General features: G+C 38.0%; 3 protein-coding genes across 7 annotated transcripts in view; 1 reads left to right on the top strand and 2 right to left on the bottom strand.

Annotated features, from left to right (window-relative positions):
* Nucleotides 1-12,259: 12,259 nt before the first annotated feature.
* On the bottom strand, nucleotides 12,260-15,603 carry COMMD8 (COMM domain containing 8). 2 transcript variants are annotated; one of them, XM_065737063.1, is made up of 5 exons: nucleotides 15,517-15,603; nucleotides 15,090-15,245; nucleotides 13,965-14,117; nucleotides 13,376-13,531; nucleotides 12,260-12,757 (listed from the first exon to the last, which is right to left on the bottom strand). In XM_065737063.1, exons 1-5 carry the CDS (start codon nucleotides 15,559-15,561, stop codon nucleotides 12,737-12,739), a joined length of 531 nt encoding a protein of 176 aa, XP_065593135.1. In that variant the 5' UTR covers nucleotides 15,562-15,603; the 3' UTR covers nucleotides 12,260-12,736. The 2 variants fall into 2 exon arrangements, with proteins under 2 accessions (XP_065593135.1, XP_065593137.1); XM_065737065.1 differs by having other exon boundaries at nucleotides 15,090-15,191.
* Nucleotides 15,604-34,216: 18,613 nt separating this feature from the next.
* Nucleotides 34,217-62,294, top strand: ATP10D (ATPase phospholipid transporting 10D (putative)). 4 transcript variants are annotated; one of them, XM_065737069.1, is made up of 22 exons: nucleotides 34,217-34,591; nucleotides 35,269-35,463; nucleotides 39,209-39,413; nucleotides 41,734-41,819; nucleotides 42,890-42,996; nucleotides 43,430-43,561; nucleotides 44,478-44,605; nucleotides 44,752-45,004; nucleotides 46,645-46,880; nucleotides 47,492-47,680; nucleotides 49,534-50,143; nucleotides 51,596-51,702; nucleotides 52,570-52,696; nucleotides 54,606-54,790; nucleotides 55,512-55,821; nucleotides 56,440-56,516; nucleotides 56,976-57,101; nucleotides 57,551-57,751; nucleotides 59,308-59,388; nucleotides 59,632-59,736; nucleotides 60,946-61,133; nucleotides 61,759-62,294. In XM_065737069.1, the coding sequence occupies exons 1-22, from the start codon at nucleotides 34,326-34,328 to the stop codon at nucleotides 62,120-62,122; spliced, it is 4,278 nt and encodes a 1,425-aa protein (XP_065593141.1). In that variant the 5' UTR covers nucleotides 34,217-34,325; the 3' UTR covers nucleotides 62,123-62,294. The 4 variants fall into 4 exon arrangements, with proteins under 4 accessions (XP_065593141.1, XP_065593140.1, XP_065593139.1 ...); XM_065737068.1 differs by having other exon boundaries at nucleotides 34,374-34,443; nucleotides 39,320-39,413; nucleotides 51,593-51,702; XM_065737067.1 differs by having other exon boundaries at nucleotides 34,374-34,443.
* A 7,388-nt stretch (nucleotides 62,295-69,682) lies between these two features.
* Nucleotides 69,683-109,462, bottom strand: part of CORIN (corin, serine peptidase) — a 117,218-nt gene continuing 77,438 nt past the window's right edge. Inside the window, 13 exon segments of the mRNA XM_065737057.1 lie at nucleotides 69,683-69,969; nucleotides 70,482-70,615; nucleotides 72,889-73,160; nucleotides 75,852-76,026; nucleotides 77,627-77,676; nucleotides 79,041-79,163; nucleotides 87,799-87,928; nucleotides 89,561-89,671; nucleotides 90,272-90,385; nucleotides 96,757-96,864; nucleotides 98,232-98,377; nucleotides 101,957-102,188; nucleotides 106,476-106,574. Coding sequence (XP_065593129.1) covers nucleotides 69,787-69,969; nucleotides 70,482-70,615; nucleotides 72,889-73,160; nucleotides 75,852-76,026; nucleotides 77,627-77,676; nucleotides 79,041-79,163; nucleotides 87,799-87,928; nucleotides 89,561-89,671; nucleotides 90,272-90,385; nucleotides 96,757-96,864; nucleotides 98,232-98,377; nucleotides 101,957-102,188; nucleotides 106,476-106,574 — 1,877 coding nt within the window. The 3' untranslated portion in view covers nucleotides 69,683-69,786.

Raw genomic sequence — 109,462 nt, 5'->3', positions numbered from 1 at the left:
CATTGCTTTCCAAAAGAGATCTTCAGATCTATGATGCCGCAATTCCACGTTAGGCTTAGGTTGAAACAATCAGTTTACCATTGTTGAAGGTAATTACATATGTAAAAATGCATTCAGTAACCATGCCCGAGTTGTTAGGAAAGAGATGATCGAGTATAGGTAGAAGGGTGGGTTTCAGCTTCATATCCTTACACAAGATTGAAGGCTTAGGACAGACAGTCTAGAATATTCTTTAGAGATGAGCTATTAGAGTCAGATCCCTAAGGAAGAGATCCTGTTGCTTGGTGTTTCAGAGCTACCTTCCCTGGAGAATCAGACAGAAAAAGTATCTCTATTTGTACAGCTCTGGGGAATTTGGTAATATGAGTGCAACTATGATCTTATTTGTGAAGTTAACGTAATATAAATCTTTATTTATCCCAGAGGTATTTGGGCAGTAAGAGCTGGAGTGGAAAAAGTGGAAAACAGAACAGCTTGGTGATATTAACATGTAATACACTGTTAACCTCTGCTATATCACAATGTCAGCAACATTTCTAATACTTCTTTACTGTACTGTAATCAGCAAGATTTATATATAACTTACTTATTGCCATACTTGAATCTAGTTACTTTCTAGACTTTTGGTACTTCTGCATAAGTGTTTTCACCCAAGCCTTTAGCTGCTGATCTAGAAGCAAACAAAATGAAGTGTTGACATATCAAGGATTGCATTACCATTCCCAGACGTTATTTTCTAGGAAGAAGTTTAATACGTGGTGTTGAGCAACAGAACATATTTTTATAGAATCACAGAATCTTTTGAGTTGAAAGAGGAACTTAAACGCAACCTAGTCCAACTCTCATGTAGTGAACAGGGACACCTACAGTTGCATCAGGTTGCGCTGAGCTCTGTCCAGCCTGGCCTTGAACATCTCCAGGGATAGAGCATCCACCACCTCTCTGGGCAACCTGTTCCAGTGCCTCACCCCTTATTGGAAAGCACTTCTTTATATCCTACATGAATCTCCCTTATTTTAGTTTGAAACCTCTTCCCCTTCTCTTATTACAACAGATCCCGCTAAAGAGTCTGTTCCCTTCTCTCTTATAGTTCCCCTTTAGATAACAAAATATTCCTATCCAGACTCCCCAGATTTTATTTTAAACCAAAGCCCAACCTGGGTGGCATTGTAGTGATTTTGAAGCCGGGAAAGAATCTACCAAGAAAACAAGGGCTTAAATCAAATAATGATAATGGAAGCTTTATATAATAATAATATTAACAACAACAACTTCTTCTTCATCTGTTATTAAAGAGGTGAGCAAGGCGGGGGTGGGGAGGACGGCTTGCTGCAGACACGCTTCTGAAGGCAATGCTCCGCAGGGAGCGGGCTCCCCCGCGTGGCCTTCGGGAAGCCTCGGCAGCTCCGCTCTGGGGGAACGGACTCCGCCCTGAATTAGATCAACACGTGCCAGTAGGGCAGTTCCGTGGGATTAATTTCATGCTCTGCATTTGTGAAATTATTTTACACCTATACCTACAGCCTTCAAGCCTCGCATCGACGAGACAGAGTACGACAGGAAGGCAGTGCCTCTCACACACCTGGAGAAACGTGTGATGCATACAGTGAAAAGCATCAAAAATCATAGGGCAGGGAGAATTCCTGCTGGATTCTTAATCATAGAATCATAGATTCACTCCTTTAAACACAACAATGAATGCTTCTGAATGAGAACTATCATTAACTCTGTCTCATAATTTCCCCATCTCTATCTGGAGTAAGTTCAGTGAACAAATCAGCATGTTAGAAACACAACAGATTCATTTTTGCAGTGTTTATCTGTATGTAAAATTGGAAGATATGGCCTGCCATCAGGGTTGGTTTGTCAGCAGCTGAAATCTTCCATGGAGGGCTCCTGCTATTGGGCCACAGATTTTATAACTCTGTAGTTTTACTTTTTATTCAGTTGCAATTTAGCCAGAGGCATAGAAGCCAATCCAAGGGAAATGAAAAGCACATGAGCCTTTGTCTGGTTAGCTGTTTTTGCAGAGGACCAGCATCACTACACACTGCACTGGCAACATGGTGCAGTCCTGTGGGAGTAACGCAGGCCTGCTTTCACTACTGAGATCTGTCCTTTGATATTCTGGTGGGTTTTGGGTACTGTTTTGGTCTTAACAAGTAAATAGAATTTCACCCTTCAGGGAAAGGAACAAAGCCAGGGCTTTCTGGGCACTGAAGGCTGCTCCTGGGTCCTCTCCATGTCAGATCTAAGTGTGCATTGGCCAAGGAAGAGGCAGAATGAGGATGGAAATTGGAGGGAACAGCATAGAAAGGGGCACAGTACAGGGCAGAAGAATCAGGCCCATTGTTTTCCTTCACTCCCTGAAGCTGAACCTTTGATTCTCGCATCTAACCTTTTCCTGGCTCTCTGCAGCAGGTACCCATGAAATTTTGAGTTGTATCTGCACCCTTCTTCCTAGCACTGGCCTCTAAAGTAGAAGAACTAACTATGCCTGTTAGATCACATACAGGATATCTGCATGGTATCAAAGTGAAAGATAGTCAATATGCTTTCAACAGGAGATGATGGCTTGCCATTTCCTTTATTGTATATTTCTAAAAAAAGGGAAATACTCAAGAGATGTTCTTAAAATAAAGATTTGCATGAAAATGAAGTTTAGAGTTCTCCAGTATTTTTAAACAGACTCAGCAGCTTTCATTTCTTGATCCAGTCATTCAGCATTACACCTAACACAGGGCTCATGCTGGTCCCGTGGTGTCTGTGCCTTGTCATTGAAGCCCCCACAAAGAGAGCATTTTGGGCTTCTGCCTGACAGCACCAAAAAACAGCCAGCAGAACACCTGTGTGCAGGCCTGAGATGGGCTACTGCAAATCAGTTAGCATAAGCACTGGATAGCACAGAAGTTTAAGCAAACAGCAATTATCTGTATTACATAGATTAGCGTAGTTTCAGCAGCAAGCCATGGCTCAGCTCACAAGATTGAACCTTGTTCAATCATCGTTGCGTGTTCACATCAAAAACTGGCTGTTCAATAGTAGCAGATTATCAGTGAACTATCCTTCCCAGCAGCAAGGTTTGGTTCCTCCAACTGCCCCCAGAGTAGCTACAGATCCGGTTTGCATGTGGTCACCCTTCAAGAGAAGAGGCACTACCATAGGAAAAGTCATCTCCAGTCCAATTTCTCTAGCTAGAAAAGACATCACCAGTACATGCACAAGGCCAAGTTCGTAACTCTGCAGATGCTTCTGGTGCTATGGTTTGTGCAGCTGATTAAGCTACTGTCACATTTTCTAAAACTTCGAGTTCAAACTCCTTCTTCTATTTAATCTGTTACATGATTTAAACCTGATTATAATTCACACCTGAAGGAAAAGTCTAAAATAGGATGAGATGTTGTTCTCTCCTTTAGTAGACATCTGTTCAAAAATGTCATCAACTGGGAGATTTTAATTTGGCCACTATCAAGCTTAATTGAAATGTATTTGAAAATGCTAGCAATAGCAGAAAGGCAGATTAATTTTTAATAAAATGAAAAACAGTCAATAACACTGTTAAAAGATCAGAGAAGAAATGCACTAGTTTTGATAGAGATAGGAAATACTGTTAACTGATCAGGAATGGCATGGTCTCATTAAAATATAAAATGCTATATGAGTACCAAAGGAGCAACTACAGCTCAGACAGAGTCTGAGTCTGCCTCAGTAGAGGCACCTGAATTCTTCTGGAATCATCTTTCCTGGTCCAAACCCCGTGTTTTGTCACAGACTGCATAGGAAATCAAAAGCAAAGCTGAAAACTGAATCTGGTTTTACTGTCAGAGCCCTTTCACTAATGTTATATCATTTCATTGTTAAACTCAACTACTCAATCCTTAACTAAAAGCTACATAGATTCTTAGAATGGCTTGGGTTGGAAGAGATCACAAGAACCATCAAGTTCCAACCAGGAACAGCCAATTCACAGGCAGGATTGCCAACTGCTTCATCAAGTACTAGGTCAGGTTGCCTAGGGTGCCATCCAACCTAGCCTTAAACACCTCCAAGGATGGAGCATCCACAACCTCTCTGAGCAACACATTCCAGTGCATCACCACCCTCTGGGCAAAAAACTTTGCTGAGATCTAATTTAAACCTTCCCATCCTTACTTTGAAACCATTCCCCCTTGTTCTATCAATCTGATCATGTAATGGGCTCACTAGCCTGTAGATTAGAGCTAGCTAAAAAGGCCTTGAATCTTATATTCTGTCTGTTTTCCACCTTCTTATTTTCCATGCTCAGAAGCTTCCCCTGGACACAGAGAAGGTAAAGTGCCTTTTGCAGAGCAGAAACTTCATACATGAGACTGAATTTCTGATCACAAACAGCTCCTTCCACTTTAAACACAACTAGTTAAGCTAAGTAATCAACCTGAAAGAAAAATCAATATCCAAACTATGCTTCTGTTTTAGATGGATACACCACTGATGATATTGAATTTTACTGGAATGGAGGAGAGTTTGCAGTAATTGGAGTTAGTAATATTGAGCTCCCACAGTTTACTCTCTTTGATAACATCTTGTAATCAGCGATAGAAAAGTTCACAACAGGTAAGGATCAGCTAGTTAAAAAAAAAACAAAATAGAAATCTTCTCCCAGCCCCAAAATAGCAATGCCTAACTTTTCTTAGGCATCAGTCATTGCGTGGCTTTGTTCTTTCAGGAGCATATCTTTGGTTATCATTTCTCTTCTGGCTTAAGTGAAATATTATCATTCTGCAAGCATACATGCCTTCCACATTGATCACAGTTCTGTCATGGGTATCTTTTTGGATCAATTACGAGTTGCTCTTGGTAAGCCATTTTCAAAATCACTGCAATGCATTATTCAAATCACAATGCCAGACAACCATTTTGTCCCACCTCTATTTTGACCCACTGCTCTTTAAACTCAACTAATCGTATTTGTGTCTAGAGCTATTATCTAGATGCATTAACAAAATGTGATTAGAGCAGACTAAAAATAATTTCATCCAGCCAAAAACAACAACAACAAAAAATACATACACTAAGGAGAACACGATGAGGCAGAAGTGCTTTAATTCAGATAACTCCTTTAATAGGAAGTAATTTTGACACAAGCATTTCACCTTCTCTATACCAAAGACCATTCTACTATAAAGCCATACCTCCTTTCAGTTCTATGCTTTCATTCATAAGCTAGTTACTTATTCCCATTCCCTAGGAAAATGTAAGCTTGTCTTTGGGCCAAGCAGGGTTACTGCCATAAGAAAAGCAAAAACATTTCTTCACATAGTGGTTGACTCTTTGCTGTCCAAGTCTGCTAGCACTACAGTATAAATACACTGTGTCTCCATCACTGATACCTCATTAACTTTTTTATGCTACATAGGGTAAGTACGGTACTAGCAAGTTCCTACCAATGACATCACCGTTTCAGTCCTGAGAAGAGCATTGCCTCAGATGTTAAGGACCTGATCGCATAATAAAGCTATCAGAATTACAAGAGTGTGGTTGGTAGGCATCTTCACCATTTTTATTTTTGTAAATATCCTCTACTTCCTTTTGGAGGAATCACAATGGTACTAACTATGACTGCCACCAGCACCCACATCAGGGAGACATTGCCAAAGATTCCCTATGTCAAGTCAATAGATATTTACCTGATGGATGCTTTGTCTTTGTGTTTGCGTTTCTGGCCTTGCTGGAATATGCTTTTGTAAACTAGGTATTCTTTGGGAAAGGACCCCAAAACATAACAACAACAACAAAAAGGCAATGGCAGGACAGGACACGTGACAGATGAGAAGAACAGACTGGAAACACATGGAGTCCATATAAAATGTTCAAACTAGCATTTCAAATATTGCTTCTGCTGTGACAATGTTGTTCAATACAATTAAGATAAATGCAGTTGCAACACTCATGCAAAAGCACTTAAGATTGTCTAGAGGAAAAATAAATTTTAAGGAGAACACAGTAACACACATTTGGTTCAGTCTTCAACTGAAAACAGTAAGAAATTACAGAATATGTAAATTCTATTCAGAACATCCATTTCTTTGCAGCACAGAAAGAACAAAAGTCAAACATTTACTGTTTCAACTGTAAAGATGGACTTAGCCATAGAAGGTGGTATAGAATAAACGTTTGTTATACTGTTCCCTTTTAAACACTGAAAGCTCACCAAAAGTAGAAAGCAAAGATAGATACTGTTTCTTCAGTGAGGCTTGAACAAAGCCCACACAGCTGAATTTTCAGGAATTCAAGGAGAACTCTGCCAGATTATAACAGCTCACACAGAGGTTATGTTTTTTTCCTCAGGCTAAATTCAAGCAGACCACATCTACTCTTTCTTATAAGAAAAAAAAAAAAAAAAACAACCTTCCGGAAGTAACTCTACTGGTATTTTCTTTACAGGAAAACATTAAATTTACCAGTATATCACCGAGCACTTTGCAGACTTCCGTAAAACTATTCCAGTTCTTCCCAAATTTCAGAAATAAACTCTTCCTCAATTGCATCTGACCCAGTGTGACTCAGTGAAAAATACATATCTTAGTAAACGACAAAAAGCCCTTGCTGCTCTCTGATTTCCTGAATACCTGTTGCACCTGGATGTATCCTATCCAAGCTACCTTGCATGCTTCTGTGCTGTTGCTGAAGCGATCCCTTTTGAACAAAACATTTGCACTCTCTTCAGCCCAAAGAATGAGACTGACACAAAAAGCTCTTACTTGATAAGCCACTAGCTTGATGGATAATTGTAATTTCATGTTTATGTCAAGAAGTACATTTCTGAAATTCTGATGTTTTGTTAGTCCTGGAGTTGTGTGCCCACATGGAAGTCTTGTAGTCTTGCCATCACACCACTCTAGCTAAGCACCATGCTCTCAGTCTCAAGAAAATTATAAGCCCATTAAAAGTACTTACCTTCATTCACCTCCTGGTCCAGTACATGAGATGCTCTATTACAGCAGTTTCAAAAATTCACCTCAGGCTTGCAGCAGTCTCTAAGACCACAAAATGTTATCCTGTACAGAGCTGAGGAGAGATAGATCATTGTTGCCGTTATGGATTGTTCTGTGCAATAACATCAATCTGTTTCTGTGGAAAATAATGAAGAAAATAAACAAGACCTACAAACCGAAGCCAGCCTCTTTCACAGCCTGGGCTAATTCATCCTAGGTGAAGCAAACCACAAGTGCTCATAATGAAGAGTGATATGTAGGCTATAAGGGCCCCAGTGCATACACCTGGGTTGTGATAAGAGAGTCACAGCACAGGTGAGCTCTTTTCTTACACATTTGGTTAGCTTGTTCGAATCACAAAAGTTCCTTGCTCATAAAGAAGGGCTTTTGCCTAAAAATTGTGCTGGTAAAGATCATACCAAGAACAGTAATCAGAATGGGGTGGAGGTAGATTTGCAGACACACTGAGCTTTTCAGAGCACAACATGTGTAAACCAGTATTTTTCTAACATCAACTGTAAAGCACAGACATTTTGTACCACAGTTTAGCAGTGTTGGCTCTTTAGGGTGAAATTCCATTCTGAATTCTGCTCACTCTGAGAATTAGCAGACTGCTTTCTGTCTGTATAGTGCAGATGTCACAATACACACAATTACACACATATAGAGATATATGTATGCAGATATAGACACCTGAACAGATATCAGTGGAGTTTGTTATCACACTGGGAGACACATCAATGTGTGATCTTGGAAGCACTCACTTTACTCAGCATGGCAATGCTGATGTCCAACAGCAGTACTCCTGTTTTTAGCAGGCAGAATGTGTGTGACTGGAAACAGAGGGACTCAGTAAGCTTGTCTGATCCCAGTGAACACAGTTCTCAGCTGCTCTCCATCAGCTTCTAAGATTTTTCAGTGATACTACGATGGTCTGTACCAGAGCAGTGCAGAGCCTCTCAGATCTCAAAAGAAGTACAGCTGTATGTACATACAACTATGGGATATTTATTCCCTTTTGTTCTTAACTCATACTGCATATACAGGCAGGGACCTATAACCAACAGAAGATAGTAACTGTGCTTCCTGTCTTTGTGAAGACACTGTTTCCGTCTGACATGCAACCTTCCCAGCTGAAAGAGTTTGACTTCCTTCACCAGATAACAAAAACACTATATATGTGAGGAGGAGACTGACTGGATATTAGCACAGAAAAGACCAGTCAGAAAATGATATCATCCTGATGTTCTGTACGCAGAGGTTCTTTGTACTACAGACTGAAGAAAGTGAAAATAAGGGCACTCTAGTTTCACAGTACATACCATTTTATATTTTAATACACAGGAAAAAAATGTATTAAACAAGCTTTCTGTTTCTCTGAATAAAATATAAAAACTGCTTCTATCTCCTTGTCTGTTTGTCAGAGGAAAATGTCACTGAGAAAACGACCACAGTTATGGATAAATAGGACTCATCTCTGACCAGGTTAGTAACATTATCCTAGGGCCTTCAGCATAGCCTTCCTCTACCATTCTACTGCCAGTATACTCAGCCTGAAGTTCATGCTAGATCAGCATCAAGATATTTCAGGAAGTCACATTTATGCACACATTCAAAAGGCAAAAATGATGTGACTTTCGATGCCCCTGGTGTCTGTAAGACTCTTTGCTCTGACCTGCAAAGCTTGCAGTTCAGAGTCTGAATTGCTTCATGATACATACAACTCAACCTACCTATAATGATTCAAATAAAACCCATTTAAAAAAAGGTAACAGGATAATTCATAACACTTAGTTTAAGAACTCATACATTTCTTGGCTTGTAATAAACTGTCAGGGAATATTAATTTGAGAAAAATCTCTGTGAATCAATTTAAATTGTAAGCACTTGTGTTGTCTTCACGAGAAAGAAGCCATAATACTGTCTAATGATGCTTGCACTGCTGTCAACACTATTACAGCACTAAGTAAATTAGCTTACATATTAGATTATGCAATCAAAGGCAGCTCATGTAGCTATTCAGTAAAACTGAGGATAAAATGCTGACCCATCAAAAACTTCTAATAATTAAAATAATATCTCATTTTACACAGCAATCTGAGACCTCTGCTTTTTTCCACAGAAAATGTCAGAATTTGAGAATCATTTATAGTTAAAGCATTCCTCCAGAGTGTAGGAAACCCTATCTTAGAGTATCCTTCTGCTTAAATTAAAAGATGTGATCTGAAAAGTAGAACCTGGGTAGCCCATATCTCAAGGAAACATTGCAAACACCAAACAAAGATGGTCTGGGACCAACTGGGCTCCCTATCCCAGAATATGCAAGGTGGTGGGAGCTGTTACGTTCCTATTGAATGCTCATTTCACTGTGCTGTAAAGACTCACTTGCTAAACCTGAGTGAACGTCTGTGGTGACTTTATTTCTCTTACTAGAAGGTTGTTGGGTTTTTTTTTGTTTGTTTGTTTGTTTTTCCACTGCTTTCTAGGGAGGCTTTTTACAGACATCTCCCCTCACTTCATTTTCAGTGAGAAAGGATTCAGAGTGGTACAGTGTAAGTGTGCCAGTCTTATCCTGCATCATTTCCTCCCCAGGTGATGAGAGGTATATCTTGTGCTGACAGAGGGAATAGAGGCTTCTGCTGCCTTCCACCACATATGTATATTCCACCACACTCCTTGAGGACCGTGTGCTCAACTTGGAGTTTCTCTTTGAATGTACTTCAACATTGTTGTAGGTTATTATGCCAATTTCTAGCTCTCCTACATCATGATAAAGAGTTGAAGCCCAGAGCATGAATAAAGTGAAGCATATCACAGAGGTGGTATACTAGACTACATATGGTAAGCAGGAGATTTTTTTTTCCTCTGTATGAAGTCATTTGCTGACAGTCTTGGTGTTGATTTCGATATATTTGGGGCAGGTGCAAGGCTGCAGCTTACAAAAGGCAAATGTAACATACATGTCTCAAGACTAAGTCTTAAAAGTTTCATATAAGAGATCTGTTTTCTGCTGTATTTTTCCTTTCTATGAGCTAAAGTGGAAGTTTAAATACCTGGGAATTTGAACTATCTAAGAAGTCTTCATGAGGTTTTACTGCAAACATGTAGTAAGGATCTTCATCCAAAGATGAGTGAAAAAGTAAACCCTTTGCAGTAATGCAGCCCTTTATGTTCAATCACTCATGCATGAAAAAAAGCAATAATATTGAAAAATCTATGTGTACACATAGACAGTTTGTGGCAGACACATACATGCCAGTTGCAGTTTCCAGTTCTTCTCTTGAGCGCATAAAACAATGTAATGAACAACAGCACAATACATATATATATTTGAAATAAATACTTCTGGTAACAGCATAAAAAAATGCAATTGCATATAAGATTTCCTTAAGTAAAATGGATTATTAGTCTGTCTGCAGATGAACAAACTCAGGGTATGCCATGGGGAGCAGAGATCTCCATCTCTACAACAGATTCATTCTCGAGAATTAATTTACATCACAAGCTTTATACAATAACTGATATAATGCACATGTACCTATATGTTCTACATATGATGAATCCACCATTACAAAAACTCCTTTTGAAACTAACCCACAGCACAAAAACTGTATAAAAACGACAGACTGGAACATTTCATTTTCATCACCCATCTGTGAAACAGCTTGGGCTGGCTTAGGAATCTATCTATTATCACAGAATCATAGGGGTTGGAAGGAACCTCAAGAGATCATTGAGTCCAACCCTCCTGCCAAAGCAGGTTCCCTACACCAGGTTGCACAGGTAGGCGTCCAGGTGGGTCTTGAATATCTCCAGAGAAGGAGATTCCACAACCCCCCCGGGCAGCCTGCTGAGCCTCATGGAAACATGCTGTTTAGCCCACTCAACATAAGAAATAATGTCAGCAGCTCAGATATGCTCTTGAGCTGCCACAACGTCCAAGGCCCCATGCACACAACCAACAGTGCCAGCCTGCAGCACAAAAGGACCCCCTCTGGCAGGGACCACTATGGCAGGAGCACACTGAACAGGTACAGGCCTCATCAGAAAGGGTGCTTGGCAAAGCAGGGCCATAAAACCCCAGGGAAACCAAAATATCTTTAAGATAGTTGTTTTTCCCTTTTTTCACTTGAATATATGCTCCATTTGGAGATACCGCTGTTCCACAAAGTCCTTAAAAACTGTGACTCTTACATGTGAAAATTCAAGACTGATTAGAAGAGGAATGAGCTCAGTAAAGAGAAGTTATACTTCAGACATGTGGGAGAGTACAGCTGCACCCTTCACTGCCACAGACAACTGCAGGATCCAAAATACACTGCTCCCAAACAGGTGCAAGTTGCACTGTAAGAGGTTTTGTCTTGAGGGAAAGACTTTTTACAGTGGAACAATCAGTCACTGGAACAACCTCCCCAGGGATGCGGAATCCCCATCATGATGCTAGGCAATTGCAGCTAGGCTTTTTCCCATGAAAGGTTGGACCTGATGATCTTTTAAAGTCCCTCCTAATCAGAGCTGTTCTATGAGACAATACAAATGTACATTCTGAAACAGCTGTTTCCTGCTCCAGAAGTACCTGCTTCTCTGAGCAGACAGAACAAAACCATCTTATGCTAGAGTGCAAAGCATAGAGTAGCAAACACCCTTCTTTATTCTGTTTGGTCCATTTCCTTTCAATCTAATGGAGGCCATTTTATGCCTAAAACAGAAAGACTTGCTTCCTTGTAGAGACTCAAGGTCAGCACACACATTTCTTCAAATGCTAACCTATGTCAGCAATACTTAGGGTCCTAGTTCTTAATCTGTGAATGGATAAATAAAACAGTTATCACAGTATGCCCACTATCAAAAACATCATTTGTATGATTACATGAACAATATTCTTTCAGTGAAATCCCACATTTACAAACAAAACAGCTCACTGTACATTAATTACTGTCAAATCATAACAGAAATTGTTTCATCTTTTCAAAAAATACCAATTGGAAAATGATTCTGCAGTCTCTTCTGCTCACTGCTGCAGCAAAGGGCAGAACAAAGAAAAGATGATACTAAATATGAGATACTACAGCATACCTTTAGTGTAATTGCAAATCCATTTTTACATAACTTGCTACCAAATTTAAGATGCAGTTTTGTACACTTCTACAACTCTGTATTGTAGAAAGTCTGACACAGTGTTTAGTTATAGAAAGTAATTTTTAAAATGCAGTTATCAGCTAGATACGTTCTTTTTCTATTGAAAAATTAGGAACAAATAAAGTAGCAATCATCTAAAAAATGGTTCTGAGTTTAGTGACTAATACATCAAAAAACTGATTCCAACAATTCACAGATACAGTCAGTTTATTTACTATTTACAAGTATAAATACATTAATGCTACAAATATGCTGTCATGTTCTTCATTATTGTGGCACCATAGATACAGATAATGCAATTAAGACTCCTTAGTTTTATTAGGTACCTGTGCAGTCACTCCCAAAATCCAACCAGAACAAATATGGCACATCATAGGTTTTATTTTTTCAGTGTTCTAAAAATCTTTAATACTAAAAGCAATTTTGATGTCTTCATTCTAACATAAATATTTTGTTTTCATAAAAGGATAAACAGTTTATTTGGTCACTAGTCATAACTGCCTTCTCAGTTCAGTACTTCAGAGCATCAACAGCTTTCGACTTTGCAGATAATGTTTCTATTTCTTTTTTCAAGTCGATGGGGAAAGCATCACCATCAGACCTTATTAGTAATCTGAATTCCATCATTTCAGCTGCAAGACAACCTTCAAGAGAAGAAAAGGAATAAGATAAAAGTTGAACGAAACAAAATACTTAAGCAGTATAGGAAATAAAGCTTCATGCTGTCTGTTACCACATGTGTAACTATATAAACACATCTTCCCTCTGGAAAACACATCATCCCTCTGACAGATCTCTTGTACAGTTTCACATAGTTACTACTTCCAGCTACTTTCTTTAGCACTTACTGCATAGAAACCACTTCTCAGTTCCACCTAACCAAAAAAAGTAACATATCTTCCAGTTCCAGTGCAATTCCCTTCCAACAAAGCATCACCAGGAGCACCATTTCTAAAGTGAATTTCTCCTTGTCTTCTCCTATGGAGAGGACAACATCCCACAGCTCTCACACAGACCTTCAAGCAGACATATGGCATGCTCAAACTACAGAAGTCAAATAAACTTTGCTAAAAAAAAGTCTGTCAAAGATGTATGCAAATAGATTTACATAGGGCAGACCATGTATATCTTTCTGCAACTCTACAATCATCTTATCTGTGAATTATTTACTTGGCTTTTAAGCAATAGAAGAACAATTAAGAACAATTTCAGTTAAACAACTCAGTGCACAAGAACTCAGAAAGGAAAGATTATATCATTACCTTATTAGCAGCTTCCAGTGCATTTATTAGGTTCTGCAGCTCTTCCTTATTCATTTCTATAGAAATTGGTTTAATTTCATCATTTTCTCTCACATCCAAATCAAGATTCAGAAGTGGCATTTGCAGTGTGGAGATCTTATCACTGGACAGAGCAAGCTAGGAAGGTTAATGAAAGAACAAAGTGTTAGTGGAGCCACTAAGTTCTTAGTCTTTTTACAGCATCAGATCTATACTTGATACTGAACAAGTGCTGAACAAACATCCACATAACAAAACTGAATTATCACATGACTAACTGCTCACAGTCATATTTGCAGTTTTATTTAAAAAAGAATTGAACAAAACAACAGTAATATAATAAAAACACTCTTGATAAGCAAAACACCTGTCAAAATAATTTGTTAAAATGATTGAGCTGTGGCATTTGCATACGCTAGACAAAAAGCAATGACATATTTGATCGTGAATTTGGAAGTCAATTCATTAGAACAGTTATGCCTGCATTACCAGGCCTACCAAGGAGGGTATATAAAGTTACTTCTTCACTGTGGAACACTTATACTCAAGCATCATTAAAAAAACTCTTTACCTTTAATTGCCAGTCAAAATCCTGCAGCTGGGCAGATGAGATTGCATTTACTGTTTCTACAAGTGCATTCCTGATTTCTTCCTTTCTGCCCTTTAGACATTTTACAATTGCTTCTTGATAGTTTGCATTTAACTCATTCATCTGCTGAATAGCCTGTAAGAATAAAACATTATGACTGCTTAAACTATGTACCAAAGAAATAAGATGTACCACCTGTAATAGACTGTAGGATACCTGTACATATCCAAGTTCCTATCTAAATGGTTGTTATACTATACCGTAGCCTCATCTTTCTCATGTTGCTCTCAAAGGCTGTTCTCCATGTCTGATACACAGCCAGCATTTATTACAGCAATGCAAAAAATAATATGCTCTTGTTTGGCAGTAATATACAGCTGGTGCACACAATCCTTTGTATTAAAAGAAGCATGACTCTGAAACCTTCTTAGATGCCATGCTAGAATCACACACATAACCAACAGGTTGAGCTCTGTAAGTTTCTGGATGTCAGAATGGAGACCAAAGACATTTGCTCAGCTGAAACATACTGATGCACAGATGTTCCTATGGATACGCAAGTATCTTTATTTGATCCAACTACCAGCAAGTAGCCTAAAGACTAGCAAGGAGCAGAAGATGAGAAAAGATATGTGACAAAGGAACAAGTTTTTCCAGAAGTTACACACACTAGAATGCCCTTGAATAACAGGCCCAATGAGGCATGGTTCATTCAAAGCCTAAATATTTTCAGGATTAACATCCAGTCACTGTTTTCCAGCAAACAAGAGCACAAATTGTTTATAGTTCTAATGAACATCAAGTTTTGTATTTTAAGCAAAACAAGTTTAACTTTACAGTACTTAAGATTTAAGTAACTGCAGCAGGATTTTAACAAGTATTATTCAGCACTATTTAATAAAAATGGCCAATTCTTTTCTTTCAGAAGTATTAATAATCATTTTATCTCTACACGCTGTTCACTTTCCACCTGACCTGAAGCTACTTAGATTTAGTCTGCTACTGTTTGAATGCAACACAACCAAAATATTTTAGGACTAAATGAAATACAAAAGTTTCCCGGAACCATCTCTCCAAAGCCAAACTCAACCCATGATGAGCCCTTACCTCTTCATCAGTTAGGTTTTTGCCAACTGCAGTTTTGAAATACATCCTTGTTTCTTCCAAAACTTCCATCCACTCTGCCAAGCTCCAAACACCGCTGTAGTCCTGGTATCGAGGATACGCACGGCCGCATATGCCATCAATTACGTTATGAAGGAACTGAAACAATGCGGTACGAGTCTCAAAACACCCCGCTCCCACTGTCGGGCCGCAGCAGGCTGCTCAGTTACCGCCCCTCCCCTTTGCTCAAAGCCAACGCATCGCTATACGCGGAGCAAAGCGAGGACGCAGTGAGCTCGCACCGCCCTGCCCTTCTCACCCCACCCCGAGGCCTGCTCCCATAGCACGGCGCCCCGCCGCACGCTCCCCCGCCCCACCACTTGTTTCCCCGGCGGTGAAGGCCCGGTGCCCGCACGAAGCGGGAGCGCACCTCCAAAGCCCGTCCCGGCGGCAGCTTCTCCAGCAGCTGCAGCATTTCCGCCCGTCCCCGCGGCCGCCGCCGGCGTCCGCAACCTGTCCGGCGTCTCCGCGCGTGCGCGCAATGCGTGCAGGCGAAGGCCCGCCTTTCCGTTGGCAAGTCCGCGGGTTCGAGGCCCGGGCGGCGCTGAGCTCGGCTCTGTGATAGCGACAGAGCCCGAGGGAGCGGCGTGGTGAATCAGGATGGGTGTTAGGGAAATAACCTGCACCAGAGGGTGGGCATGGAGCAGCCTGCCCTAGGCAGCAGTCATGATCCCACTCTGTCAGAGTTCAGGGTATGTTTGGACGCTGCAGAGCAAGGAGATGGACTCAATGGTAGTTGTAGGCTCCTTCCAACTCGAGAAGTTCAACAGTCCTATGACTCAGACTGCAAGCAGAGTCAGAACTCCCAGTATTTCAAAGATTATTCTGTGCAGTAACACTTGTGTTGTTGTGAAGTTCTCTGTTTTGCAGCTTTACGTTTCATTTCTTAACAGCCTAACTTCTACCTATCACACAGGAGTAATGTCAGAGCTTGCAGTAGCAAACAAAAGGTCTTCATATTAAGAGAAACCAGAAAAGCTGGGACAAATACTAAGTGCAGGAGTTTATGCTGCCAGTACAGTGTTCACCAGGAACAATTCATTTCTTAGCTCTGCTTTGCCAAACAGAGGAGAAAGCCAGCCATCCTGGGACTGGGCATGTGGAACAACTTTTAACACTAGCAACGAGCTTTCTGTGCCTTAAGTTGATTTGAATGAGAACATGAATAAGCAATAAACTCCTAATCACTTGTATGAGAAAAACAGTACACAAGGCACTGAACAGAAACTGATATAGAGTCATAATCACAGAATCATAAGATGGCTTATGTTGGAAGGGAACTTACAGCCCATCCAGTTTCAACCTTCTGCCATGGGCAGGGCTGCCACCCACCAAGTCAGGCTGCCCAGGGCCCCATCCAAAATGGCCTTGAATGCCTCCAGGGATGGGTCATCCACAGCTTCTCTGAGCAGCCTGTATTAGTGCCTCACTGCCCTCTGAGTAAAGAATTTCTTTCTAACATCTAACCTACATTTCTCCTCTTTCACTTTAAAACCATTCCCCCGTGTCCTATCACAATCATAAGGTAAAAATAAAAACTTGGTCCCTTTCCTGCTTCTAAGATCCCTTCAAGTACTGGAAGGAATTCTTATAGGCAGACCTTATTTCATTGAAACCCCTTGACTGGTTCATTGGCATAAAATCATACATGTGTAAGCACAGTACCAGGCCCTGAGAACACAAAAGCAGCTACAGGTCTGGACTGGTGGGTATGAGGGCTGTGGAAAACCCCAGACTGGTTAAGTCAGTTTGCAGCATATCTTCTCCAACCACTGGGATATGAGGAGCAGCATGGTGCATGGGAGTTCTGGAGAAGAAACAGATGGAGAGGAATTGATTTCAGGTTTTACTGACTGTAAACTTTTGGTTCCTCTCAAGGTTTGCTACTGCTGAGAGAACAGATTTTTAATACAGGTTTTTGGGAAATGTATTTAAATTTATTACCATGAAATTGCTTTATCCTGGTGTTAAATTCAGGAATAGTTGCAATTGCAAGAAAAACAAATATTACTGTAGATCATTTTGAATAATAGTTTCCTTCGTTCACACAAAATATGCTTTGTTAGATGATAGGAAACCGATCTAGTTTCTAACTGCACTACATTGCTTACTACAAACCAGAACAGCAGAGGGAGCTTCTGCTCCAAGCAAGACAGATCCAGAGACCACGCAGAAGAAATATAAGAAATACAAAGGAAGTCCAGGTTCAGGGAGAAATTAAATAGCAGGGGGAAAGGAGAAAGCTCATAAGTGTCCTGCTTAGTAGAAAGGGACCAAATATGTGACAAATTCAACATAGCAAAGATGTAACACCGGAAAGACAGGAGCACATAAATGACGCATCCTGACAAAATCTCAGAGAACACTTTTCAAAACAGATTTTTCATTGCTTTTTGTTGGTGGTGGTTGGTTGGTTTGGGATTTTTTTTCCAGGTCAGAAGAATAAAGCATTTCAGTTTTCATGCATGTATAGTTTAAGATTAACATTTTTATTTGGTAAACTTCTCCAGTGGGGTGGGACTGAGCAAGGAAATCAGAGCTGGGTTAGCTGAATCCATATATCCAAGCCCATATAAAATGACAAAGTAATGCAGCAAACAAGGCTGGCACTGGCAGTTCGGAGTTTGTCTGGACTTGCATTATTCGGGTCCATCATCATGTCTTAGGCCTTACAAGTTCCACCTTGTCATGGTTCCATAGCACAGCAGCCATAACCCACCCTACTTCTCTGAGTGTATGTTGTCAAGTAACCACTAAATCAGAGACAGGTCAGGAAACTTCTAAGATAAGTAGATTGACAAGAGACTCCAAGATGACAAGAAAAAGTGAACTAGAAGTATGAACTTTATGTTATATTATCTACATTGCTGCTGACTCATTGATTGATTGACCCACAAACTGTAGTAGTTAAAGCTGTTTTAAAATGAATCCTTTTGTTGCCCTTGTTTGTTTGTTTTTTTTTGTTTGTTTGTATTTTTTTTAGGAATGGCAATAATTAAAATATTTGGAAATAAATGAATAATCAGAATCTCTTAATATTATATTGTTAAATATTATAGAATAGGAACGTTTTATATTGCTCTACAGTTACCCAGTTGGAGGGAGCATCTGTATAAATTGTCCCCCCAAGTAACAGTTAAATTAGTATGTCTGTACAAACAGAAAGATTACTGCATATTTCACCAACATAGAGATGCCACTAAAGCCTTTTAATGCAGAAGGAGCATGAGGTTGCAGTTCAGATCAAGCTTAGCTAAATGCACATTGGCATTGAAATGAAGGTCTTGCTGTTCCCTTTGTCTGTCTCAGCTCTACTTTCTTTCCCATTAGAGTGCCTGTAAACTGCAGGATAAAACCGCAACTGCAGGATATAACTGATGTGGCTGAATTGTTCTTCTTGCACTTCTTTGTTTTTGTCATGGATTAGGTTTCAGCCAAGTTACATCAGAGCACTGCTTCTGACAGAAGAGAACCTTGTGGCTGGGAGTGAGGGAGAAGACAAAACTACTCCTCCTGGCAGCCTGGGCTTAGGTCAGATGAAATTAGTCCTGAAATGAAACTTTTCAAATGGATTTAAGTCAGTCAGCCACTTTAAATACTAAATCAGGAATCTAAAAAGCTTTTGTAGAAGCTTACTGATAAACATGCACATAGTGGTATGCTACAGCTGAAGATTGAAAATAATGTATCTTCATTTAATTTTTACACTGGCCAATCAGTCAAGCTAATAAGTGGGGCTGGGTAAGCAACATGACATTGATTTGCAGAACATTGTTAGTTATTTGCTCTTCATAATCTGTCGTCTGCATCATTACCTTTATTCTTCAACAGCTGAAATGTCTGCAGGCTCATTATATTTAGCATTTGGTCCTATTAAGTTCTAGAGTTGATTTATATATTTACCAAATAATATTCTCCTAATTCTCATTTTCTACAGTTCCTGCCCTGAGTTCAGAGAACACGCTGAAGAGTTAATTTTCATCTGATCTATTGTTTCCATTTTATAGGAAAGGTCTGTTATTTTCATTCCATTTTTTTACACATTCCTCCTCTCACATTTAAGAATCCTAGGTAAACTGAATACACTGCTAGGTAAGCTGAATATAAAAAACCATCTATGTGTCAAGACTGGAATTTTACTTGCTATGGTTGAGGTCTAATGATTGGAATGGCTGGTATGCAAAAGGGAAACAACAGAAAAGTAATGGCAACTTTCAGGACACATATTAAAAATATAAGTCAAATTCTTGTCTCCTTCTCTAATCCTAGCCCTAAGATTATAATATTAATAATGAATGCTAATAACCTGTTGATGCTTTTCAAAATTCTTTGGACATGAGAAAAGATAAAAGAAAATGTCCTGAGGTAGATTATGATGACTCTTAGCCCTATTAGTAAGCAACAATTAGTTGACACTGAAATATGCTGCATAGCAAGTTGCACCAACATGTCATAACAGCAGTGGGGAGAAAGTATTCCTAAAATAATAAACACACATAATAATCACACAAGGAATCCGTGGACTGTATTTATTATATGACTCTGATCTGAATTCTACTATGCTGACCACTATATTTTATTTTTATCATATGTTATTCTATGGCAATGAAAACAGCAATTGGTCAAAACCTTGTGTTGGAAAAACTCTTTGCTGGCAGAGGTAGTTGCAACGAGGACATAAAAAGAGAAGGTAATTTTACCAGACAGAATTAGAAGCACAGTTTTCTAGTACAGCCACATCTATGTTAAGAGTGTTTTTGTTAGTACAGATCTTTTTTTTACCAGGTCAGATGGTCTTGGGTTTACAAAACTTTGTCAGTCTATGCTCATTTTGGCAGCACTGAATGCTGGCTAGAATGTCTGGACTTTCCTGGGGTCTCTAGGTTACACACAGGGAGAGGCTTTTCACATCTACTTCCTATTTCTGCCCTTTCCTCTTTCATGGGGAATTATAGTTGAATAAACATCACTTAAGACATTAGAGACTCCTATCGAAAAACAAATCATGTGAATGCATCCCCGTCTTCAAGCCCAGGAAAATGGAATCTGTTAGTGTACTCTAAGACATATGACATTCTTGGAAGAATTTTTAACATCTGTTCCTTTTTTTTTTTATTGGATTGTGTGAATAATGTACTCATCTCTGAACAGAAAAGAATGCCAACTCTGCCACTACAATATTTCCCAGACACTGACAACCCATTTAATCTTCATATGGCTAAGTTTCTTCACCTGAAAAATTATGATAGTACTGTCTGACCGCTGTATGAACAGTGTAGGAATCCATTAAGTTCAAGGTTTTACATCATTGTGCTTATGACCTTTAATTAACACTGATAAAAACCTTCAGTTCCCCTGTACTTTGGGAAAACTATGTTCATGGCAGCAAGCCAAGTATATGTCCAGAAAGATGGAAATCCTTTTTTCTTGGGAAATACGTGGTAATATGATATCAAACAGGGCATATGTTCTGCTCTTAAGAAATAAAAAGAAATGCATTACAAAGGAAAAGGATGTCAGAAGAATGAATTTGAAAGTGCAGTGAGATCTAATCTAAATGTTAATGTGTGTACTAGAAAAGTAGATTTTGGGGAACAGCTGTAAGTGTCCTTACGGTTATCAGCTTTTCAAACGTACTTAACTATTGTGCTGTTGCTACAGTTTTATGACCTTCATGACCCATCATCCCATTGCAAAATATGCTCTGAATTATTTTACTGCAGTTCCCCATTTTCTTCAGTGAGAGACTGAGAAGCCCAACAATTTCCCTCTGCTACCTTAGATTAACAAAGATACAAAAAATAGAGAGGCATGCTTCATACTTTTTTGCAAAGAAATGATTTTTTCACGGTTTAGACACTGGTAATTAAGACAGTCAAGCCATTTTATTTCCTCTTGCCTATGTGTCATCTCTCTTTCTAGGGACAAAAGAAATATATTCTGATTTACCTAAAAGCATTAACTATCATCTGAAAAAGTGTAAAATTTCTCTGGCTTATAGACAAGTACAAGACAGAAATATCATACTGCTCCTTCAGGCAGTATAGGAATTCATTAAGTTTATGGACTTACTGCATCATGTTTGCGAACCTTAACATCAAATAAGAATTACTGTTTCTTCTGTATTTTATGAAAATTTTATGAAAGCCTGGAATAAGGTAGGAAACATAATGATTTATAAATAGGATCTGTTATAGAGAAGTATTGAATTTCATTATGCATGTGACAATAGATTTATTGGTATTTTGTTCACATCAGATTAGCAATGTTTTAATACTATTGTATTAGTAGTGACATTCTTGAATTTCAGTTGGGTAGCTGAGTTTAGATTCGCTGTTATTTAGTTAATCTGGGGCAAATTCTGGAGAAGAACTAATCAGATAATGTCTCCTGCTGGATTTTGCACTGTAAAGGCACAATCTATTCTTACTTCTACAAGCCACAGTGATGAATACAGTAAGAAATTTTCTCCAGTTTGGTGAATAGTTAAGGAGAAATCCCATCTGACTCAAAAAATAAAGTTTTGGATTACCTTTATTTCCTTAAAATGTTCCTCTAGCTGTAGGAGAAAATAAAAATATAAATCATTCACTAGGAAGACAATATGATTTTTCCAAATGATAACTGCAATGTATTATGTGGCATGGTAACCTAGCAAACAGCTGGTAGTTCTAATATTGTCATGTATAATACTAGTTAAAAATAAACCCTAGACTTCCTTCCAGGCTTGAACTTGACCCAAAGATACTTGTGAAGTCTCTCTTGTCTTTACCAATGCCATGGCTTCTCATTAATTTATCTTGAATTTGTGGAGCACTGGGCTACCTGAACAGATCAGAAACAAGCATGTGATAACTTCTGGACCAAGTCAGGTGAAGTCATACTTGTGCTTTATCTTGTTCTATCACTGTTACAAGAAGGTGAAGCGAGCAGGCACATAGTCTGCTGATGCAAAGTTCCCTGTTAAAAGTGTTTAACTACATGTGAACCACAAAAAATGAGTCTGTATCGGCACGGTGTATTGTGGCAATGACACTTCTGATTTGATACTAGAGCTCAGAAAATTAGATTGACCATCTCATGAAAAATCAGCCTATGATTTTCCCTTGTGGAAATTACCTGAGAGAACCAAAGCACAAGGGGCACTTTCATATCCATCCACTAGATTATAAAATACTGCTGTTTGTCCAAGAAACAGATATAGTAGTTGTGACATAAGCTGCTGCGTAAAAATAGTCAGTGAAGTTAAAATTTTACTTATGAACTCAGAGTTGTCTCTTCAGCAGAAAGGATAATGTAGAAAACTGTAAAAACAAGTGAGTAGAGAAAAATCTTTAGAAAAAAAAATGTAAGCTACACAAGAACTTTCTATAAGCACATAAAGAGGAAAAAAAAGCAACATTTAATAAATAGCTTATTTGATAACACTGACTCAGCTCATTTTACATTTTGATAAACCGAAGAGGGAAAATAAAGGTTATTTTGAGGACAAACATATATACAATGAGAAGAAAGGCACATAAGTACATTCAGTTTGTATATCAAAGGATTTCTGATGCACAATAGAGAAGTAGCAATGTAAACAAGATAATAACAGGTTTGCAACTGTAGATAAGATAGGGCTGAAGATTAACCACAGGAAATAGCCACACCACAGTAAACAGAAAAATAGAGGATAAAGTAATTTACCTGTATGTAATTCTACTCAGCTGTCACTACTTTCCAATCACACATGCATCCCTATCGTCTCAGAAGTAGTAATATTAGATGATGAGTTTCTCTTCTCAAGAGTTACAGTTCTGTGTCTTCCCATTCAGTAGGCCTATGTTAATTCAGCAAGAGAGTGAACCTGGACTGGTTACCTGAGTCTTCAGCTTCAAACAATTCATCTTCTGTATTGTAGAAAGTAGTAATGCCAAGATAAGGAGCTGCAGGAAGATGATGAGAGACAAAGTATGAGCACTGTACAAATTACTACCATCAAGAACTCCTTTAAAACTTGTCTACACAAAGCTGGAACTTTATCCAATATTAAATAAGGTCTGCATAGATTTTTTAAACTGCATTACACCTTTGGGTTAACACTTGTATTCCCAATTTAGTTAGTCTTCTCTCATTTAGATATAATTCATTCTTATCGTGTTAACATTAGCAAAACAAATGTGGACAGATAAATACTAGGAAGCAAAAGAATAACATAAACCTTTAAAACAGTAGTCGCTGCTGGTAAAAGACCAAATGGGTATGAAGTTCAGTTCAGAAAGTAGAAGATAATTCTTAACCCTCACAGCAATATTTCTCCTGCAGTAGTAAGAGCAAAACACCTAATTGCTTTTAAGATAAAGCTCAGTCCACTTATGAACCAGATTGCATGGCACGCTTGCATTATCAGAGTAGACTCAGCACATAGAAGGTGACCTTCAGGAAGAATCTCATGATAGTATTTATGTACCTGCTCTACCTCACTCAAGATTTGCAAGTTGTGTATATTATGCACAGAATATACCTTGCATTGTAAATTTATACTCAGAATAGCAAATGTTAAATCATTCGAACAGTGCACTGACTGAATCACCAGCGGACATTTTCACATTATGGTGCTTATCCTCTGTTGTTTCAATTCTTTATTTGTAAAATGGAAGTACTAATATCTTCTTGTCATACAGGAAGCTATGAAGGAAAATTCATGAATATTTATAAAATGTTTACTCAAGTGATGAACACAATCTCCTCATGAGGAGATCGATAAACCCGTCCTGATTTAGACTGTACGGTAAATAAAGGTCACAGTCACACACATATTATAAGAGATAAAGACCAATACTGAACAGCTGTCTCATTCACTGTGCATCCACCATCCTGTGAACTGGGCCAGGCTGAGTTCCTGTCAGGAAATGGATCCAAAGATCTAGTAGGAAGAGACCATCTCAAGTGGATCTGCACAAGGGGCAGCATCCACTGGCACAGTGGAAGGTTTTCACACATAACATCGTGTAGGACTCTAAATACAATATATAGCCAATGATCTTGTGAGCAATAATTAAAACAAATTAAAATGTAAGAGTTTTGGTGAAATCTCTGCTACAGTTCAATTATTCGGGTTTACTGTAGAGCTTAGGAAAAAAACAGTAATTAAATTATTGGGTGATAGTCAGGCCCCTTTATGGCTACAATTTATGATGAGTATGCCACCATCTCTTCAAAGACATTTCAAGCCAACATATCATAGTATATGACTATTTGTACTGTAAATGCACACCAGATCTCTTGAGTACATCCACAGTCCTGATATTAACGCACCATGTACTTGTTAAGCCAGTCCAGAAGCATCCATACTGCAGTGGTGATAATCATCCACATCTATAAAGCCAGATCCCCACTGGCACTGCTATTTATGTGGATTTGACAGTAGATTGTTTGGGAAATCAGCATTTTCAGCATATTCAGGTCCTTAGCATTTCATTAACTGGAGGCACTCCAGGAAATGCTTGATGGCATGCTGTGACAAATTTCTCTTTTTCCTTCCAGGTATTCCTGGGAAAGTTTTCAATCTGCCAGCACGTTAACAGTTCCCGTGACATACATTCCTTTCTCTCACATGTCCCAAACAATGCCAATATGAGCACAGCTGGATGAGCTGTTCATGCTCATGCTTTCAGAGTTATTGCAGCCACAATAGAGGGTTTGAAGAACACAGAAAACCAAAGAGCTCCCTAACTGTGCTGGATTCATCAATCACTCTCACATGCTCATAGTTCTCCATTTTCATGTGACAGTTCAGGAATTAATATGAAAGACACATAGACACTGCACAGGAAAGAAAAATTCCATGTAGAATACATTCAGTGTTATTATCTCCACTTCTGAATTGAGAATTATCGCTGGTATGTTTTCTTTGTAGATTCTCTACCATAAGGTATTTGGGAAAAGACAGCTTAGTTACACTTCAGAGATGCTTTGCATTCCTGGGACTAATATCATTTATACTTCTGGGCAGTAATACAAAAAGATAAAAGTGAAACCACTTATACTTGACAGGCAGGTGAGGGGCACCAGTAAAGCCTCTCACCCACTCAGTCAATCAGTCTTGGAGGAGCTCGTATATCCTTCAAGCCTTAATAAACAGCACAGAGTGCTGTACTAAGGCAGCTGTTCCTTCTGGCAACAAAGCTATAGCTCATTCATGGTTGGTCTGGTATTTTTGCAGCGCAGTGTTACGCAGGCACGACTGAGGCAATTGTTATTGTTGGCCAAACAAGGAAAAGAAAATAATGCCTTTTGTAACTGTGAGCTTACAGAATAGCGACATACATGAAAAAGGGTGAATGTGGAAATATGCATATGAATTATTTACAACTGTATTGTGATTACAAGAGAGGTAGTTATTTTGTTAAGAGCTTTGTAGCATTTTCTTTCTCAAACAACCTGAAAGTTGTCAGCAAATCAATGTTAACCAATAAAACTACATTGCCAGTTGTCAATAAATCAATGTAAAACAATGGAACTATATTAAAGCAACTCTTTTCTGACGGGCCTGATGTCTTGTAGCAGCTCGCTGCCTTTCCCAGAGTTGCATCCTCTTTCCTATGGTAACTGAACAAACAATAGTGGTGGATCCTGCCAAGGAAATGGAAGAACATCTTATCTTTTCCTGCTCAGAATAATACAACAGTTTAATTTCAAGACAGCAGATATGAACTTCATGCAGATCTATTTTTATTTCACCTTCTACGTCAGTGTGTTTTGTTCCTCTAGCCACATGGGCTGTTTAAAGAACAGGATGCCAGATCCATTCCCTGAAACAGAACTTAATGGTTTCCAGCGTGCAGTCAGGGAGATGAGACAGGCTAAAATGCAGAATGCAGGAAAATCATACCACACACAGAAAGGTAAGATCAGTGAGAACAAGCAACAGATACCACTCAGCAAAGCCCTCTGATCTCTAGTTTGCAAACAACTTCTTTGTTTTCACTTTTTTTTTTTGTTTGTCAGCAGATAATGGTCTCAGAGTAGAAATCTGGCCTTTGTAAAAAAAAAAAAAAAAAAAAAAAAGCTATGTTGTTTCTTTGTAAAGGTCAGCCTTCAGGCCATAAAAGCAAAAAGGACACGGCTGGGCTTCAGAAGAACTATTGATGAAAAAACTCACTGGCATTCTGATACCAGTAATTTGCTTAAGATAATTAGGGCAGTTTCCCAATAGCCAGAAGCCAATTTCTTAGAAAACAAGAAAGCCTGTTTGCTAGCCTTGATTAGCCCAATGGCTAGAAAACTTGATTTTTAGACAGGCCAAGCTGCCTTTGGTGCCAGGCTGTGCTGGCAAAGACCACGAACACCAATTTGCACAGCAGGCTTGTCAGGTATTAGGTTCTGCCACAGCAGTGCTCCCACCACAACCTCCATCTGCTCCGGCCTTGGCTCAAAAACAGCATGTAAATGATAGCTAACATTTTGCAACTGCCAGTGCTACAGTGACAGAAATTGTTAAGAGCAGCACTTTATATATAAAGTCTCTCTTTCTCTCTATATATATTTTCCACTTGCAAAGCTCAATCCCTGAGCATGGATGCTCAGAACAGGAGGAAAGCACACCGCCCTTTGCTGCAGCTTGCAACTGAGAGGTGGGGGAAGGGGCTTGCATAGCCCGGCTCCCACGGCATCGAGCAAAGCATCTCTCCCTCAGGCAGCCCCAGGTAAGTGATGGCGATGAGAGCGGCGACGGGCGCTGAGAGCCTGCCCCGCGGCGGGACGAGGCGGGGCAGCCGACACGGGAAGGGCGCGGCGGCGGAGACGGAGCGACACGCGCGGAGACACGGGTAAGGCCGCCGCGCCGGTCCGGTCCGTCATGGGGCGGGGGGGCGCCGGTGGCCGCGGGACCTCCGAGGGCAGAGCAGCGTGCAGCCGTCCGGCGGCTGCGGAGGGGCGTGCGTTAGTCCGCTGGGTGGCTGTGGTACAGCCCACGCGCCGTGAGACGATCGAGGGGACAAAGGAGCCGGGGGGTTGGAAGGCTTCGAATGGTGAACTCATCGACTGCGCTTTGCTGAAAGAGACCAGAAACGGTAGCTTTCTGGGCGCACATTGCAGCAGATCGTGATGGTGACTGAAGGAAAGGGTGTAAGCTTGTTAGTAAGGTCCGTATCAGCGGCGCTGAAATCCCTGGAGCTTCGGGAATAATCAGAAGGGTCGAGACATGCACACAGTGAGATACAAGACAGGGCCACAGCCATAACTGCCACGCTTAAAATGGAGAAAAGTTCACAAGGATGTGAAAGAGAAATCAAAGTTTCTGAAAGGAAGTTATCCTGTCAGGAGTTCTGCAAATGAAGAAGAAAAAAAACACATTTTCATATTTTAAAAATATTAAAATAACCCTTATTTTTGAACTGAAATAATATAGGGTATTCTCATCTCCTCAACAACTAGATGGCTGAGAAGTCTCCGATTTAAAAACGTCCCTTCACATCATAGCTATAAAGCAGCAGAAGTATCATTATCCCTATTTTGGTAAGTGATGAATTGCAGGAGAGGGGCACTAAGTGATTTGCTGAAGATCAGAGCTGTAAATTCCACTCTGTTCTCTGTTCACCTTTGTGTGCCCCAAAATCTGGTAGCAGGCTGAACCTTTACTGCCCTTTTGTGGACAGATAACATTTACAGTAGCAAAAGACATGTGAGGATCACGTTCTTTTGTTAATTGACACTACTGGGGGTGGTCTGGATTTCCAAGCCAATGTCCACAACTGATACATTTTTCTAATGAAACCTAGACCATAATCAGAGCTGAGTGCTCCATGTGAGTACTCAAAGACATGCTAATCTGACCGTGTCATCCCACCTGCCTGTGTAAATTGGGTCCTGGAAGCTCAATCAGGAAATGCATCTAATAATATCGTTGCCTTTGTCTTCACAAATGGTCTTATGGATCAGTTAGTTGAACCAGCTACAGTGCAGGTTCAGTAAGTAACAGATGCATTATGAAGAAGCGGGCCAAGTCAGGAGATAGGAGAAGCAAGACCCGCTCCTTTCAGTGGTATCATTTTGCTCAAGTTCAGCTACTGACAGCATTACATCTTCAGTGTCTTATTCTTCAATCTGTTTAAAAGTGTTGAAGTCACTCGGACCATTATTGGACTGTTATTAATCCAGTGCATTCTTCCCTATGTTCCTGTGTCTTTTGACTTAAATTTTAAAATCTTCTAAGATGCACAGTTTTAGTTGAACCCTGAATACAACGTCTTTCCCTTTCAGGTTTGAAATATCTCCTCAAGAGGCATTTTTTGTAGGGTTCCAAAGTTCTGTAGCAATTAAAGAAAGATCTGAGCCTAATCTTAAACACAAATACACAAAATTAACCCAGCGCTGCTGACAATGAAGCCACTGCTGGTTGTATCATTGCCATCCTTTTGAAATATGCAACTGTATTATATCTGCGGCAGCTATCATTTCAGCTTCTTGAAAAATCAGAGACCTTGTTAACTTGTTTCTACTTAAGAAACTTGTGATACATATGATTGCAGCACGTTTAAGGCAGACTCAGACTAGCTGGAGGAAGACTGATGAAGCTTGCACTGTTGCAGGCCCTGACATGAGCAGCGGAAGTCTGCACAGTGCTGGAAAGCCTTTGTGGAAATCTCTACTTTTGTGGCTTTATGCTGTTAGTATTTAGATTAAGTAGCTCAGGTTATACCCACACCCATAGCACCCACATTTCTGTCTCACAGTATTGTCTGAAGTCTATATAGAAATAAAAAATAGATCTATTATCCACTGAAAATGAGCTGTGGATATGAGAGGCACTCTTTTTGTAACTGTGTGCTACTCCCTTCCCCAGATCCTTTGAAGAATCCTAGAGGATGAAGCCTGACAGCTTCTGAGAGATTGGAACTCTTAAAGAGCTGCCAATGTAAATGTTCTGTTTTCCTGGTTTTCTAAGACAAAACTCTTGCTAGAGACCTAGCTTAGAATTTTGGGAACTTGAATACCATTTGGTGCTGTAATGGTTACTTCTAATATAAATGTGGATTAATAATTTTGGTCTTCTCTCTGTGCAACAGCGTTTGGGCTCTTTAAATAAACCAGCATGGTTAAGAAACAGCAGTACCACCAATATGGATACATTTCCTTCAGAATCATTTACTGTAGCTCAAGAAGCTGACACAGAACAAATTCACATCCTTCTACATCATGAGCACCAGCATAGACTTTCTTATATGGCTCACATCTTACTCTTATGTAAAACTAATGCTGTGAATTTCACATACATGAGAGCACCTATAGTGCCTAGATGTTGCATAATAGATGACCATAAGTTTAAGACAAGAGAGTCTCAAAAGAATAAGAATTAACCTGAAAAGTGTTGTTGCACAGTTCTGAGATACTAGTGCTGACATGTGAGAACAGAGGATAAAACAGAACTTGTCATGTGAATGGAAAAGAGGATGTAAAAGACTTGCACAAACCATCTCTCTCTGGCAGTCATCCAGTTTTACTGTGAAGCTAATTGCCTGTAGCTGAAATAAATGATTTCATTTTTGAGTTTTAAACCTGAAATTGGGCAGCATGTGATTCAGTTATGGCTGTAGGTACAGTATCTAATTTGTACCCTAAGTAACTTAACCCAGTGTAGAAATTATTCCTATTTCATGTATTGCTTCCATGCCACAGCACATTAATCAGCACTACTGCCTGTGCAGTTCACTATTAAATTGCCTTGTGACTGACCTCGTGTCAGGGCCCACTCACTTCCTGGTTTTTAATGCATCCTGCTGATTGTTCTTGATTTGTGAAGAGCCACCTTTTGGCTAGCTTAACTTCCAAGCAAGAAGTTCCCAAGGTGAGGCTTTCCAAGGCTTGAAGCTTTTGTGTTCCTCATGCTAAGTCAGACCTTGCAGTTAGGATTATATAGCAAAATGCTACCTCAGTGGTTCACTTCTGATAGTAACAGCTGCCTTCCACTCATAACCTTAGAGTACTTGGGGCATTGTGATTATAACTCAAGATATGTGGTTGCAAATAGCCACATATTGCTCTTAGAATTGAAGTTTTGATTGCTGTGGTTTATTTATATCATAAACAGAAAGCACAGCTCCTTTTCCAGATCTGTTGAACATGTTAATGTCCCTGCAGTTTTTATATTAGTGTGTAAAGATATGCAACAAACTTTTGATACTGCTTGTTACAGAGCAGGTAACAAATCTTAAGAGAAAAGACCTAGCACTCTTTCAGAGCACAGCTTACTCTTTAGGCCATGGATCCTTTAAAACTTCTGTGGTTTACTAGCATATGAACTGTTGCAGGTTTAGATGCTATCTTGATTTTTAACAGTTAGCCTGTATATTACTCCAGTTGTAACATAGTGAGCAGCAGTGATCTCATGCAGTCAATACATGCAAATAGATGTAAATGGGACTTCATGTGGACCCAGAGTGTTCCACTCCTCCATAGCTTTGTGCAGTGTGAGCTCTACCCTGACACTTCAGACCCACAGGACATACTGAAGTACTCAGGTAAGAAGCTAAGAAAAGTAGTTACTACAGAGGTGTACTGTCTGAATCACTCCTTATAGGTTCTGTAGAAATTTTTCAGTTAAGGTAATGCAATTTTATTGACTGCTTTCCTGTTTGCCAAGACATGATTGACTGGAAGTGGGCCCAGAAAATGCTAAGGTCTCCTGCATGTTATGCCTAAAGGCTGCACCTGAGCAGGGTGGAAACAAGCACAGTACACACGCATGTATCGAAGGTCTGAGAAACAGTCATGAAATATATCATTTACTGGGGGCATTTAACAAAGAATTTGAAAAGAATAATGAGTGGTAACTATTTGGAGGTGATGGCAAAAGAAGGTTATCATAAAAGAGGAAGTGGCCAAGAGAAGCTATAGTAAATGATAGAGTACTTCATGTGACATGGAAGCAAATAACCACAGCATAATGGTAAGGTACAGCACCAGAACGCTGTGTATATTGGCTGAAGTATTTAAGCATCTTTGTCTGATCAACTCCAGAAAAGAGGCTAGTATAGGAGAGATCAGTGGTTGCCAAGCAATTTGCCAAAAGCTACGCTGAAATGTAACTGGAGCTGAGGAAGTGATACCTCACAGAACTGGAAGCTAAAAAAATTTACAAAAGAGGAATTAGGCAAGTGATTGCAAAAGAAAGTTTTTAATCACAAGACATAAGTAGAAGAGAATGCTTACACTTGATTTTAAGATTCACATCCTTCATTCAAGGTATAAACCATTTACAAGTAGGGATGTCTACAGTAATAAAATCTATAACATAGCAGAGTTATTAGACTTTTTATTGTGATATAGGATGATCAAATATGAATAACATCTAAAGTTGATCAGCATTTTGCTATGAAAAAAAGACACTACTGTGCCCTGATCTTGCAAAAATCTGACAACCAATTGTTGTGTGTTAACAATTTATAGCCTTTCCAGTTCTCAAGTAGAATACCTCAAAAGCACTTTAAAAAGTGAGGATGGAGTTGGACTACATAAGAAAACTGAGGTAGATAGACAGCAAAGAATGTGTCCAGTATCAGACAGTTCCCTTCCATATTTCATCATCATGTAATGTTAATACTACAGAAAGCTGTCTTTCTGCATGTAAGGTATACCTGTGCTAACTTTACACCAGCATTGCTATTTCACAAGATCAGCAAGCATTTTGATTTTCAAGCTTTTGACTTAAGTGAACAAAACCTAGCTTCTATGAAAATGGCCTTATACTTGAAACTTGATCATTTAAGGCTTCCTGATTTTGAACACAAAGATTATTCTAAACTTCAGGAAGAAAACTATTAAAAATAAGTAAAACATTGCTTCAGATTTAAGTTATTCTCACATATTTCTAAATGTAACTCTTTTTGGGTGGGGTCTTATGCTAGTGTCAAAAGAAGCACCCACAGTATTGCATTAGCACTTTGAATTTACATTAGGCTGAAGAATGCAAGAATAAAAAAAGTGACAGGATAGAAAGGTCAAATTGTGTTTTATGAGAAGGGATTTTGTACTAAAATCGTTTAAATCACCCTTAGCAACTTCATCCTTTTCAATATTGCACATGAAGTTGATGAACCTTTTCTGAACTTACAGCTCACCAAAAAAATGCCTGTTACTTTCTGATCACAACTCAGCAAGAAAGAAAAAGAAAGCATGCAACATAAAAAGACATGCAAAAGATTCCAGGAGTTTTCAATCTCATAAATCCTGTTTTAAAATGAAAATGCAAATGACTTAAAAAAAACATTTGCAAATACTAATTCAGTAAAATCCCAGGTGAGTCAGAGGGCATTGTGACAGTGTAAGACCATAAGATCCTAATGTTTTTTTTTTCCTCCCCAAGATTCCCCTTAATTGTCTGATTCACCTTTTTGAAAACAGGAGTCACTTGTTTCTTCTCCTCTAATTCCCAAAATGGGGCAGTGGTGTTTTTTGTTTTAGTTACTATGCATACAACCTCCTTCAAGATTTCCTTAAAGACATAAAATACCAGAGCCATTGATGAATCTATGCAGCACACAGTCAAACCTCAGATTCCCTGCTTCCTTTAAAGTTCTGTCTCTGAGAAAGAGGACAAGGAAGGGTGGGGCAGAGGTTTTGAAGCTGTGTCAGGGTTGCGTGTGCAGTGAGAGGTGACTGCTCTTCAGCAGCATTGCAGGTACTGTTCAAACCTTTGACTCTAGATCCCACGGTGAGGAATTCTATCCTAACACATTGTTACTTCAAAATATCCAGTTAATTATTTTCTTTCACTTGTTAATGAAAGGTCACCAGGTATCACATACAACAAAAAGTAATGCTTATTTTTTTAAAACAGTTTGCCTCCTGTATTTAAAGGGTTTTTTAATTTGTCAGCTTTTTTTTTTGTCTTTCCTTACTTTCAAAAGTCTCTTTCCATCCTTTGAATGTTACTGATAATTTGATTCTTCAGCTTTTAGAAGTGCTTTTGCCTATGGAATTTTCTCAGTGAACAGGATTTGCCATTTAAAGACTTGCATTCCCACAATCCCTGAGAGTTTACTTTGTCAAAGGGTGTATTTATTTGTTGTTTCCTCTAGTCACAGAAGTTACCAGTGTGAAATAGTTATGTTTGGTCTTACATGAAAGCAGTCACGATTTGTCTCTACAAATATATCTCACTTTCAAACAGCTGTCTCATATGGCATTTTGAAAATTTTTTGTTGTTTACTTACACATCCATTGAGGCTCTTTTACATTATAACAGTATACAGAGCAATGTTCATTACTGCTTTGAGGTGAAGAATTATCATGCCAAAAAAACCATGGCTAATTGACATACCTTCTAACAGCAGATGCTTCGAAGGGACAGATAAATTTAACAGGACAAGGAAGAAATCTTGTTGACGTGCTCCCTGGTAACCCAGCATAGAGGATATTTAAAAATCACTTGTGTGAACAAATCTTGTGTTATGTACAGGAAGCAATACTACAGTCCCAGAACAGCTCTTAATTGCTGGACTCTTTTTTGCTGTGGCCTTAAGAGAACCTACAGACTCCTAAGACTGCATAAGACATTACAGTTACATAGTATGGTAGCAACAAGATTTGTTAAAATGACTGAGTAATTTGTTGCCTAAGAGACTTCTGGAAGACTGAAGAATGCACCAAATCATGATTAGTCTAAAAGCTTGCTTTCCTCCTGTTAAGAAGGCATTTTATCCAGATCTAATTTTAGTGTAAAATTAGAAATATATACTCCTTCATAGCATTCTCATTTGGATTTGAGAAGTACCAATTTGGTGTGTGCTTTACACACAAATTGATAAATTAGTATAGATTTAAAATAATAACAGTTTAAGTACAGAAAAACAAAAGTGATCTACTGGAAAAGAGATCCGTACATCAGAGAATTATGGAATCAGATTTTATAAACAAAGCTAATGTGCATTTAAAAAGGAGCACTCAAGCTGTAAGATGGTGTAAGGTAGGATGAATTTTGGATGAATACAGTTTAGGATGAAGAAGAACCTGACATCATTAATTATTCTTTTCCAGATCTAAATGTGGGAGTGATCTTTCTTTTTCATGGGCTTATTCATAACTGTGGCTATAACTTCCCAGTTAAGGAAGCCTTTTCAAAACCATTACTTAACTCCCTGTGTTTTAACTTCTAGATAGAGGACACTCCTTGCATTATAAAACACATGAGATGCAATGACAAATCCCATCCACTGGACTCGGTACCGTTGGCAGCAACTGATATCTACAGAAGGCAGAGATGAAAGCAGCAACAGCAAATCAAATAAGTGCTACCAATCATCAAAAACTATTGGTAAACATAGGATAGTGATACCCTGCTTGGGACATTTTAAGGAAGAGTATGAAAAGGTATCAAAACTGTACATGAACAACAAAATACGGACTACTAAATATACTTTACTGAGCTTTATACCACGCAACTTATTTGAACAATTTCACAGGTAATTAATTATGACTGTGGAAAATGCTTCTAAAGTAGAATTTGTTTAACTGTGTATTAATATCTATTTTTCCAACCTGCCTATCACTGCTGAAGAGGTACGTGTTACTAGTCCAGAGACTGAATATCATCAATCTTGGACTAATCCTTTTTCACCAAAGCTTTTGTTATTGCCACTCATTCTACTGCTTAGATTATTAAAATATTTTCTATTGGAGCACTTCAGAAATCTGTAGTGGGATTTAAAGCTAGTTTTCTGCAAATATATTTCTTACCTTCTCTCACATGTTTTTAATATCTGGCCTTTTTTTCCCCCATCCTCCTGCTTAAAGAACTTCAGGTTTATGAAGTTATGCAGGTGTGGGGGTGCAACATTTTTCAAAGTGCCTTACTTAGAAGTTCACCAAAATATCACTAGAAGATATATGTCTGGAGGGCAGGGTCAGAATTACAGTAAAATTCTTGATTCTGCACCTTATCATGAAGAATAATCAACTGTTTAGCTGACTAATGTATTGACTGAAGGGGAACAAATGTAATCACAGATATTTAATTCTTTTTTTTTTCTTAATCAGGAAGAAACTGTAGTTAGGGCTCAGTTGTCACTACACAGCATGGAGTGGGGAAACTAGAATGACTGCTAGCACAGCTAACTCTTGTGTTTGCTCTTTGTTTCAGAGTTGCCAATTTGTATTTCCTATTTCTAGTTGTTTTAAACTGGGTTCCTCTGGTGGAAGCTTTCCAAAAAGAAATTACAATGCTACCTCTGATAGTGGTTCTGACAATTATTGCCCTGAAGGATGGTCTGGAAGACTATTCAAAATACAAAATGGATAAACAGATAAACAACTTACTAACCAAAGTGTACAGCCGGTAAGAGACAGTCTTTTGATTTTTCTGGTTTACTCTCTGAATAAACAGAGTCATACAATAACTTAGGTAAGAAGAAGAATCTGGAAGTCATCTGCCTAGTCTTATACCCTGCTCAAAGCAGGCCTTACTGGATTAAATTGTTTAGAAAGTTGTCTAGTTGAGTCTTGAGCATTTGCTTAGCTAGATGAATACCAAATTAGTGTAAGATTTCCTGAAAAAAAAATGCTTTCACAGAGGCCAGCGCATTCATGTGTAAGTCAGCACTACGTTAACCAAGGAAGTTTTAGTATTGTTCTTAATATCTTTAGACTGTTTTGGCATCAGAATTCAGTGTTTACTGGTTTGTCATTACAACGGTGAAGGCCTTAAATGCTATCAGTCTTGTAACACTGTGCTCCTAATGCAACTTCCATGAAGAAAATAGAGTATTTTTCAATGCAGAAATACAGGTGGGATCTCACAAGGGATGCAGCCCAGGATACGATTAGCTTTCTGGGCTGCAAGGTTTTTTCCCCCCCATAGACATTTAACTGACAAGTCCTTCTTCAAGGGCTGTCCCCAATCTATGCATCAGCCAGTGAGTACTGATGTTTGGAATTGCCCCAGTACAGGACACTGCACTTGGCCTTGTTGAACTTCATCTGGCTCACACAGGCACACCTCTCACACCTCACCACATCTCTCCAGGTAGCATCCCTTTATTCCCTCTGATGTATCTACCACACCACTCCACTCAGCGCCATCTGCAAGCTTGCTGAGGAGTCCTCTCAATTGCTCTCTCTGTCAACAGTGACAACATTAAACAGCACCGGTCTGAGTACAGACACTAAGAAGCACCACACACCACCACTACAGAACACTGACCCACTGTGCAAACAACCTCGAGTTCCGCAAAACATGTACTTAACATAGAAACTTTCCCAGAAACATTTTATTCGAACTATAAAGATTTGAGCTCAAAAAAGTAACTGAGCTGGGAAGATAAATTATTTCTTTTTCATATCTTCAGAGAAGAAAAAAATGGAGAAGCCAGATAATTTCTGATATCAACTGTAACATTCTCTGAAAGAATTCACTGCCAGAAAACAGAAACACGCACTACACATTATTAAAAACTCTTTGTTACTTGCAGTCTCTTAAGTACCAATGAAGGGGCATTAATTTCTGATTCCTATATTGATTCTTTCCCCATCATCAAAAAAGATGAAACAGTGCCTGTATTAGTAATGTGCAAAAGTGTCTTGTGTCTATAGAGTGTTTGTAACTTTTCTTCCTGAAGTTCTTTATTATGAATTACCCCATGTTTTTTTTTTTTTTTTAAATCAGACTATATAAGTTCAGAGGCATGGTTTGGGAGAATTAATTTTTTTTTTTAGCAACGATCTCTTACTGCCTTCATAAAACACATTTGTAATAGAAACTGGTTTCACTGTTCCCTTGTCCATGAGAAAACAGCCCCGTCTCAGTGCCTTGATGCATCTATCCAAGCAGTTAGATACTTGTTTTTTGTCCCTTTCTAGATAAATCGAACTTCTCCCCTTCCCTCCCTCTTTCTTCATTCTGGCTTAGTTACTGAGTTGTGGCTTTCTGCTTTTAGAGCAGAACGTCCAAACCTGGAAATCACCCATCAGATATACCAGAATTACTGTACTTAGCCTTTAGCATGCAGAGATTGAGGCTACTTTTTCAGGAAAGTAGGTATATCAATTAAGTTCAGTTTGATCAAAGCTAAAGTCCCACTTCAGCAATGGTAAAAAAAAAAAAAAAAAATCACACCCTGATTGAACATTCCTGTGAGCCCTCATTCCATTTTCCTCCTTACTTTTAGATTTATGCTGATTCTTGTTAGTTTACTTTAGAAGCCATTTCTTCAGCTCTTTCATTCTTTGTTTTCAAAGCAATGTATTGGTGAAAAGTTGATTCCTGGAGTACATTTCTGAGTCCACCCATCTGCAGCACATGGCTGCAGCTTTAATAAAGTCTTGCATACTTCCTATTACACCAGTTCTCCATACATACAGAAAAATTAGTGACAGCATCTCAAAGAGAAGCAAATGCGTGGCTTAGATTAGTTTAACTTCATAGCAGTTTCCGTTTCACATTTACTTGGAAAACCATATGATTAACACTGCCTTATCTTCACTAGAGATACTGTTATCAATATACTGGTTAATTATGTGGACTTCGTGCCATCTCATTATAGAAAATATTTTTTTGAAGGATACTGTCAGGCAACACAGATTTGAAAGTTATGGTACAGTGCTTGACGCACAATGATTCTCTGATTATTTTCTTTATCATCCAAACCATTTTATTTTGATTAGAACTGGTAGATCAGTCTACACAAAACTGCTATGATGTAAAGTTCGTTGGCTTTAGTCTGTAATGAGGAAGCCAGGGTATTTCCCTGCTCCCTGGTGCAACTGCACTTTTCAGTGCGGTATGTCAGAATGAGATTTAGAAAAAGAAGCACAACATGAAGACGCTCCCAAGACTGCAGAGAGTATAGTGTCCTTATTTTAAATATAACTCCAGGATTTGCCTGTGATAGATAGTAAAGCCAAACACAACGTAAAGCAACAGAAAACACAGCAATGACACCATAGAAGCAAAGCCTTAGGCTGCAAGAACTGTAGACACAGAAACAAAGGAAAGACTACACTTACCTTCAGAAGGCCTTAGAGATAGAGGAATCCCCGACAAGATATCCTTACCTCCACTGCCAACTCTTAAATGAGGTCTGGGAAGGTGTGGATCCTGGCTCCACCCCTTCTTGTCACTCAGGTACATTGTGTGCACCTGAGCTCCCCTGGGTTGGTCCTGCCTTCCCACCAGGTGCTCCATCAGTGTTTCAAACTGTGACTACACATTTCTGCTACACAAGGGTAGCAATAGTAACAAAAATGTGCTGCATCCTGACATGTACATTGCTTGTATCAGCAGCCTATTGCAATGGTCTACTGCTCTATGCCTCCAGTTAGCTCCGTGTTGCTTGTTACCTCCCAGCCTATTCACCACTCTAAACCTGACTGTGCTTGCAATAAACTGCTGTAATTAAATAAAAAGGAATATTCTTCATCTCTGTTGAATACAGAACAGCAGATAGAAGTGGAAAGTTGAGGAAGGCACAAACCTGCATGTTGCACCTGTATTTTTCATACCAATAAAGAATTTCAACTTTTTCTCTTGAGTACTGTAGGTTCTTAGCGCCATATGTTCAAAAACAATGGGAAAATATTTAGAAGCCGTAAATACAAGTGTTTATGTTTGGAGCATCAGTTAAGCAGTTTCTGTATTCTTTGGTCATTGGTAGATGTTGGAATAATTAAAGTATATGAATCAATGGGCTGAGTTTTGAATTGGTCTAACATAATTCTGTTAGGTGACAGGAATGTAATTCCCAGCAAAACAGGTCTGGGACCTCAGGGCTGATCCTAGAATCACAGAATCATAGAATTGCTCAGGTTGAAAAAGACCTTCAAGATCATCAAATCCAACCTGAACCTAACCATGCTACCCTAACTCTAATAACCCACCACTAAATCATGTACCTGAGAACCATAGATTCTTTGTTACGGTCACCTTGAGCTGTTAGACTATCTCATCAGAGCTCTTAATGACTTGGAAGTAGAAGTTAATTATTAGGGTCATTTCCTAGGTACAGTCTGTTTCTTTGAGCTTTCAGTCTGAGGTGTTTTTTCATTCTTTTTGTTTGTGTGTTTTAATGTTTTTATATTCATTTCAGGAAAGAGAAGAAATACATAGATGAACACTGGAAAAATATCAATGTTGGGGACTTCATCCGGCTTTCATCTAATGAAATTATTCCTGCTGACATGGTGCTGTTATATTCTAGTGACCTGGATGGGATCTGTTATGTTGAAACTGCAGGCCTTGATGGAGAAACTAATCTAAAGCAGAGGCGGGTGGTGAGAGGATATTCAGAGCAGGTGATAATTGTGCATTTGTAGCAGTTTAAGAAAGCTGACATGACAGTGAACAATAAAAACCTCAGTCCTCTATATTGCCTATTGCTCAACAATCCCCATCTGAAAGCAGAATAAGTAGGTGAAAAAGTTTTAATTTTTTGGTTATTTCTGAGCAAATCCTTGTCTCTTAACCCAGAGAAAGAGAGCCCTATTTCAAGTGAAGCCAATCAGTAAAACTAGCTTTTCAAGTAAATGTCCAGTTGTCATGTATGGCACATAGCATTTAATGGGTGTGAAATTAGAATTTTTTTGAACGGAGTTCAGTGGAGTTCATAAAAACAGAGAGGGGAATAGAGGTCTTCATTTTCACTGTATTTTCAAATGCATTTTTATCTCAAAATCTAGACCTTCAACGATTTATAAAGTCTTTGAAACTCTTATGATTTTTTTTTTTTGTCTCTGCCTGTCAAGACTGAACATCACCACATCTTACAGTTTTCACAGATCACATAGTGGTCAGAAATTAGTGCACTCTTCAGCACACCTGGTAACTGAGTTCTGATAGTGAACCACCGTGCTGACAACATGATCAGGGACATTCAGTGTTGTCTGTAAGAATGGGCTGTTATCATACTGGAGATAAAATTACCTGAACTGCTTTCGAATTGTCAGCAGTGCTGAGGAAGTGAGGAGTACTTGACTGCTCATTTAGATTTGTTTGTTACATATCAAGTAGGGTAATGTAAAACACACTATCTGTTAACCACGAGGAAAGCTCGTTTTCTTTCCCCATTCTTTTTTGTTATGGTTTTATGATTTTTGTTATATTATTGATATTCCACATTTCTCAATTTTAGAATGAGATAGTCATGCTGTCCCAAAAAGTAACAATTCCTTCACCATCAACGGCTGTTCATTTTTGTCCTCAGAGAAAAAAAAATAAAGGCTGTCGTGATTTCATGTCAGGACTGCACAGTTTCTGATCGTAGAGCAATTATTAACCTCACAGACCTCTAGTGTTCTGTCACTTCAGTTCGAGACTTTGTCCTCTCAGGCTGAATAAGACTGTGGTGGTTCTGTGTAAGTAGACAGAGTATGACTGTTTTGCCTCTCAGTTTCTCAAAAGAATAGGAAGAACATAAATCAAATTAAAGAACATTTGAAGACAAAGACTAAAATAATGTGACAATTGTAAGAATATTATGTTCTACATCTTTATGACTGAACAAACACAGGCACGAAGGTCTCGGTAGGGCACTTGTTAATGTACATGGGGTTCCTTTGGGAAGGCAAGGAAATGTTAAAGCCTAAAAGAGATGAAACTCTTGTAGTTAATTTTTTGTCAACTTACAATAGCAGAATTTATTTATTTATTATTTTTTCTGTAAGTACCTCAGTGACTCAGTAAGAAGGTACTACAAGAGGCTCATAGACAACAGCTGGTAACAAGACATAGAACAACGTTTCCAACCATCTTGGCTTTCCTAGAGAAATATAAAAATAAAAATTGAGGACCTTTTCCACTAGGACAATGAATTGTTAAATGAACAAACTGACATTGCTCTGCTGCTTTTAATACTCTCAGTTAAGAAGGAATTAATTTCCTTTTCCTTTCACACCTCTTATGAATAGCTCAACCACACATGTTCATTGGTGTGAGGAAGCTAATAAACCATTAGCTCTAAATCAATGTGAGCAGTGGTTCTGCTTACGTTGAGGGAATGGTCACAGGAATGCATCATTCAGTACCTTCTCAGCCTTTCATGTTCAATGACTGAATCCTGTCTTAAGTGCTGTATCCTCATATTTAATGGAGGGTAAAGTGCAGTCCTTTTTTTCCAGGCAGCCCCGGATTTGTCAGCTCTCCTCTTTCACCTTGGCTATACACCACATTCCTATACCATATTGTCAAATCATTGCCAGAAGTGTTTCACAACCAAAGCAGCAAATGTTCCTAAGATATCAGTATCTCAACTGATACTTGCTAGGGTTTGATATTTACAAGGAAATTCTGTATAAGTCCAATTTACCTGGGTTGCATGTAGGTCATCAAAATCATCAGCAAATTTAAATGTTGAAGTTAAATAGTTTGACAGTGATATTTGAACCTACAAATTTATGAAGTATCCAAATTCTCTCAAATTCTCTCATATATTCTCTCATAAGTTTTTTGTTTGTTTGTTTGTTTGTTTGTTTTCTCTCTCTTCTTTTTTTTTCTATTTTATTTTATTTTATTTTATTTTATTTTATTTTATTTTATTTTATTTTATTTTATTTTATTTTATTTTATTTTATTTTATTTTATTTTATTTTATTTTATTTTATTTTTTTATAATTTCAGGTCTCTGAAATTGATCCAGAAAAATTTTCAGGTAGAATAGAATGTGAAAGTCCTAATGATGACCTCAACCACTTCCGAGGCTTTGTGTAAGTAAGATTGGTAGCTCTTTAAACTAATGTAATTTGCTTTGGTGTTTGTACTAATTTTCAGAGGGCCTATAATGTTTGCTTCAAAAAACGACAATGCGCACATAAGTCAGTTTGTGGCACTACATTTCTGAGTGCAGCCAGGCAGGCAGAGTTCCAGAAGGAATTTCTAAACAGCAGAATGAACTGGGAAAGCCCACTAGCACTATATATTTTATATTTAATATTTTCAACATCTCAGTTCAGGCTGTTTTGCAATTTTGTCTGCCACATTTGAAGTGGCTGCCGTTAATGGCATGTGATGTCCATACAGTATTCGATCTGGACCATGGCTGCTTTGGTCAGAATTTGAAATGGGAAGATCTGGCTTCCCCTCCTACTCTCACACGTTTTGTGTGACTCAGCAATTTAAGCAAACTGTATTGCCTTATGTCTCTTTTCTTGTTAGGGGCCTGTAATATTGTGTGGACAGTAGGAAAACAAATCACGCTATTTCGTAGCGTGATTAACTTTCATTTTTTGAGAGGTATAATGTCTACATTCTCTCCTGTGGGCAATGACATGTTAGAAATATGAAGAGAAAATGAAATAATTTTATTTATTTACCTTTCCCCGAGGTAAAAATTGACAAAGAGGGCATATTGGCATTGAAAATATGCCACGGGTAACAGTACTTACTTTTAAAATGAGATTTATAATTTTATTTGATTTTTTTCTAATACTGGCAATCCAAAAAGAAGTCATCTGCTTTCAGACTTTGTGTTTGCCCTGCAGTTATTTCAGCAGATTTGCCTGTTCTTCAGATGCCCACTGGCAGATGCCATGCTTGTAAACACATTAACATTTTAATATAGTGTTTAGATGTCCAGAATTTTTGAGGTGATCTTGCATGCATGTTACTCTCTTCCTTTGGAAGCTCCAGTCAGAAGTATCAGAGAGGTAGCCAGTGACAGGTAGCTTCTCTTGGTAATCTGCTCCCTAATGATTTTTCAAAATCTGACTGGTAGTTGCTGAAGTCCTACAGCCAAATTAATGTGCTGCTTTGTGGGTTTGTTATTGTTGTTTTCCAGTGAGAATTCAAGCAAGGATCGAGTGGGCCTCAGCAAGGAGAATTTACTGCTGCGAGGATGCACAGTAAGAAATACAGAAGCTGTTGTAGGCATTGTGGTATATGCAGGTAAGTGAACCACCCTGGTCTTCGATTGCCTTGCCAAGAAGGACTTTGTTTGGACTTTTTCTGGTCCAAAATTGAAGTTAACGCTGTTCTTCAGTCAAAGGGCAGAAGTTTTAAGGCTAGAAATTATAATGTGTTCAGGGGCAGGTGCAGAATTTTGTAGAATATATTAGAGATTGTATCAAAAACTTCAGAAAGGAATATAATAGAAAGGAATGTATTTGCAGTATAAAAGATAATATGTATCTAAGAAATTATGGTTTAGCTTTTTTGGTTTTCTTTATTAATGTAGCAGCAGTTAGTTTGCTCATATTTATGTTCTCTTTTCACATACTAGTTCATAGGAATGTCCAATTTCCCAGAGCTTTTGAAATATAAAAGACTTTTGGTTTTCATAACTGCTAAAAGAGAATGTTAACCTTTGTTGTGATTACAGGTCATGAAACAAAAGCCATGCTGAATAACAGTGGACCTCATTACAAACGCAGTAAATTGGAAAGAAAAGTGAATTCTGATATTCTTTGGTGCGTTCTGCTTCTAATTTTAATGTGTTTAACAGGTGCAACTGGTAAGTGTGAATGTACAAACTCCTGCTGCATTCCCCTCTCAGCCTAAGTGTTTTAATTTGGAGCCAGTTCATTTCAATAGACTATTTCAAAAACAGCCTTTCTTCATACCTAAGTCTGTATCAGCAGTGGTTGTTTCCAAGTTTTAGTTTATGTTGTCATGTTTAATCATCAGTACAGTCAATGGGTATGTTCTTAGTGTGAATTCTTAAGTCTAATACCTGCTTCTCCAATCCATTTTCTCTTTTCCCTCACTAAATGCTCTGTAACACTTGTACTTCGTGTTAGGCTTGATGAGGTAGAATGCAATCCATGTAGTGTATTGCAGGGAGAGGCCTCATTTGAGTAGTTACAAGGACTTAATACTTTAGGGTTTCATTAAATAGTGAGCTTGAGGTACGAAATTTTGAACAGAATAAATTTTATAATGAACCAAACAAGTGCTTAAAAGAAAAACTTTGTCAAGTTACACTGAATAGACATATCTGGCATAACAGTATTGCATAAACATAAACTGTGTTTGTGATTTGTACTGTTTCTTTTCTGTGACAGTATTTGTCTCACAATGTTTTAAAGTGACCAGAGTGGCTTCATGACATGCCACAGCTGAAAGCTGGACAAGCAAAGATGGGAAATTTAATAACAAGAGTTTGGGTAGGAAAAAAAAGTGTTTATGATACTTAGCTATGATTCTTTTAGTTATGAGATAGGTTGTACAGATGTACTGTTGACACAACTGCAGTAAAATATTTATTCTGGTCTGGTTTGGCACTTCATGCATTTTAATGGGGTTCCTGTTGAGGAAAATAGTTCCCTGGAAGCTAAGAAATAATTGCTGGTGTAACAGCTAACAACATGACCCTGAACTGTTCTATGGTCAACATAACTGATTCTCTTTTTCTTGTTCTTGTTTTCAAGGCCATGGAATTTGGATAAGTAGGTATTCAGAAATACCTTTTTTTAACATCCCTGAAGCAGACGGGAAATCGATTTCTTCCATGTTAGCAGGGTTCAATATGTTCTGGACAATGATCATTTTATTACAGGTAACTTTGGCCTGCTTTGAGCATGAGCTATATCCTGATCTCACTCATATCCCTGAATTAACTCTTTGGTTTCAGAAGAGTTTCTTCATGTTTGTAAGTAGCTAAAGAATTTGGTTTCATTTAATCCTTGTGTTTTGTTTCAATAGGTCTTGATCCCAATTTCTCTCTATGTTTCAATTGAAATTGTCAAACTGGGACAAACATATTTAATACAGAATGACATTGATTTTTATCATGAGAAAACAGACTCTATGATTCAGTGTCGAGCTTTGAATATTGCTGAAGACCTTGGTCAAATTCAGTATATCTTCTCAGACAAGACAGGAACACTCACTGAAAATAAGATGGTTTTTCGGAGATGCAGCATTGCAGGACAGGAGTATTGCCATGAGGAAAATGGTAAGATGCTAAACCCAGGCTCATAGCAGTCCTTTTTCCATTCTCAGAAAAACTTCAGAATTTGATGAAGACAGGTGTTTATGGGGTTTGTGTGCAAATACGCACTTACAGAAAGTGTGGATTTAGACTGGTCTTATTTGGATCTTTCCTCATTGTTTGGATAACTTCATAGCAGCGTACAAAGAGACTTGAAGGTGTACGTAAGGTGCTGCTTTGCAGATAGTTGTGTCTGAGTATATTTGATACCACGCACAGAATACTCTTTACTCACTTGGTAACATGAAGTGTTCAAATCAGCTACCTATTTTATTAACTAGATAAAAATATATATTTTATTACTAGTATTGTATGTTAACTGCAGACATTCACTCTTTCACTGGTGGAGATCAAAGATGAAATGATGACAGGTGGATACACCAATCACAGCTATGTATTAACCACCCCCCCCCCCCCCCCCATGCTTTTGCTGCCAGCTGGAACAGCTCACTTTCTGCAAGCAACGGGTACACCCTGCTGGTCACAGCAGTGCATTGGCTCTTCTTTTGTTCGTTGTCACAGCAACAGATGGTTACAAACCATTTAACAGTGATTTCCTCACATATTTTGAAAATCATGTGATGTGGGTGTATGATGCTAGTTTGGCTTTGCATAATTATACTGGGAAGGATCACAAGAGCAAAGTGAAAAGAAATGTATTTTAAGTTTAGAACTTGATGAACAGATAACTTAAGAAAAAAGAAAGAAAGTAGAATATATTTTTCAGAGTATTTCTTAAAGAAATGAAAAGAATTTCAGAAGAGAATAGTTGTGACTGATCTAAGTCTGTGCTGGGGAGAATATGTCTGTCATTAACTTCTACCGCTTACTTTCCCTAAGAATTCATTTTTCTTCCAATACCATTGGTTGCTATTGCCAAGGGCAAAGAGAAGACTGTGTTGTAGTAAAATCCTCCACATAGGTGTTACATATACAACATTATGTCTAAATCAACTTGTGCTTTCTAGACCATGACAGGAGGTGCCACCTACATTACTTCAGTCAGGGAGTACAAGCTTCTCAGCAGGCAGGGAGCCTAAATGGAATAGGTGTGTGTTGTCCCAACCTGTCTATACAGACATACTGCTATCTTTTTGAACTTCTAATGTGTTTTCAGGACTACTGTTGGTGGCCAGTTCTCTACCTTCTTGTGTCTTTTGTTCTAGCGTTTCACACCTTCTTGGACAAAGTTTTTCTGTTATCTAGTCTGTCTTGTCATAGTATAGGAATATTGTGTCTTCTATTGCCTACAGCATGCCATGAAAATAGGCTATTTCCTTTCTCTGTGCAGTTCCACTTTATGTACTTGAGGATTATTATTTGGCTCCCAGCAATATTCTGTTCTAGAGGCTGTGTAACCAGCTTACACTACTGTTTCCATGATTGTTCTTTCTCCCTATTCTGGATTCTCTCCAGCAGAGCATCACTCTCAAAGTGCAGTGTTCCATATAACAATTCAGTGTGATAACTCATTACTGTTTGATTTTTAATAAAGGGTGGATTATTCTTAACTGTATACTAAATTCCTTCTTTTAAAATTAAGATTTAATTTAGACAAATTTCTTTTTGCCCATGAAATAATCATTTTCTTTGTATTTCTTTAGCAAAGAGGTTGGAATCCTATCAAGAGAGGGATTTGAAAGATGAGGATTCAGCTGATGGTCATTGTATCTCTTTGAGCCACATGTCAAAATGGAGGGGACATGACTTCAGAGCTGAGAATGAATTTTTGAACAGAAAGTCTTCAAATCTGTTATCTGGTAGTTGCTCTGCACAAGAAAGGGAACGTTCATCAAGTGATGCTCCCTGTTCAAGTCACGTTGCTTTCAGCAGCCGTATTGTAAGTAGAAGTTGTTAGTTTGATACTAAATTTCTGAAGTAACTCATGAAGGAACATCCTTTTACTCCCATTTTAACAGAGTGCTTGTAATTTAAGACATCCTTTCTCTTCCATCAAAGTGAGACCTCCTGTTGTTGCTTGGCTGCAACCTACTTGCAAGCTGATGTTGCAGATATTTATTGGATTACAAAGATGTATTATTTGATTCTTGCTGGTGTCATTTCACGACCACACTGCTAAAATGACAAGCTTCATTTTCAGTAAAAGTATGTTCTTTTGCCAAAAGAAGGCATTTCACTTTGCTTTTAATAGGAAATAGCTAGATAACCAATATTAAACCCATTGCATTTAGTGGAGATTACTAGGATTGAAAACATCTGTAGCTGATTTTACCACCAGAGACCAAGACTATTTTGAAATCTTCTGCCACTGGTTTCTCAAGTCATCTGTTAGCAGTGTCTGGGGAATTATTATTTTCTCCTCATGCATGAGCTCTATGTATAAAGTAAGTCTAGAATTAACTTACATCACTGAAATTGTATGTTAGAAGCCCCATTTGGGATTTCCAGGGTTTATATACTAATTCACAGCTTTGTTTGTTTAATCCATAGGAAACGGATGTTATACCAGACACACAACTGCTGGAGAAATTTAGACATATTTCTTCTCTTTCCTATCAAGAATCAGAAGAAGTTATCAGCAAGTTAGCTCTGGAGACAATGTATGTCACTGACTTCTTTCTTGCTCTGGCAATTTGTAATACTGTTGTTGTTTCAATCCCCAGTCATCCACGTCAAAAGGTATGAAGGTATTATATTTGTCTATAGGGGCATATTTATAAATTAGTTCCCTTAAGTTTGATTACAAATAGAGAAAAAAATTAACTGTTATTCAGGATCTGAACCTGCAAGCTTGGTGCTTCTTAAATTTCACAAGATATATTTTGAGATTAAATCGCAGTTATGGGTTGTTTTTGTTGTTGTTGTTTTTTCTGTATTGCATTACCTTTGATGAGATAAGTGCATAGCTTCCTTTGAGTACCCTAACACTCAAGTTACATTTACAAATAAGTTATTGTTGGCTGAAAAATATGAATAATCTTAGAAAACTTCTAAAATACTGGAACTGAGAAAGCTCTTACCTGTTACCTGACTATATTCAAATAGAATTCCAGCAAGAGTATGGAAGATCAAGTTTAATGTGTGTAATTATTTGAAGAAAAAAATGCTTTGCAATGTGGTTAGTATAAGGTGGTCTCATCTTCAGTGTACAGTGCATTTGTTAGACTGTCCTGGTTTAATAGTCAAGAGGCTGTTTAAAGTTTTCCTGAAACTACTTCTTATTTTCAGAGCATTTTTCAGAGCATACATCTAATATTTATTTAAAGATATAGTTTTCTTTTTAAAATAAGTTGATTTTTTTTTTTCAAGTTGGGATTTTCACAACTCCATGTTCTACCTATTTTGATAGTGTGGCAGGATAATCCTAAAGTTCAGCCTTGATTCTGCTTCCCACAACCCCTCGTAATAAGCATTTGTTGACTTCGTCTTTTGAAAAAATAAAAATTGTGACATGTGCAGGACTAGATTTTGTTGCTTATGTAGGTAGTGCATGTACACTTATGGTTGGAGATATTTCCAAAAGGTATCCTGTGAAGACTGAAGTACCACCTATATCTAAAAAGACTGGTGTTTTAGTGTCCTTCCAGACAAGTCAGCATAGTAGGCAGCACTGAACACGTGGATAGGGCATTTGTGTTAGTAAATACTAACCCAACCTGCAACTAACACAGGTATAGAAAACTATACCTGTGAGATTTTTATTTCATAGAGAATAAGATTTCTGGATGAATTTTAGAAGAGGAGAGAATCTCCAAGTTAGTATAAATTGGATTGGATGGAGTAATATACGGCATAAGGTTTATGAGTTCACTTGGGGAATGACAATGACAAATTTAAAGGCAACAAAAGTTTTCAGTGTTCCCTGAGCGAAAGGAGATGAAGGAATGTTCCTATTCTGTGTCTCTGTAATTCTGAATAGAGACACATTAAAACTTGCGTGCAACTTGGATAGAATTAGAGCCAGACTCCTTTGTTTCCTAATCCATGAGGGCACCTGTCTTTTATTTTCAATTCAGACAAAAAAAAAATGGTAAAATACTGTATCTTTACAAACAGGTAGTCACTGTGAGAAGTATGGAGCTGATTTATTCTTTGCGACTATCTTGACAATTGTGAGTTGTCAAGATAAAAAAAAAGTTGTTCAAAAAGAACAAGTGTCTAGTTCCATTTGCCACAACTTTTAAAAGTTCAATTGCTTAAACATTTCTAAAGAGAGGTGTTACATGAAGTCATTAATCAAACTGGGAATACATGCAGTTTTCAGATCTGAAGAATTTTTTAAACAATTCATGTGGTTTGAATAGGTGAAGCTCTCACAGAAGCTGTTTGGTGTACTTATATGGTAATATGTTTAGTTGAGCTGGCTATTTATATTATAATCAATCAAATCAATCAGAAAGCAATCAAAATGATGTTTTTTCAAGTTTTACTACATTCATTAAGAAACACATGTAGTTTGTAAGCTGTCCTTCTTTACTGAAAAACATATGAAGACTTTAAGATCTATATTTTCTCTGACTGTTCCATTCCAGATGAGACGCTCTTCACTGGGTAGAATGCCAATTAAATCCCTTGAGGAAATCAGGCAGATGTTCCAGAGGTTGTCAGTCCGAAGTTCTTCCTCACTTCCAAGTATAAAAGAATCATCAACTGATAACCCAAATAGTTTTGCGTGCAAACTCTCTATTTTCAGAATGAAACTGACTTCACCTTTTTTGGATGGGGCTGCTCAAAGTGCTGCCGAACCTCATGATCCTGACAGCCCAGTAAATCCCCAGTTACCCAAAGAACATAATATGGTGAATGTAGCTACAGGCTGTGAAACCCACAGTGCTGAGTCATCTACTGAACAATCTCCCTTACCTAAGCTTTGTTATGAAGCTGAGAGTCCAGATGAAGCTGCCTTGGTCCATGCTGCTAAGGCTTATAAATGTATTTTACAGTCTAGGACTCCTGATCAAGTAACTGTGGATTTTGCAGGTCTGGGATCTTTAACATTTCAGCTTTTACACGTCCTACCTTTTGACTCAGTCCGAAAAAGGATGTCAGTGGTGGTTCGGCATCCAGTCTCCAACCAAGTGGTGGTATACACAAAAGGTGCAGACTCAGTTATGATGGATTTGTTGGGAACTGCATCTGAAGGTATTTGTAGAACTTTTAATTCTTTGTTCACGTTTATCATTCCTCAGTAAAGTTGAATGCATGCCCTGATTTGTAAGAAGAGACAAGTAACCAAGCAGAACTACTATCTGAGCTGCTTTTAGGAGACTCATAGAAGTATTATCACTTCTCACCTACATATGGCTGTGCTGCATGCTGTTGTGGAAACTGAAAACATAAGGTTAGCAGCAATTTAGTACATTCTGTGGTGTCTAAGCAGACCTCTTGAAATATTTCCAGTCATAAAGTAAGGTCATGAAATAGTTGTCTCCTGCTATGCAGTGAGAGGTGTTTATTAGGATGAGATACTTTCTAGCCTTTACCTATGTTAGCGTTTCTGAGCAACTGGAGACACATTTTAGTACCAGACACTGTCGACTCTCATTGCTTTTTGTCTGTTCTTATTTTTTCTGTATTACCCGCGATTTCTGTGTTTCTGGATGTGATAATACAGCCTGTACCTGTAAAATTGCGTGCTGCCACCTGCTGGGTGCTGTTGTTTCAGAGTAAAGGTTCTTGGAACCTGCCATAGAAGGAACATATGATGTTATTTAAGCACTGTGTGATTTATTCATACGCTCTATCTATCAGACAGTCACCGATAAATAAGTGAAGGCATTGGAGAAAGTGTTATCTGTATATGTAAAAAACGTGTACCTACATTTATTTAAGTTCAGACGTTACAAGGACTTTTTTTAATGGTTGGGAAGGTAATGGAATTTAAAGCTTTACTATCTGCAAAATAGAACTTGGTTTTCATGTTCCATGGTTTATCTCAGTGATAAAGTGGGAGGTATACAGTTCCACAAGCATATTTTAACCCAGCACTAGCCATATAAGGTCTAGACAAAAAGCCTGTGCAGGCAATGAGGTAGAAAATGAGCCTCCACAGTTTGTGCCATCATAAAAGGGCGTAATTTCATGTCTGGAGGCACGTCTCCTTACTTTGGTTATCAGAGTAAACTTGTAATCTAACTTCTACATCTCCAAGGTTGGCTGAGTCAATCACCTCTCTGAATAGTTCATGCATTAATGATATTTAAAATAAATAAATGAATAAATCTTTTCCGTGGCAGCGTTTCTGGTTCCATCCCACTGTATCAATGAGAACAAAGCTGCTTTGGTGGCTGTGGGCCAGTTCATTTTAGAAAATGATTTTATGTTGAAAAGACACTTTGATATTCTAGTATATATGAAGACATATGAGTACCAGACTGCTTACCTCTCACTGCTTGTGAAGACTGGCCGTCTTCCTGCATTCTAAAGATACAGCTACAGTACACTGTGCAAATTTGAAGGTATATTCAGAGTTAAAATAAAATCTGTTAATACTTTGTTATTTTTAAACCATATTTATACCTTCAAAAATTTCCAGTAAATTTACTCTAAGAATGAATATTTAATTTGTTGTCTTTACTTTTTATACAATAGTAGAAACCAAGAATTCAGAAATGGAACAGAAGAATATTAAAGAGAGAACCCAGAAACATCTGGATGACTATGCCAGAAGGGGACTGCGCACTCTTTGTATTGCTAAAAAGGTGTTTTTTTAATATGTATTTTTAAGAATGCTTACAGTCTATGACGAGCAGGACCGATTTTTCCAATGGAGCAGATGTCACCACTTATAAACCAGATGTTCCCATTGCAACATTTCATTTATCCTTACTTTCTTTCAGGGAGAATTTGTAAGTTGACAAACAAAAAAAATTCTGTCTTCAGTTAGATTCATATAGCTGTTGTCACTTTAGAATACCAGACAGTTTTAATAGCCTAATTCTAGACCAAAGGATACAAAATGTCCTGATTTTCTTACATGAGTCCTGAGCGGGTCTCTCTGTGTGAACCTTGCCCTGCTTGGAATTTTTTTCTAGATACAGAAAACAAATGTAGTCAAGCCTGTTTTATTGGGTCTCACACAGTCTGTGGTGTTATAGGATCTGTATGCAAAACTATGTGATGTTATGAGATTCCATTTTTAAATTAAAAACTGCTCAGAAGTAAAATTTCATAACAACCAAAACAGGAAAGGAAACTCTCTCATGCACAGTGAAAGCACAGGCTGTGTAACTGTACAGGCATCACGCTGTACAAAGCTGTGCAGTGATTCTGTGGCTGTGTCAATGCGGCAATTAAAGAAAAGTAAGGATACTGTGCTTCTTGGGCTACCTGCCTTGCATCTAAATAGAAATCTATCAGGCAATTCCAGGTACCTGCAAGCTTGTGGTTAGCAGCCTGACCTGTGAATTGTACTAAGTCTGTGGATACAATGGAGTACACACATAACTGCACTGTGGTGGCTGCTTCAGGTTTAGCATACGGATAACAGAGTTGCTCTGAAGGACGCTCTTGGGATACATTTGAAGTGAAATCCGAACACATCCTCTTTGTTTCCTTTCCCTCTGTAGGTGATGAGTGATGAAGAATATACGGAGTGGTTAAATCATCATGTTTTAGCAGAAACCAGCATTGACAATAGGGAGGAGCTGCTGCTAGAATCAGCTGTCAGGCTTGAAACCAAACTAACTTTGCTTGGTAGGTAGAAAATGCTGTAACTCACAGGAAACCCCTGTTATAATCTGAATTCGCTGTATGAACCTCTAATTGTATAATATATAGCTTTCTACACATCTAGAATTTGCTGACACTCTGGGGTATACATAAATCTTGCTGCAAGATTGTTGTAGCTGCAGAACCCACTGAAGGCAGCTTGTGATCTTCTACTGTTTGTAAGGCACAATGTTACTCCTGTGCGCACCAGAGTTTTTGAGCATCATCATAATAAGCATGTGAAATGATAGTAACTAATCACAAGACTGCTTCTGGGCATATTTTCTGTTATTGTTGAATTTTGGGTGGGGCAGGTATGCATAATGAATCTGACAACTGCTGGAGTAAGAAGGGGTCACATACCTCAGGAAAGGAGTGTTAAGTGTCCAGACTGCCCAAGCTGAAACAACTTTTTTCCTCTCTTCCCTTGGTGTCTGTCAGAGTAGCCTGCATCCAGAAAATTTCAGCATCTTCCTTTCTGGAACTATTTTGACTTTTGACTTCCATCAACAGGCAAGCAGAGCAGAGAGCAAAGTATTTTCATTTTCCAGGTGGCTAGTGGACATGACCTCTGTGCCCTTGTTGGCACAGAAATTGCTATGGCACCAGCAATTTGCCTGACCTTTTGGCCCTTATCCATATTCATATAGCATTCTGCTATATATACAACTTATTAATTAGAATCCCTCACTAGAAACATGGTAAGAGGGAAAACTTCACTGGGAACTTTATTAATTTATTAATTAATTTATTATTATTTGTCAAAATGACCCTACCTGCAAGTAGTTGAAAAAAAAAAAATATATATATATATATATTTTTTTTTTTTAAATAAACTTTCTTAGCCCAAGTATCCCACAACTTGAGCCATGTCTCCTGGTTATGATTTAGTTCTGAAAATGTGCTATACTGTATCACAGGCACTGGTGCTTTTCAGCAATGGTTTTGCTTTATGTGATGTGTTACCTTGTCATTCACAGAGCAGATGATTTTGTAAGCTCAACATAGACTACAGGTATGCATGGTTCACATACCAGAGAAGAGGATATCACTGTTAAATAGTCTTTTCTTTTTTTGTCAAAATTTTTCCAATAACTGCAAAGATGCAACACAGTATAGTTTTACTGACTTTATTGTCAGCTGATCAAATATTCCACTCTCCAATTGTTTTTTGTCCTTCTTAGATCAGCATCTTTTTGCGAGAGTGAGGTGGTTAGTTTGGTTTTTGCCCATTTTCATTTCCTGTACTAGGAAGCTTATCTGGGAGAAGATATTGCCAAGATGGAGCTCCAGTGGTAAGGATAGCACTTTAGTACTAGGAATTGAAGGGATGTAGGACAAGAGGCGCTGCAGAGATGAATGGCTGGTAAACATGCTGATGGATGGGAGATCTTTGCAACAGTGTGCAAAAACGTGATATAAAAGAGGAGACTTTGGTGTGGAAAAGGTGAGGACTTGAGACAAGAGAATTCAGCCTGCAGAAATGAGAATAAGATAGAGAAGTATGGCTTAAGATAGTAAAGCCCAAGATGGTGCATGAAAGAAGGTCTGAGGTAGCCTGAATCTGAAGATAATGTGAATAATGGATTATACCTGTCCTGAGAAGCCTGGGTATCATCCCCAGATACTGTGGGATGAAACAACCATGAAAATGTGAAAGCTGGTCTTAAGGGGAATTGGAAGCCACTGAGACTGTAAGAAGGATACGTGTCAGCATAGCCATAAAATGTGATGGACTTAGGGACAGAAAGATGAGGAAGGGGGAGATTCCCAAGCAGATTGTAGCATGGTGTCTCTTCTGAAATGTGGATACACACAGGGACTTTCTTGTCCTGTCATACTTGCAGACTTGCTTCTGGAAGCAGTGCTAATCCATCTGCTTGTCTAAATTAAGGTGCCACTGGCATTGAAGATCGCCTGCAGGATGGTGTTCCAGACACAATTCAGGCATTACGGAAAGCAGGAATAAAAATATGGATGCTGACAGGTGACAAGAGAGAGACAGCTGTCAACATTGCCTATGCTTGTAAACTGCTGGAGCCACATGACAGAATCTTCACACTCAAATCACAAAGTAGAGTGAGTCGAAAATTGAACTTTTCTTCTGTTTGAGAGGGTGTTCTGTTTTGTTTTCTCTGCCAAAAAAAAGCTGCAGTCAGGCAATATCACAAGACTGTATGTGAAGATAATATATTCTCTGTTTCCCATCTGACAAAAGACAGCATGATCACTTGGAAGATGAAAAAGATTTGAAAATTGACAGTTTTTTCCTAATGGGCAATATAATAGATATAATAGAAAATAGTTTATGTAGCATGTTTCTTTACTTATTTCATCAATTGTGACTAGTTTAACTGATTGCTTAATTTCTTTTCTGCTAGCTAAGAAAGTTGACCTGCTTCATATTCTATTAGATATTTCATATGCCTGTGAGTTTACAGCATGTTAACAATATAGGAATTGCTGCCATGCAAATGATATCAAATTGTGTGCTACTTTTTCATATTCTCCCTCAATCATGCCTTTTTTAAAAAATTTTCTAATGTGTTTTCAGTGTTACCCCTTATCCCTCAAACCAATCAACTTAATGACCCACTTTGCTTTCATCCTCTATACTGCAGCCTTTGTGAATTTAAAGACTTATTCAGCCTCATGCCTGAATCCCTCTGTATTCTGCAAAGTGAGAGAAGCATGCTACACAGTGATAGCAACTGGCATTTTCTCCATATTTCCTTTATAAATTGAAAAGGGAACCAGAATACAAACAGTCTTAAGAAAGTTGCTTTTCTCTTGTCCTAAGGATGCTTGTGCTTCGGTGATGAACAGTATTTTAGAACGCATGCAAAAAAACACTTCTGACCAAAACAAAGCAAATCAGAAAGTTGGGAATGTCTCTGCAAGTCCTTCTACCCAAGCTCATGGCTTCAGCGCAGGCCTGATTATTGATGGAAGAACATTAGAGCACGTCCTTCAGGACAGCCTGCAGAATATTTTCTTGGAGCTCACAGAGAAGTGTCGAGCTGTAATCTGCTGCCAAGCCACACCACTGCAGAAGAGTGTGCTGGTCAGACTGGTGCGAAATAAGCTAAAGGCAATGACATTAGCTGTAGGTGAGCCTCATGGTTTCCTTCTTTTCTCTAAGAAGTAGAAGGCAGTTTCTTCTCTTTTTTTTTTTTCCCCTCAATGTCTGTTACAAAATTAAATCACAAGGAAGATAATCCTTTGAATAATAGTTGCATCTAGCATAACATGATAGTCTTTTAAGCTAGCAAATTTAGTCCGTACTAGGTAATCTAAAACAACAAAGAACAGCAGCAGTTAGGTACAGCATTATGCGGTGTGTGAAGCACAAGTGAGGGGAATTTCCTTTTTGTTCTCCATCACAACCCCAAAAATAGTGAGATAAAAGGGAAATGACTGAGTATGATTTAAAACACCCCTATTTTCTGTTCAAGCAGACTGACTAAATTCTTACAAAAGAGGCAGTTAATATCTATTAGGAGAGTATTGCTCAGCTCAGCCAGGCCTTCCACATTCCAGTCTTTCTTTCCATGGGGTATTCCATAGGCTGCATTACTGGCTATGAAAGTGTTCTCTGAAGTCCGTGGTGTTTGTCTATGTATTTGTGCTATCTCCACGGCAATGCGATAATCAGCAAAGCTGCTTCCAGGTTGTGCTTCAACTAACTTAAGAGAGCTTAGTTTGTATTTCTTCCCTTTTTTCTGTAGGTGATGGTGCCAATGATGTCAGTATGATCCAGGCAGCTAACATTGGTGTGGGAATCTTGGGCCAAGAAGGCATGCAGGTAGCGTGTATGAAGACAGACACAAGTGACTTCAGATTCCATTCCATATCTGCTTAATGTTCACCCTGGAGGCCCAGCAGCTCCACAGCCCATTGCTGTATTCAAGGGAAAGTGTGCAAGCCCCTGCACTTACCTGGGAGCACACAGAAGCTGAAGGCTGCAAGTGTTCAGACTCCAAATAACAGAACTCACTGTCTGTCACTGAACTCCTTCCCATTATGTATTTGGGTTTCTTGTTTTGTGACCTGAAGTATCAGTGATTTCTGTGGAGTTGTGTGGTAATAATCATTGTATTGAAGTAAAATTCTGTACAGAGGGTTCAGATCTAAATAAGGCTGGGCCCAGATGCACTATATATAATAAATCATAAAATAAGAGTTCCCAGTATTGCTTGTTACTATTGAAGCTCATCATTAACAGTTTTGATATATCACATGCATCCCTTTGTGTATGTTCCAGGCTGTGATGGCAAGCGACTTTGCCATTTCTCAGTTCAAGCATCTCAGGAAGCTGCTGCTTGTCCACGGTCACTGGTGTTATACCAGACTTACAAACATGGTACTCTACTTCTTCTACAAGAATGTGGTATGTAGCTGTCCTGTTCTAGGGAAAGCAGTTTACTTATTTGGCAGTGCTGAAGGGTTCAAAAAGATGCAAAGAGCATGTGGTGAGCAATTCCGTTTCCCATTTACATCTGCAGAGACTAGACTCTACTATTGCTTAGGCTGAGTTTCCAACTGAAAGACATTGTCTGATTTGATTAAAAAGTGAATAGCAGCCATAAATTGATGTAGTAATATCATGAATATTTAAACAATCCATGTAGCTAGATTTAAATGTAAAAACACATTCTAGCCAAATATAATTTCAAGGTGTGGGATTGGCAGGGACTCTATAGCAATTATACATAATCTTTCACAGATTACTGTAACCAGAGAAACAACCTATTTTCCTCCTGTTTTTTTTTTTTTTTTTTTTTTTTTTAAAAACTTGTCTGCAGGTAACATTGTATCATCTCATCATTGACTTTTCAGGCCTACGTGAACCTCTTATTCTGGTACCAGTTCTTCTGTGGGTTTTCAGGGACATCAATGACTGACTATTGGATCCTGATTTTTTTCAATCTCCTTTTTACATCGGTGCCACCCATCATTTACGGCATCTTGGACAAAGATGCATCTGCAGAGATACTCATGCAAATCCCACAACTATACAGGATAAGCCAGAAATCTGTGGTAGGTTGAGGAATGCTTGCCCTCAAGCAAATTTAAACTGCTCAGCATTTTGAGCCACTTCTTTCTTTCCTTCTTAGTTAAGATCAGACAAACACAAAGCTTAAAACCACTTTCTCTGTTAGTCCAGACCTATACTCTGTGCATGAATAAAAGCTGGGCTTCTTTTCCTGCCATCTAAATAAACTCTCTATAGCCTGGCTGGAGAAGGTCTGTGCTTTATCAGTCAGAGTTTTGATTAAGTAAATGTTACAGGCCTCAGAATTTGGCCCTTTTTTCTCTTCTTCAGGACATACACAGTGAACTGAACTGAAAGTTTTGAGGCAACATAATCAGAATTACTGCATTACACAATTGTTTTTCTTTTTGTATTCTGCATTCTTTTTGTAAGAACTTTGGTAAAAGTTAATCTCTTTTTGTCCAGCTCATATTGTCTTTCTCTGTGGTTATAGATGTTAAGTAGTATATCATTTATTTTCTTGCATGGAAGAACAGTGAAATAACTGCTTTGAATTAAGTGCACTGTAAAAGGAAGAGCAGTACTTAAAAAAAATGTGTGTTGTAATGTTGCATCATCATGTCATAAGTGCACAGCTCTTTACAAGCAATAAAAGTAGACAGTAACTTGAATTAATCTTCAGTGATTTAAAGCACTGCCCTGACACGGCCAAATGAGGACTCCAGTTTCCCACACCATCTCCAAAGAGAAGTTCAGTTTGTGAAAGGGCTGAATCGCTTTTTGGAGTAACTCATGTCTCCTTACAAATGAGGGAGGAAATCCTGAGTGTCCAGACTGTCCATCTGCATGCCTCAGATGATTGAAGGAATGGAATATACCTAAGCCAGGGCATATGCAGCTATAGTTTCATCAGTTCACCCTCAGGGCGCATTCCTCCTTGATTTCTCCCTTGTTTTCTTCTCATTCCCTGTTTTCACCCACATAGTTAGATTACCTCCCTTGTGCCAGCATTGCTGTTCATTAGTTTATTTCAGGAGCTGATTTAACTCCCTAAAACAGCAAAATTGTAGCAAGACTCCCAGCAAAAACAATGTCACATCTCACTTTTAAGGGGAGGGAAGGAATGACTAGGGAAAACTTGTTTCTCACATTCTAGTGAGTTCAGTTACCTCGCATTAGAGTCCTGTAGGCACAGAAGAGTAAATGAACACAAATTAAAAGACAGAAGCAGATGTACAAAAAGAAATGAAACAGAAGTGGGAGGAACGTAGGACTTGGCATTCAGTTACAGTAAGTTGTGAGAGTGATCCACTGTCCCATTGCTCTCTTCCTTATCACTCAGGTAAGGCTTTGGTAGGTCTGTTCTGGGAGAAGCAGCTGTAAGATAGGAGTTCACAGATCTGCTGATTTAAACCATAGCAGCTAGCTACACATGCAGCTTCCTATTGTGTCATAAAAGTATGTCTCTTCATTAGTAAGCCAGCTGGAGTTATTCTGTGGATTACCTTCCTCAAGTTCAAATGGATGATCAACAAATCTGCAGCAATTTGTTAAATTTGTTTCAATGCCATTATTTTTTTCTTTTCTTCTCTCTCTACAGACCTACTTGCCTTCAACCTTCTGGATAACCTTGCTGGATGCTTTTTACCAAAGCCTTGCTTGCTTTTTCGTGCCTTACTTTGTAAGTGCTGGATATGAAATACATTCATACATTCTGACATACTAAAAACTAAGGCAAATTAGAAATAAAATGCTGTTTTTGATGGTATTTCATCATATACAAATGTATAGTAGGAGAATTATTGGAACTGAGTTGAAGTGTGCATGCAAATATGTCCAAAAGATAAATTATTCTGCTTTGCATATTAAAACTACATATCAAGTGTATTACACTGACTGTATGTTATACTGTCTTCCTTTTCAGACTTACTATGGCTCAGACATAGATATTTTTTCTTTTGGAAACCCTATAAACACAGCAGCACTATTCATAATATTGTTTCACCTTCTCATTGAGTGCAAGTCTGTGGTGAGTACTTTGCTTCCTGAAGAGTACATTCCACAGCAGAGTGTGCATACAGCTTTCATTAAGATTTACAGAAAAGAGAACATGGTGCACAAAACTGAATAAGTAGAAGATGGCTAGAAATGGAATATTTCCTCTGTAAGACTCTGTAAGCTCACCTAGGGAAGCTGTCATTGAAGACAACAGAATTATTTGACTAAAATGAGCAAAACTCAATCTCAGAATTATTTAATAGTAAGGGATTCTGCCTTATTAGAAATCAGTGGGTTTGGGGATGCCAGTTTTATTTGGCAGATAGTAAAATCAACCAATGATTCTGCTTAAGCCTCCATAAGTTCCCAAATCTTCTAATAGAAAATGATGTCAGCTATTGACTTTTGGGTGCTTGAACTGGATGATCTGCTCTGGAGAACCACTGTGTTATGGAAATGCTATTCCACTTTTTATTTATCTGTGTAAGGTAAAGCATACGTTGCATGAATCTGCATTAGCTTGAATGAATTTAAAGCCTTTACAAGGGTAATGTTTGCCAATTGCACATAGTTTTGAAGAGAATATAGTAATATCTACAGTACAAAGACATACTAATGGCTTTGATTTTTTTCTGTCATTTTTACAACTATTTTTGGAATTGCATCATAATGGATGAAATTGCAAGTTGTGATTGTCTTTGATTCTTCTTCTAGGCACATGGCAGCACTTTTGAGAGTATCTACACTCTGAATAGGAAAACAGAACATAAATGGGTTTTGTTTGTCATTTTGGTACACTGGCAAGCTGTCAGACCAGCATTGTTTCCATAGTAACTATTATAGCCATAACTCCAATGAAGAGTTAATCAATGTCTCAAGCAGCACATGTAAGGGGTATATCACGTAAAGCTATCACCTCCATTTGCTTGAGAAGACTCTCAGCTGCCAGTGAGGTGATCATCTAAGGCAAATAGCATTATAATATCTTCCATAAATGATCTGATAGCTATACTTTTAGCAGAACCAAAAAGTAAAAAATAAACAGCTGGATTACCTATGAACTGTAGAAAGAAGGTTAGTTCTTCCTGATACTGTTATATATAGAGCTACAGTTTTTCCCTCTGTTAAGAAGCTCTCCTTGAAGGAAGAGTGTGGGGTGCATGCATGCTCATACCTATGGGATTTATGGGTCTTTCTGTTCACAGCCTAGATCTGATTTTTTTTCTTCTCTGACTTGTAGACTTGGATTCATACAGTAGTTATGGTTGGCAGCATCCTATTTTACTTCATTTTTGCTCTGGCTTTTGGGGCAGCCTACAGAACCCACAGTCCACTATCAAATCCTTATCATATCATGGAAAAGCATATGACAGACCCAGTTTTTTACCTAGTGTGCCTGCTGACTACTTGTATTGCTCTGCTACCCAGGTGTGTTTCTGTATTATAACCACAAGTTACTTCTGCTAATGTTTTTTCTTAACTCTTTAATGCCCTGTGGTACCTAAAGGGGGCTGTAGAAAAGATGGGAAGATGGTCTTTATAAGGGAGCATCATACTTGGAGGAAGTGATGGTGACTTTAAGCTAAAGAAAATGATGTGTTTAGATCAGATATTAGGAAGAAGTTATCTGCTGTGAAGGTGGTGAGGAATCAGAAACCCTGCCTAGAGAAGCCACAGATACCCCATCCCTGGAGGTGTTCAAGGCCATGTTGATCTGGTGGGTGGCAGCCCTGCCACTTGTAGCAGTGTTGAAACTGAGTGGTCTTTAAGGTCCCTTCCAATCCAAACCATTCTGTAATTCTATTGCAAAGACAAAATTGAAAGCACCTGAAATAAATACCAACATTTGAAAACACCTGTTTTAAAACATGTTCTGGTACAGCTGCTGGAATGATATTTGTGCTCACAAAGCATCAGCAGCAAAAGTGTTTCAGAGGCTGCAGCAGTCTTAGGTTTACACGAATGGGGTTTAGTTTCCATTAGGGAAAGTTCTGATTCTGGAAACAGTATTGAGTCTGCTTCTAACTAGCTTATTTGGAACTGTATTTTGTAGGTTTTTGCTGAGAGCTCTCCAAGGAACATTGTTTCCAACTCCTGTGTTGAGAGCCAAGCAGCTCAGCAAACTGATCCCTGAGGAGAAGAGGGAAGCAATTAAGAGATGGAAGGATGAACGTGTTGTAAGCTGTAGAATGGAGTTGCAGTTTACTTCTGGGTCTTCCAGCTCAGCCACACATACTGTATCAGAGGAAGAAACCATTGCCAGTGTTCTGCCAACTTCTAACACACCTTTTTGTGCCTGTTCAAGAGATGAGATAGTAGAGGAAGAGCCTGGAAATAGAAATAACCTGAACTCTGAAAAGACCACACTTTTTAATTCAAAGAGAACTGATTCAGATACCTGTGGAGGTGGTAACTGATGTGCCAAAGTCTCTGCTCATACTTTGGAAGAGTGCAGCAGTACCATTTCTCTAGCATGCAGAGCATATTTGAATTCTTTGTTATGTGCACAACCTGCTTTAATGTTATATATAAAGTTGGAACGTGTGAATCATTGAAAACCCAAGAATATCTGCTGATGTATGCTATGCTGTGATTTTGGTGGTGTGGTTTTTATTTTTATTTATTTTTACACCCAAAGTACAAGATGCACCCATTTGCCTAAAAGCTTTTGAGACTATAAAGCTTTCTGGTAACGTATTGAGACATTAAAGGTCTAAATGGCTGGAGGTTTTATTTTTTTCATCCACTAGTCTTTGTATAGTGCTTCTCTCTTTTATGCAATGTTGCATAACACCTCTTACAAACAAGACATGATACAAATTACAGACATGCAGATCTAGTTCAGATAAAATTCACTCTACAGCAAGCCACATTGCTCCCTTGTATCACTGTCCTATTATCACACTTCTGCCTGGGATTCATAGCTTGCTGAATTATGAAGCAAGTGGAAAGACTGGAATGTACTGGTTTTTGTTTGTTACAAAACTACTGTATTAAAAACGTTAGAGAAATTATCTTAGCTACTGTGGTCCAACTCCTCCATGAGGGTCTCAGTATGATCTAAATACTATTTAAGCCATGAGGGAAGAGTCCCAGACAAGACACAGCATGCCCATCTCCCTCACATTCCCACAGAAAATCTCATCTTTGTGCAGCTTTTTGTCATCCATGGTAGTTCATCCTCCTGCTACATCCCTTCTCTTTCCCTCCATGTTTCCTTTCATCTCATTCACCGCTGAACAACTTTTTCTCCTCACCCAACTTGGATGTCAGATGCCAGCTGCTCTTAATCTCATGTCCACCCTGGAAATTTGTCTGCCAGAAGCAGTGAGTAGTAGCTCCTGTGTCTCTTCAGATACAGCAGTTTGCAATTAAGAGCATTTCTTTTTGTCACTCTCAGGTGATTTCACATCCCTTTCACAGTAAAAAACATCAGTATCTCTAAGTACTGCTCAAAAGGTGAAGCCATTTGTATGCCTCAACTTTGAGCTTTGTTGAGCAAGTGTCTTGGAGATGTTCCACCACTGCCAGTACCCCATTGCTTTTCATACCATGTAAACTGAAATGAGCATGGCTATTTCTAAATATTGTTACCTTTTTACTTCCCTGCCCAAAAAGTTATATGGCCAATTTACAGAGAAACTTGTGAAATCACTTGTGTCTACTAGCACTTGTTGAAATAAACAATTTCCTCAAACCGAAGCAGCTAATTATTATTGAGCCAATTTTTGTTGTGTTTCTTCCTCAAGGTTTCTGCCTTTAAATTGCCAAGATCTATGCGTTCATTTTTAGTTACCATGTTTGGGGCAAGGGCTCTGCTTTGTTATTGAGCCATGAGTTTTCTGTGCCAATGATCAACATTACATATTCCCCATCTCCTAAGATCTCTGAAATAATTTAAACAAACGTTGTGAGGTCTGAGACAGCTGCTGCTACACTGGGTAGATACCAAGAGCACACTAAATTCCTGCAGATGTAGGTCACCACCTGTTGCCAGAAGCTTCAAATGGTACAGTGTAATTAGTGCTGAATCTGTCCTCCATTAGGAAAAAGTACTTTGTTTAGCCCATAGAAGAAAAATATGGGAACAAGATGGCAATGACACACATTTTTATAACTTTTTTTTTAAATTTGGTTCAACATCTGACAATAATTCTAGTAAGTTCTAACATGTGTAATGCACACCTTCAAAATGAGACTGAACAACTCCAGTTCTGGGAGATAGTGTTCAGCCTAAGTTGCTTCACAATTGTGATTTCTAGGTGGTTTTCATATATTTACCCACTCATAGTAGTCATATATTATACTCAATGTAATATGATGGAAAGCACACCAACAGCAGGATCCCAGGCTACAGCAAGTGAAAACTTGCTCAAACACAACAGCAATAGGCATAGAAACAAAGGGAAAAAAAGCTACTTACCTTCAGAAGACTTCAATACACAGAAATGTCCAGCAAGATAGCCTTGTTTCCATTCCCAACCCTTAAATGAGGTCTGGGAAGGGGTGGATCCCAGCTGCACCCCTTCCTGTTACTCGGGCACATTGCGTGCACCTGAGTTCCCTGGGTTGGCCCTGCCTTCCCCCAGGTGCTCCATCACTGCTTCAAGCTGTGACTTCTGTTTCCACTACAACCTAATGTTTTATAATTCTATTTCATTATTATTATTATTATTATTTATTTTTTAATTTTTTGCATTTGGGAAACCAGGACCAGGTTCAGAAAAGCTTAAGGGGAATAGAAAGAGATGTAACTGCTAGGGTTAGCTTGCCAGAAGGGGACTCTAGGTGTCCTGACTGCAAATATCAACTTTCTCTGCACACCATAGAACTGTGATGTGCCATGGAAGAAGATTCAGAACAGCTAGCAGGTTATGCAGAGAAATATCAGGGGCAGAATCTTACAAGGGATAGGAAGCAACGGATATCGGAGTTGATCTGCTCTGCTCCAGAGCCCCAGGGCAGGTGCAGTTTTTCCCATGCTGATTCTAGCAGATGTTTTCCTGTAGTGAAGAGCTCCAGCAATGAAGTCCAAGCCAATGCCTCCTGCCCTGGAAGTCAAATATCAATGTATTTATCTCACCTAAATGCTTCTTCTGCACCACTGATCTACTGCCTCTTTTAACTCGAGGTGACAGAAAATAGATTATTTCTTTCTCTTTGCAATGACAAGTGATGTAATTGAAGACAGTTTCCAGCATTTCCATCAGCAAATGAGGAGGTTGTTTATCTTGTAGTCTTGGGAATTCACATGTGTAAGGCTGTAAGTACTCAAGGTCCTTCAAATCCTGTTACTTGGCTGTGGCAGCGAAGTTACTTCACAAGGAAACAAAGTGGCTCTCAACAGAGAGCCCTGGGGCTCCTTTAATGCCTTCCTGCCCCTTACTATGCCTCTGAGATGCTTACACTGTGTTAGCTGGCTTTACAAGCACCATCATCCCATGTCTTAGTGCTAGCAGGGGTTGTGAGATGTGTTCTTAACTGAGTGGAGGATTACTTCATCTGGGACTCAAAAGTGCGTTGTGTGTTGCCTTGAAATTTTAGATGCTCTTAAAAAAATTCTCATCTATCTCTCTCCACCACTTGAGTGTGCACAGAAAGAGCATTTCAATTTTTTTCCTGTTGCACTGTCTCACTGGTGGTGCATATTGCTTAAAATTCTTCCCTACTGCCTGGGTTAAATGCTTTCAGTAGGCTTTGACTAGCTATGTCAGTGACAAAAAAACAAAACAAACACACAAACAAAAAAAACCCCCTGATCCTTTGGATCCTTTGCTTTTTTTTTCTTTTCATCATTCTTTTCTTTTTTTCTTTTCAGTTCACAAACAGCTAAAGAATTGAATGACTATCTGCCCTAATCACCCTCTGTTTCTTACAGAGATGCGGATGATGAGTTTAATAAAAGCCTCAGATGGTTAACTGGCTTTTCTTAAAGTGGTACCAAGTGGAGGGTGCATGTTATTTGTTCTCCCTTTGCTTCTCAGTAGTTGAAGGTTTATTATTATCTTTTTTTGGCACTGGAGACATCACAATCTCCTTCTTGCTTCTTCACAGCATGACCTGACTTTGCCATTTGGAAGGTTTGCTTTTGAAATCATCTCACAGATGCTTTGCAGATGTCAGAAAAGAAAGCACAGCATTTAATGTTTTGATTGTCGGTTTCAAAAAATAAAATAAAATAAAACAAAAGCAAACACCAATTCTCAGCCCCTGCCTCAACTTTCTGACTACACTTAGAGTAACTTTAACTCACAGGTTGCTGTGCAGTATTTGATCTGCCCAAGAATTCCCTTTGTTTTTCTTTTCTTCAGCAGCAATGAGTGCACTAAGCACTTGCAGGTGGCAACAGCCACAGCCTTCATGTAGAAAGTGACTTCACAGCCCAACTCTGGCCTGCTCATGGGGCACAGTGAGTTGAATTCTCTAACCCATGCTCTGGTTGCCCCTCAGTGGCTGCAGCATGAGATGATGAAGCACCAACACCAAACACCACTGCTCCCTGGGCTGCTGCTTCCCCAGGCTGCTCTCACTCCTTGCAGGAGGCAGGGGTCTCATCCCAAAGGTGAATGTGTTAAGAACTTTCCAAGAGCTGAATTTTCCTGTGCTTTTTGTGTTAATACTTCCTGTTTTAATCTGGTTAATTTACTCCTGTCCTCATGGTCCCAGGTACCTTACTGCTGACTGCAGTTAAAAGCTGATTTTTAACTATTTCATGTTTCTGCATGCTTGTATTTTTCTTTCAGCGTGTACATGTGTTGAAATGCAGCATTTCTGTTGTAAGAAGCTACGTCCTTAGCTGGCCTGAGGAAAGCCACATAACCAAATGTGTTAGTTTTTCAACGACTCAATCCCAAATACTTGCTGGCAGTGCTGTCACTGTTATTTTTCTGTAATGGATGTGTAAATGCAGAAGAAACCAAAAGTTGTACGGGAGGTTTAGTGCCAAACTCTCCTGTGATGCAGGCAGAGCTGTCAGCACTGTGTAACAAACCAGGTAAGGGCGGGTCACTACCATTTCAAAGCTGTTTTGGGCATAAAGTCATAACTCTGTCATTACTCTCTTCACACTACTGTATTGCCATTGCGGCTCTGGGAAGATTGAAACACTTGAAGCAAAGACCTTACTAGGAAAGTTATTGAAAATTTTTATTAGTACCATGAGAAAGAAGCACATCTGCTGACTGTATGACATTGCTTCCATTTGGCTGCACAGACATGACAGAAGTGAAACCAGCAACGGTCACCTCACAGTTGAGGCTATGCTTATAAGGGACGTAGCGTGGTTGTGGTCATTACCATTATGGCAGCACATATGAAAAGGTTTCGAGGCAGTAGTAGGAGGAATATACTTGCCTATTTGATGTGTACACATAGAAAAAAGCAGTATAAAAATACATTTATAAAATTAGAAATTTTCTCTTTACATGGAATGTGGTGGCAGACAGCTGTGGGGGAAAGTCACAGCCCTGTGAGCTGGGGCTCTTCTATAACACCTTCCACATGACCCAGAACAGGAGGGGCTGGCTTTTTGTTTCAGCAGTACTCCTTTAGTTCCTGGGAGGGACTGTGTATGAAATGTGGAAGCCAAACCCAATTAATTAAAGCATGTTATTAGTTCACAGACTATCATTTGGTAGTGCTAACGTTTGTGCAAAATGACTGTATGTAGTCCAGTCCTTTGTTAAATTCAGAGGTGCTAACTGCTTCCTCTAGTGAAAGGATGTCAGTGGGGCTGTCGGATTCACAATAGCTATTATCTGCTCTTACCTCCAGAGGGCTGAGCCTGCAGAACTGCTGTTTGTGCTGTGCTGTGCTGTGCTGCACTGCAGAGAGCCTGGCCCTGGGGGGAGCTGCAGTGAGGAGAGCTGCCGCTCACGCAGCCTTTAAGCAAGGCCACCACTAACGTGCTCCACCTGCAGCCTGCCTGCTCCGGAAAAACATAGTCACTGCAGCTTTCCCTCTGGGGAAAGGGCGTTTTAGTTGCAGAAAATCGAAATCCTTAATATATAAGTTCATAAGTTCATAAGTTCATAAGGTTGGAAAGGACCTATAAGATCATCTAGTCCAACCATCCTCCTATCACTATCTCTACCCAGCTACTAAATTAAATTTAAAAATTTTATTTAAAAATTTATTTAATTTTTTTTTTATTTAAATTTTATTTAAAAAACAAAACAAAAGAAAGAAAAAAGAAAAGGAAAAGCTAGCAAGGCCTAGGGAGGTTTTCCTTCTGAGCATCAAACAGTGATACAAAAGTCATTTAAACAGGGTTTTCAGAATCCACAACAAATACTGAGTATTTCTTAATAATGCTCTTTTAGAGTGCTGTCCAGTATGTCTAATATTACACACGCTAAAGGAAAAGATACTAAAGTAAGAGGCAAACTTTTCACTAAAGCCATAGTCTGGGGAGCGTATGTTAGTTATAACATGACTTATGGTACCTGAAATCTCCATTATTAGCTGTTCTAATGCAGGTTTCCATGTATGGCAGGCATCGTGCTGACAAGGCCCTGTATGCTGCCATGGGGGCACACCAGAGGTAGCAGTAAGGGTAACTGTATGCCTGAGGCTGAAACACTTGTGCATTGCTCCCCAGTGAAATTCATCCTGTAATTCTCTACTTTCTCACTCCTCATACTCCGGTTTCCTGAAAAACCATAGCTGTGCGTGTTACCACCTACAGCAGCTGGTAGGAAACACTTTCCCTCTGGCACTAGAAAGGTGCCAAGCTCCATTGTAAGCACAATTGTAAAGTGTTGTGTTTTTTGTTTTTGTTTCTTTTTTTCAGCCAGGCTCTTGGAGTCAAAGCATGGCTTCTTACCACTGCACAAAGCACTTTGCACCAAGCACTTCAGCAGGGCTCCTTTGAGTTTTTGCTGATGAAATTGTGCTTTGCTTAACATCTGCAATTCACGTTTGGATTCCGCTCAATTCTTCTGCCATATGGATTTCTCTTCGCCTTTTTCTCTCTTCAGATTGTTTAATCTTGTTAAGCAAATTAAACTCAGTGCAAAATACTAGAAGAGGCTTATCCAAAAATACTTTTTCTCACTATTATTTCTCATATTTGCTCATGCTGCATTTTTTGCACTTCAAATCTGCACTTTCCGTGTCTCCTCAAATGCTCCATCTATCTTACTCTTGAGGCTTTTGCAGTGGCACTGCCAACACTGTGTTTCCAGTGCTTTATATACTGAACATGATTATTAAAAAAAAAAAAAGAGAGAGAGGGAAGAGAAGCTAGTCTGGCACAGTTTTGATAAATGTGTAGTGCTCTGTGTAGTGCTGTCTAGAGGTGGATGTTCCTGTACACAGTGAGACATGCAAGCTTCAGAAAACTTAAGTGGTAGAGGACCTGGGAAAAACAACCCAAAGAGGCTGATAAACATAACCTTGGTCTCAGGTACCTCGTGTAGTATTGTGGGTCTGTGGACATACTGGCCACACAGCACCCCTGAAGAGGTACGCAAGCTGGCTCTGAGAACAGAGTAGTAGAGTCAGTACAGTGCAGGGCCCAACCTGTGTTGGTCACTCTGAGTGTTCACTCAGCCCCTTCAGACTTGCACTTGTACTGCCATGCCCTGTGCAAGAATGTACAAGCCCTGGCACCTTTTCCACACCTGCAGCCTTTGGCATGGCCCTGGTGAATTTGTGCCCTGCTGGCATCGTCTAGACTGACTTTACACCTTGTGACAGTGAGTGAAGATGCATGTGCTACTAATTGAATAGAATTAAAACAGGTCATTTAAAAAGTTTTTCTAATCTATGCTACTGCTTAGTTTGAATATCTGAAAGAAAGTGACTGTTTCTTTTCTTTTAAGCATTTTGCCGTGCTTGGAATAGCACCACAAGAATTAAAAAAAAAAAAAAAAAAAAGAAAAAAAGGATCTTTAATTCTACCCCAAAGTATATTCACCAGCAGAGGGTCAACTATGAGCATACACTGCGTATCCCATAGCTCCACAAGAATAGAAAGAACTTGGAACTCCATTTCAGAATTTCAGGCTGCAAATTCTTCAGTGTTGAAGTTTGATTCCATTTTCCTGTTGTTCGTCAGCACATTTCTTACCATCTGGAGTTAGTTCAGCAGAAAGGTGTGGATGTATATTTGTTTTTCAATCCACTCAATAAAATGTGACACATTGCTGTAAACTCCTGGTCCCAAAACCTTGGAAAAGCAGACAGAGCCCCAGGATGTTAAACCAAACAAAGTCCAGCGTCCTGCAGGTTGCTCACACACAAGTGGTCCTCCACTGTCACCCTGTAATATGAAAGAAAAATAGGGGCTATACATAGCCAGCAGACACATGGCTAGAGCTCTGTCCCAATTCCTGGAGTGATTTGCCTTTAATAAGTAACTCAGCTGTAAGTTCTGGCTGTTCTGCTCAACTGTGTAGCAGCATACATTTACCCATATTTACTCTGACAACTGTACAAAGAAATACCTGGAAATAGCTTATAGTTATTTTCAGAGTTAGTCTGGTAGTTAACTAAAACAGATAAACCTCAAACTGTCAGCCATAAACTGCAGTTGATTTCAGTTTCTCAGCATCAGAGGCACTGAGGATGGAAGAGATTGCTGAGAGCGATCTGGTCAACCCTCCCGCACAAACGGCCGCCTACTGGTGGCACCAGCAACAACAGTCAGATTGAAACATGTCGAGACTTGTCATTTCTATACTAGATGAAGTATGCTGAGCATTATAAACGTCACAGAACTTTGATGTCGAGAAGCACTTCTAGCTGTGAGTTTCTCATTAGAGATAGGCTTACCATGCAAGAGTCCACGGTGCCAGACTCATAGCCTGCGCACAGCATCCTGCTGGTAATAGTCTTCATGTCAAAGTATGACTGGCATTGTTCTAAGGAAATGATGCGCACTTCTCCTTCTTGAAGTTTAAAAGGCACTGAAAAATAGAAGGAAGCATTATGGATATTTGCATATGGATGTGCAAATATTTATCTATAACAGATCTTTGAGATTTGATAAGCATTTCCTTTAAGATAGATGTAAATATTACTTTATATATGAGTGCATATAAACATGTGTGTGCGTATATATATATATATATATGTATAAATAACACATAGGTCTAGCTTGAAACTCGATGTTTGTGGGTCTTTTTTGCAAGGCTTCATTGCAGGATTCATGATGAACACCCCTCAGCCAGGTATATATGTTGCATTCTGGAGGAGGACAAAGCACATGGGTGCTGCTGACACACTTTCAGTTTATCGTGCATTTGCACTGAGGCTGAGGAGATTGAGCACCATTATGAGCTATGTTATGGGACTTCTATGATGGGGACGGTGTTGGCTGGAAAGCAGTAATGTGAGGCAGAGGAGAGGGTTAGCTCTTCATTCTATGGCAGAATCCTGGTATCTCTCACAGTCAAGGTTGGTATAAACATGAGTTACATTTGGGTAAAGTCAAATTAACGTATCATGGAATCAAATTTCAAGGGATACAGAAATTATTTCAGCACATTCAGGACTTCATTCTACTCTGAGCAGATGACTTAGCTCAAATTCAAAAGTAGGCTGTAAAACCTAGGTCATGAAGTACTAAATCCTGTGTAGCCAAGATGTTGGGTTGTTGTTTTTTTTTTTTTTGTCACTTCCTAACATAAAAGCTTTAAAAACAAAGCTGAAGCCACATTAGTTTGTGAATAACCTTTTCCTACTTACCAGAGCTACAAAAGCTTTCTGTTATCTTTTTTCTCCCATTACATAAGGTGTAGCTTTAGATGGATAGTTTCAGAGCTGCTTGTAAACAGCATATTCCTCACTAGTTCAATTTAGTTTTTGCCACATATGTGGACCTGGCTACTGGAGGTGAAGCAATACTGAAAGGAAAATTTCCTTATCCAGTGTACAACAGCTTTTCTGATAATTGCTATTACAGAGAAGGCAGAAACATAATGGATAAAGCTAACAGGGTTGGGGCCAGGATTCTTTGTGTTTGGTATATGCAAGATAATTCTGTCAAAACAAATATTTACATAACATAAGTGTTCTTTTCATGGGACCCAGGGATTGCAGTGACTACACAGCACAAAGAAAACAAACAAACAAAAAAAAACCATACAGTAATGTTTCTCTTCAGAGACAAACACGTGATTAAGCCTTGATAGATTAAATCTTCCCACAAGCCCCAGGTGTGACACAAAGCACCATCTCAAGAAGATTGTTCATTCAGCCTGTATGCCTTTGCTTTCAGTATCTCCAGCTTTCACTGAACTAAGAAAGTTGCCCCCAGCAATGATGTGATACAGTCCTTATCTCAGTGCAATTCTAAAGATAACCTGAATAAAAATGATAACCAGTTCAGGTGACTTTCTTGATAGGAGATTCCAGATCCTCTGCATTTTTTAAAAATCAAACATCACATCTGAATATGGATTTGGGAGCATAAACTTAGGCAGCTGATTTGCAAAAAAAAATTAAACTAACAGTTCAACTCCCTTCATGAGTAGTTACAGGTCCTTAGTATTTAATCTCATGTGTATTAAAAAGAGCCTGGCCAGCAAGTTGAGGGAGATGATCCTCACCCTCTACTCTACCCTGGCGAGGGCACATTTAGACTGCTGTGTCCAGTTCTGGGCTTCCTAGTTCGGAAAAGACAGGGGTCTCCTAGCAGGTGTCCAGCAGAGGGCCACAAAGATGATAAAGGTCCTGGAGCATCTCCAGCATGAGGAAAGACTGAGTAACCTGGGTCTATTCAGCCTGGGGAAAAGAAAGCTTAGGAGGAGAATCCGATTAATGTTTATAAATATCTGAGGAAAAGTGAGAGGCAAAGGGATGAGGCCAAGCTTTTCTTGGAGGCGTGTAGTGATAGGACAAGGAGTAATCACCTACAACTTAAACATAATAAGTTCTGTACTAACATGTGGAAGAACTTCTTCATGCTGAAGGTGACAGAGCACCGGAACAGAGAGGTTGTGGAGTATCCTTCTGTGGAGATATTCAAGACCTATCCAGATGCCTATTGTAGGGAAGCTGCTTTAGCAGGGAGGTTGGACTTGATGACTTCTTGAGGTATCTTCCAACCCCAACAATCCTGTGAATCAAGTCCAGTGTTAGCATAAATGGATAAAGCTTTGTAGTGGTATCACTTATTTGATTAACCCAGTAGATGCTTAACATGTTTTTCTAAGATTCTTGAAAGCATTCAACTTACTTTTGTTGCCCATATGTCCCCAGCCTGTGATGTAGCAGTAGGTATCTGGCTGCACCAATTGTTCCTTGCTGGGCAAGCAGACAGGTCTTACATAGCTCGTTTCATTGATATCTTCATCTAGTTGTACAATGCTGATATCATAGTCTACAACTGCTCTGTTGTAGCGTGGATGCAAGATGATGGACTTCACCAGTCGGGTCTGCATGAAGCTTGACGGATGATCGAGATTGCTTATCCCAAATACTACTTTCCAGACAGCTGCATTTTCTCTCCTTTTAGAAACAAACAGGAAAACAGGAAATTTCAATTCAAGTTCTTTTTAACCTAAAAAACTGAGGTTTTTTTTTCCTCCCTGACTTTTTGCATATTATATTTCACAAAGCTGTACATGTGATAGAAATGCTACAAGAAAACAAATGCTTAGGCATCATTGCTGATCAACAAAAGACAATGCTTTCCATTCCCTTTCCGCTTGCTACTGAAAAAATTCTAGCTCACAGCCTCAGAAGGTATAGCACCACCGCTTATTTGCTGTATTAAGTGCCACAATTCTGTAAATCATCCCCTGGATCCTGCCCAAGTCCCTTGGTGCTCACTTACTCCCTGGTGAGCATGAATCCATTAAACTAGGAGTGGCAGTATTGTGTATTAGTATGATGCTCACAGCAGTAACTCAAGATGAAGCCCCAAAGGAATTTCACAGATGCAATTCAGTTATGAAAATTAAATCTTCTGTGATCGTCATATGAAAAGTGTGTGACAAGCATATTCCCTGTGCCTAAGATTAGAGGTTGTTTTACTTTGACTCTTTTAAGACTCTTTTTACAAATGCCCATGATCACCAAAAAAAAAAAAATGATGGATATGGGAGGACTGAACTAGGATTTGTTAAGACATAAGAAAACATGGACCTCATTAAAGGCTTAGATGTTGTAATCTCTTGATTGTGACTGATAGTAAGTCATGGGTTCCGATTCTAAGATCCTCAGAATTGTTAGGATGCTTCCATAGAACTAAGGTCATTTGAAGAGATTGAAGCTTAATTACAGCAATGTGAAATTTCAGCTTTTTAACTGTTCAACAGACTCGTCATTTCTAAAATTTTGAAGAGGTTTCGTTGTTAAATAAGGACTATTTTTATCTGAGTTCCTTGAGAATTCTGGTATTTCAGACTACAACTGTCTTTTTAAGATCATAATTAATTTGTTTTTTTCCAAGATGTTTCAAGTTTAAGTGGTAGGAATATCCTATTGTTTTTATGAGCATTGAAAAAGAACATTGCTCAGAGCAATGAGAAGTCACAGCCAGAAAGTATTACCCTACAACTGAGTAAAAAACCTTTAAATGTCATGGATCCTTTGGTGTAAAGCATTTCAAACAGATCTGGACAAAACAGTAGGGGTCAATAATAAAAGCAAATTACTCTGCTCCTTTCCATTTATAATCTCTACAAATATTCATGGCATTAATCTTGCCTGCTGCATTATTGACATAGAGTCCTTATAATTTGGATCCCAGACTTCACAAAATATTTTTTACTAAATGCACCAGAGCACTTTAAAATACGTTTTAATTTCTTAATGGGTTGGTTTAGTAAATTTAAAGAAAACTTTGTGGAATCGGGAATGATTTTACTGTTGCTGTAGGAAACAATATTCAAAGAATGAGAAGATTTAAGGCCCTTGGAAACATATCCTTAATCTCATCAGGGAGGCAGAAGAGAAGAAATATTCTTCATACAACTCAAGGAATGAATAAACTAAGATATTTTAGCACTTAAAAAAAACTTTTTCCCTTGGTGTTTTCTACTTTAGGTTATTTGGAATACAAATGTGAAAAAGACTTCACAACAAACATAATGATCTAAGTTGGAAAATACCTTCAAGATCACCAAAGTCCAGCCATAAACTCGACCTACTAAGTTCACTTAGCCACATCCCTTAATGTTGTGTCCACACATCTCAAGTACCATAGAGGAAAAAATGAAAAAGAAAACTGAAAAAAAATTCTATAGAATTCAGCATTTCAGAAAGAATCAGAATTATTGCTGAAGAAAAATAATGATTGTAGTTATAAAGAAATATTCGTCTATAGAAACTGAAGAATACAGAATTTCTAGTGCCTTAAAAGAAAGAAAGGTGTTTAGTGTAATCCAAAAATCATAACAATTTTAAGCAACATTAAACACTGGTGATAACCACCTAGCAAAAATATAAAAAATATTTCTGACTACAGCACAAAACATACATTTCTATCATCTTTAAAAATACAAATAACTTCAGAACAAGAAAAAACTGATAAGGTAATGCACTTTCATCCAAATTCTTTGAAAAGAAAATTGCTTTCCATCAGACAATGACCAAGTCAGTTCCTAAGCTATGCAAACCTTCCCTGCCTTCCATGGTCTCCACTATGGGACCTCAGAGACCACAAAGGACTTAATGGTTAATACTGACTTTCTAGTGGTTAACAATTATAATGAAGCCATGGAGAGTTCATAATCAGAAAAAGCAGTGAACTTCAATACATCACTCACATTATGATTAAATACTTGTCTTTTATTTTTTAATGTTCAGAGCATTTTTCCAGTGTCATTCCTATGCTGCTGCCCAGAATTTTTTTTTTTCTATTTTTTTTTTTAATCTATGGCATTGTATGAGACTTCTGGGATTAGTGCTTTGGTCATCTTATTTTTTTTTTTTTGTTTCCCGTTGAAAATAAGGGCATCTTCATTTAGCTTTAATCAGCAGACACATCAGTTCAGAATAAAGAATGTCAAAACCTAACCCAGTGCTGTTTTACACCATTTACTCCATTACTGTCTGTAAAACCAGGCTTCTTGCTGTCCTGCAAAGGTCATCACCTGCTACCAATATGTTTGGCAGTAGAGGGAGCACTCTGAAATTCTCATGTGCAAGTTGCATCTAATTTGTACGGGAAGAGTAAAACTGAGTTCCACTCACCCTTCAAAGCAGTGTGCTACTGTTAAGACCCATCTCTTTGCAATCAAAACACAGCCACATATGTGTCCACTTGGCTCGCTCTGCAGAGAACACTGCCATGGCCATCGGCCTGGGCGACTGGTCCTGCCACCAAGGATCCTTTTGTTCATGCGAGCAGCAGGGCGATGGCCACAATCTAGTGAGAAACAGATGGAGAAGGGAGTAATTTGTTACAACAAACACAGAGCATGAAAGACCTGGAAGAAAACTAGCCACAGAACAATGTTAACAGCCATGAAATTAGAATGAACAATACAGTAACTGGAATCATCAATAACCACTCGTTAATACCAAACACAGTGAGCCATTTTTATCCATCTTTTTCTATAAAGGGATTTGCTCTCCTGAGATTAACTTTGACCTGTTCAGACTAATTATTAACCAAGCTAATTATTAACTGTTCATTATCTTGAACAGTTACTGGCTGCCCTCAGAAAGAGTTCTTAGTTTTGTATCACTGTCTTTCCATCAGCCAACAATGGGAGTCTGCTTTGGCAGGGGTGTTGGACTAGATTATCTCTAGAGGTGCCTTCCAACCCCTACAATTCTGTGATTCTGTGTGATTCTTTGTACTACTTGCACTATTCAAAAGGAATGTTTCTGGAAAAATCAGGCCAGCAATAATAAGCACTTGCTTAAGCCAGGTGTGAGGTGCATGTCAAACTGTTTACTTAGCTGCAAGGCACAAAGCTTGCTTTGCTCTCGGAAATTACTAAGGGATATATTTGCAGAGTTCAAGGTTTTTCAATACTCTACCCGTTCTACTTTATAAAAACACACTGTAAGTTGTACCAGATTCTGATCTGCCAGGCAAATAAGAATTATCTGAATGAGTCTGCCCTTCACTTTTGTTTTACTTTATATTCTGGATTAGTGAAATGACAGACTGCTATTATTTGTCCTATTTGCTCAGTGTGATTCAGAGAATGAAAGAACGCTAACAGTTTCTGCAATTCATGTCCCAAGGGAAGGTATGCTGACATTGCATAGATCTGTGGTGGAGAAATAAATCAGATGTAATTCTTTCTGTGTTCACCTAAGAAACATCAGAGGGCAAGGACCATTATGTGTTCTTAAAGCAAAATATGTGAGGAGCAAATACTTTTAACAGACTCCTTTGAGGTGTTATTCCCTGGTAAGAGTTGTAAATATTTTTATTACTTTTCCAAATTTAGGTCATAATTCATGATTAATTTTCCCAGTGTCAAGTAATTCATAATGTATGTGTTCTTCAACAAAGCTCTTCTTGTTTGTAGAACATTTTATTATTCAAGATGAAGGATTTCTGTGTATTACAAACCACTTTATATTGCACAATCTGTTTGCCTCCATGTTTGGTCTATAGTTTTCTAATTTAGGTTCTTCTGTCCCCTTGAGATCTACAGTTAAACAGATCACAGATTCAGCTCCCATGTATGTCACCTACTAACCTCTCTGACCATAAAGAATATTTGCAGCAGGAAGTTTTTCAAATTAAATTTTCAAACCTGACTGCTGACAAAATTCATTTTGCAAGAGCAGATTGGGCTAGTAGTATAGAGAAACCCACAGTTAAAAATAAGAAAAGTTGTTGAAATTCAATAAGCACAAGGGAAAAAGAGGCAATGCAAAATAGGAGGTTACAGAAGTCAAGTAAAATATCAGAATTAAATGGCACTAAACAACTGAATTGTTGAAGTTCCTTCATATACCTTTAAAAATACCTTAGTTGTCTCAGAAATATGCACTTCTCTTACCTTCTTTAGTGCAAAGGAGAGCCACTTTGCTTCTGCTTTGGCACATCTGCCTAAATATTGGAAAAAGAATATCATGAAAGTCTCAACTAGTTGAGGTAATTTTTGGCAATTTGTATATCAGCACAGGTACTGTACCCGCTGCTGTGAACTCAACTGTTGAAAAACTGTTGAAAAAGAAACACAAGAAGCTTCTTATGCCAGATCACAAATGGCGTCCAGTGTCTGCTTGCAACGATTTAAAATATTAGTTCAGCTTTACAATGCATTTCATAAGCAGGTGCTACACATTTGGCAGACAACCTCATTCTAAGGGCACTGATCCAGCTCTGGGATGTACGGTCTGTCAGGTCTTAATTGATGTCACCCCAAAGCAGAGATGTGCTGATTTCCCCATCCTTATAGTTGAAGACTGACAATTTCTCTGATTAATTTTTTTTACCTAAAAGATGTGGTGTATTGATGAAAACCCAGGAAGATCACAAAAGGATTTATTAAGACAAAATATATATATATCCTTTCGGAAATATTCAGATGAGAGACAGCAAAGAAGTAATTCTTTGTTAAAGGAAAGGAGATTCTTGTTAAAATGAAGAACACTGTTGCTCAGCTGTCTGACTGCCTTCTTTTTTTTTTTTTTCTACAACTCATTAATTCATCCAGTATAAATATTTTTCAGGTGGAGAAACAGAGCAGGATTAGAGTGTATATGTGGATTAGCTGTTCCTCAGGTTATTCTTTGAAGGCTGTAATTTCTGTAGGTGGGCTGACTTCTTCAGTGGAAAAAATACTAAAAGGATTGTTTCTGCAAGCACCTACTTCTGCTTTCCAGCATTTCAGTTTTGTGGTAGTTCTACCCCACAGTAGTATGCTCCCCTTTCATTTTAGTTCATCTTTATTTCAGTCATTACAGAAAAGCTTTCCTACAGACAATAATGGAGCTGAACAGAAGAAATCTAGGTGTATTCCTTGGATCTGGTTCTTCACACATACATTGTACCTAAGCTCTCCACATTTAGCCAAGTCAATCTTTTCTCATGAAAGAGAGGTATACTCTGTGGAAGATGGGTGTTCTGAAATCTCCTTCTGGACATTAGAAAGAAGAAAAGGAAAACAAAGAATCTGATTGATGAATATTAAAAGCCTATTAAAAGGCTCTTCCAATTCTGTCCTAAATGCTAAAATAAGTTAATTGCCTCTTTAGTCTCAAAATTACAATTCAGATGTTTGAACCATTTCTGAAGCCTGGCTTCTCATTAACAACTACATGTTAAAAGGAATATACTACCGTCTAAGGTCAGAGAAGCTGCTAAGATAGCCTACTGCAAGTGGATGTAGTTGTACTGAAAAATCTGTAATCTCCAAATGTGGTGACTAACCACAGCAGTGAAATAAAACTCATTTACCTGTTACTTACCCATTCACTAGAAGTGCATGTAAAGTGGATGCATTCTTACTCTTCCAGTCTGAGTGCAGATTCAGCCACTTCTGATGCTGTATTTCTCCATCTTCTAATACAATCTCTGTTTTAGATGGTCCTCTGAAACAAATAAAAGGCATCATATACTTCCTATTAGCTTGCTATGTTACAGTTATGAAAGGGAAGAGATCTCCTGTTTACTACATAAATATTAAGCATAATGTATCAAAGCCACGTGTGGTGGAGTCCTAGCTTGGGAATTATATCACCCAAAGACGCCAGGCCAGTTAACATAGCACTGTCACTCACTGTATTTTATAAGAAGAACTAGAATTATAACAAGGAACAACAAAAGCTTATTGGTGGTATTCACAGCACTGCATAAATTGAAATATTGTTTCTACATTGTCCTGGCTCCTAATACACAACAAATAGATCTTAATTTGTGCAAGAGGTAAAAGAAAAAAAAATTCCTATGATTCTATATTTGAAAGTCCAATAAAATACAATTTTAAAGATCAATCTGAACCTTGTAATACTTTCCAGTATCTCCAAGTCTATATTGTCTGTCTTGCTAGACAGAATGAATTAGAGGTGATTTCATCAAACAGGAGCAAGTTATCAGGAATATGAAAGCAAGGAGGACTGATTCTACCAGGTGGTTTTTCCACACATCTACTTCCAGCACAGCCTCAAACCACAGAAGGAACTGTTGTTTTATTAAATCTCAGTTTCTAAGAAGAAAAAAAGTGAAATGGCTCTACAGCTTTCCAGCACAAAAATATATGTGATAAGCTTAGCTTATCAGTCCCCATCAGTGAGAAGAGCTTTCAGGGATTGCTCCAAGACCACTGGACATGGACCAAATTCAAAATTCCAGCTTGTGGAACAAAAATGAGAACAGATCAGGAAAAAAAAATGAAGCATCTGAAAAATCACCTCTGTACTCATGCCTCCTATGGTAGTACCTAATAACACCAGCTAGGTTATTAGTTCATCTTTTAGGTCTGTTTTTTTTTTTTTTTTTCCAGTACTACCTGTATCTATCTTAAAACATATAAAGAATTATGAAATCCTTTACCCAGTTGATCACATGAACAAAGATGAGAGAATACATACAAACATATTTTATGGTGAAACCACCTGGAAATGTTCTCAATATTGGGAGAATTAACTACGCTTTGAGACCCCAGCCCTGGGTCCTGCCTGTTTCATGACTTATTTTTCAGAACTGTCTCTGGATACGTTAAGCAAACATCATTCCACAACCTCATACACAGAATATGCAACAAGTATTTATAAGTTTGTACTTCTTCATCGGGAGAAATTTCTTTTTGCAGCAATTTTTTTTCCCCATTATTGCTGGCTTATGGTAAATACATGAAGATCCCTTTTCTTCATGTCCAGCACTTTATTACCCACTCTTTCCCACCAAACAGGCACAAGCTTATTTTACTCCTAAGCTCACATTCTGTGTTATAATCCTCTGTGAACAATAACATTTACCACTTCATAACTGTGTACATTGATATTTTATATAGTTGGAAAACAGATGTCTGACATATAGAACATATAGCTCAAAAAGGTTCAAAAAAGTGTAAATATCATACCATCTTGTAGACTCAAATAATATTATGCCTCATACTACATTATTTTGTTGATTCATAGATTCATAGATACATTAGGTTGGAAAGGACCTACAAGATCATCTAGTCCAACCATCCTTCTATCCCCATCCCTACCCACTAAGCTACTAAATCAAATCCCTTAGCACCTCATCTAAACAATTCTTGAACAGCGCTAGGGATGGTGCCTCATCCACCTCCCTAGGCAGGCCATTCCAGTGCCTGACCACTCTTTCAGAGAAAAAACATTTTTCCTCAAATCTAATCTAAATCTTCCCTGGCGCAACTTGTGACCATTCCCTCTTGACCTGTCATTAGTTATCTGGGAGAAGAGGCCCACCCCCTCCTCACCACAACCCCCCTTCAGGAAGTGGTAGAGTGCAATAAGGTCTCCTCTGAGCCTCCTTTTCACCAGACTAAACAATCCCAGCTCCCTCAGCCGCTCCTCATAAGACTTGTGCTCCAGACCCCTCACCAGTTTTGTTGCCCTTCTCTGAACACGCTCCAGGGCCTCAATGTCTTTCTTGTAGTGAGGGGCCCAAAACTGAACACAGTACTCGAGGTGCGGCCGTACCAGAGCTGAGTACAGGGGGATGATCACCTCCCTGCTCCTGCTGGCTACACTATTTCTAATACAGGCCAGGATGCCGTTGGCCTTCTTGGCCGCCTGGGCACACTGCCGGCTCATGTTAAGCCGAGCATCAACCAACACCCCCAGGGCCTTTTCCTCTATACAGTAAACTGTGTTGAAAACTACAGCTCGTGATGCTATATTCATTATTAAACACAGACACACTTCTAAATCAGGAACAACAACCTTCAAGATGCCTGTATGAAATTTTATAATTATTAACACAATGTGTTTTTCTTAGTAAATATAAAACTATGGTTATGTTGGTTTTCTTTCCTTGGCAGTCACAACCTGATGAATTCAACAAAACCAGCTCAAAACCAATGTGTCCTAATTCATGCCTTTAGAATTTCTTGTAAAGGCTGTATCCTACCCCTGCTGGAGATGAAGCACAGGATTCTTCTGTGGATACACTCTGATAAAAAGGAAGATGTATGTTTCAGTCAACATAACCTCTTTGACATGTGATGTCAAATTTCATCACAGGAAAATTTTGTTTCACTGAGTTCCTTACAGATTCCAACAATGTTCTTTACATTATCAATGAACTAGATAGGATAAAATAAAGATATAGCTGATAATTATTTCATCGGTCTACATCTTAGGGGTTGAACTTAGCTATCTTTCAAAACGTTGATTTAATGGCCCGAACTTAACCTAAATTGAGTCAGCCCACATAAAAATCATCTGTGGCCATATATAATATCACTCCAGTTTTAAGGCAAGACAAGCAAGGAATCTTCTTTATGTCACATTTTCAGAAGGCTCTTTGCAAAGTTTTCTCCCCATCTCCTTTTGTTTTCATAGAACAGCTTGTACAGAAACTTTGTTTGATATTAGATATGCTTTTATTATTACCGACATTGCAACAAAAAGCAAAACTGAAACTATGTTTTTGGATCAAAAGCATATTTATGTAGGATGCAGACTAGCTTTTTGGGGCCCTTCAGCTTTGAAACTAAAGAGGGTCCTCCAGATGTCTTCTAAATTATCCAGGAGCTTGTAACACTGAGAGAACCAGACTTGTCTATTCTTCTCAGGATGAAGCTAAGGGCCAATTCAATGGCAACTTGACAGTAGAGGTTTTTGGACCAGATTCTCCACCAAACTTTCAAAACAACTCACAAATCCCACCTGAATCTATATAACTTTCTAACATCTTGTGGTCTACCATCTTAGATTTTGACATACCTTCAAATACTGAAACACATCTTATGGTCATTCAAAGACTTATGAGATTCTAACAATCTGTTTCAGTCTAGATCACAAAAACTTAACTGACTGTCTCATGTGGGTACTGAATATCTGTGGTAAGTCTTTATATAGAAAAATCTGTGATAAAACTGAGCTTTCAACCACCTAGAGATAACAGTAAATACATTTTGGGGTGCCTGTAGTGCTCTATGCTATACAAATAACAATGTGTTATGATTTTTTTTTCCCCTATACATTGAATGGATGAGTTACAAAAGATACCTATGTCTTTCACTCAGGCTTTCATGAGGTATTCTGCACTGTTGCCAACAATGACACGGGATTAAGACCTCTAAAAGAAAAAAATATTCTAAAAAGGCTTTATTTCACTAAACAATCAATCAAAGCAAAATTATCATAGGATATTCAGGTGAAAGGAACCTTACAAGGGCATGTGATCCGTTCCCCTCCTCTAAAATATGATCAGCTATATCTAAGTATATACAAATATATTAACAGCAAGAAAAGAACTAAGGAGAATTTCTCTCCTTTACTTGATGTGGCAGGGAATGTTACCACGGAGGATTAGGAAAAGGCTGAGGTTCTCAATGCCTTCTTCACATCTTTAATAGACAGAGCAGTTATCCTCAGGGTACTTTTTGCTCTAACCTGGAAGTCTGGGACGAAGCACATAATACACCCCCTGTGATCCAAGCAGAGACGGTCAGAGATCTACTCCTTTATCTGAACTGCCACAAGTCCATGGGACCAGATGGGATCCACGCAAGGGTGCTGAGGGAGCTAGCAGAGGTGATTGCCGAGCCGCTTTCTGCCATCTATCAGCATTCCTGGTTATCTGGAGAGGTCCCACAAGATTGGAGGCTTGCCGATGTGACTCCCATCTACAAGAAAGGCCGTAAGGAAGACCCAGGGAACTACAGGCCTGTCAGCCTGACCTCGGTATCAGGGAAAGTTATGGAGCAGTGACCTCTTATTTCCTAGTTATGGAAAGTGATCTCTTGAGGGAGATCACATGGCACATGCCTGGCAACCAGGGGATCAGACCCAGCCAGCACGGGTTCACCAGGGGCAGGTCGTGCTTGTCCAACCTCATCTCCTTCTATGACTGGGTGACCAGACTGGTAGATGAGGGAAAGGCTGTTGATGTAGTCTACCTGGACTTCAGCATGGCCTTCGACATGGTCTCCCACAGTATTCTCCTGGGGAAACTGGCAGCCCGTGGTGTGGACAGGTTCACCCTTCTCTGGGTGAAGAACTGGCTGGAGGGCCGTGCCCAGAGGGTAGTGGTTAATGGAGTTAAGTCCAGCTGGCGTCCTGTTACGAGTGGCGTCCCCCAAGGGTCAGTTTTGGGGCCCATCTTGTTTAATATCTTTATTGATGACCTAGATGAGGGAATTGAGTGTACCCTCAGTAAGTTTGCAGATGACACTAAGTTGGGAGGATGTGTCAATATGCCTGAGGGTAGGGAGGTCCATCAGAGGGATTTGGATAGTGAGCCCAGGTGGTCAAGAAGGCCAACGGCATCCTGGCCTGTATTAGAAATAGTGTAGCCAGCAGGAGCAGGGAGGTGATCATCCCCCTGTACCCAGCTCTGGTGCGGCCGCACCTCGAGTACTGTGTTCAGTATTGGGCCCCTCACTACAAGAAGGACATTGAGGCCCTGGAGCGTGTTCAGAGAAGGGCAACAAAACTGGTGAGGGGTCTGGAGCACAAGTCTTATGAGGAGCGGCTGAGGGAGCTGGGATTGTTTAGTCTGGTGAAAAGGAGGCTCAGAGGAGACCTTATTGCACTCTACCACTTCCTGAAGGGGGGTTGTGGTGAGGAGGGGGTGGGCCTCTTCTCCCAGATAACTAATGACAGGTCAAGAGGGAATGGTCACAAGTTGCGCCAGGGAAGATTTAGATTAGATTTGAGGAAAAATGTTTTTTCTCTGAAAGAGTGGTCAGGCACTGGAATGGCCTGCCTAGGGAGGTGGTTGAGGCACCATCCCTAGTGCTGTTCAAGAATTGTTTAGATGAGGTGCTAAGGGATTTGATTTAGTAGCTTAGTGGGTAGGGATGGTGTTAGGAGGATGGTTGGACTAGATGATCTTGTAGGTCCTTTCCAGCCTAATGTATCTATGAATCTATGAATCTAAGCGATCTCGAACAGATATTTGTCTATCCTGTTCATAAAAATCTCTAATATTGGAGATTCCTCAACATTTCTAGGCAATATATTCCAGGATTTACAGTTAGCAATTTTGTTCTACATCACTCTACCTGTCATTTAAGCTCACTACATTTATCTTATTCTCCCTAAAAATAGAGAACAGTTCATTCTTTGCCTCTTTGCAACAGTTTTGAATATATTTGAATGCTCCCATACCTCCTTCCCCCTGAGTTTTCAACTTTTCTTTATAGAGCATGCTCTGATCATTCCTGGGGACCTAATCCGAACTTTCTCTATCTTACGCCCTTCTCACACAAGATGAACAAAAGAGAGACTATACTAAGCATTGTACATAAACATTCCTGGTTATAAATATCAAGTTTGCTCTTCCTATAGTGTTACTGTATTGCTCCCTGATGTCTGGCTTCTGACCCACAATATTTCCTAGCCCCTTCCCCACATTATTCGTTCTGCCTTGCCAACTATTCCCTACTCTGTATTTATTCACTGTAGTCTTATTTGCACTGTCTTGTTCTTACAATTACCATTTATTTCAGGCCATTTCTCCAGTCCATTAAGAAATGTTCAAATTCAAACCCTGTCCTTCAAAATGCTCCACTATCTGAATGACCCAAAAGAACTCCAGACACACAGAGGTGTATCTAGCTCAACACTAATACATCTTTACGATTCAAGAATAGATCATCAATTGTCTCTTTTTTCATCTGTGTGTGAATCTCCCTACTTATTTAAAAAGTCATTTCACATAGTATGAAAGTTAAAAACACATGACAGCTATTTTTCTTCCATAGTCACAATTTCAAGGAAAAAAAATAAGGGAATCTGACATGATTTGTTATGGATAAATACAGACCATCTATCATTAAGATCTTACATTATACTTCTGTAATTCTTTGTTAATAATTGAAGCAAGGCAAGTAAGTATTTTTTTTAATGACATTTAACAGTTTTCAGCCTTTTAAAACCATTCTCCACACCTTCACAAAACTACTGACTACAGTTTGGAAATCAGACCTGCCACAGATTTGTATCTTAAAAGCTCTAGGATTATTTTCAACAAACCCAGCTTCTTTGAAAAGTAGTTTCTAACCTGCTCTTTTCTTACTCTATCCCTAATCTTCAATCTTTCCCATCTTAGAAACATTCTGTTTGGTTGAGGTTTGTGGGTAGTTCATTGGTGTTTTTATTTATTTATTTAACTTAATAAGAAACCTAAAACCCAGTCTGCCTTATGCATTAAAAAGGTGCTTGCAATGGGAAAAAGTAATGTTAATGAACATTTCATTATACAGACAATGGAAATGTTAAGAAATATGTTTCAAAGCATTCCATCCTGTTAACTGCTGATCACCATGCTCTATAGCCAGTCTATAGTATAGTTTATAGTGAGAGTTGAAGAACATTATGACTTGCATACTAAATAATAATTAAAACCAGCAGAAAGCAGGGACTAATTTTAAATTATGAAGTTAATATTTTGCTCATAATTAAAAGTAATATAAATCAGAATACTTCTATACAACAGAATGGATTTAAAACCTTATTTTCTCTGTTCTATTATGCAAATTATCACAAAAGTATCAAACTTTAGAATAAAATATAATCCAAAACTGGATTTCTTCTCTCTTCAAAATAACAGTAACATTTATGTATTCAGCTTCTACAATTCCATTGTTTTCAGACTCATATGACAACAGGCTTGAAAAAGGAAGCCTTGTGTCTTGCCAGAAGGTATTGAATAACATATGTATGGGCACTAATATAAAACAAATTAGTCCTATTTCAGAGCTAAAACAGCATCTGTTTCCTATCTGTGTAGATGTAATAGCTGTGTAGTTTTAAACTCAGCAAATTTGATTTGAAAGCCCTGGAGGATAAAATAAAAATAAGAAAAAAATTTGATGTCATTTTTACAAACTAGGACCCAACACAGTTTGGGAAAAGTATTTATGTTCAATCATTGGAATAACCTTTCTTTGACTGACAGTATCTATGTATAATTTTTTTAAGACATCTCTAATAACAAATGCAGTTTTACTTAAAGAAAGTATACAATCATGGAAGATAAAAATATTATATGAGGAAAATGACCATACTATTAATGAATTTGGAGTCATTATCATTATTTGAAAGAAATTATTAAGTTGAAATTTCTTCAATAGACTCCTCTCCAGATAACTTCATGTATTTTAATATACTTCTGTATATAACAGGTAAGACAAACTATCAAATATAAACGAAAATGTCTGTAACATACTGCATAAAGTTTCTGTATAACCACATATTCATATTTATTGCCACATAAAATCATTAAAACAAAGTCTTCCACATGGACTACAACCTGTAACATTATTTTCAGTAAATCTTACTTAATAATTATTTTTTTATGCTCTTAATAAAATAAATGTTGTCTAAATAAGTCTCATATTGTTAAACCTGTAAGGATTTAAGAGAACCCTCTGGACAGTGTGAATATATTCAAGGTAGGTCAAGTATATTATACAATCTGTTTAAAGGATCTAGAAATCAAGATTTAAACAACAAATTCCAGTACTTTACTTTGCATGTAATTTGATTTCCTAAATGCCATGTTTATTTTTAGAGAAAATAAAATAGGTTAGATCCAGAAGTTTAAACTTCTACTGTTGATAGGAAAGAAGTATTCAATGTTTTGTCTCTGTTACGTTTTTAGGCACTTCCATAATCCTGCAGTTAGAAAGCAGTAGCCTATCACATTGTTATTTATTGCAGAACTCAGAGATAGTTCCCTGTTTTTTGAGACAAGCTTGCATTAATTCTTTAGGAAGACAGAGTAACACATTTCCAAACATTTCTGAGCCTCAGAAGTAACTGCAAGTTTGAAGATTGATGTTTACCAAGACATTACTATCTTTTCAAGACTCCTAACGATCACACAATACTTATAAAACGGTGAAAGTGTCTACATATTTGTTTTTATCTTAATTCACAAGTTCATTATTTCATTTCTTCATGTTATTCCCATATTAAGTCTAATATTGCATGGGTTACAGTGATCAATGGTCATTCACATCAATATCCATCTCTCCATTGTCCTAAGAAATTCACCAATGCTACAAACTACTGACCTTACCCTAAACCCATTTGATTGCAGGCCAATTGACTCAAATTTTCTTCCCACTCATCAGCACAAACATGATTATCAGCAGCTGACCTGTGAACGGTCAGAAACATCAAGGAATTTGTGTTTTTAGACAGGGTAACTGTGAAGAAAAAGAAAAATAACTTTATTGCTATTTCACATGATTTGTTTTACATATGGTACATCAAAAACCTACAGCAACATTCTTCCAAGATGTTATCATTTCTGTTGTCATTTCATGTTCTCAACAGCTTTACAATTTAAAATCAAGGCAACCATGGCTCTTAGAATCTTGATAACATTGAATAGCATGAGACACTGAACAGCAAAAGCAGCTAGTGGATTAGAATAAACCAGATTAGAATAAACTCTCGACTCATTAGCAGAGGTTAGCATAATCAGTCTTAATCTTGTTATGTAATATTTTACCCCACAAAGAATTCAACTGAAATCACTAAGTTAGTTTGAGGGATTAATGTTGCTTGGCAAACGAATGGTATCATTGTTTGACTTCCAGTAATACATATTGTTCTTGCCTACTGGTATGACAGGTCAAGAGGTATGTGGATGTAAGAAGAAAAAATCCCCAGCTTCTTTTCACAAGAAAGATCATGACCATTATTTCTTTCTTAATCTATATTTAAATGCATGTGAGCTGCCCCTATCACATGTAAAAAGCATCTCAAAATGGCCCAAAATGCGCAAGTAGAAATCTACATCCCTTTCTTTCTAGGATTCTTTAGAAATGTTTGGACATTTCTTCCCCAAACACATGCTGGTTTTAGTTAAACTGCCCTACTGAGTTTTGTTTGGATAGCAGTAATCTTAACACAGCCAGTCATTGCACACTTTTGCTACATGGTGAGGGGGCTTCTGCTTTTCTTCCAATAAGAAAGTTATATGTCAAATTTAGTTTCAAATATGCAATACCAGAATTTCTTCTTTGGTACATATATTTTATTAAATTTTGTTGTTTATTAATGTTAATGATACATTTTTAAATGCTTATACAGTTTACTGTAGTATGAATACAAAATATTTATTTCTATAAGCAATGTTGTGCCTTTATTCCATATTTAAAATAAGCTACAAAGCATCTCAAAATTTAGTAATACAAACTACTGTCATACAGTAGTGAACTGTGAATTTTCAGAGGATATACTACTAGCTTCCAATCTGCTTTTTTTTTTTTTAATCTACTTCAATTTCTATTTAAAGAAAAACACATGGAGATTTCTACATGTAAAAGCATGAGGTTAACGTTGGCAGGTTTCATCATACTACAGGTCTCTGGTCAACGCCATGGGAACCTTCTAGAAATACTGACCTTTCATAAGCTTGAACTTTCACCACTGCATTCAGTGGGAATTTCACACTGTATTTCATGAGCACAGAATCAGGGCTTAGAATTTTTGCCTAAATAAATTCTGCATTCAAATGCCTTTTTCCTTTCTCATCTTTCCACAGTACTTTCCTGACCTTACATATCATTTAGAAGTTCCCTGCAGTGTTACTTTCCTCATATATTTGCAGTGCGACACTTAACACTAAGCTTTTCCTTTATCTTTTCCCACTTCTTGCCTGCTTCACCAATCTGAATCCAGTTTGCATTTGGTAATAATGGGAACATCTCTCCACCACTGCAATTGCATTCTGATCAATTCTAAATCAAATCACCATTAATTATTACCATTAATACTGCCATCAACCCAAACATAACTTTCAGGCAGAGTATGCTGTGGCAGAAACTTACCACATTCCCACTCATCTGAGCTGTCGCTGCAATCTGCTTGTCCATCACACCAAAGTTCACGTGGCACACATTCATGATTGGTACACTCAAGCTCATCCTTCCCACAGAATGCTGCAAGGAGGAAAAACACAGTTCACACAGACAAAAATAACCAACATGAAATGCACAGAGACTGGAAAAAAAAAAAAACGTGGAGGGGAAGGTAGGTGTAGATCAGATATCCAGTCCATTGTTATCCTTAGAATTCTTCATGCTGCTGGTATACTTAAAAAAATCTTTTTTTGTTGTCTGACACCAATGCCAACTCAAGCTGAGCAATCTCCCTGTAAAGCCTGACCTTATCTCCAGACATGAGATATATATATTTTTTCTGCTCTATTTCCAGAAGTCACCTTTTCAGCCAAGCTGCTTTTCCTCCCCACTTGCTTGACTTCTGGAAGAGTAACATAAGAAGCATGAAGATGTTAGAAGGAGAAACAGGAAATACAGAAGGCTGAAGTGAGCAAGGAGGCAGCAAGGACCCAGGGATGTCAACACCAGAGGACAAAAGGTGAGAAAAGAGAGACACTGGCGCAATGGAAGGAGTGAAAAGGAAACAGAGAATGACTTTTTTTCTATATAGAACATTTTTACATCCATTTATTCTGTGCCACAAGATCCTAAAAATGTGACCAACTCTTTACAGAATTAACAAACTGCATAAATCCTTACAGCAGTTCTTTTCATCCATCATGTCAGGACAATCTGGGAAACCATCACAGATCATTGTGTGTTTGATGCAGAGCTTCTTCAAAGGACACTCCCAAAGACCCCTTTCTCGACAGCCTGGAGGGAAGAAAAGCACAATTTTCAAATAATTGCATGCAATATCAAATCAACTATTTTGTTTCTTCTTAGTAATCCTGAAATATCCAAAATATTTTTAGTTGTGCTACTGATTTTAGAAATTAACAAGAATAGTTACTTCAGAAGTTAACAAGAACAGTTACTAATGACAAAAATGGAAGCAAGATTGCCACAATGCATGTTTGTTGAATGGATATAGAATACATCATGCCTCACTGCTTTTAAAATAATAAACCATATTATGTTACACATGCTGTAAATAATGATTTAGGTATTAGTTCAGTAGTCTCAAACCTGATCAATCACTACTCTTCAGATGTAATTACTATATATGCAATAAACGTAAACACGAAGACAGATAAAGCAGAAGTATTTACTTTTAATATATAATCATTTACAATCCTGAAATACATAGCGTATTTAAAAGCATATTACTTTGGTTGCTCTGAAAGTAATGTCTTTTATTTTTTTCCAAGGAAACTACAGCAGATAGAGTGTAAAATAACACTACATGATAGAGCAAATTCTCAGCAAAAAGCACTATTTTTCTAAATCGGAACCACCATGAGCTGTGCATTTTTGACAGTGATAAACAAAAGCCTACATAGCATTCTTACAAAAATCTGCAAAAGTAGAGGTGACACACTGTCAGTACTACCACTCACTGCCTCACTGCGCTGACAGCCACACTTTTACCTCCAGAAACATTCAGCAAATGTTGATAAGTGTCCGTGGGTGCAATTTTTTCCACATGGAGAAATTCAGTGACACACCTTTTCTTCATGTGTACTCCATACAGATGCTATTTTGTCAGATACCCCCTCTGCTCCTGTCTGTCACAAGGCAATAAAATGCAACAGAATACTGCTGGGAAGGTTCTGCCTCTACTGCCAACCTACCTACATGTGTGTCTGACATGGGCCAATATAATAAAATAGGAGACAGTACTTTTGGAGTAGCACTTCTACACAGAACTTTGATCTTTGAAAGTTAAATCCTGTGGCAGTATGGAATCTCCAAAAAATAGCATAGAAATATATAAAATTTTTGGCAGTGAATGTAGATAGAGACATGTTGGCAGACAGAATGTAATGCAGATCACAATGTAAGATAGAGGGATACTGTAAGTTTTGAGTGTAAGCAATTTTCTTAGTGTGACCAGGCCGGTCTGAAAATATTAGGAAGAACCTATAGGTGTATGGCTCTTCCAGGGGAGTCATAGTTACGGAGGGAACAAACAGTATGATTATTTTTTCAGTCCTGCTAACCAGCCTCACTGGTTTCAAGAGGAATATTCATAACTGTGTCAAAATGCTTTGACAATATAACTCCTGTTTGTCAACTACTAGGAATTAAAAATAGCTTGAAGTACATTTTAGAAAGAAAACCTACCTTGTTTTATTTCACTACTTGTTTTTAACCAAGTAATAAAGCACCTTGCTGTGACACAGTTTGAAGAATGGAATGTTTTGACATACTGTATATCTGACATTCTAATTTTAAAGGAAGCCATTAAAATCCATTCTCCTGAGTAAAATGGGTGGTTTGATTTCCTTGTTAGGCCTGTTTTACAGCTGACAGTACTAGCTTTCATTTTAATCCAAGCTCAAATTCAGGTGACAGCCTTGGTGCACCCTCATACAGCAAGTTTTGATCTCTGCTCACAAATTCTATTTTAAATAGCACCTCTGTTTTCATGGATCTGGAACTGCAGCAAGATATCAACATTAAGTTAGTGAGTAGATATGCTGTTTATGAGTATTATTTCAGAAGTGATTATTTTACTAGTATGAACCAGTGAAACACTTCTAGCTCATGAGATTACTGGAAGAATACACTCAGGTTTAACTGCATCTGGAAGTGCAAAGTGCTTTATTTATTTAGATTGAATAAATCACGTAATGTTAAGCATATAGATAAATAAATAACCTTGAACACATGAAACTAATTCTGCATGATAAAAGACCTTCCTTGCATATGGCCATCTTCCAGGCCTCCTTCTTGATATATTTTGATAACTATTAAGGAAAAAATAATTGAAATCAACTTTAATAAAAAAACAAAGAATATCAGTCATGTTAGGAATATGATATGAAAACAAAATAAAACAAAAAAGCATTAAAAAATCTGATTTATCAACCTTGCAATTTTTGAGCTGAAGTGTTTACAGTTAATTAAGTTCATCTTTGTTTTTCTTCATCACATATTATAGTGCTATATTGTGAAATGTCCCATGTCTTTGCCAAATTTATTTTTGAGGGCACCATAGACAAATACAGAGACAACCGGATAAAAACTAACTGCATAGTGAATTCCCTTTCATTGCAGGGGAGTTGGACTAGATGACTTTTCAAGGTCCCTTTCAACTCTAAGGATTCTATCGTTCTATGAATTGTGTTAAAAAATCTACTGTTTCATTGGAAAGATGCTGTCTACTGTTAAGAATTCTGTTGTTGGTTCTCTCTCTATATATGCACAATGCACATTGTTAATTTAATGATAATTAAATGGAAGTGAAAATCAAGGTAGGAAAACTTGTCTGTATTTACATTACAGGTACTCACATAAGATTTTAGCTTCACCACCCCTCAGTACATGAAGCAATTAACCACTAGTTACTCAGACATACGCTTGCCTTTAATTATAACTAGATCCTTAATATTAAGTCCACATTTTTCTCTTAAGCTAAAATACTAGAGTCAGAATTCAGACTGAAGAAAATAGTGAAGGACAATACTTGTTTTGAATATCACGTCATCAGTGTCATTAGTACTCTTCTAGGACCCTCTTCTGCTCTCTGCCAGAGGCATTGTTAAGCAGCCAGTAAATGAATACAATCAATTACAATCAAGCATACTTAATACCACAATCTCTCTTCACTTCTCTCTTAATAGTATTTTTAAGAAATTAACTTCCATGCTTTATTGAAACACTCTTTCACATTCAAAATTCTGTTTCAAATTTTCTTCTCAAATCCTAGTCTGTCTTATGACTTCACTGCAGTTTTATGGATGAAATTTCCCCTACAAAGATCATACGGGAGTCTGATAGGAAATCCTAATGAGAGGAGACAGTGTGTGCTGAACACATCTCTACCCTTCATGGGCAAAATATACTTTACTCCCTTTAGACTGTTGTCTCTTACAGTTTAGGAAATGGTAGCTTAATGATGCAAACACTGTAGCTAGTCTCTACCAGCCTTCTCCCTGCAGTGAGAAGACGTTCCAACCTAAGAAAGCTATGGTTCTCATTAAAGGCACTTCAGTGATTTCAATTTAAATGCTAGCTGACTGTAATTTAATGGTATAAAATATCATAGAATCATAGAATCACAGGGGTTGTAAGGGACCTCAAGTGATCATTGAGTCCAACCCTCCTGCCGAAGCAGGTTCCCTATACCAGGTCACACAGGTAGGTGTCCAGGCAGGTCTTGAATATCTCCTGAGAAGGAGATTCCACAACCCCCCTGTGCAGCCTGTGCCAGTACTCCGTCACCCTCACCGTAAAGAAGTTCTTGCACACATTCGTGCGGAACCTCCTGTGCTGCAGTTTCTGTCCGTTCCCCCTTGTCCTGTCTCCACACACTGCTGAAAAGAGTGGCCTTGCCACTTTGTCCCCCACACCTCAGATATTTATAAACCTGGATCAGGTCCCCTTCTCAGTCTTCTTTTCTCAAGGCCAAAGAGACCCAGTTCACTTAGTCTTTCTTCATAGGGGAGATCCTCCAGGCCCTTCACCATCTTTGTGGCCCTGCGCTGGACTCTTACCAAGAGATCCCTGCCTTTTTTATACTTGGGAGCCCAGAACTGGACACAGTACTCCAAATGAGGCCTCACCAGGGCAGAGAAGAGGGGGAGGATCACCTCCCTTGACCTGCTGGCCACACTCTTTTTAATGCATCCCAGAATGCCATTGGCCCTCCTGGCCATGAGAGCACACTACTGGCTCACGGTCAACCTGTCGTCTACCAGGTCACCCAGGTCCCTCTCTACAGAGCTCCTCTCCAGCAGCTCATCCCCCAGCCTATACTGATGCATGCAGTTATTCCTCCCTAGGTGCAAAACTCTACACTTGCTTTTGTTAAATTTCATCTTGTTTCTGACTGCCCAGCTCTCCAGCCTCTCCAGGTCTTGTTGAATGGCAGCACAGCCTTCAGGCGTGTCAGCCAATCCTCCCAACTTTGTATCATCAGCAAATTTGCTGAGGGTGGCCACTATCCCCTCATCAAGGTCATTGATGAAGATGTTGAACAAGACCGGACCCAGCAAGGACCCCTGGGGGACACTGCTGGTTACAGGCCTCCAACCGGACTCTGCACCGCCAACGACAACCCTCTGCGCTCTGCCCGTCAGCCAGTTCTCAACCCACTTCACTGTCCACTCATCTATCCCACACATCCTTAGCTTTGTTATAAGGATGTCATGGGGGACAGTATCAAATGCCTTGCTGAAATCAAGGTATACTACATCCACTGCTCTCCCCCTATCCACCTAGCCAGTGACAACATCATAGAGGGCCACTAGGTTGGTCAAGCATGACCTCCCCTTGGTGAACCCATGCTGGCTACTCCTGATAACCTCCTTTTCTTCCAATTGTCTGGTGATGGCATCCAGAACAAGCTGTTCCATCACCTTTCCAGGGACAGTGGTGAGGCTGACTGGCCTATCAAAAGATAAAGTGAGCTAGTTGCCTATGTATGGGAAATCAACAAGCATGGCATATAAATGCGTCAGAGACATTTACTTCTGGAGCTCTACAAGGACTGCCTGTTCTTCAGTAACAGCATTACCTCTGGTCAATGTAATGTCACTCTGGCAGCTATAATTTCCTAGCAGATACAGCTTTCCATATTTATAGATGCTGATAAGAATTCTGTTGATTGCTAGTGACATTCTGTCTAGACTATAGAGACAGAGAGAGATAGACTGGAAAAATTAATGCTACATATTAGGGCAATATTTCATATGTTAATGACTAGGAGAATAAAATTATCCTAAAAGACGCATAGAAATTTGTGTTCTAAGGAGTTAAAACAGTGGCAGAAAAGAATATTTGGTGGGGAGGACATTCAAAACAACTGATTCAAAGGCAAAAAGATTATCAACTCTGAAACAATTACTCCAATCACCAGCTTTGCCTTTGAAATCCAAAATGATCTAGAATTAAATCCTATTTTGATTTTCATATCTCTCTCTTTCTTTGTTTTTTGCAGGGGGAGGTAAGTGGAGTAGAAGAACAGACAGAATACAATCTTGATTTGAAAACTCCCTGAGGCTTAGAATACATTGCTCCTTAGTGATAAATTACACCTTGATTATAGCAATCATTAAAACAACCTGCTCTTATAAAAGATAATTTTAGATTAAAATGCAAAGCTTGTCACCTCTATAGCTTCAGCTTTCAGACACTGGATCTTTTTTTTGCGTGCATGTGCAGCAGAGTGGAGAATCTTTTATTACCACAAATATTTTGCCTCCTTAGCCATTTCCTTCATGTAAATCTACTCTCTGTTAAACAAACCAGACTGTATAACTTCATCCTATGCTGACAGAAGATGCAGATCCCTTCCTCATATTCACACCATCTCTCTAAATACTTAATGGTTTGTAATTGTTCTTTTTGCCCCTTGTAATAGCAGGAAAAAATGCAGAACTCCAAGAAGCCTATACCTTACTGTAGGAAATAATATAGAATGCCTTCTCAGAATACTCCTACCAGCACATACAAAGATAAACAGTGAACAGGAGATTTGCTGGTTATTCTCAAGCTCAGTATATCCTTTTAAGCAAAGAGCCAAGAAAATCTCTACCATAAATTTGCTCTTGAATGTACCAGAGAATAAAATTTGTGGTTACCACTTTATACTTATGCTCAAAGCTAAAGGTTGGCCAGGATCCACTTTAGTAGCACAGATCTTGTGTCAATATACCACAGTGAGAATGTTACTTTGCATACACTTAAAACTGCATTTACAAATTCAAGATATAAACAGCTAGGAAGTCATATTTTAACTCATTAGAACCTCCACCAATATCAAAAGAATTAAGTCTACAGCATTTTTTTAATCTTTATTACTATTTGAATACTCAGATATCACTGTTAGCAGAATTTCTACTATTGAATATAATAAATTGTGTTGATATTTAACAAGAAGGATTCCTGCTGAAGTATTTTTACTGTCACTAGTCTTTAAAAAATTGTTTCCAAATACAGTTTTTCTTGGAGAAAAGTGGGTTATCGTGTGAACCATCATGCTATGGTTCCATTAAGTGAAAAAAACCAGAATATTCTCTAATGTCTCAGCTACTCTTCATTAGGAAAGTACCCTTCAACTCATATAATCTATTTACCACAGCTGTCTTCATCACTGTCATCCTCACAGTCAGCTTGACCATCACATCTCCTGGATGCCAGGACACATCTCCCTGAACGGCATTTGAAGTGAGTGGGTGAGCACTCTGTCAATGACGAGAAACAGACAGAAACAAGATTCCATAAGCTGAAAGCTTAATCACCGTGTGTAGTTATTTATTACTATGACTGTTTTGGAAGGATAAATAACAAAAATAGAAACCCTGTGAAATGATAAATTGGAACCAGTAGTAGGTAACTATTCTAAACAATTGCACTGTGAATGGGGTGGAATGCTATTCCCCATAGCTAACTATGTTATACCAAATTTTTGCTTTTCCATTCCTACATACTACTGTGTAATGATCACTAATTCCTTTCTGTCAGCCTTCTTCTGAAATTATTTCCTTGTCTCTCTGAGTCCCATGACAAAGAATTTCATTTCTATGGAGTAATTCATCTTATAAAACTCCCCAAATGATATATCTGCACATGGACTTTACATGAAGAAACGGTACTCGTTGCACTTGCTTCAGTGGCCTCTCAGAAAGCTTTGCTATACTCATTAGCAATACATTTTCAATAAACAAACTACAGACTAATTAGCTATCACTCATTGCTTTTTCTAAGCAAGATCAAAAACTCTGGAATGACTGTCATCACCACTTAAGTGAGGGAGATGGAAAGAACAGGAATGATTAGTATACAGTAAACACCGTAGCACACATTATTTTACAGTTTTCCCACCATTTTACTGGCATCTTTGGCAAGTAAAAGGTCAGAATCCCCACAGACCTCACATGAAATGACCATGGCAGAAGAAAAAACTGCACAGTCGCTCTTAATATATAGCAACAAAAAAAAAAAAAGTAGAAACCTTTAAGGCAGCTCCATTCTTTTGTTCCATGTCCGTACTCATGAGTAGGGTTATTGCTGAATTTCAAGAAAATGAAATTTGTCTGTTGTGACCGACTTGACACATCCCTTTTTTTTTAGAAAACAATAATTGTAAAATAAAATAAAATAAAAATAAAATGCTAGCAAACAACTGCTAGCAAATATAGTATATTTACTGTATTTCTCTCAGAGATGTCATGGAACTTAGCATTTTTAAGATTTCCAAGACTTTGCTCCCTGTTAGAAAATCATTATCATATCATCTAGATAGGTTTTAAAAAGTGAGGGATAAGTATAAACTAGTAGTAGGTGTGGTGTCAGCCAGAATTTTCAAACACTGACTTTTAAAGGGTAGTTGATGCTTATAAAAACTTCCTCTTATCTGCAAACAGAATTCTCTGAAAACTAATCTTGAATCATTCCTACAGTTATTTGACAACATGAATGTTTTAAGCCACTCTACATGACCTATTATAATTTAAAGGGAAGGTATGAAAACAAAACCAACCAAAAAAAATTCTAAAAACCATAGATCAGTATCTTCAGAAATGCAATCTCTTATTTCTGCTATATGTACCTTCTACATCTTCATCTGGTGTCAGACAAGTTTGGTTGTCTGAGTTCTCATCTGGAAACTGAGTGCAGTCAGTATCCTCCGGCCACTGCAGACCTACAATCCCAAGCACAGACTCACAGCGTTCCTTAGACTGCACACATAATGTCCTGAGGAGACAAAGTGGAGTTGCACAGAATAACTGAGTAAACGTCTTAGAAATTACCATGTTTCAGAAGTTAATAATCCTAGCCAAACTTACAGAAGATTAAGGAAAAATCAGTTAATTAGATTTCTATATGTGAATATAAATACCTTTTAAGAGAAATATATTACTATTTTTGGAACATGAGTTTAAATTACTGTACGCAAGCTATTATCTGAGTTATGATAGAATAGACAAATATAATTACCTACAAATATCCTCTTGTCCATGAAGGTTGGCAGCAAAACTTTTATATGAAATACTGTTCACCATCAAGGAAAAAAAAAATCAAATGTATATTGTACCATAAAATGCTACCTCTTCTGATGATGCCATCTCCAATATGATTGCACCATGTACACCATATGAAGAGCAGGGTAGTGCTGAAGAAAGCTTCGTCACTGACAAATTTTTGAGTTTATAAGAACAGGTAGTTCTAAATATTTTGACTGTATTTCAGATGCACATAGTGAATACTGTGTGGGAACTACTCCTACTCAGCCATTTCTAGAAACGTGGTTCCAGAAAGATAATATATTTAAACTCACAAACAAAAGAGCAAAGAATTTCCCAGGAAGTTCAATAAAATCAAAGCACAGGTCACCTTAGTCAAGTATTTTCATTTAGAGCAACAGAAGCTTCTATCACACATAGAAAAGGTCAAAAGTATAGACCTGCTGTTGGGTATTTATTTTCTTACCATAAAAACACAGGAGTAATCACATAAAGTTAGTTCACTCCATCTATACTGATATCCTGTCTCTCAAAATACATGTCGAATATTTCAAATTTACAAAGCAAAAGTGCCTAATTGGAAATCCTCCGGTTAGTTTAACAATTCTTTTAAACATTTAGTGACTCCTTTTGCCTGGAATTGCTGCTGATGTGCTGTTCAATACAACACTCTTGTATGGTACCACACTCTTGTGGTATATTGAATTCCTCTTTGTTCCTACTGTCTCTTTTTTCAGAGAGTTCAATAGTATCAGTATAACCACCTATGGTATCAGTTTCAAGTGTTGCTTTTCATTTTTGTGGAATACTATCTATGCAAAGAGGAATAAGAACCTCAATATTCTTCCAACAGAAACATACTATATATTTGATAGATAACTTGTCCAAGCTGTTCTTAAAAATGTTCACACTATTAAGATTTTATACACGTATATATATAATTTTCTTTATCTGACCTGTAGCTCTCTTGATATGCTTTGAATCCATTGCTCGCTGGTTCAGCCCCCAATAACCTGGTGAATTATTTCCTCATAGTAGTTCACTTTTACCTTCTTGAATACAATAGTGTCTCTCCATTGTCCTGTCTCATCTCTAGACTCAGCAATGCATTCAATTATATCTTTCAGATGATGTCTTCTAAACCTGTAATTACTTAGACTTTCTCCTGCTGTTTCAAAGAAAGTTCTCCTTTGTTCTTATATGCTGAAAAATATTCAACCACAGAATCCTCCACATTTCCATTTTATTTTCAGTTTTCCTTGTGTCACTTTTAGCTTGCTTTGTATTGTAGTTGATTAATTTTTTCAGAACTTTCTCCTAGGAACAGAATCTTTTCATCACGTTACTTTTATCTTTTTACTTTTTTTTTTTTGTTTTTATTGTGTTTGTTTTTTTCCTGCAAGCTTCAAGAAATGGAGTGACCAAAACCTAAAATATAGGCCTATTTAGGATCAATTAAAGGATGGTTTTTTATTCTGAGAAAACAAGACATCATCATTCTTGTCAAATTTCATTTTGCTGGGGGGATTATGTGAAGGAGAGTCAATGTTTTTCTGTAGCAGGTTATTCAATACTGATTTCAGAAGCTAGAATGAAGACATTAGTTCTGCATAATATTGTAATTGCTGTGTATTTTATTTAACACATACTGTGCAGAACAGAGTGCAAAACATCTAGTAACTCTAAAATGATGCTTTTAGCCGGTTGATAGCTTCCGAATACAGAACACAGGCTGAATTCTATTTGTGTGTTCACATGAAATGAGACAAAATGTACTAAAGAAAAGAGTAATGTAACTGCAGCCTATTTAATCAGTGTCAGTTCATTCATATCTTGTTTGTTATGACATGTTTTTGTCTTTCCTTTAAGATTCTTCTCAATATCAAAAATGTTGACTGGAGACGTTCAAGGTCACAAGCAACGTGATATAGCTGTAGATTTCACTGTTCATTACATTAGGGGCATTGAACAAAAGGACCTTTAAAGGTTCCTTCCAACTCAAATGATTCTACGATCAATTAAATTATTTTGATTTTTTCTATCAGTTAACAAGTACAAATCACAAAGCAGAGAAATCACTCCCTCCTTGGTAGAAAGAAATACAGGATCAAAAAAAACAACCAAACAAACAAAAAAATGCATCACGGATACAGGTATAAGAGCTTCCAGGCTTCCAGTCCTAGGATTTAAGAAGTTATATATTCAATATGATCTAAATGTGATGTTAGTCCTGCTTTGAGCAGAAAGTCAGGACTTCCAGAGGTCCTCTTCAAACTAAACTATTCTGTGTTTTTTATTAGTTCCTCTTCATGTTTCTGTTCAATGCTTGAATTTTGAAGACTATTGCTATATTTCAACTAGATTGCAGTACTTCCTAAAATCTATTAGCTAGGTACATAGCTGCTAAAGTCTGTAATTTAATTTTAGCCTCTCTACATTAAGAAAGATTTTTTATACACTAAATTGATTTTTCTAAAAAAAAATAAAAATAAAGACTTGTTTTTCAAACACAGAAATCTGAAACAGAGCTTGCACAAATCAGTCTCTAACTTCACACTGTCCTATACGTAATACTGTAACTTTCATGATACATTTCTAAGTGAGAATAAATCACTATCTTCATACATTTTCCTGTGTGTCACTCTCAACTAATACATAAACGTATTTCACTGGACAAATAAACATTATTTCTCAACCAAAGCCACACGTTATGAATCCTTAAGAAATATATTGCAATTTTCAATGCATTTTCTTTCAATGTACTATGTACTGATCAATATGGGCAGGGCAGTGCAGACCAAGAAAAGAGAGAAACAGCATGGGAAGGAACAGACCTCTTTTGGCATAATCCTTAAAAGCACAGTGATATTAATTTATGAGTATGGAAGAAAAGTTAATCTAACAATATATTTTATGACAATCTCATATTCAGAAGGATAATAACTCACTAAAATCTTGTTGTCAATGATATTTGGCTCTGGCTTTCCATATATAAACTGTTATCCAAATGCAAAGTATTATAAGTACTTTCCATATTCAATTAATTGATTCTATGTTTACATATCCATTATAATAGCACAATTCTAACCAAATTGAAGTGGAAAATGCTCCAGAATAAATACACAAGCTATATAATTTTGACAATTAATACAAACTGCTGTTCCTCTCCTTGTTTTATATACTTCAGAAACCTCTTCCTGTGAAATTGCAAAGCAAAATTTCTGGCTCATTCAGTGAAGGGCAGAAAAGTTAGTAAGACTAATACAATAGACAATGTCAGTTAAGGAATAAATTAAGTGTAGAAAAGTACCTGCAAGGTGGGATCCGTTGATTTGTATGTGGGTCACATTTTGGTACTAAGATTGTACAGGCGAAAAACATAAGGTACTTGTAGCAGTTGGTCTGAACCAAGGCTGGGAAGAGAGAAGATTCCCAGCTGACAGAAGCTTCCTTCTGAGTCCTGTGCCCCAGGTAGTTTGGGTAACTAGTGTAGTTGTAAGGCAAGTTCATACAGAGTTCCAGAGTAATTGGTTCACACTGACCTTCCACAGAACAATTTAAAAAAAATAAGAATTTAATTTAAGAAGCATGTTCCAAGTTGAAGTGAAATATAGAAGAAATAACACTAAACACAATTCCTACTGGTGTACTACACTATACATTTCATACTGACAGGGCAATTGTCAAAGATAACCGTAGGATCATCAGGTACTTCAGCTCAGAATTGACCTCAAGAGCTTTATAGTCCACTTCCTGCTCAATTTTTAGCGGAGTTATTACATACTGATTGAACTGTCTGAATAGATTGGATTTAAAAGATTTGAACAGATTTTGCATTTCTTCCAAAATTAGCCATCAGTGTTGTTGTTTGTTTGTTTGTTTTTAATTTTCTATCTCAATTGAAAACAACATACAGAACTTCAATTCAGACTGAAATTCAATTTTTTATTTAGTATTGAGACCAATATGATACTTTAAGCCATATTTACTTCACGTGTCATACTTAAATAAAATTCAATTTTACTTACATTTTCAATATGAGAAAAATTACCTTGAAAAAAGTATATCATTTGAAATACAATTATCATCAAAAGACTGCATATATTTGCCTATTACTGAAGAAAGAGCATATTAACATGATTAATATTCTCCACCAGACGGTTGCTAATATCAGTTGCCAGCACAGTATGTAATCAGATTACCTACATCTAAGATCCAACAGTAAATTATTCATCTAAATAGAGGAACTGATCTTGGACTGATTCGCTATTATAACCTCTTTTAGCATTTACCTCGCTAATGTGAGGAATATGAAGCTCAGTTTGGATATAGCTTTTTCTCCCTACGAAACACTTGCATATTGCCAACAGTTAACTGTTTCTGTTGTCTCAAACCACTTAGTCCCAGCTTTGCAGTGTATGAGATAGTTCAAAGATATCATTTGTCAAAAATTCTACTCATATGGAAACCATTTCCTCTTCTTCACAATGAATTTTATAGCATCATAGAATATCCTGAGTTGAAAGGGACACACACTCAGTTCAGTTCATTCTTTGTGTTTCAATTTTTCCCCAGCAAACATCTTCTCATGAGTTTTACAGAATTAATTTTATGTATTCATCAGTTTTTCCATGAACACAAAACTAGATGCAATGCTCTAAGTGTTTGTATATAACATATTATTCAAGAGTAGAAATACACAAATACTGTTCTCTCTTGTGTTATGCCTCATGTTGATAGTGGTTTAGGTAAACCCCAGAATAAAATCTAGCCCACTGAAATGCCCCTGTAGAACAGCTCTTTAACGATTCTCATTGTCATTAAAAATTTTCTACCTTCTTTACATGCACACACACACCTCTTCAGATACTTCTGTTATCCAAAATACTCTGCAACCAGTTTACAAAGCCAGCCTAAACTGACCAGAGACTATCACACAATGAGAACATCCATCATATTCAGTATTGTAAACGTAGCCTATGCTTAGCCAGGAATTTTCCATCAAAATAGATCCATGAGTAAGAAAATGTTGCTTTGTCAAAAATGAAAAGTTCTATGGGAATTTTTCCATGGGAATTCTCATCTCTTACCAAAAATGAGGTAACTCTAATCTAACAGCAAAACAATAGTAACTTGAAAAAAAGACCATAGTACTTCCAGATGTTGCACCAGAAAAATACTTTCCAAATACTCTATCCATTCTATTCTGTATAAAACACTACGTATTTATTGGACTGGATAGGGGAGAAATGATCCTGAAGACTAATTCAGACTATTCTTGTTGAGAATTACTGACTGTTGACCACAATACGATGAGGAAGTATTTCCACTTAATATGTTTTATTTCTCCTTGATCAGTATATGTATTCCACAATATATTGCTTGCTGCTCGGTAGGCAAGGGACAATCTCTCGACCACAAATTGTGAGATACAAAGGAGAAAATGACTGAGATAATTCAATGAAGATATCTGAGATTTCAAACAAGAAAATTAAAATTATTCAGCTTTTATTAACAGGTTTTATCTTTTCCTTCAAAAGTGGCTTCTTATTAGTTTTGTGCTGTATGGATACCTTCCTCCCCATTCCACAGCACACTATTTCTTGAAGAAGAACAGCTGAGTAAATAAAAAAATATAACAAACCTACTATTCCAGTAACTTGGAATAGATTTCTTCTCACCAGAGGACAGACCAAGTGATGTCAGATTTCACAGCAGGAATCCTTTTAGAAAAAGTGGAGGTAGACAAATCCACCTTTAGAGAGCTGGAGGATGCATCCTTGTAAGCCCTGGTACTTGTGAGGAGTTTTGACTATGTTAATATCAGTTTGAAAAACAATGGTTTAGTCTTAAAGGAGGTTCTCCTCAGAGCATAACAGAACATTCCAGTGTGCACAAAGGCAGAACACTGTCCTGGCTGAACGTGAATTTCCCAAATGAGGTCAAACATTACAAGAAAATATACAGAAGACAAAGGAGGGGATAGAGCATTGAAGAAGAATGGAGAGACTTTTCCCAAGCACACAAGGATGGATCTCAGAGTTCAGCCAGATTTGAACCTATTAAGAAAATTACAAAGCAAGAAGTGCTCTTTTAAGTACACTGACAGTAAAAGAAAAGGTGGGAAAAATGTGAGTTTGCTGCTCAGTGGGGGCAGGTGACTTAGTGATCAGAGGCATGGTCAAGGTGCTCATTGCCTCTTCTGTCTCAACTTTCACTGGTTAACTTTATTGAAAAGCTGAATTTTATCATATTCAGTCATGGAAACCCTGGCACCTGACTGGAAAATAAAGGCAACCAAAGCAGTTGTCTTTAATGACAAGAAAGATTCAGAAAACAGCAGTCCAGCCAGGCTAGCCTTAATCCCCATGAAAAGTAAAGTGCAAAATCCTTCCAGAAGACAGCTACATATGAATAAGTGTGTGCAACTTGGAATAACCAGCACGAATTTATCACGGAAAAGTCATGCTCAATTATCCTGATTGCATCTATGAAAAGATAACTGTAATTTGCTTTTATTCAGAATTAGTGAGAGTATGTCTGGAATATTGTAACTGGTTTTCTGCTCCCTCATTCATGAACAACATTGACAGACTGGAATGAAGTCAGTGGAGGGCCACCGAGAAGGTTAGGAGAATGAAACACAGTGTATAGGCAGAAAAACAGGACCTGTTCAGCCATAAAAACAGAAGGCTAAGGGGAGATCTTTTTCCTGTTAACAGTTACTTTATGGGAAGGTGTAAAGAAAATGGAGCCTGACTATTGGAAGTACAAGGACAAGATAACAAGTGAAAGACAGTTTGGAGCTCAATAAATTTCAGTTCCACATAAGGTAAAGAGGATGTTACCATCAGAGAGGACTAATGCTCAAACAGGTTGACCAGTAAAAATGTGGAATTTCTGTCTATGGAAATACTAAAAATTCAGCATCATGAGATCCTAGGCAGCATTACCTAGTTGGCATTGCTTTGATCAGGAGTTTGGGCAAGTTGTCTTCTCTGTGTCCATTCAAACCCAAGTTTATCTAGGGTCCTACATATTTTAATGTAGCAACATGGTAGGTAGCATTATCCAAACAAGCTAGCAGTAACAAACCGTAATTTGCAGTAGGTATTGCTCAGGCTTACAAAACAATTACAGGATATGTCCACACATTTACATACTCATATGTAAGAAAAGGCAAACTTATACTGCTCATGTGCTGATGTGAATGACCTGAAATGAAGTTTTAATTAAAAAAAAATCTTTCTGAACACAGTTCTGCTCTAGTTTCAAGGGCAAGTGAACAGTGGGTGTGAGATGACTGCATGGAGTTGTATGGTACAGGATAGGAAGACAGGAAAATGCACAGTGTGGAAGACCCTGACTCTCTACAAACGTATTACCCAGAAGAATAACTAGTTTAGCCAGATTGAATAGTAAAATTCTTCCTTGAGAAAAGGGCTGAAACTTCTCAGACTACTAAACAAAATACTGTGCTTTCCCCTAATTTTAACATAAATCCTTAGCTCACTTAAACTTTGTTGTTTACTTTATGTAAACAATGAACCTGATATTAAGAGAAAGTATTACTGTAAACATTAATTAAGAACATATAAAAAAATCATAAAAGGTAAAAATATGCCAATGTCAAATACTGTAAGTATCTCTTATTATATAAGGATTTATGATGAAACTTTTGTTTCAGCCTTGTCCTTTTCAACAGTTGATCGTTACACGTGACATTAGATAGTAAATAAAAGTATTAATTACTGTGCCCTACCCTGCATCTTCATTTTACTCTAAAACACCCTAAAACAGTGACAATATGAAGCATGTAACCTACTTACTGCAGTTTGTCTGGCTGTTTCTCATCTCACAGAAAGAAGTTCCACATGGATCAGGACAGGAAGTACATCTCTGGTCTCCCTCCTGACAGAGGGTTTGACCTGAGAAAAATAGAAATTTACTATTCTAATGATGTACCAAACTAATAAAGAAGACTGAAGCATTGTGATGAGAAAATACTGAGAGACTCTTAATAATTAGTTATTTCCTTTACATAGTTGAGTAAGTACCCTACAGCATTGAAAGTGCAGTAAGGAAGTGTAAGGAAGCCAAGTGTGCAAAAGTGTCCAAGTGTCACTTTATCCCAGTGTTCAATACCATAACTTATATTCCCAAATTCTGACAGAGAATTGTGAAGCTCTGAAAGCCATCTTGCCTGTGGCAGAGTATGAACAGTCATGTAAACTGGATTTCAAAGAGAACAATAGGTCCTAATTGAAAGAGAATATTTTCTGGGAATTATTCTCCAGTGCAAGTCAGTTCATCTTTTTCTCATTTCATGGTTATTTGGTGGACAATGAAAACTATCCTGAAAATAGGTTGTCAGAGATGAAGCTTTACTGCCCGTGTCTTTGGCTAGTGAAAAATAGTATTAAAAAAAAAATACCCCCCAAACTCTATAATCCTAAGGATGGTTAGCATAACCAAAACCAGCACTTCATCTAAAAGCTAAAGAACAAATTTCCTGGATAGTTGGTTTCTTTAACAAACTTCTGGCTTTCTGTCTGTCTCATAGTGGTGCTAGCCTCTTTCTAAAGCCATTTAATTCTCTCTTTCAAATGCGTCTTGCAAAATTAGTAATTTAATTTATTACTCATGTAAACAGAGACTGAATAGTTTGAATTTTATCATTTCATTCTCTTTTAAATGATATACTGCAGCAATTCGATTGCAAAATGGAACTTGAAAGGTAAGGAAAAACATTTTAATTGCTACAGCTATCATGAATCTTCACATTAAAGTTCATTTTAAATGTTTGTTACATCTCCATCTTATCCTAAAGTTGAAGAGTTTCTCAACTACTTAAAACTCACTGTTCTGCAGTGTAGATTCTCCTGATCGTAGCACAGCCAACAATTAATCTATATAAACACGTTACCCTGTGTTTTGAGGGAATCACAGAACCAGCTGTGAGTACATTCATATTAGATTTCACAGAATAAATGAGAGAAGTAATGTTAATAGATGCCATACCTTATCTTCTCTTCAGGAAATTTAATTTCCCTAAAGTATGTAGGGAAAGAGGCTGTTTTTCTAAATTATACATAGATGTAGCAACGTTAGCTTGTAATCCCTATATGTATATCTTTGTATGTTACACTATTTCCTTATATCCTTACACAGACAAGTTGCAGTATCTTCCATAACTTGAATTCACATTTCTATTTTGATTTCTCATATTCAGTGTGCTTGTAACAAAATGACTATTCTACATCACTTTAGTCCTAACTTCACTGCCACTGCTAGACATCTCAGATTTCTAACTTATGCTAAGTATAAAAACTCTGCTTCATGCCCAAAGACATTTTCTCTAGTTGCTGAAATCAACTACATATGTACGAAGAAACACAAAAGGAAGTTACTAACTAGAACTGTCTAGCTTTTACATGGGCCGTGCAAGAAACTAAAAAAGTAGAAGTCCAAATCCTGTCCAGATATTCTCAGGGAAATTTAGGATGCGATTGCTTAAGGGAAGATTTCTGCTCTACAGAAAACTGCAAATATCAGGCAGAGTTTTTTGCATTTCAAGGAGTACATAATGGAAAAGAAGCAAATCTTTGGTATTAAAAAGCTTTAAGCTTTGCAATTTAATGTTTAATAGAAAATTCTTATAGTATTTAATGACATTACTGACTGCATAATTATCACCTCTTTCCACACCTCTGCATTTAGCATTCTTAATTTTACATCTGTTCATTATATTCCTTAAAAAAAAATTAACAATTTTTTAAATATCCACGGAAACAAAGAACAGTGAGAATCACATTACTAACTTCTAGCTCAGATTGTGCATGAAAGTGCCAGCGAAATTCTCTTTTACTAAGGATGAATAAATTTAAGAGGCTTAAGCTGGGTGAATCTTAAAAGGTAGAGTGCCTTTTTCTAGAATGCTTTGAATGGTTTTGTACTTCTCATTTTATCTCATTCTTCTACTGCATTACTCTCATATTAAAAGGGATCATTTTATTATCAGTCAAGAGAAAGAGAGATTTGCAGAATTCATAGAATAAAAATGAGGATGTACATCAGGAAAGATGAAGAACACGCCTGAGTATTTTGCAAAACTAGGCAGTCAGAAATAAAGACAAAACTTGGTCCCTGGTTTTTAGATTGCCACACTCCAATCTGAAAGAAATTTTGTGTAAGACCTTTTTTCATTATCTTCACTAATTGCAGAGAAGAATGATGATAATTTGTGTGTTTTAACTTCTCTTCTGGAATGGAGACATTTAAGCTGGAGAAGGAAGATCTCAAAATGTAATAAGAACAGAGGGGGCTGAGTAGAAAGGATTTTTTCCAGACTGGTTCCTAATGAAAGAAAGCTTAGGAAATCACACAACATAGCTATTTTTTGAATAGGTTGTCCTATTATCATTATGCTTGACAGCACTGAAGTTTTCTAATAGAACTAAATTCATTGTTTCTTAAAAATAAGTCATAAGAGAAATACATTAAAGATTATATCACTGAAAGAAAAGCTTCAGTTTGAAGACAAGATCATTCCAGATTCAAGACAACTACATGTGAAAAATAGCTCAAATGCAGAAATCATGACAATCAGAAGTATTTAATGACAAAATTACTTGGAAAATCATACTTCAGGATTCAAGAAACTACTTGATTTCCTTTCCTTTATACAGTCATTCACAAGACAGTTTTATGTACCTGTAAAAACTTACATTCCCATATAGTATCTTTTAGCCATACTAAATCATCAGTACACTTATAAAAACCTCTTTTCTTTGACTCACAAATTCTGATGCAAATA

The sequence above is a fragment of the Cyrtonyx montezumae genome, unplaced genomic scaffold (assembly GCF_038088225.1).
Source record: "Cyrtonyx montezumae isolate F1298 unplaced genomic scaffold, pur_monq_1.0 scaffold_2, whole genome shotgun sequence".
Taxonomy (NCBI): Eukaryota; Metazoa; Chordata; class Aves; order Galliformes; family Odontophoridae; genus Cyrtonyx; species Cyrtonyx montezumae.
This window is presented reverse-complemented; position numbering and strand designations above follow the sequence as displayed.

Bases quoted from the DNA above. Each gene is read 5' to 3' on its own strand.
- COMMD8 (XM_065737063.1), bottom strand. From the start codon at position 15,561: ATGCTGCAGCTGCTGGAGAAGCTGCCGCCGGGACGGGCTTTGGAG. The intron at 15,246-15,516 runs GTGCGCTCCCGC...GCATTGTTTCAG, and splicing joins CGCCGGGACGGGCTTTGGAG to TTCCTTCATAACGTAATTGA. The intron at 13,532-13,964 runs GTAAAGAGTTTT...TAACCTTCCTAG, and splicing joins ATTTTGACTGGCAATTAAAG to CTTGCTCTGTCCAGTGATAA.
- ATP10D (XM_065737069.1), top strand. From the start codon at position 34,326: ATGACAAATCCCATCCACTGGACTCGGTACCGTTGGCAGCAACTGATA. The intron at 35,464-39,208 runs GTAAGAGACAGT...TATTCATTTCAG, and splicing joins CTAACCAAAGTGTACAGCCG to GAAAGAGAAGAAATACATAG. The intron at 50,144-51,595 runs GTATTTGTAGAA...ATACAATAGTAG, and splicing joins GTTGGGAACTGCATCTGAAG to AAACCAAGAATTCAGAAATG.